The sequence below is a fragment of the Pelophylax lessonae genome (assembly GCF_965119305.1).
Source record: "Pelophylax lessonae genome assembly, chromosome: 11".
Lineage (NCBI taxonomy): Eukaryota > Metazoa > Chordata > Amphibia > Anura > Ranidae > Pelophylax > Pelophylax lessonae.
The window spans coordinates 189,017,380-189,139,478 of NC_138778.1; the positions used below are offsets into that span (position 1 = coordinate 189,017,380).

Sequence of the window (122,099 nt, forward strand, 5' to 3'; positions counted from 1 at the left end):
GGAGCTGACTAGTGCGCATGTGCACTAGTATGAAAATAGCACGGTGTACCGTGAAAAAAAGCTACCCACGCGGCGGTTAAATAAAACAGCTGGGCTGCAATATGAGTCATCTCCGCTCCTGTCCCGGTCACTTCCCTGCTCTCGGCAAGTAAATATTAAAGCGGCTGGCGGCTCCGTGATTTATGTTTTCATACACCCGCCGCCGCTTTTATATTTACTTGCCGAGAGCAGGGAAGTGACAGGGACAGGCGTGGAGATGACTCGTATTGCAGCACAGCTGTTTTAATGTACCCGCTGCATTACATACAGTGCCGTGCACCGGAAGTGACGAGGGGTAGGTTTTTCTCACGGGTAGATAATTCTCACGGAACACCGGGCTTCAGACAGGAAGTGGCTGTGCAATGCTTACTGACACACGGCTGGAAAAAGCTGGTTCCCACAGAAAGAAAGAGAAAGTAATATTTACATTGCAAGGTGAACAGACTGGAGTCTTTGGGGGGGGGGGGGGGGGTCACTAGCAAAGCATTGATAAATATCTGAAGAATTGGAGATCCTCTATAAAAGTTTCATGTTTAGTATTGGGTTTTACAGCCTATACTGGAGAAATGACATGGTTATGAGTGACACTTTCATGTCCTCTGGTTGTTAGACGGCTCCTATTCTGGCTGTTTGACAAATGTTGATGAGTGTTGGATGCCACCGGAGTCATCCGTAAGCCAGGGACTGCGTGTCCCCAAGTGTCATCCTATATCACGTGTGGATAATGTCACTTAGGGTCACCTTCCCTCTCCTTCCTGGACGTATTTAAAAGTTGGATTAGCTACGTCTTGTAGGAAATATGCTTCAATCTCCCATCTGTCTTTTGCAGAGTGGATTTTATGTCACCTTGTCACTGTTAGTTATTTTACCTCATTATCGTTCTGCAACTTATCAGTTGTCAAAACAGTATTTGTAACGCTGCCTTGAAATGATAGCTGTGGCGTCTTAAGGAAGGTGTTTATGTATCGCAACCTCCTTCATAGAGGAAATCCGGGTTCCTGGTATACCCATTCCTTTACATCCTTGCGGAGAATCTTACTTCCGGAACCCTCAGTTTGCTGTGACCAAATTGTCACCAACTGCCACAGTTACATCATGGGTGATGTCAGAGGTCACAGCATAGAGAATGTCTCAGGAAGCGGGGGGTGTCACAGCATAGGGGAAGTCTCAGGTGGGGAGGGGGGGGGCAAAGCATTGGGGGATGTTGTTGGTCACAACATAGCTAAACCCATTGACACCCAGCTGGGCAAAGCGTGGTCACCATTGCTTTATATGAAGTTTACCTTCCATACCCCTGACTGCCTCCAGACAGAGAAAGGCGTATCTTTTTGCATTTCAGCTTTAACAATCAAAGGGATTAGGCTTGGAAAGCTTTACCTTCTTTTAAATGAATGTATTTTTTATTCAACATCTTAAAGATGTGTTACAACCGCTTCCCGTTCACTAGTAAAAGTTCGTCTCTCTCTATGGCTAGATGTTAAAGCATCACAAAACACAAAAAAACACAAATCTAATATCCTGCAGTTTATCAGTCCTTAGATGAGGGAGTCGGCCACATTAGTTTTATTTTCTGTCTTTTTTCCTTTTAGTTTTACCTGGTGATCCTGCAGATGACATACTTCTAGTCTCTGGGTGGCTATGCTCGCTCCTCCACTGTATCTGCAGAGGAAGCCATGGTTTCCACCCAAGCTGGGCTTAAAACATGGCTGACTTTGTTCATTTCCAGTACATCGGGGATGATGGGGATAGTAGTTTACACACGAATGATAACATTGTTTTCCCCAGTCTTCCTCTAGGACAGTCACATGAGATAGACTCTGCCCACCCACAAGCACAGAGAGATTTGAAAGCCCCTCAGCAGCTCTTGCCTACTGCATCCATACTGTACAGCTCCCTGTTTGTTTTTCTTTCCTCTATGATTCTTGGAGGTACTTGGGAAGACCTTTACCATCTAGCAGTCATGTTACAGGCCAGTGGGTCCTGTTTGCTGATGGAGGGGGGAGGATACAGGAAACTTATGGGGCTTGGGTTACAACCTTCACCCTATATGTAACAAATGGCTCATATTTCATGCCGATAAGTCAAGTTTTACCTACAGGGAGACAACCAGGATCCGCTGCCGTAGGACATGGGCTTCATGCGAGGTTGGGGATGGAAGGAGCTCTTCACTTTTCAAGCCGAGGTGGACTTGTGATGGCATTGTACAAGTTGCTGATCCCAAAGCTATGTAATATTACAACCAGTTCCACTAATTGTGAGACCTTCACTACAGTGGGCTGTTGTGATTCAGACATGACTGAATAGCGTCCTTACTTTTGGCTGCTAAACCACTTGCTGACCCCAGTGGGAAGGACTGAAGTGGCATAATGTCACTTGTATTGGAGCAGGGACCAGGTCAAAACCTTAGAGTGTTTATGCCTCCAATTCCTTAGCTACATGCTGGGATGTTGGATGTAGTGGAGCACTGCAATGCCCTACTTAACCGGTTGCCGACCACCGCACGACTATATACTGCAGCGGTCAGCCCCGACCAGGCAGAGTGACGTATGGATACGTCACTCGCCTGTCACTGACTTGAGAGGCAATTGCGGGCGGGCGCGCGCCCGCCGCGGCTCGTTCACAGACAAGTCAGTGCGTGTGACCGGCGGACTCAATGTCCGCCGGTCACACTACGATCGTTCCGGTGAAGGGAGAAAGGCGGAGCGGCTTATGTAAACAAGCCGCCCGTCATTCTCCCTGGTGTAAAAATGAAGATCAGACGGTTCTACTATGTAGGACCGTTGATCTTTGTTTTTACACCAATAGCAATGTCCCTGCACAGTTAGAATCACGCCCCTAGGACACACTTAACCCCTCCCTCTCCAATAAAGTTAACCCCTTCCCTGCCAGTGTCATTTTTGCAGTAACAGTGCATATGTATAGCGCCGATTACTGCAGTAATGTCACTGGTAACCCCAAAAGTGTCAAAAATGTCAGTCAAGGGTCCGATCTGTCTGCCGCAATGTCGCAGTACCGAAAAAAAAATCGCAGATCGCCGCCATTACGCGTTAAAAAAAAAAAACACCAAAAATTACAAAAATCTTTCCCTTTGTTAGTAAACGCTATAACTTTTGCGCAAACCAATCAAAATACGCTTTTTGCGATTTTTTTTTTTTACCAAACATAGGTAGCATAAAACAAATTGGCCAAAAATGTTAAAAAATTTAGATTTTTACATTTTTTTTGGGGGGGAATTTCATATAAAAAAATTTGAAAAATATTGTTATTTTTGCAAAATTGACGCTCTTTTTTTGTTTATAGTGCATTATCAAAAAATCGCACAGGTGATCAAATACCACCAAAAGAAAGCTCTGTTTGTGGGAAAAAAAGGACGTCAAATTCGTTTAGGTACAACGTCGCACGACCGCGCAATTGTCCGTTAAAGTCACGCAGTAAAAAATCGCAAAAAAAACCCTGGTCTTTTAGCAGCCAAATCCTCCGGGGCTTAAGTGGTTAAAAAAAGTCCAATGTGAAGGCTGGTCCCATTCCAGGATGGTCTGTAGGGTGGAGGACCCAGCAAAACCTGGAGGCGCAAGGCACAATTGGCAGTGTGAGGGGCACAGGGTGCTTGTGATTCAAATGTCTTAGATTAGCCACTTTTGATTAGAGTAGGTCCTACCTTAGGTATTTATCCTTGTGGTCACTCAAACTGTCCTAGAGGATGATTGGGGAAACCTGAGTTGGTATCTGGTAACTCCTTTTCCAGGGATCCTCCAAGATGATGGATTTCCCTCCATACATTATGTTAATGCTCCCGTCTTTCAGTGCATCTTTGGGAACTGAGAGGCTGGAGATATCTAAATGTCTTTCTGTGTCAGGCTCTGCCTAATCACAGGAAACTATCTCATGAAGATCTCCAAATGACACTGCACCGCTAAAGAGATTTTGAGGATATACAGAGTATTAGGGCTGACCTTTCTAACCATCACTTCATAGTGCCCTCTGCTAACACACACCGATGCTGCCCTCTTAAAACAACGAAATATAAATCATAAAGAAAAAGGGGCGCAAAGGCCTAATGCATTACCAGATTATACTTGTCTAGCAAAAACCAGAAAAATGCATACTCACAAAAGCACAAGTCTAAAGGCATTAAGACCAGACCCAGGTGGCAGGATGACCTTCAACAAGGGATGTGTCCTTGTGCCCTGGCGGCACCAAAAATCGCCAGCTAACTCATTTCCAGGGACAAAACCTCTTCCTCAGAGCAAAAGCGCCTATCTCATGTGACAGTCCTGGATGATACTTGAAAACTGAGTATTTACTTGGGTTTTTGCTTTCAGTTCAGGTCATAGAAAATGACAAAGACATGGCATGCCTGGCGAGGTCGTCAGGTATTTTCTGAGAATGTTCTTTGTTTCGAGCTGGGCTCACATATGTCTGGTTGCTGTTCCCAGTATTAGGTCCAGTGCCTCCCAGTTCACTGGTTCAGGTGCAAATTGGGCCTGTATTTGCACCTGATCCGGACCAAAGACGCACAGGACCCTTTTTGAATGCGGACCGCTGCTGGCCCGGACCTGTGTGAACCGGCTTCATTAAGAGCCGGTCACACTCCCTTGTCATGCGAATTGGATGTGGAGAAACCTGCATCCAATTCTCAAATGTGTGAACCCAGTCTGAAAAATGAAAACGAATTCAGCCACAGCATCTAAGGACTGGTAAGCTGCAGTACATTACATTTTTGTTCTTGGGTTTAGCTATCCCTTAGGTTTATAGTAGCCATGTGCTTGCTTTTTGCTGAGGCCAATGCAAAAAAAAAAGTATTTTAAAAATGCCATATTAGATATGGGTTGAGTCTGGTGGGCTGAGGAAGATCCTGACTTCTTGTTATCTCCCTGACTTCATTCCATGCTCTAGCTCTTGTCACCTGAACATTTTGGCTGTCCCTGATCATATTTGTGTGTTTCAGCTCCTCGTGTTATCAGTCACTACAGTCTCTGCAACCTCATAAGACTGACAATTGAAATGAACGCTACACAAGTTCCAATAAGCTATGTTGTATGACCTGTTCTAGCACGGTGCATTTGTTTTATTTTTACTGTTTGCATTATTTTATATAGTGCTGTATGCAGTACAGTTTTGTATCCATATTAGACCATTTACTTGTTAAGGCGTATTAATGCAGCTGCTCACTACAACGTTAAAGTGTATCTTTTACATTTTGGAATAAATGCTTTGCTTTAAGGGTGGATGGATTGAGCAGGCCCTATTCGTGTTCATTTCTTTTTAATAGTTTTGTGTGAAAAGCCACTTATGTTTAAAGAAGAGTTCTAGGCTGAAAAAAAAAATAGAAGTAAGAAGCTACAAATACTGTAGCTGCTGACTTTTACTATAAGGACACTTACCTGTCCAGGTATACCACAATGTCAGCACCCTAGCTGATCCGTCCATCAGGTTTGGGTGCAGGCTCCGGCATCCTTTACTAAGGGAAACAGGAAGTGAAGCCTTGTGGGTTCACAGTCTGTTTTCTACTGCAGATGCTGCTCTTCTTGAATGGTTGCGTGGTCTTCTGGGACCTCTGTGTTACCCAGAAGGCACTGGGGGGGGGGAAGGAGGAAGGGTCGTAAATGAGGTAGATCGCTGCGGCGTCCTTGCAAGGAAGTGGGAGAGGCTACCTATTTTTGACAGGTATCCCCTCCCCCCGTAAGGTGCTAATGTGGCACCGAGGCGGGGGGGGGGGGGGGGTAGCAGATAAGCGGATAAGCGAAGCTTCCACTTTTGGGTGGGACTCTGCTTTAAAAAAGAAATCCTCTCCTGGTCAGTGAAATACATTTTAAGGATTTTAGCAAACTTTTGCTGGTTCTTACCTTGTGGAAACTCACACATGTACTCCGATCACTTCTTCCTTCCTTGGTGCTAAGTGGAAGGGGCTGCCTGTTACAGGCACACCATCAGCCCCAGTGTTGTACTATGATTGTCATTGTTACTAGGAAGGGACCACTTGTTTTCAGAAACCATATGTGGCCCAAGACTAAAATGAAAATGATGATTAAAAATATATATTAAACTGGATGTGTATCAGTTATGTAAGTATTTATCAGGTTAATAAAAGCAGAGTCATTCTTAAACTGTTCCTAATTTTTTCTTGTGTGGTGGTTGAACATGATAGACTTGTGTCAGTTTTTAGTCTATGTATTGATTGCCGATTCACTAACTTTTGATATTGCAGAGTAATAGGGCTGGTCCACACCAGTTCGCACAGCAAGTTCCTGTACCATTCACATGAAATTCTGTGCGGTGCACTTTCAGCCCACCACACACAAATAGTGCATGCACTTCTTTTGGAAACTCACCCCTACTGGATCGTATGATACTTTTGTACCATGTAATCCGGTGCTGGCAAACACACTGCTGTTTGGGGTGTCATTGACTTAAAGCGGAGTTCCGGCCTCATTTTCTTCTTTTCTGATTCCTGTAGGGATAAGCATGTTAAAAAAGAATCCTCCTTCTGCGGACGCGGCCCCGGATGTCCCTTCCGGTTTCGCATTGCGTCCTGGGAGATGTGTGTCATCCATCCCAGGATGCAATGGGAATGGGCGGCCGCTACTCTGATTGGCGATCGCAATCTACAGCGCATGCTCGAGATTGCGATCGGCATTCTGGGTAGCCAGAAACCAGGAAGAGGGACACAGCGGGGGACACAGCAGCTTCAGACGCCCACACCAGAGATGCCCACGCTCTTCAATCAATTTTAAAGGTAAGATTTTAACTATACAGTAAAACCTTGGTTTGAGAGTAACTTGGTTTGAGAGCGCTTTGCAAGACAAGCAAATTTTTTAAATAAATTTTGACTTGATATACAAGCGATGTCTTGATATACAAGTAGCGTCATGTATAAAAAAGAAGAGAGGCGCCTCTAAGTGTAGCAATATGGTTACATTTAATGAAGGTTCAATATTTAGCAACTCACATGGTTGATGATTAAAACAGGCACATCTAAGTATGCAGGCATCTGGGGTAAAGCTGTCCACATAGACCATCTTCTGCACCGCCATCTTCATCACACCCTTCCCCGCTGCACTCTACGAGTGATTCAAAGCCTCACTTTCAGATCACTCTACTGCAGGCTATTCTTCCCGGTCATGATTGCAGACTGACAGTGGTGAGAGCCGGTGGTTCAGAAGATGGTCTATGTGGACAGCTTTACCCCGGATGCCTGCATACTTAGATGTACCTATTTTAATCATCAACCATGTGAGTTGCTAAATGTTTAACCTTCATTAAATGTAACCATATTGCTACACTTAGAGGCGCCTCTCATCTCTCTTATATTCTGTAGCTCTGCTAGATTTTGCTTCTAATCCCCTTGGGAAGGCTGCATATTGTGGATGGACATTTTATGGTTACACATTTCTATAATCTTTGTATATAGACTATAAACTGAAGAACTTGTGGAACGAATCATCTGAGTTTCCATTATTTCTTATGGGGAAATTCGCTTTGATATAAGAGTGCTTTGGATCACAAGCATGTTTCCAGAACGAATTATGCTCGCAATCCAAGGTATTACTGTATTTATTTACTGTACTCTACTGTAATGTGGGAATAGTATTCGTGTAATTGGCGATAGTTTAGGATTAGGGGGGTATTTTTATCTCAAAAATGTTTTTGTGGCCGGAACTCCACTTTAATATTGACCACCGCTGCAGATAGCATCTGCAGTCTGTCTTGAACATGGTGCAGGAAACGCATGCGAAACGTGGGTTTACCGCACTGTTTTTGTGTAAACCGGCTCTTACCCTTGATTCACACCTATGTGTTTTTTAGTGCCTTTTACAGAAACGCACTACAGTCCATTCAACCTGGTTTCCAATCTAGTTCACATCTATGTTTAGAGCCAGGGTGTATTTTGGAAAGGGTCAGGGACTTTTTTTTTTCCTGCAGCAGATTATGTTTTAGCGTGTAATAGACTTCAATGGTCCCGCACCAAAAACGTTAATCCTAACATTTCAGGTGTAAATCTACCCTAAAACTAAAATCCTTGCATCTATAGACCTCCACGATCTAAAACTAACCTATCTAGCCCTGTAAAGAAGAAATCAGTATACATACCTTTTTTGAAACCGATCCGGTCTCCAGCAGCAGAATGAATGGGGAGTGAGATCACCCATAGACTTACTACTGGGCTTCCATTGTCAGCTGTGTCCTCTGCATCCGCCTACACAGCAAAACCGCTGCTGACAGCCGGTCGGATCGGCTTGAAAAAAGGTATGTACAGTAATCCCCCGCTCCATCGCGGTTCAGTTTTTGCGGTCCCGGTAATTCGCGTTTTTTTTTGTAATGTTATTTTACTATATAAATCATTAAAAATGAAATATTTTTGTGTTTTCCATAGCTCTTGCTATGTCTCTTAGTATCTTTTATGTGTTTAAATGAGTTTCTATTGTTTTAAAAGTGTGTTTTAAAGACCTTTAAAATGCTTCTACACATACAGTGACAGTAAAATAAACATGCCTACAATGCATTTTAATAGGGTTTTTCTATTTCGCGGAATTTCACTTTTCGCGGCTGGGTCCGGAACGTAACCCCCGCAATGGAGGGGGGTTTACTGTATACTGATTTCTTCTTTACAGGGCTAGATAGGTTAGTGTTCGACCCCCCCACTTCCCCACGTTTGTGATCACTTTCCAATTTTTTTCCCATCAATGTAAATACCTTTTATTTAGCCCAATTGTGCCACTTCAGCTGTACCTCGCCATGGGAAGATACGTCATGTCTGCCGCCGATTGGCTCCTGGGAACGGAGTGTCATTAATCCCAGGAGTCAATGGGCATCCGCTGCTTATAGCATTGCGGTATTATATGCGCAAGATCAGGAGGAGCATGCTGGTTAGCCAGCAGCGCGTATCCCGGGAAGGAGGAACGTGTGGGCTTCAAATGCCCACACTAAAGATGGGTGTGCTCACTGGGGACAGCAAAGTGAGTTTTTTAAAACATACAATGATTTATAAAAATTTCTCTTTCGTTCATTGACTGACACAGCTCCATATCTTTTTGACCCCTGGGTTTATGCTGTCCCCTACAGGAGAAAGACACTAGGTGGAAAAAAGTTTGACTACTCCCATAGGGCAGTCCTAGGGGGTATACTCCCACTTCGTACTCCAGCTCTTTAGTTTTTTTCTGCCTAGTCAGGAGTAAGGACCTAGTTCCTTGCTGGGATCTCTGCTCCTGGCATTTTTTTTCCTTTTTAAATGGAATCTTTTTCTTTTATTATTTTCTGTTCCTGTGAGAACTACAATCAACTTACGGACTGTATATCTTAGACCCTTACGGTCATCCCAGTCTGGCCAGCAAGGCGACCAGACCTTGGCTCCATGCTGGGTTGGCCACGACAGCCCCACTGGAAGGGGGCTGGCCAGTGAGTTAAACGTCCCGCGAGGACGCATAGCACTGGTCGCTTCTCCTGAGTACCTTTTGACCTGCAGCACTCCCTTCTGAAGATGGTGGGTGGTGTGTCTGGAGTGGTGCCCACCCAGTTCCACGGTGTGGTAAGTAGTGTCCCCCCTCTCCCTTGGTGGTCTATCGGGGTGGATGTGGGCCCCTACCTGGGATGGTCAGACCCCCGGGTTCCCCACCCAGCCTCTCTAAACAGTCACGGTGGGTCTTTTGGCCCCCAACCCACTGATCTAGCTGACAGAGCTGCTGATGGGCACGAGCCTCACATGGCAAGAACGGGCCAAAAATTTAGGCCGTGGCTTTGCGGCCTAGTCTCGGCTTACTGACCAAGCTGTCCCGAGTTGCTGACAGGCACGCGCCTCACGTGTCCGGATCGGGCAAAAAATGTAGACCACGGCGTTGCAACCTACTCACAGCTGACTGATCAAGCTGTCCGAGCTGCTAACCTAGCTGTCCAAGCTGCTGATCAAGCTGACAGTGCTGCCGTTGGGCAGCGCCCCACGATGCCGAATCGGGCCAAAAATTTAGGCTGCGGCTTTGCGGCCTACTTGCAGCTGACTGACCAAGCCGTCCGAGCTGCTGGTCAAGCTGTCTGAGCTGTTAACCAAGCTGTCCGAGCTGCTGACTGAGTTGATAGTTGCTGACGGGCATCCACCCCCCCCCCCCCCAGTTGGTCGGCCCCACTGGGGCTCGCATCCTGGTGGATGGGCGCCCTCAAATATTTAGGCTGCTTGCAGCCTTATGGGCCACGCGGCAACCCTTAGGGGGGCAGCCTCAGTGAGGTTAGCTGAGGCCCCCAACTCTCTCCCTGGGCATCTGCCGGACTGTGGATCTGGGTAATTGCCATAGCATTGGTGTCCCTGATTTTCCCAAATGGGCAAAGTCTTTGCGCCAGGATCTGAAGGGGGAACAGCTTCCACCTGCCTTTGCAGAGCTGGTGGACTTTTTGGTCCAGGGTTTGCAGTCCGTCTGTGATGCCTCTCTGGATGCGGCTCCCTTAGTCTCTGTTATCTGTTACAGCAATGATCCTTCAGCACATGATAGGGCTACTACACTACCTTCTCCGGAGGTTCTATAAGGACCTTGTCTGGTATGCTGAGAGCAGATCTTTCCAGACCTGCAGATTAGCCCTCTTCTGCCTGAATGGGCGCTATCACCCGTATTTGGGGTGAGGGAGGGCGTCTTTGCTTCCTTTTGGACCCGTGCGACTCCCTGATTCCAGACAAGTGGGTCCACGAGCTGACTCGGCCTGGCTACAAGATTGAGTTTTCAGGCTTCTCCTCCAGAGGTTCTTTCCTTCCAGCCGGAGTTTATCCCCAGACTGCCTGCGACGTCTCTTCGGGGCGGTTCAAAACTTGCTACTATGAGGGGTGATTGTTCTGGTCTCAGAATCGGAGTGTTTTTTTCATGGGTTTTATTCAAACGTGTTTGCAGGTCTCAGGAAAGAAAGTGAGGTACGTCCAATCTTGGACCTCAAGCTCTGAACCGCTTTGTGCAGGTACAGATGTTTCGAATGGAGCCCATTCATACGGTAGTGGCATCCCTACATCTTCTGCAAGCAGAGTCTCCAACTGCTGTGACGGACAACCTGGAGATTACTGTGCGGACTCTGCAGGAGTTTGGTTGGAAAGTTTATTTCCAAGTATTGCCTCTGGTTCTGTCCACCTAGTTGGACTATCTGGGTCTGTTCTGGACTCGACCTCAGCCAAGGTGTTCCTCCCATGGGACGAGTTCCAAAATCTGTCTACACAAGACCTCTGCAAGAGAGATGCTTGCCATGTGGGACATAAATCCACAGTCTCTAGACAATCTGATCCTGTTGTACTAGGGTACGAGAAGGTCCCTGCTTTGGTGGCTTCGCTCTCCGGCGCTTCAAGTAATTCTTCCTTCCCCTTTCCTGGACGGTGGTCACCACAGATGCCAAACTGTCCATGTGGCATTGTTTGGCACTTATTGTGCTTAGGGTCTGGACTCTGAAAGGATCCAGACTACTGATCGATATACTGGACATTTTGTCCGGAGGTGTTTCGTTCGTTGTGGCTCCGGTGGGTAACTCCCAAGTTGGTCCTGTTGGCCTCTCGTCTAAACAGTGAGGTGCTTGGGTTTGTGGCACAGTTTCATTATCCTCTGGCCGACGCCACAGACGCACTGGTGGCTCCTTTGGGGCCGGTATCATCTGATATACGTCTTTCCTCTTCTAGTATTTCTGCCAAGACTCCTGCATAGGATCGAGGCAGAAGGAATAACGGCCATCCTAGAGACTCCAGACTGGCCTCACCGGTCTTGGTACATAGATCTGATACAATTGGTCGTCAATGCTCCTTGGAGACTCCCTCTTAGATGAGTTTTGTTGGCTCAAGGACCAATCTTCCATCTTGCTTTACAGTTGCTGGCTTTAACGGCTTGGCTGTCAGAAGCCAGGTGCTGCAGGCTAGAGGGTTGTCTGAACTGGTGATTCCCACATTGCTGCAAGCTAGTACATCTAGTTCTAGGTAAATTTACCATTGTGTTTGAAGAGCCTACTTGTGGATGTGAATCCCCTGGGGTTCACCCCCGCTCCTTTTCGGGGACTCAGAGTTTGACTTCCAACGAGGTTTGAGCAGCGTCTAGCCTCGAGTACCATCAAGGGCCAGGTTCGGCCATTGACGGTTTGCTTTCATCATCCTTTTGGCTACGCTTTCTGTGGTTCGCACTTTTGTCCAGGGGGTTCGCCACTTGGCTCCCCCAGTGCAGTCTCCGTCCCCTCGTGGAATCTCAACTTGGTTGTCGGTTCCTCAGTAACCTCCATTGGAAAAATTTGTGAAATTGTTCTGATTGCATCGTCCTAGATGGTATCCTTCTTGGTGGCTTTTTCTTCTGCACTGAGGGTGTCGGAGCTGGCAGCTTGTCTTGTCATTCACCTTACTTGGTGGTTCACGGAGATAAAGTGGTTACAGTTGCACCAGATTGCGCACTCTCCAGTTTTGGTAAAAAAAAAGGATAAAGATGGCGGCTTTGAAAACCAAGCCTACAAAACTAGGCAGCAACAGCAAGTTCTATTTCTCTATCTTGACCAACTTCATGTAATGTTACTAAAAGGGCAGAGCGATGCTCTAAAAGTGTACCTGTCATTCAGAGGCTAACAATTAGCTGCAAGGAAGGAAGGAGGGTAGAGGCATGTACACACTATAAGAAAATCGGGCGAACGTTTGGCCGGTTTTCCTCGCCGTTTAACAACAATTTGAAACCGAGGATAGAAATAATGTTTTAAAATTCTTGTATGATCAAAGCTTTTTTTTTTTTTTCGTTGTTGTTTATTGTTTCTGATCTCGCGCAGTCTTTCGTATCTGATATTTTCAAAACATGTAGCAGAATACATATTGGCCTAAATAAATGAAGAAATTCGATTTTTTTTTTTTTCTTTTTTTTTTTTTTTTTTTTTTACATTTTCTTTTTATTGGATGTGTTTTTATAGCAGAAAGTAAAAAAATATTGTTTTATTTTATTTTCAAAAATGTTGGTGGTTTTTTGTTTATAGCGCAAAAAAATAAACGCAGAGGTAATCAAATACCACCAAAAGAAACATCTATCTGTGGGGAAAAGAGACATAAATTTATTTGGGTACAGTGTAGGGATAGACCGATTATCGGCAAGGCTGATATTAAAGGGCTGATATGCACTTTCCCCGATATATCCGTATCAGCCCCAGAACTGGCCGATATTTGTGTGACGTCATTCTGCCTTCTTAGGCTGCCTCCCTCGCCTTGGACAGCCTCATCTGGAGTCGGTACTAGTCTCGTGGGAGTGTATCACAACCATACACCCATCCACAGCAGCCTGATGGCAGCCAGCCACCCACAGCCACAGGCCCTGTACCAGCCAGCCACAGGCACTGTACCAGCGAGCCAGCCAGCCACCCACCCACAGGCGCACTATACCAGTCAGCCAGCCACCCACAGGCCCTGTACCAGTCAGCCACCCACAGCCCCTGTGCCAGCCACCCACCACAGGGTGCCAGCCAGCCACCCACCACAGGGTGCCAGACAGCCAGCCACCCACAGAAAGGGTTCCAGACAGCCAGCCACCCACAGACAGGGTGCAAGACAGCCACAGGCCCTGTACCAGCCAGCTGCCCACAGGCCCTGTACCAGCCAGCCACCCACAGCCCCTGTGCCAGCCACCCACCTACCACAGGGTTCCAGCCAGCCACCCACCATACGGTGCCAGCCAGCCATCCATCCACCACAGGGTGCCAGCCAGCCATCCATCCACCACAGGGTGCCAGCCACCCACCACAGGGTGCCAGCCACCCACCACAGGGTGCCAGCAAGCCAGCCATTAAGCATTAAACAAAAATTTACATTTTCAGTACCAGATTTGTGTCAAAAATTGTCTTTATTTTTCAAAACTTTAAATGTACAAAATATCGACCGATACGTTGTGACCAAAATATCGGTATCGGCCCTGAAAAAAACATATCGGTCTACCCCTAGTATAGTGTTGCATGACTACCCAATCGTCAGTTAAAATAGCGAAGTGCTGCTTTGCAATAAATGGCCTGGTTATGAAGGGGGGTAAATCTTATGGTGCTGAAGTGATTAAAGGGATAATAAACCCAAAATAAGAAAGTATTCTATCGCAGCTTAGCAATTTTTTGATGTGCTGGCTGCATTCATTTTCCTTCTTTGTTTTTTTTAAATTTCACTTGTCCAACAAAAGTGGCAGTTAGGGGGTTGGGACAAACCATTAAACACTGACAGGTGTGCTTACAGCTGTGCTTACAATGGTTAGTATTATATATAACCTTTATCCCAAAAGGAAGAAAAAAGCTGTAGCTGTAACTACTTAAAAACTGTTAGCTGGACTTTGGCTTTGATTTTTTTTTTAATTAAGTTAATCTAAATCGGCTAGTCTAATGCTACCCTCTCCACAGACTGACAATGCTGCTGTCCAATGGTGTCTCCATTGCTCCTAATCCAGAGTGGAGCCACCCTAATGCCACATGTGTTACCAGCTGAGTCACCAGTTAAAAAGAAAGGGGGAAAAATAGAAAACTAATGCATTGGTAAGTTGCATTTTATTCAATTTTTTGGTTTTGGGTTTAAAGTGGTTGTAAAGGCACAGGAATTGTTACCTTCATGCGTTGTATGCATGAAGGTAAAAAACCTTTTGTGTGCAGCAGCTCTCCCTCTCGATCCAGCAATGTCCATGATGAGAGCCTTGCCTCTTGCACTTCTGATTGGGTATTGGCAGGAGTGGGAGCCATTGGGTCCTGCTGCTGTCAATCACAGCCAGTGAGCCAATCAGGAGACCGAGGGGCTGGGGCCTATCCGCAGCTCCATGTAGGGATAGACATGCAGAGCAGCGGGTTGGTGCGAGTGTCCCCATAGCAAGCTGCTTGCTGTGGGGGCGCCTGACAGGAGGGAGGAATCAGGAGCGCTGAGGTGGGACGCGAGAAGAGGAGGATAGGGGCTGCTCTGTGCAAAACCATTACAAACATTGCAAACATGTTTATATTATGCACCTGTATATATTGTTTCATGAAAAAAAAATTAAAGCTTTACAATCACTTTAATGCCGCTTTAATTTTATAACTTGGGCCCTGTAACATAAGGGAAATGGATTTATTATTTTTAGAAACATATTATAAGGCAGATAGCCTGTGCTGTTGAAGAGAAGATTCAGTTATATCCAGGGAGCAGCTGCGTGTCCTCTCTAAGGAGAACAGAAATGAATCATTAGCAGAAATATAAATGGCACAAATTATGCAATTTAACAGATTCAGGAATTTATTGAAGGTCATCCAATGGTGTCAAATCTCTGTTATCTGGTGAAATATTACCCAATAATTTGTTTCATTGCTATGATTAACCACTTCAGCTCTGGAAGATTTACCCTCCTTCGTTACCAGGCCATTTTTTGTGATACGGCACTGCGTTATTTTAACTGACAATTGCGCGGTCATACTACGCTGTACCCAAATAAAATTACTGGTAATGTCTTTTTTTTTTTCCCTACTGCAGCCAGTGCTTCCTCCAGCAGTACCCGACGTCATGACCAGCATTACCCGCTAGCAGTGCTAGCAGTACCCACCAACACTACCCGCCAGCATTACCCGCCCTCAGTATCCACCAGCAGTAACCGCTAGCACTACCCGCCAGCAGTAACCACCAGCATTACCCACCAGCAGTAACCAGCCAGCAGTAACCCCGCCAGCAGTCTGCAAAATAAGTAGAAAAGGTCTGTGCATTTGCGTGTGTAAATTGTTGCAATATATTTTTCAATAACTAGTTGTGTTTTGTCCTATTAGGTCATGTCCTTGTTCATACATGTATGAACAAGGACATGACATTTTCCTGCCGCCTAAGACATATGTGCTAGGGGTGCAAATAGCCCCAGCACATAACTGTAAATATCCCAGCATGTGCAGTGTTTCTGACTTCTACCACCATGACCACTTCAAATCACTGAAGTGGTCATGGTGGTTAGAGTGTTCCTTTAATATCTCTCAGAAGAAGTAAACCTCTGTATACTGATTCCATTTAATTTGATTATCCTCTAGTTGTGTTAATTTAGTACGGGGGGGGGGGAGGGGTATTACCTATATACCTTAACTATAGTATATATTTTATATGCGGCCCGAGAAAATTTCTCTACACTCAATGTGGCCCAGAGAAGCCAAAAGGTTGAACACCCATGATATAAAGGAACTGGTTTACCTGCCAACAGATTCTGTCAGTCTAGTCTAGTGAGTATTAAATCCAAAACAAAACTGCAATTTCTCTTTCGTTCATTGATGGACACAGCTCCATATCTTCTTCGACCCTTGGGTTATGCTGCGCTCTATAGGAGTAGGACACTAGGCAGAAGAAAGTTTGACTACGCCCACAGAGCAGTCCCAGGGCTCATATTCCCACTTTCTGCTCTAGCTCTTCAGTTTTTTAACAAGCAGTGTCAGAAGAACAAAAACCCCACTCATTAGAGGGGTGGGTTCTGTGTCCGTCAATGAACATCAGAGAAAAGGATTTTACTGTAAGGCAAAAATCCAGTTTTCTCTTTCGTTCATTGATGGATACAGCTCCATATCTTCTTTGACCCTTGGGACGTCCCAAAGCAGTGTCAACATGAGGGGTGGGAAGAACACAGCAATAAACATACTTCCCAAAGGCTAAACTTAGCCAACTGGGTAAAACAGGAGCTCAACCAGGAAACAACTCGCCTTGCAACAATTTTCACCCTCAAAGAGGACTAATCCTCTCCAACAGCGGCATGCAAATCATTGTGGCCAAAGGCAACATCAACAGATGCCAACATATCTACCCTAGAAAATTTTGTCAAAGTGTGCACAGACAACCAGGGGGATGCCTACAAACCTGCCCCACTGACGCTAGATGATGAAAGCCCCAGGAGGCACTTAGCACCCTTGTAGAACGTGCCTTAACAGGAAAATGGAGGATCCTGATCTTTAATACGAGGGGCCTGCACACTGTCTGCCTGATCCATTGGAAAAGATCACAGCAGACGTGGACAGTCCCTTATGAGAACCATCCGTAAGGACAAACGGAGAATATGATTTTTTTGGAATGACTCGGTCACCACCAGGTACACCCTGATTGCCCCGAACTAGATTCAAAGAATGTAAGGCTATCTCTTTAGAAAGCTTAGGGCTTAGAATCCAAGGAAAGCAACACAATACCTATATTTAAATATATTTACCAGAGACGACCATAGGAAGGAAGAAGGTACGAAGCACCACTCTGTCTCCGTGAACCACCAAGTAGGGTGAACAACAAGGCAGCTGCCAGCTCTGACACCCTCCGAGCAGAAGAAAAAATCCACCAAGAAAGACTACCTTCGGGGACAATGTAAGCAGAGAAATCTCACGAATACTTTCCATCAGTGGTTACTGAAGAACCGACGGCACCAAGTTGAGATCCCATGAGGGCAACTGAGACCTACTGGGGGAGCCAAGTGGCGAACCTAAAAGTAGATTTACTAGCTTGCAGCAGCGTGGGAATCACTGATTCAGGCAACCCTCTAGCCTGCAGCACTTGGCTTCGACGGTCAAGCAAGATGGAAGATTGGCCCTTGAGCCAACAGATCTCCTCTAAGAGGAAGTTTACAAGGAACATCGACAACCAACCTTAACAGATTTGCATGCCAAGACCGGCGAAGCCAGTCTAAAGCCACTAGGTTGGCTGTAATCCCTTCTGCCTCGAGCCTATGCAGGAATCTTGGCAAAAGTTCCAGAAAAGGAAAGCCTAATTTCAGACGATACTGGCCCCAAAGGAGCCACCAGTGCGTCCGTGGCCTTAGCTAGAGGATCCCAAAACAGTGCCACAAACCCAAACGCCTTCCTATCGAGTTGAGAGGCCAATAGGACCAACTCAGGAGTTCCCCACCAGAGACACCACTGATGGAAACAACACCGGAGGAGATGTCCAGTATATTGATTGGTAGTCTGGATGCTTTCAGAGGCCAGACCCCCTGAACACAATCCGTGTCCAAAAATGGGTAAAAAAAATGTAAAAAAAAACACTATTCGAACAGCGGAGAGGTTCAGATGAGGGAAGTTAGAATTGAGGGTAAGGATCCACTTTAAAAAAGGAACTTTGCCTTGGAAAAAAAAAAAAGTCAGCAGATACAAATACTGTAGCTGCTGACTTTTATTAAACAGACACTTACCTGTAAATGGACCCAGCACTGTCCTCACCAGGGCCGGTTCTTCGCTGGTCTTTGGGTCCCCGACACTGCCATCTTGGAACTGGGAGGCCAGCTGTGACTTCCTGGTGCTTCACAGTCAGCTTCCAACTGTGCATGAGAAAGTAGCACTGCACTTTGTTAATGGACCCACAGCCATGTGACGCGTCTCAGGAGGTTGCAGGGAGGATGTGGACAAACTTTCGCTCATTCCCTAGGCTATCTAAGTGGAAGTGGAGTTAGTAACTGTCAGATTTTTTCTTTTGGAGCATTTACATTTTTCTAACTGTGGGTATGGGGTAGGGGCAGAGAGAAGGAAAAGGAAAAGTGGAAGTTTCTTTTTAGGTGAAGTTCCACATTCAAGCAGCACTTCAGTCACTTGCATCAGTCATTGCCTGGCTATAGAAGTGTACAATCTTATGTTCTACCACACAAATAAAAGAATACCATATACTATAGGTCTAGTTTTGCCAGAAGCCTAGTAAACGTTTAAGCTCAATTTGCATCTGTGCTTTGAGGGAATATGTGGCAATGCTTGTCACGTGTATTTTGAATGGCACCAAAACTCACTAAGGCAATGCACATAGTGCTCTGTGTCAGCAATTTTGTAGAGCTTCTGATATTTGATACCTCCCCCCCACCCACTGTGGGCTCTTTAATGGAAAACACTTAACAGATACAGTATAAATGGGCCCTTAGGGTTGTGAAAAGAATCCTATACAAACTCCCTCACAGATAGTGCCCCAAAATTGCATCTATGACCCAGTGCTGCAAGGCAAATGTGTTAGCTGCTGTGGTCATTGTGATTATACTAGCCCTCTTATAGGAACCTATTTTCAGAGGCAACCTCGAACCAATGGCACTTGGGTTGGTGTCAGACACCCCCCCCCCCACACACACACACAGTAAAACTGGATTGCAACCCCCTACTTCGTGGCAAGGTAAAACATTGTGTCACCCCCACTCCCACCCCTTCTTACTTGATGGTCTAACCCCTCAGGCTGATGTCTCCAGGGTATGGTGCGGACCCCCCATAAAGATGCCACTGCTTCAATCATCAATGGTGACCGTTTTACAATGTATAAGCAACAATTTAGTAACGCAACACAAGAGCAATGCATGCTGTGTATACAAAGTGCAATAACCTGGATTTTGCCATTCATCTGTTTGGAGCAGGAATGAAGGATGCTGATTGGTCGCTGTAGGATACTACTGTCAGCCTGACTTACACAGAACCACCCCTTCTTTCCAAGCCATAAATTTGGAGGTGCTGCAGTCATTGCTGGAGTATGTAAAGAACAGATCAAAATTGTGAAATAAAATTCTACCGTTTTCCCACCAACAGTTTATTGAATATCCATAATACTTTCTTGTTGACGTGAAATTGCTCTTTCCAACATACAAAAGGCACAAGAAAGTTTTAAACCCTGTGAGGTTGATCATGGCAATGAACACAGACAACACTGACTTTCAGAGGTAATGTAACCTAGACATGTCCTTCTTTAGGTGATAACCATATTAATGCGCAGTACGGTCAGTGTGCGGCACATTGGCTGCGGCCATTGAGGATGGGACTTCAGCTTATTCTGGTAATTGACTCCTTAGAACTGGTGCAGGGTCCGGCCTGGGCACATGGAGCTGAAGGATGCTGATCAAAAAAGTCTTATTAAAGCTGAACTTCGGACAAACAAATTTTTATATAAATATAGTCTTCAATAGCCACAAAGGATCTAAATCTGCTTTGTGTCACCAAATGTGTTCACAAACCCAGATGTTACCTTTTAAAAAATAGCAGTGAAATTATGACTGTGCTGTACATAGCCTTTGCCGATAGCAGAGCTGTGGGAGAGGCCAGCAGGCTCCACCCACCACAGGCTTCCTGCAGAAAACTATAGGAGGGGCGGAGACAAGATCAGTCACCCTCCACAAGGAGAGAGAGCAGCTGTGACTGGTCTTTATTACCGGAAGTGCAGAGGTTCATATTGGAACACTGCACAGATCTGGAAGAAATACACAAAGTAAAGCACCAAGGTTCAAGTAAGAATACACATGCCTCTTGTATTTAGAAAAGCTTTGCTTATCCCAGAGTTCAGCTCTAAGCAGTTTTGGTTTGATCACATTGTAGCATGACCTGACTTAGATCATCTTTACCTGAACTCATTATCATTTACTCCATTGTATTTATATATAAAAATTTAGTGTATCTTTAAAAAATGTCCCCATCTCTCCTGGCAATCAATCAGCATGCAGCAAACAAGCCGCACACTGTCTGTCGGGCCTTATTGGCATAAAGGTGCCCCTACTGAGCTGCAAGCACTCTCTACAGTGAAATAAAAATATGGTAATGATACTCAGGCAACAGACAGATGCACATGATCCATCAAAGGGTAACAAGAGTTCTTTTCAGGCATCAAAAAAGATGTGCGCAAGTCCTATACATTCTAAAAACAACTAAATTTAAAAATATTCCTTTTAATGAAATAATAATAATAAAAAAATCAAAACTGCAATCAAACACAATAAATTAATCGAGTGATAACACAGTTTCATTCCTATGTCTCCAGCAATTTATGGAAGGGACTGTAATCTGTGCTCTTATTTGATAATCTTAAAAAAATAAGTGTGTTTACAAAGACGATGGCTTTATTTTGGTCATTTAGTTGTTTTTTTTAATTAGGTGGTGGTGTGACCACCGCTAATGAGGCATCAAGAGGGCATGTTCCCTGTGCGTGCCTGCTGCAGCCTTTTTGTGTTTTCTGGAGTATGTTTGTTGCCCACGACAAACTGAGGCAGTACATGGTCTAAGCCAAGGTTCCTGCTCTCAACTTTACTATTCAGGAAACCCTTCGCTGTGTGCCCCACCAAAACTAGTTTCCCTATGTTACTAGGAGCCTGGCTTCAGTTCTGCAAACTGCCATTCCAGTATCAAAAGGGAGTGCCTCAGAGGCCAATGAGTGCAATCTCTCTGAACAAGGTGATGGCCCTTGGCAGAATCCAGCAACAAACTGAATCCTGTTTTATAGCATAGGCATAGCCCCTCTAACTAAGGCTAAGGGGGCACGCTTTAACCCAAAACTAGTGACCTAGGCTATAGTACTCCTAAATCAGGGGTCTCCAAACTTTCTAAGCAAAGGGTCAGTTTACTGTCCTTCGGACTTTTAGGAAGCCAGACTGTGGCCAATGGGAGAAGAAAATGCCCCCGGCATTAGCGCCCCATCATTGGTTCCAACTGGAGGAATAGTGCCCCATTGTTGATATTAATGAGAAGAATAGTGCCCCATTGATGGTGGCAGTAGGGGGAAGGATTCTCCATCATTGGCGTCAGTTGGTGGAATAGTGCCCCAAGGGCCAGATGAGGGCAAGCAAAGGGCCACAGTTTGGAGACCCTGCATAGGAAAGCGGTAGTGTGCTACAACCTAACATCATTAGCTGATCTTGCATGTACCAAGGGGAGCATGCTACAACTACTACTAGTGACCTATGCTATAGTATCCCTAAATAAGGAGTCTCCAAACATTCCAAGCAAAGGGCCAGTTTACTATCTTTCAGGCTTTAGGTAGGCCAGACTGTGGCCAGTGGGGGAAGAAAATGCCCTGGCATCAGTGCCCCATCATTGGTTTTAATGGGAGGAAAAGTGCCCCATTGTTGATAACATCATTGGCATCCGTTGGTGGAATAATGTCCTAAGGGTCAGATTCAGCCCCCGGGCCCCAGTCTGAAGACCCCTTATAGGAAAGAGGGAGCGTGCATCATTAGTTGACACTGCATGGGCCAAGGGGCACATGCTACAACTAATACTAGTGTCCTGGGCTATAGTACTGCTAACCTACCCTGCATAGGCCAAGTGGGGCATACTGAAAATTTACATTAAGGACCTAAGCTGAAGTACCACTAACTGACCCTGTATAGACAATGTGAAGAACGCTACCGCCTAACCCTGCACGGGTCAAGAGGATCATACTGCAACTTTACACTTGTGGTCTAAGCTAAAGTACTACTAACTGAACCTGCATATCCCGAGGGGAGGGGGGGGGGGTGCTCCAAACTAACGTAAGTGGCTTTGGCTATGGTACCGCTATTTGACTCTGCACAGGTCGGGGGGGCATACTACAACTTAACATTAGTGGCCTAGGCTATATTACTACAACCTAACACTAGTGGCCTAGGCTATAGTATTGATAACGGACCCTGCATGAGCCAAGTGGAGCATACTACAACCTAACACTGGTGGCTTATGATATATTACTACAACCTAACACTGGTGGCCTATGAAATATTACTACAACCTAACACTGGTGGCCTATGATATATAACTACAACATAATACTGGTGACCTAGGCTATACTACTACAACCTAACACTGGTGGCCCAGACTATATCACTATAACCTAACACTAGTGGCCTTGGCCTAGGCTATATTACTGCAACCTAACCTTAGTGGCGTAGGCTACAGTACTTATAACTGACCCTGCATTGGCCAAGGGGAGCTTTGCACTACAATCTAACACTAATAGTTGTTGGCTAGTTAGTTAGGCAGCAGCATTCACACCTTCAGCTGGACTAGGGGCCTGTAACCAACTATTACAAATGTAGAGGTTGGCAACAGTACTTTAGCCTAATATCCATCCTATCCCCAGGCCTGTCATCTACCTTTTACAAGATAAGTCTAAGAAACTGAGGTGAAGTCTTGCATCAATTAAAAACAGCACTAGGGCTGGAAGGCCTAGATACAAAACAGTCTCATGTCACAAAATGACTGCCGCCAGCAAGCACAGGAAACAGTCAGACTAACACAGCAAATCAGAACTTGTGGGGTAAATACAGCAGTTTAGGAAGTTTGCAACAGTCTAGACTTTTTTTGCTTGATCCTACAAAAGACATTTGCAAACAGTATTTTGTTGCAATATAAGGTCTAAGTGTTCTATAATGGAATGTTTACATTAGCATTAAGGATACTTGTTTTGTGGTGACAATTTGTTGGGGTTTTTCTTACTAGGCTTAATATTAGCACATAGCACAGATGACCCTCCGGTCTTCAGATGTACTTCTTCTTCAAATACCAGTAGGCAAAATATCCCATTCCTCCCAGCGAGCCCATGAGGAAAGATGCTCCAAAGAAAGACGGCGGTTTTCGCTTCACCAGTCGGAAGGCGTTGGGTAAGACAGCGGACAGCAGGGTGGTGTGGATGTCTCCAAGCACTCTCCGGAATGCATAGCGCTTCTGTATCCTTTCAAAGTAGGACTGTAAGTTTGGTCTACTCCCGTCTTCCCAGTGTTTTTTAGAAAGTCCAAGGAACTTGAGTCGATGTAATGTGGCTCCCAAAAGTATGTCGGCCAAGGTGAATGTGTTTCCACAAAGCCAAAGCTCACACTTCCGGCCTGCAAAAAAATAAATACATGGCTTTAATGTGCATTCATTGTTTGTAATCATCTCTTTCAGAATGGATATTCCCTTATGAATTATGGAGGGAAGCAGACATTATTCGGTTAGTCAAGACTTAACCTCTACACTGTAGACATTAGCTTTGCCTGAAGACTGCCAAGTTTTTTCCAGGCTATTTGGAAATCTAGCCAGTTAGTCTGCTCTAGGACCTCTTGCCCAGTTGGCACTGCACCCAGGGGTTGCATCAATATAAGAAGCCCCAAACACTTCCATCTTGCTAAACTAGCTGCTCTGGAATGTGCATACACTATATTATCAGTTTCGTCTGCTCCACTGATCAGCTTGAGTCTAATCTCCACTTTCATCAATGCATACCAAGACCTTTTGAATGGGGTGTCTTATGATCCTAAAACGGGTTGGATACATATTTGTAACCATCAGTTTAATTTTTCATGCCAAGACATCCAATCAATATCATCACCTCTCTTCTCTCATAAACCACTTCACCTAATGCCTTTTGAATTGATGAATTGTGTTAAAGTATATATATGTTGTAAGACAGGGGTCTCCAAACTTTCTAAACAAAGGTGGTCAGTTGACTGTCCTTCAAACTTTAGGGGGGCCCGCTTTGTAGTCAGTGAGAATTGAAAATGTTCTGGCGTCAAAGGGGGAACACAATGCCCCATGATTGGTATTAGGGGGGAGTAATAATGCCCCATCATTGATATTAATGGGAGGAATATTGCCCAATCAAAGGGAGGAATAGTGCCCCATCATTGTTATCAATGGGAGGAATAGTGCCCCATCATTGGTATCAATGGGATGAATAGTGCCCCATCATTGGTATCAATGGGATGAATAGTGCCCTATCATTGGTATTAGTGGGGGGAATAGTCCCCCATCTTTGGTATCAGTGGGGGGAATAGTGCCCCATCATTGCTATAAGGGGGGGGAATAGTGCCCCATCATTGGTATCAGTGGGGGGGAATAGTGCCCCATCATTGGTATCAGTGGGAGGAATAGTGCAGCATCATTGGTGTCAATTGGAGGAGTAGTGCCCCATCACTGGTGTTGGTGGGAGAATTAGTGCCCCAATGTCATTGTCAGTGGCAGGAACTATGCCCCACTGTTGCTGACTGAGAAAATAATGCCTCAAGGGCCTGATAAAAGCAAGCAAAGGGCTGCATCTGGCCCCTGGGCCAGAGTTTAGAGACCACTGGTGTAAAAGTTTGTTTCTCTTACGTCCTCCGACAGTCGCCGCCCACTCATACAGTCTTCACCAATGGGTATTGACTTCCTCTCCGCAGGAGTAGCTAGGCATAAGACTTGTTAAGAACAAATCATTTACATAGTCACACCCATGGGGGCTGTCCCACTGGTCCAATACCCCCCTGCAATAGCCATCCCAACTCAGTTTGTCTTCTGCCTAGTTCAGGAGTAGATAGGCTTCCCTGTGCTGGGGCTACAGTCTCAGCCTTCTTCTTCTATTTTATGATTTTATTTTCTGCAAATGTCATATTTTCTTTGCATTACTAGCTGTTTTATTTTGTCAGCTTTAGTTAGTCGGATCTTCGGATGAAGACGGCGTTTGCGGAGCTGGGAATCGGACTGGTCGCCCTGGTGCTCCGGGACAGAGGATCAGATGGAATCCCAGCCCGCCATCGAGCATTTAGCAGGCTATGTGTTCACCCTGGCCTCGCAAACGACCCATCCCTGTCCTCAGGGATGCAGCCTGTGAGGTGGCTACCTCACCGGACACATTCACGGTTCGTCCGTGTACTGCTGGTGTCTTGCGTTTTCTGGCTGAAGGCACTCCCCTGCCATCTGAGGGCGGGTGGTTTCCCGTTGATATGAGGCACCCCACGCTATGGAGTACAGGTAAGTACAATTCTGTGTGGGGCCTCTGTCTGGGGTCTGCAGTCCTGTGTGTCTGTGGTGTCCTCTGTCTGTGCGTTTTTGGGCTCCCTGATCGCAGTCCCTGCGGGGGTTTTTTCTCTCACAGCCAGCGCTGTGTGGATTTTTGGGGGTCCCTCTCCTGTATCACTTTAGGGTGCTTGGAGGTACAGACACGTGCGGCGACCGCTGCAGGGTTAAAAACCGACGGTCCGCCATTTTAGGTGTGGGCAGCATGTCTGGCTTCACTATGGGCGCTTATACAGCATGGTACGTAGTGTATTTTGGCGCCTTGCGGCGCCATCTTGTGTGTGGCAAACGATCATTCCGAGCACATGTTGGCGGCCATTTTACCGAAGTTTCCCATTACTTTCAATAGGCATCCATGTTTCCTTAGCCTGCAGCCTCAGTTCAGTCTCTGGCGGTGACATCACTTCCTTCCTTCACTCAGGAGCGACCGACTGCGGTGGTAACACACTTGTGGGGCTCTGTTCTGCTGTCTTTCTTTTCCTCCCTTGTGCAATCTTCCTGGCTTTGTTTGTCCCTGCGGGGGTCTGTGTTCCACAGTCATTGTAGCGGTGTGCTGCGGGGTCCACGGCGCGCTTAGAGGGCCAGTACCTTACAAAAAAAAAACTTTTTTGCAATGGAATCCCAGGACAGCAAATTCCCTCCAGCTTTGGTGGGGGATTCAAGTTCCTCTGAATCCTCTACCCAGACTAATTTGGCTGCTGTAGTGGCGACTTTGATGTCCAAAATGGATGTGCTGATGACTGAACGTGCTGCTAGAAAAAGGCCTAGGATTTCTTTATCTTCTGATTCTGAATGTGACATGTTTGCTGTAGGTAGCGTGCCTCTCTCAGGGTCTCGCTCTTCTCAGGACCCGCAAGAGTCTGAGGGGGAGGCAGAGGTTACAGGGGTGGATGAATCCCCCCCTGGGACGCCCGAGGAATGCGCAGCTATGGATGCGCTGATTCTTGCCATTAAAGAAACACTACATTTAGAGGATGAGCCCAATCCTCCGGGCATTGTGTCCTCTTTTGGTACACACAGGACCCGCAAGACGGCGCAGATTTTTCCTTGCCCCGCTGAGTTTCATCACACAGTGAATGAGCAATGGCGCATTTTAAAACACACCTTCACGGTGCCTAAAAGGTTTCAACTTCTCTACCCTTTTGCGTCTACTACGGTTTCACGCTGGTGTGTGGCTCCTCAAGTGGATCACACTGTAGCCAGATTGAACAAGGCTACTCTGGTTCCCACTGAAGATTCCCCGGTATTTAGGGATCCTACGGATAGGAGGCTGGAATCTCTTGCCCGCCATGCCTACGTGGTGGCGGGTTCCATGCTAAAACCTATTTTCGCCTCTGTCATGGCGGCTCAGGCTGTGGCGGAATGGACCAAGGTGCTTAGACGCACACTCGTGGCTGATTCTGCCCCCCTCACTACTGTGGAGATGGACCAGATTTATCAAGGGGTCATGTATTTGTGCGATGCGGCCTTAAATGAGGCCCCATTGGCTGCGCGCCTGTCCAGTGTCGTGGTGCTTAACCGTTGCCTGATATGGTTGAAAAGCTGGTCGGCTGACCAGAAATCCAGAAAGACGGTGGCTGATATTCCCTATGCGGGGTCTCGCCTTTTTGGGGACTCCCTGGATGAATTGGTTAAAGGAGTCACTGGGTGCAAGAGCACTCTGCTGCCCCAGAATCCTAAGGGCAAGTTTTTCCGCGGCAAGCAGGGTCCCGCCCTTAAACCTAATCAGGGGTCGTTTCGTGCCTTCAAGGCACAGTACAAGGGAAAACTCTTCAAGGGCCAGGGTGGCCAGAGAAAGCCCTGGGCCGGCAAACAAAAATCCGGCCAAGCTGGTGCGGCGGCTCAGTCCGCCTCTGCCTGAAGGGGCGCTCTCACCCATTTCAGGGGTGGGGGGACGTTTGCGCGGTTTCCTCCAACCTTGGCTGCTCCGAGTTCCGAACAGGTGGGTTCAGGAAATCATTCGATCAGATTCTTTCCCTCAAATCTTCATTTGACCCCAGGGCGGTTACAAGACCTGCATCAAGCGGTACAGGATCTCCTCGCTCAGGGGGTGATCGTCCCGGTGCCTCATTGGGACAGGTTTCGGGGGTTTTACTCGAATCTGTTCACTGTGCCCAGAAAGGAGGGCAAAGTACGTCCGATTCTGGACTTAAAAGCTCTGAACCGCTTCGTGCGTGTTCGAAAGTTCCGCATGGAATCACTCCGCTCGGTGGTGGCCTCCCTGAGTCCAGGAGAATTCCTGGCCTCTATCGACCTGAAGGAATAATCTACACGTCCCCATTTTCGAGGGTCATCAGAGGTACCTCCGGTTCGCTATCGCGGAGGATCATTATCAGTTTGTGGCGTTACCTTTTGGTCTCCCTTCGGCACCAAGGGTCTTTACCAAAGTGTTGGCGCCTGTTCTGGGCCTGTTGCGGGCACAGGGCATTGCGGTCTTGGGATATCTGGACGATCTCCTGTTAAGATCGAGTGCCAGTCAGAGCCTGTTGCGCGATCTGTCCATTGCGGTCCAGATGCTCCAGGAGTTCGGTTGGACCATCAACGTTCAGAAGTCGACCTTGTCTCCTTCGGTTCGTCTCCCGTATTTGGGAATGGTTCTGGACTCTGCTCAAGCAAAGGTGTTCTTACCGGAGGACAAGCTCCAGACCCTGCAGTCTGAGGTCAGGTACCTCGTGGACAACGACTCCTTGTCACTCAGGACCTGTATGCGGTCCCTGGGGTTGATGGTGTCAGCCTTCGAGGCGATACCATTTGCACAGTTTCACACGCGATCTCTTCAAGCGGAGATCCTGGCCAGGTGGGACAGACTACCTCAGTCCTTGGAGTCGCCAAACCAGAATGGATCTCTTGTGGTGGCTTCAGTCCCCGGCTGTGTCGGAAGGGAAATCCTTCCGGCCGATTCTGTGGACGGTGATGACCACAGATGCCAGCCTGTCGGGCTGGGGTGGAGTCCTATCTGCCCAGGGCACTTGGTTGGAGGAAGAATCCTCCCTTCCGATAAACATTTTGGAATTGAGAGCGATCAGGCTGTGCCTGCTCCACTGGTCGGATCGTCTTCAGGGCCGTCCTGTACGGGTGCAGACAGACAATGCCACTGCGGTGGCTTACATCAACCACCAAGGGGGCACCAGGAGTGCCCGGGCGGCCCAGGAGGTGACCAGTATTCTGTCTTGGGCCGAGACTCATGTCCCGGCGATATCGGCAGCTCACATTCTGGGTGTAGAGAATTGGCAGGCCGATTATCTGAGCCAAAAAAACAACAATATCTCTCCTGCGCTCGAGTGGTATGCGGGAAGGTGAATCTTCTAGGCGGTTTTATGACACAAATGAAGTGGTCTTGCTGCCCCCCTCCCTCAGGACCAAGGGTATCCAAAAGACACTACAAGAAAACAACAAGAGAAGGGCGCACCGACCTTGTGCATTACCACTTAAAAGTTTATTAAAATCAAAGAAGGGTAGCGTACAATATACTCACAAACGTAGCATATGAACAAGCATATAGGAAATGGGCACCGCTCGCTTCCAGGACACTTCTCTACTGCTGGATAGCATGATGGCGTCCTCAAAACCTGATGTGGCTTACGCGTTTCGAGGGAGGACCCTCTTCCTCAGAGCCAAAATCTCCACTCAGTTATCTCCACTTATACACTTAACTGCTTGCTACCAAACTGAGTTGGGATGGCTGTTGCAGGGGGGTATTGGACCAGTGGGACAGCGCCCATGGGTGTGACTATGTAAATGCTTTGTTCTTAAGAAGTCTTATTCCTAGCTACTCCTGCGGAGAGGAAGTCAATACCCTATTGGTGAAGACTGTATGAGTGGGCGGCGACTGTCGGAGGACTCAGAGAAAGGAATTTTACGGTAAGATTTTACAAAAATTCCGTTTTTTTTTTAGCAGTTTCCCTTCACTTCTTGTCTTAGAGACACAAGTGTGAAGTAGACTTATCTCTACTTTGCTGTTACAGCAGTTTTGAGGGTGTCTAAATATAATTGTTCAGGCACGCCCCCCGCTCTTCTCTACAATTCAATTGTGTGCTGAGGCTGTTACTCAGCTCTGCCAGCGTATACCATTGCAGTGTGAGAGCAGAAAGAGGCATTTCCGCTGAGATAATAGGGTATTTAAGGCATTTTTTAGCAATAAAAAAAGTATAACATGTAGTGGTACAGCATTTTAAAGAGAGAAAAAAGTGTGAGACTGAATATTGATAGGACCAAGGACATTAGTGTGAGTGATGAATTTCAATATTACATGTAGACAGCTCTTCAAATCCTGGGCCTCTCCCTGGAAATAACAGTTGGAAATTAAGCCAATGCAAGCTTTATAAATGCCCTCTGCAGTTCCCCTGTCCTTCCTGGATGGCTGAAATGCCACTAGCCTCAGAAATGTCACCAGAGAATAGATATCTTTATGAATATAAATTCTCCTACAGAACAGTTGCTACTTTACATGAACACATTCTGCAGTTTTGCTGTGTGTGGATGACAGGGGAAAGATGAGATTGCAAAATAATAACAAAGCAAGGAGAGAATGTGAGATATAAATAGAAAGGAGGAGTAATAGATAGGTCTGACAAGGACAAATCTGCCGAATAGGTTACAATTCTGTAATGTCTGTTACACTGGGTAGAATAAGGTAAAATGACCAGCAGAGGGAACCACACAGAATGTACCTTCTCTTACTATCACTGAAGGACCTCTCCACCCAAAGTGGTATATTGGATCTGTTTAGATGACGGAGCGAACGTATTGTAACCCTGCCAACAAGATCTCTGCTCTGGGTTTCCCAGGTGTGCCCCACTGACCATTTGGGATTGAATTCCTTGTTGGATTGTACATGTATGTTACTCAAAAAAGTAGGATTTTGAAGTTCTAGCACGTGTCTCTCTATATCAGCCTTGCTCAACCATTTTACTGCAAAGGAACTTTGGTTTTAGATCTCGGGGAACACTTAAACTAAAGCATTGGAGCTTAATGGGAAAAGTGCTCCTCGCATCAAATGTCAGTAGGAAGGCAGCAGTCCTTACAGTGGTGGCCAAAATGCCACCCTTACAGACAGCTACAAAGTTCATTGGTGTTATGCTCTTGCCTTTGTCAAGTTACATTAGCCCGGTAATAAAGCAGGCACCCTCAAATGGAGGTGAATCAGCCACAGCTTAACCACTTCATCCCCGGAAAGTTTTACCCCCTTAGTGACCAGGCCATTTTTTGTGATACGGCACTGTGTTCCTTTAATTGACAAATGTGCGGACATGTGACGCTGTACTCAAATAAAATTTAAGTCCTTTTTTCTCTTTTGTTCATTGACAGACACAGCTCCAGAATCTTCTTAACTATTGGGTTATGCTGCCCCCGACAGGAGTAGGACTCTAGGCAGGATAAAGCTTTACCACGGCTTTGGGGCAGTCTCAGGTGATATACTCCCATACTCTGCTATAGGCATTCAGTTTTTTTCTGCCTAGTAAGGACCTAGTTCCTTGCTGGGATCTCTGGTCCTAGCATTTTTTTCCTTTTTAAATGGAATTTTTTCCTCTTATTATTTTCTGTTCCTGTGAGAACTACAATCAACTGCTGGACTGGGTGACGGACTGGATATTCTAGATCCTTAAGGTCTCCCCAGTCCGGCCAGTGAGCGTGCGCAGGCCTCAGCTCCGCGCTAGTTAGGGCACCACATAGCCCTACTGGACGGGGGCTGGCCTGCGAGTTAAACGTCTCACGAGGGTGTGTACGACCTTGTCCTGGCCTAAGTCACAGTGTGCCTCTTGGCCCGCAGCACCCCCATTTCGATGGTGTGTTGGTCTGCCTAGAGCGGTGCAGACCTGGTTTCATGGTGTGGTAAGTAGTGTCCCCCTCTCCCCTGGTGGTCTTTTGGGGTGGACGTGGGCCCCTCCCTGGGACAGTCAGACCCCTGGGTTCCCCTCCCTTCCCCCCAGCCTCTAAACGGTCACTGTGGGTCTTTTGGCCCAACCCACCGCCCCCCTCTACTCGGGTGCAGTTGTGAGCTGGCTTTGCCACATGCTTCTATGGGGGGATGGCTGTAGTTGCTGCTGACTGGGCTGCTGGCCGAGCTGCTGATGCTGACCAAGCTGCTGACCAGGTTTTTCCTGGGGGGGGGGGGGGTTGAGCAGGGTTCCCTGCCATCCTAGGGGTTGCTGACTAGGGCAGGGAGGTACTTGGGGCTCTCTGCGGCAGTTGTTGGGCTGGGGGAGCAGATGTTTTACCATCCGCGGGTATGTGTCTCATACGGCCGGATCCAGCCTAAAATTTAGGCTGCAGCTTTGCGGCCTACTCGGCAAAACCTATGTGAGGCAGCCCCTGTGAGGATGGCTGCAGCCACTGCCTCCCGTGTGGACAGCTGCCTTCCCCTCCGCTGCTCTGGGTAGTTGGATCCGCTGGGGATTGCGTCCTGGTAGCAGGGCTCCCTCAAAATTTAGGCTGCGACCTACTAGGCCATGCGGCTGAGTTGGGTGCTGCCATTGGGGGGGTGGCCTCAGTGGGCCTAGCTGAAGCCCCCAACTCCACCCTTGGGCATCTGCCAGACTAAGGACCCGTGTTATTTGCAGCTTGCGGCCTGTTGGGTCATATGGTCAGCTTGATGCCGTGGGGGCGCTTCATTTTTAGTGACAGTCTTGCCGCTATTATTGTGTGAGCGGGGGCACCCTGCCTGCGTGTCAGCGTCACGGCCAGTGGCCCACCTTTAAGGTGGGCTATGTTCTATTATGTCTATGGTGGGCTCTTAAGGCACCCCCTTGTCTTTTGTGGGGTCTCATAGGTGGTCCATTTGTGGACCCGTGGCTGGCGTCCCTTTGCCGGATTGCAGTCTGTAGTCTCCCTTGATTGTTATGTTTCGGGATGAGCTTAGTATGTAGCGACCCTACTGGGTCTGCGCCCACGCACTTCGAGTGCTCTGTTAGTAAGGATGATTCCTTTTCTACTGCAGCCGCACATGAAATGGCACTGATGGATGCACTGATTGTATGGGTGCAGGCAACTTTAAAAATGGAGGATGCAGCTGCTGCTGCGTTGAAGGCGCTGGTCCCCTCTGTTACCCACAGCCCCCCAAAAGCGGCAAAGGTATTCCCTTTTCCCGCCTATTTTGACAAAATTGCCTAAGCATTTTGCTAGACGGTATCCCTTTGAGGAGTCCCTATTAAAAAAGTGGACATTCCCATCTGTGGAATTCTCAGGTTCCAGGCTGATTAAATCCACTCTAATCCAGTGGAGAAGTCTCTGTCTCCTTTGACAGGAGAGCTGAGACTTTGGTCCACCACATGTTTACTGTGGCTAGTTCGGTCCTTAGTACCTGGTTCACCATAGCATTGGTGTCCCGGACTTTAACAGAGTGGGCAAGATTTTGTGCCAGGATCTGCAGGGAGAACAGCTTCCCCCTGCCCTTGCGGAGCTGGCGGACCAGTTGGTCCAAGGGTTGCAGTTTATCTGTGCTGCCTCTCTGGATATGGCTCCCTGTGGAAGAAGAGTACTCTTCCTCCACAGGCTGCCGGGGCAAGGAGTCTCTTTGCAGACGTGGGTCCTTTTTTTTTTTTCTTGGCTCTTATGTGGCCTTTTAGTCTCTCAGAATCTCAAGACAAAGGATCTAAGTCTGTCAGGACCTCCTCCGCAGGTTCCAAGAGGACCTGGTCAGGTAAGCCAGGAGTGGGTTCTTCCAGACCTGCAGACAAGCCCTCTTCTGCCTGAAGGGGCACCCCCCACCAATGTCTTAGGTGGGGGGACATCTTTGCTTCTTTCCGGACCCATGGACCTCCCTGATTTAAGACAGAAGTCCACAAGCTTGTTTGGTCCAGCTACTAGATCGAGTTTCGGTCTTATCATCCAGTGAGGTTCTTTCCTTCCAACCTGTATTTGTCCCCAGACCGCCTGCAGGGTCTCTTCCGGGCGGTGCAAGACTTTCTACTACGAGGGGTGATTGTTCCGGTTCCAAAATTGGAAAGTTTTCAAGGTTTCTAGTCAAAGTGGTTTACAGTTCCCAGGAAGGAAGGCAAGGTATGTCCAATCTTGGTTTACAGTTCCCAGGAAGGAAGGCAAGGTATGTCCAATCTTGGTTTACAGTTCCCAGGAAGGAAGGCAAGGTATGTCCAATCTTGGACCTCAGGGCTTTTAACTGCTTTGTGCGGGTACAGAAGTTCCGAATGGAGTCCATTCGTGCGGTAGTGGCATCCTCACATGAAAGGATGCTTACCTTAATATTCCTATATGTCGGTCATTAGCGTTTCTTCCGCTTTGCCATGGGCGAGGAGCATTATCAGTTTATGGTATTGCCCTTTGGTCTCGCCTCTGCTCCTCGGGTATTCACAAAAGTGTTGGCCCCAGCATTGGCATTGTAGCAGCAGTGGGGGATTGCGGTACTGAGTACCTTGACGCTCTTCTTCTGTGAGCAGGGGTCTTCAACTGCTCTAAAGGACAACCTGGAAATTACTGTACGGTCTCTGCAGGAGTTTGGTTGGAAAATGAACTTCCAAAAATCTGCTCTGGTTCCCTCCACCAAGTTGGACTATCTGGGTCTGACTCTGGACTTGGCTTCAGCCAGGGTGTTTCTTCCAGGGAAAAAAAACTCCAAAAGCTGAAGGATGCAACTTGGCTCCTGTTGTCCAGCAGTTGGTCATCTTTCAGGACTTGCATGCGGGTGCTGTGCCCGATGGTGTCTACCTTCGAGGCGATTCCATTTGCACAGTTCCACTCGAGACCTCTGCAAAGAGAGATTCTTGCCAAGTGGGGCAAGAACCCACAGTCTCTAGACAATCTGATCCTCTTGAGCCGGGATACGAGGGGGTCCCTGATATGGGGGCTTTGCTACATTGGATCGCGCAGCAGGGCCGCCCTGCCACAGTATATCTGCATGGGGCGGTACTTAAGTGGCTAAAGTATAAGTTCTCCTTTGGGAACATGTTACAAGTTTCACCCGATTTTAGCGTGGAACAAGTAACAAGTTCCCAGTGCTGAAGCTGGCGCCCACTGCCCTCCCTGTGGCAGCAGTACGGGGAGAAGTTCCCCGTACTGCTGCCACTGTTTGAAAAACAACGCGGCCGTGCGTCTGAACTACAAGCTTCAACATCCTTAGCGTCCGTCGGCTTGTAGTTTCCAATGAACTACCACGGCACTATTGAGTGCCGTGGTAGTTCATTGAGTGTTCCTGTCAGGGAGTATTGGCTTACCCATGCGGGATGTACAGGTAAGCCCATACACTGACAGTGTGCAGTAGACCTGCATGGCATAAGCAATGTACTGATTGCTAGTGAAATGCTTTCAAGGCTCCTGCAACCAAAAATAATAAATATACATTTTTTTACCTGCAAAAAAATGTGCATTTATTATTTTTTTAAAAAAGTGAACTTATCCTTTAAGGAACCCCTCGCATTGTCTGAAGAAACACTGGTTGAGAGTAGCTACTCTATATAATACAGCACAGCCAACAGACCGGCGGAATGAAAAGAAAACCAATATTTACTATGGCTACGTAATGAGAGGCCCTAATGCAGAGGGAAAGAAAAAGGCACAAGTCACATCTGCAAATCTTCTTGGTGCCCCAGGATATAGTCTTCAACTAATGCTGGATACACATGAATAGAATCTCATTTTATAAAAAAATCTATTTTGGAACATTCAATTTTCTAATGGCTAGTGGGGTCAAATCGACGTTTATTTTTTAACATACTAATGAGAACATTCAAAAGAACAGGATGAACATTTTTGAACAAACAAAGCTTTAACTGTGAATGTGGTTTAAGTACAGGAAAAATTGGACCTATTGTAATGAAACCTGTTTATATACATACGTCTGGGATTTCATTTAAATAGCAGGTCTATATGAAATTTAGGAGTTTCCGAATAAAATTTGTTGACCTAATGATGGCAATAAAGAATGTTCTGGTGAAGGTTTTCTATGCAAACGTAAATCTACCCAGCGTAATACTCTTTCGAAAGTGAAGGTATTTCTCATTCTAGAAAGTCGTTTACAAATCCTCATGTTCTCAGTGCCCCAGCAAACCTCTGCATCCCATGCTGGAGAAGCCACTTCTAATCTTCTATTTCTGATATGCCCTGCACTCTGCCACTCAGCGGTTCAACACAATTGCTTTCTTTTGGCCCCTGAGGATCTCTCATTGAGCTAGCACATGACTGATTGTTCCTTCTGTGCCCATTTTCTACCACATCTTCCAATTATTTACCCATTCATCGTATCTATCTTCCCTGGCTTGCTGACAGCATACTTTGTGATGAATCTAGCAGCAGTTCAATGTTTCTGTAGGCACCCGTGACTTCCTGACCTAACAAAAGTTATCCTTTAAATAAATGAAAAACCTAAAAGTAGGTCAACTATCCTTATAATAACCACAGAAGGTGGGCTGAGAGATCTCATCTACTGGGTGGGTGAGTATGCGGGTGCTTTAATTGACATCAGTTAACCCATACCTGACATTATTATTGGGCTGCCTGACCCATTAATTTGAGTGCAGCCTCCACATTATTAAAAACAGCAGAGTGAAGACTGCTAGGATGGAAAGAGAGGGGTACTCGTTATGCTAATTACAATAAAATGCATTGGAGATGTGAGATTGGATCCTAATGGGACTCGGTAAAGGTCACATCAATTATTAATTCCCTGTGTAAGCAGTAAAGAAAAAGTGGAAGGTGAAAGCAAAGCAGATATATGTATATGGAGGGAGAGAGAGAGAGACTAGCGTGCTGATACAAGTGCTGTCTGATAAGCGGCTTTGCCTTCCGCTGTATAAATGTAATGTATCATAGCCTATATATAAATATATGTATAAATGTATCATAGCCTATTCTTGACTCATGTCACCGCCATTATCAGACTGCCTCCACATCTCACTTCTCATTTTTATACCTGACAGAGAATGCAGCATAAGGAGTGAGAAGACACAATTCTTAAAGCTGAAATTAAGGAGAGGAAGCCTCACAGCTCTTCACTCGGAGATATAGGAAGGCAAGGTAGAACTCGGTCCACCAGCAGCTAAACCCTTTGCACACTTCTATATACGTAAAGTACTGTAAATGTAAACCCAGTCATGAAAACCCTTTGGAGACGTTAACATTAGGGATAGACCGATTATCGGCAAGGCCGATATATCGGGAAAAGTGCTTATCGGCCCCGGAACTGGCCGATATTGCAGATATTTTTGTGACGTCATTCTGCCTTCTTAGGCCGCCTTCCTTGCCTTGGACAGCCTCGTCTGGAGTCAGGACTAGTCTCGCGGGAGTGTATCACATCCATACACCCACCCACAGCAGCCCGGTGCCAGCCACCCACCACAGGGTGCCAGCCAGCCAGTCACCTACCACAGGGTGCCAGCAAGCCAGCCATTAAGCATTAAACAAAAATTAAAATTTTCAGTACCAGATTTGTGTCAAAAATTGTCTTTATTTTTCAAAACTTTAAATGTACAAAATATCAGGCCATAACGGCCGTTACCGATACGTTGTGACCAAAATATTGGTATCGGTATCGCCCCTGAAAAAAACATATCGGTCTATCGCTAGTTAACATGTTAATGTCATTTCAATAGTTGTCTTCAATATTTTTTGAATCAAAGGTTTTTTAAAACAGTATTACCTGGTGATTCTGCCATGAAGGTCCTTGATCAGCATGTCTCCCAGTTCGGCCCCTGTATCACACTATCACAAAGGCTTCTCATGAAGACTACAAGTCGCAATTTTTAACACACATTCTGCAGACAATGGTGCATTATTATTATCGCCAGGAAACTTGCCCAGAGAAATACCATGCAGCCACAGCTGTAGTGCATGCAGGCAGGACGTGGCAACGCACTGGACACCTTTTCTGCCATAGTGATATGTGCTGGGTGGCCAGTGTGCCCCTGTGCTTTTAGGTAAGGGTGGACTCCCTCCAGGCCCACCTGCCCTCTACCTATCAATTATAATGCATGTGCTTCTATTGTGGAGGCTCACAAATTTTAAAGTTAGGACTACAGAAAATAGGGTGCCTTGATGGGTCCTGTCCTTTCACATGGGCATTCCGCCCAGTGGACTCCGCTGGGGGATCGATCCAATGATCTCCGCTGAGCAGGCGCATGACAGGCCCATCTCCACTCACTGTGCTGAGATGGACCTGTCAGAACCCCTCTCCTCTATGGGGAGATCGGATGAAAACAAACTGCCTGTCCATTTTCATCTGGATTTCATGGACAGGATTGGATCAGATAGCAGTGGGTGTCGGACATGTCACCACTGACATCCGCTGCCCCATAGGGGTGAATGGAGCATCCAATCAGGTACCCCTGAAAACTGACAGGCCGACCTGATCTTAAAGCCCTAACCCTGTTTTAACCTAACTGTTAGACAGGGCAATTTGGTTGGTTGCAGGCTGGCTGGTAAGTTGAGCTTAGAAATTTCTTTGATTTTGTTTGAAGTGGCTCATCTTTACCTGCTTCTGATCTGTGGGTATTGGTGCAGGCCTTGCTGGTGCTGCTTCCCAGACTGACAGCTAAGTGGCAGGGTCTGCCTTCACTAACCACTTGACCAGTCTCAGTGTTGTAAAAAAAAAAAAAAAAAAAAACATTGACAAAATATCTCTTTGCAGGTTAAGTCATTAAAATCATTAGTAGCTTACCCAAAAAAAAAAAAAAAACTGCTATCAAAAACATAACAGCATTAATACATTATAACATACTGTATATAACTGCTACATAGATACACAGAGGATAGGCATAGCATCTCTTGCTATGTCTTTAGGTTTAGTGCACTGGGAGTATCACAGTATGGCCCATTTTGGAATCTAGAGAACAGAAGCAGGTTGGATCTGCAGGAACATTTGCTAAAATCATTGCAACAACAGACTCATTTTACAAATCCTTGTATAATGATCTTTACTTCAGCCATTTGACTGCATTTTTAATCTCATTGAACCCATTATAGAACTGTAAATAACTGTCATTTTTTTTATATGGGAATCTTTTTCCCGGTGTGTTAGCTTTGTGAATAGAGCCTTAATGTGAAAAGCTGATTCAGGAAAGGAAGGAATCTTTTTTTAGCTTCATTTAGATGCAGAGCTAGTATGATATGTTTGAGCCAATCATTATCTGTCAGTTTCGAGTGGACTAATCATTTAATATATACAGTAATATTGCAATTGTATATTGGATCACATTATCTCATTGATGCAGCATTTGAGAAAGAACAGGAAATTAAACCAACTGCTTTCTTTTCCCCGTTCATTCCAGTTTCCCTAATTAAAATAGCCTTAGTGCTATGTAATACATTTAATTTGTGCTCCTGGTATTTGATGTTAAGGCGGAAAGATACAAATCATTACGATCTGTACAAGATGTATACTGTACACACACACACACTTAAATGATGAGTCTTCACAGCAGTGACTTATCCCTTATCAAACAGTTGGAAACAAGGTTTTTTGCAGTATATATAGTCTTTGCTATAGAAATAAACATTAGATAAGTAACAAAGGATTCCTAGAGCACCACTAGTTTAGCTAATGAGACAACACAGCAGACAAAGCTCATTTTAAGAATCTGAAACCTTGTATCCACATGTTTTTATAAGGAATAAGTCCCTGCTGTAAAGACTCATAGGGGAAGATATACTATTATTAATGTCATTATTATCATACAGGATTTATATAGCGCTAACAGTTTACACAGCGCTTTACAATATAAAAGGGAGACAGTGCAGTACAATAAAATACAAGAGGAGATAGCCGGACAGATTGAGGTAGAAAGTTCCAGAGGATGGGAGAGGTTTTAGAGAAGTCGGAAGGAATTGTGGTGGGGGACACAGTGGTTATTTAAATAATCGTCTATTGGCACCTCCCCCAAAAAGAACAAAAATTGTATGTAGGGAGTGGAGGCATGTGCTGGTCTACACACAGAGAGGGTGCAGTCCAAGCATCAGGCCTGGGGGTTTAAATGTGCCACATATACTAACAAAGGAAATTATTTTCACACTTCCAAACCATGTAAAAGGTAACAATTATAATTTTATTGGGTTTATGTTGACAACAATAGGGAATGTAAGAATAAAATGTGGTACAGCAATCATAAATACATATCATTACATTACAAAAAGCCCCAGAGTGTCCGGGCTACATAGATAGAATGAAGAGCTGGAACTACGCGTTTCGCATGAGATGCTTCCTCAGGTTCCAGCAAGGTAGAAATAACAATATGTTCTATATACTTTTATTAGCGTTGGTTCTTACTGAATATATAGATCTCAATCAGCTGACTGAAGATCTATCCTTCCACATAGCATTAGAGTGGGGGGGGGGGGGGGGGAAGGAAAAGGAGAGGGGCAAGTTTTGGAAAAAACGGAAATAACAAGGAGCGTAACATACGGGACTATACTTACCTACAAACCTTTATACTCTACGATGGACATACTCTCTCATTGAACGCTGATGGAACCAGATTGGATGTCTACAATTGACTTCTTAGTCATAAGCATCCCCATACAGCGCTATTGAGAGATATGGTCATATTCTTCCATGTCTATATCCTGGTGATTTATTATATCTTTTAAATATACTATATTCACTATTTCCTTGGGTAATTCATCTATACCCTGATATATATATATATATCTATCCGTTATACTTCATCCCAGCTTCATTGGGTTTTTAATGAAACATCCTTGTTATTTCCGTTTTTTCCAAAACTTGCCCCTCTCCTTTTCCTTCCCCCCCCCCCCCCACTCTAACGCTATGTGGAAGGATAGATCTTCAGTCAGCTGATTGAGATCTATATATTCAGTAAGAACCAACGCTAATAAAAGTATATAGAACATATTGTTATTTCTACCTTGCTGGAACCTGAGGAAGCATCTCATGCGAAACGCGTAGTTCCAGCTCTTCATTCTATCTATGTAGCCCGGACACTTTGGGGCTTTTTGTAATGTAATGATATGTATTTATGATTGCTATACCACATTTTATTCTTACATTCCCTATTGTCAACATAAACCCAATAAAATTATAATTGTTACCTTTTACATGGTTTGGAAGTGTGAAAATAATTTCCTTTGTTAGTATATGTGGCACATTTAAACCCCCAGGCCTGATGCTTGGACTGCACCCTCTCTGTGTGTAGACCAGCACATGCCTCCACTCCCTACATACAAGGTTTTAGAGAAGTCCTGGAGACGAACATGGGAGGAGGAGACAAGGGAGCTTGAAAGCAGGAGGTCTTGAGAGGAGAGGAGAGGACCGTATATATAAAATAATATGCAAAGTGGTTGGAGGGAAGCTTCAGAATGGCAAAGATGTTTTTAATACAAATTATGTGAGCAGACTGTAGTTCCTCTTTAGGCTTTGACAATAAAACCTGGAAGCTGATTGGTTTCTATGCAGAACTGAACCAGAAATTTGCACGCGCCAGTTTTAGTAGATCTCCCCCATATGCTTTTGTCAGTAATGGGTTTTATTGATTTATTCAGTACATTTGAAAAGGATACAATGCTTATAGTATTGTCAGGCAGGAGTTGGGAAGGAGGACCAACAAGTCTAAAGAACTGCACATTCTGAAAAGTGATGTCACTCTTCCATCCACCCCCCACTGTACTATATATATATATATATATATATATATATATATATATGTGTGTGTGTGTGTACATATATATATATAATATGATCATTACTTTACAAACTTCTAGGCGCGTATATAAGAGAAATAAAGATAGACCCTAATTGAACTTTGCATGCACAGATCTTCCCCAGAAGTTGAACTTTCTGCTCAGGAGATTGGTTCACTGCTAATCCTAACAGTTTTTTTTTCTTCATTAGAACATGTGATGGTAGCAGGAAGACCCTCCAACTCGTAAAGTGTTTGATGCCTGTGTCCCCTGCCGCATGCCATGGCTCCATCCATCAACCCCTATGTCACTGTTGAATACTGTAGTAACGTATGAGTGGGAAGAAGGAACCACGGCACTTACTGGGGGACACAGGCATCAGACACCTCCAGAATTTATAGATTTCTTTTTTTTTTCAACTGGTAGGGTTAATAAAGGAAGGACATGGCACATCAGGTAATCTCTGTCTTTCATAGCACCACAAATAGACCTGTTTTTAAAAACGTATTAATATATACAATACCTTCATATTCAATTTTCCTCTTCTCCAGCTCAGCCTCAATCTGGTCCAGGACCATGGCTAACTCAAAGAGGATTTTCTTCAAGTTGTTCACATTGTCGTGTTCCAATATTTTAGCCTGTAAGAAGAGCATTGTTCACAAGTGACTTATATATTATGGATTGCAATACTATATGAGTTTCCATGCACATACTGCTTGCAGGAAAGAGAATATTATACTTAAAGAGCAACCTTTTTAAAGGTGAATTAGGGATTGTGTATGAGGGAGTTTGTCTTCTGGATTGTTTTACTTACTAAAAAAAGTCACTGTGATTCCAAAAGCAGCCTAAATTATATTGGAAACAAGTTTAACCACTTCTGGACCGGTAGGATTTGCCCCCTTAATGACCAGGCCATTTGGGGATTTAGCACTGCGTTAATTTAACTGACAATTGCGCAGTAATGTGACACTGTACCAAAATTAAATTGATGTCCTTTTTTCCCCACAAATAGAGCTTTCTTTTGGTGCTATTTGATCACCTCTGCAATTTTTATTTTTTTTGCGCTATAAACAAAAAAATAGCAACATTTCTGAAAAAAAAAAAAAAAAATATATATATATATATATATATATATATATATATATATATATATATATATATATATATATATATATATATATTTTTCACCTTCTGCTATATGACATTCCTAAAAAAAAATAAAAAAATTGAATCTTTTGATTCTCCAATTTGTATTCTGCTACATATTTTTGGTAAAAAAAAATTGCAATAAGCATATTTTGATTGGTTTGCGCAAATTTTATTGCATCTACTAACTAAGGGAAAGATTTATGTCATTTTATTTATTTATTTTTTACTAGTAATGGCAGTGATCTGCGATTTGGGACTGCGACAATTTTGGCGGATAGATCGGACCCCTAACTGACATTTTTGATACTTTTGGGGGGACCAGCGACATTACTACAGTAATCGGTGCTAAAAATGCTAAAACAATGACCCTAGTTCCACCAGGCGGAAATACTAACCACTTCGCTCCTGCGCTGCCCAGTTTCTGGAGGACGCAGGTGAAGTTTAATAACACTGCCACTCTCAGCAGCAAGTAAATGCATTCATTGACCTGCTAATGCTGTTCACCCTTACTGAGGAGAAGGTTGTGTTTTAGCATTGCTAGGAGCTCCCTGATCCTCAGCGCACTGTGTAAAGAGGCTGTAACTGTAGCATATCTTGAACCTGGCCTTGCCCCTTCATTTCACAACCCAATTATTGTGGAGCCTGTGGCTTTTCAGGCACTGTTATTGGTTTTCGGAAAGGTGATGCTTGCCTAAAGTCTCTTTACAAAGTGGGCCTATGATCAAGGGGCTAAATTAAATATCATTACGATCTGTACAAATTAAATATCTCTTGCTTAATAGTTCAGTTACTAGTAAAATCAGAGGTCTAAAGCCAGTATATCCTTGTCAGGCTCATTTTTCAGAGCTTGAGGTAGGGCTTTAACAGCGCAGACCTAAAGCCTCTTAGAAATAATTCTGAACTTTGCAAGTGCCCACCCTAAGAACTACCTGGGAACTCCAACTCTGCATGCAATGTGTTCATTTTTTAATATGGCAAAGGGCATAAAATTAAATAATAATAAATAATAATAATAAATAATAAAATAATGAATAAAATTGCATTTACACATCAAAAACAAGAAAGTTCTCCTCTTCAAAACGAAGGGATTCTTTTATAGTTTGACTGTTTAGACCCTGTGGATTGAAATATGAGCTTCTATGGACTAGCAAATCAAGCTCATTCCCTTGATTTTTGTTTTACCTCTTTATCTAAATTGATCCAGGTTAGTTGTTTCAACTAGAGCTCCAAAGTATACAAGAAAAATGAAAAGGTCCTCGGACTTTAAATGAGGACAACCACCAAGATAGGTATATAAAGTATATTTTTCTTGTATACATATTTTAGAGATGGAGGCCTCCCACTGTGGATGCTTCAGGTCACAATAATTTATTTCCAGATAGTGCTCCAGAGTAGCTAAGGTGGACTTCTTATGCTTTCATGACTTACCATGAGTTTTTTCTGTTTGGAAAGATATGGCTCGGTGAGTTCAGGCTCCTCGTGATCGAGTTTCAAGAGTTCTGTGCTGGCATTGACCAGATGTCCTTAAGGATGATGCGTAAAGAAAATAATTGTCAATTTATGAATGAAATCCTTCAAATATATGGAAGTAAATACATCTGACAGTCAATCACCACTTCTTACACATACTGTATGCATCCTATAATGTTTGGTTGTAAAGATAGCACTCACACACTGAGAAAAAGAGGGTCTGGGTTGCTTGTGTATTCCTAAGAAGTGTAAATTACCAAAACCATTTTAGCAGAGGGAAAGGCCATGAAGGAAGGACTTCTTGTAGCACGCCCTTCCAAAAAGAAGCTTCTCTTTGCTCAGTGGCAAAATGGAGAAGGCTGGGTACTACAAATACTGGAAAAATCCTAAATAGAAAGATTAATAGAAAACAAATTAACCTCGTCTTCCCCTTAACCATGTAACTCTAGAAACAGTCTTTCAACCCTTTAAAAGTTGCAACAGAATTTAGTGATTTCAGGTAGAAGGTGCATTTATTTGTTGGCACGCTTAAAAAAAAGCAAAATAACAGCCTTAAACATCCAAAGGAGTAGCCTGCCAATTCCCTGAAACTCTTTACCTAGGAAGGGGTCTGTGTGGTCTTCCCACAACTTCCATCTTGCACCAACTGAGCCATTCAGCTCCCCTCACCTCTACCATCCACACAATTCTACTTCTTGTTTAAATCAGTGAAAAAAAGCAATGTTGATAAGCTGAATGCGCTAATCCCGAGTAGCCAATCAGATGTCACTTTTCATCACTTTACAGCAGTTACGACAAATTAAAAGCGATAGCAGACTGGGAAATCTATAAGGGAGATAAAATCATGCTGATAATTGTAAGTGTTGGTCACCACTCTATAGTAAATGTTTGCATGGCCCTGTTATCACAAGCAATCCTGGAATTGGCAGCAATATGTCCACTTCTTTGTTTGGCTACCCTTCTGGAACAGCCTGTTCAGTGATTTACAACTTATTATCCTTTGCGGATGAGCTATGTGAAGTGTCAACCCTTATCTGAAATCAGCTGAGACTTATGGCCCGTACACATGATCCAAAAAACGGATGAAAAATACCGCTTTCAAAGCGATCATACGATAATCTGATCGTTAGTTCACATCTTCTGAAAGCCGACCACTAAAGTTTATCCGATATTATCCGATCGGACAAGCGTGAAAATTTTTCTCATACGATACCAGATTGTATGGATTTTCATTTAATCGGTATAGTTGTCACTCGAAAATACAATACAAATAATCTACAACACATTACACCCCTCCTGAATTTTTATTCTGTGGTTCGAGAATTTTCGTAACTTTAGTAAACTCTTCATTTTCGATATGCGACTAGCATGCAAAGAAAAATGGACGATCTGTTGTCCGATTTTTTGGATTGTGTGTACAGGCCATAAGATGGACAGGTTATTAGTTGTACAGTACCTCACAAAAGTGAGTACACCCTTCACATTTTTGTAAATATTTTATTATATCTTTTCATGTGACAACACTGAAGAAATTACACTTTGCTACAATGTAAAGTAGTGAGTGTACAGCTTGTAAATTTGCTGTTCCTTCAAAATAACTCAACACACGGCCATTAATGTCTAAACCGCTGGCAACAAAAGTAATTACACCCTTAAGTGAAAATGTCCAAATTGGTCCCAATTAGCCATTTTCCCTCCCCGATGTCATGCGACTCGTTAGTGTTACAAGGTCTCAGGTGTGAATCGGGAGCAGGTGTGGTAAATTTGGTGTTATTACGCTCACTCTCTCATACTGGTCACTGGAAGTTCAACATGGCACCTCATGGCAAATAACTCTCTGAGGATCTGAAAAAAAGAATTGTTGCTCTACATAAAGATAGCCTAGGCTATAAGAAGATTGCCAAGATCCTGAAACTGAGCTGCAGCACGATGGCCAAGACCATACAGTGGTTTAACGGGACAGGGTCCACTCAGAAAAGTCCTCGCCATGGTTGACCAAAGAAGTTGAGTGCACAAGCTCAACATCATATCCAGAGGTTGTCTTTGGAAAATAGACATATGAGTGCTGCCAGCATTGCTGTGGAGGGTCAGCCTCACATTGGTCTGCATGGCTGTCGTCCCAGAAGGAAGCGTCTTCTAAAGATGATGCACAAGAAAGCCTGCAAACAGTTTGCTGAAGACAAGCAGACTAAGGATTACTGGAACCATATCCTGTGGTCTGATGAGACCAAGATAAACGTTTTTGTTTAGATGGTGTCAAGTGTGTGTGGCGGCAACCAGGTGAGGATTACAAAGTGTGTCTTGCCTACAGTCAAGCATGGTGGTGGGAGTGTCATGGTCTGAGGATGCATGAGTGCTGCCAGCACTGGGGAGCTACAGTTCATTGAGGGAACCATGAATGCCAACATGTACTGTGACATACTGAAGCAGAGCATGTTCCCCCTCTTGACTGGGCCGCAGGGCAGTATTCCAACATAACGAACCCAAACACACCTCCGAGGTGACCACTGCCTTGCTAAAGAAGTTGAGAGTAAAGGTGATGGACCGGCCAAGCATGTCTCCAGACCTAAACCCTATTGAGCATTTTGGGGTATCCTCAAATGGAAGGTGGAGGAGAGCAAGGTCTCTAACATCCACCAGCTCCGTGATGTCATCATGGAGGAGTGGAAGAGGGCTCCAATGGCAACCTGTGAAGCTCTGGTGAACTCCATTCCCAAGATGGTTAAGGCAGTGCTGGAAAATAATGGTGGCCACACAAAATATTGACACTTTGGGCCCAATTTGAACATTTTCAATTAGGGGTGTATTCACTTTTGTTGCCAGCAGTTTAAACATTAATGGCTGTGTGTTAAGCTATTTTAAGGGGCCAGCAAATGTACACTGTTATACAAGCTGTACACTCACTACTTTACATTGTAGCAAAGTGTCATTTCTTCAGTGTTGTCACATGAAAAGGTAAAATATTTACAAAAATGTGAGGGGTGTACTCACTTTTGTGAGGTACTGTATTTCTCGAATCTAGTTCATATAGTCACTTCCATAAACACAGCTTTATCCTACTAATAGACCTTTCAAATATGCATCTCATATATGGACACTTACGTCGGATCTCAGCAGTGGCGTACTTTGGGATCATAGAATCTATGGTAAGTTCTGGGTGAAGAATACATCCATGTGTGTAGGCATCCATAGGCAGATTTTCCAGCAGCTCTCTGTATTGGAGGACCCTGGAGTGTAGAAGGCTTCCAGATTCTGGTATCAACTGAGGAATAAGTTCTGAAAATGATAAACAATAACTTGTAAATGTAGACCAATCACATATTATGAATCTTAGTTCTACATATCACTCAGCTCTTCCCCAGCTCACTAACTAAGACTTCTTTTGGGAAAAATACCTTACCCTTCCATAGGGGTAATGTGCAAAAGAACGGTCAAAAGTGAAACATACCATATTTCCATTGATGCAGCAAATAGAACCATGCTTTATAAAGACCCTGGCTGTATCCATTCCATGCTGCTGACTCCTTTCGGCATTCGGAATGAAATGGATGGATACATTTTACTTTTTGTAGCAAAAAGCTTTAAAGCTTTTTGTAATCAGCATGATATGATTCAGAACAACAGAGAAAGAACTTTAGTAAAACCAAGCAAATAACTTCCAAATAAACTCATCAGGTTCCCTATCATGGTCCCTCCTTACTTCGGGTTCCTTTTAATGTCAGAGTCCACATCAGACTCCCACCTTACATCAGGGTCCCCATCAGAATCCCCCCTTACATCATGGTCTACAGTAGGGTCCCCATCAGAATCCTCTCTTACATCAGGGTCTACAGTAGGGTCCCCATCAGAATCCCCCCTTACATCATGGTCTACAGTAGGATCCCCATCAGAATCCTCTCTTACATCAGGGTCTACAGTAGGGTCCCCATCAGAATCCCCCTTACATCAGGGTCTAAAGTAGAATCCCCATCAGAATCCCTCCTGACATCACGGTCTACAGTACGGTCCCCATCAGAATCCCCCCTTACATCAGAGTCTACAGTAGGATCCCCATCAAAATCCCCCTTACATCAGGGCCTACAGTAGATTCCCCATCACAGTCCCCCTTACATCAGGGTCTGCAATACGGTCCCCATCAGAATCCCCCTTACATCAGGATCTACAGTATGGTCCCCATCATAATCCCCCCTTACATCGGGGTCTACAGTGAGGTCCCCATCAGAATCCCCCTTACATCAGGGTATACCATATGTTCCCCATCAAAACCCCCCTTATACCAGGCTCCCCATCAGAGTGGAGACTGTACACTTCAGCTGGGGGCAAGATACAAGCTTCTACGCGGAATGGGAATGTGTGGATTAGACAGAAAACTGGTTTGCCGCAAAGGGGGCAATACCAAAAAAATGGTTCGATACGGAAAGCCCTACCCTCAGGGATTGGTGTAGCAGAATTTAATATATATATATATAACATGGAGTATCTGGGCAGTAGAGAGGAGGAACAAGCAGATAGTTTTTCAAACAAATGGAGAAAATGGGTAGATTAAAAAAAAACTATAAATATACAGAAATATGGGTGGATTAGGAGGGTGCTTGAAGACTGTTGAGTTAAGGGTCTGGTAAAGTATGTATCTCTGTCTTCATTGTGACCATAATACAAGGTCCTCCTTAAACAGGGAGCTGCCTTTGATATTTACGAGTGTTACCTTACTCCTTTCCACCCCTTGCCATGGTTAGTGGAGCAGACAGGCGCCCATAATTTAGGCCTTTACCAGCCTTAACAGCTGGCTGCTCGCAGATGGCATTTAAAAAAGCGAATTAAAGTGTGATCATAGGCTCCGCTCCAGATGCAGACAATTCCAGAAAGACACATAAACCACGCTGGTCTGAAATATGCATGCTGACTGTGTTGTGGAAAGGTGCTTAATGTACAATATATTAGAATACTATTTAGATAGGGTTGCCCATTAGATTGTAACATCCAGAAAGCAACAATATATTAGATGTTAGTAACAAACTCTGTATATGGAAACCCTAACAATGAACTATTATTTGCTCAACTTTGGGCTGTTAAATATACACTGAAAACATTGTATTATATCTTTTCAATAGGAGCAAAAAATTCCTGTTGATCCTGACAGAAATCTTGTGAGCTGATAACTTCCTGTGCACTTTACTCTTGTTGGTAAAATGTCAAGCAGTGTTTTCTGTATTGTTTGCCTGTGTGGACTACTCAGCACCTCCCCCCTATGTTATGGAGGAAAGGAGAGGGGAGGCCATTGTAGTTCTGCCCTGGGTTGACAACGCTGCTCCTCCATAGACACATTACGAAGAGTGAGTGTTGTCACCGTAGGACAGGAAATGTGTTATCAGCCAGATCACGAGGTGAAATAAGAACAAAAAAAGCCAGACATAAAGAAAAAGAATGCACCCACCACATCTAGGGATTGGTAAGCTGCAATATATTATTTCTCTTTCATTCACTGACGGACACCGCTCCATGTCTTCTTAGACCCTTGGACTTATGCTGCTCTTACTTAAGTAGTCAGGACAAAGCGGAAACAATTTTGGCTACGCCCCTGAGGCGGTCCCAGGGGGTATACCATCACTTCCTGCTATAGGACTTCAGTTTTTTCTGCCTTGTCAGGAATAAGGACCTTGCTCCCTGCTGGGATCTGCGGTCCTGGCATTTTTTCCTTTTTACATGGAATGTTTTATTTTCCTTTGTTATTTTCTGTTCCTTGGAAACTTCCTCTCAGGGAAGATCTTCTGTCTCAGGGACCAATCTTCCATCCGGCTTTACAGTCGCTGGCTTTAACGGCCTGGCTATTGTAAGCCAGGTACTGAAGCACAGAGGGCTGTCTGAGTCGGTAATTGCTATGCTGTTGAAAGCTAGGAAATCTACTTCTAGGAAGGTTTATCATCGAGTTTGTAAGGCATGCATTACTTGGTGTGAGTGTCTGGGGGTTTCTCCCCGTTCCTTTTCTGTGTCTCGCCTGTTGGAGTTTCTACAACTAGGTGTAGATCAACGTTTGGCTCTGAGCACCATCAAGGGCCAGATTTCCAACTTGGCCATATTTTTCTAAAGGCCGCTGGCGGCGAATTCCTTGGTTCACACTTTTGTGCAGGGGGTTCGCCATCTGGCTCCTCTGGTGCGATCCCTGGTACCTCCGTAGGATCTCAATTTGGTACTGTCGGTACTTCAAAAGCCTCAATTTTAAAGTATTTCGTGAACTTCCTCTGCTCACTCTGTCGCAGAAGGTGGCCTTTTTGGTCGCTATTACTTCTGCACGTAGGGTGTCAGAGTAGGCTATGCTGTCCTTTTGGTTGCCTTACCTGGTGGTTCACAGGGACAAAGTTGTGTTACGACCCTGTCAGGCATTCCTTTCTAAGGTTGTCTCAGGGTTTCATTTGAATGAAGATATTGTGTTGCCGTCTATATGTCCTAATCCGAAACACCCCAAAGAAATTGCTCTACACTCCCTGGATGTAGTTCGGGCAATTCGGGTGTACCTGGCGGTGACTGAGTCGATTCGGAAATCCGATTCTTTGTTTGTTCTTACGGATAGCCCTCGCAAGCGGCAGGCCGCATCTGCTGAGACCATTTCCAGATGGATCAGGCGGACGGGGGTGCAGGCCTATTCCATTAAGAGCCGGGTTCCTCCTTTCCCTGTCAAGGCGCATTCTACGAGGGCACTTAGTGCCTCCTGTCATCAGGCATCAGTGGTCCAGGTGTGCAAGGTGGCTACGAGGTCGTCTGTACACACATTCACAAAGTTTTATGATGTGGATGTACTTGATGCTGCGTTCGGCTGCAAAGTTTTGCAGGCTGCGGTTGCAGAGGCTCCTGCCTCTTGAGGGTGTATTTTTTCCTGGTGGTGAGCTCCAGTTGTTCCTGGTTGAGCTCCTGTTTTACCTGGTTGGCTATGTTTAGCCCTTGTTGGGAATTATATGCTGTATTTTTCCAACCCCTTGTATTGACACTGCTTTGGGACATCCCAAGGGTCTAAGAAGATATGGAGCTGTGTCGGTCAGTGAACGAAAGAGAAAAATTTATTTTTGTCTTACCGTAAAATCCTTTTTTCTGAGTTTCACTGAGGGACACAGCACCTGCCCCTCTGTTGGGTTTAGTTATGCATTCTTCTGACCCTGCTTGTTACAAACTGAAGTTCTATAGCAGGAAGTGATGGTATATGTCCTGGGACTGCCTAAGGGGCGTAGCCAAAATTGTTTCTGCCTAGTCCTACTCCTGAAGAGAGAGCAGCATAAGCCCAAGGGTATAAGAAGGCATGGAGCTGTGTCCTCTAGTGAACCTCAGAGAAAAGGATTTTACGGTAAGACAAAATCAATTTTTTTGTGTTCTTTGGTTTAGATACACTGTAATTTGCATGTTTATTACAGAATTTAATTGGAGTTGTACATTCAAGAATAAGTGTACTTTTAGTTGTGCGATAAAAAGGGAAGAGGGCATACCACTGAGGATATATATATATATATATATATATATATATATATATATATATATATATATATATATACACAGTAGCTCACAAAAGTAAGTACGTCCCTTACATTTTTGTAAATATTTTATTATATCTTTTCATGTGACAACACTGAAGAAATGACACTTTTCTACAATGTAAAGTAGTGAGTGTACAGCTTGTATAACAGTGTAAATTTGCTGTCCCCTCAAAATAACTCAACACACAGCCATTAATGTCTAAAGCACTGGCAACAAAAGTGAGTACACCCCCTAAGTGAAAATGTCCAAATTGGGCCCAATTAGCCATTTTCCTTCCCTGGTGTCATGTGACTCATTAGTGTTACAAGGTCTCAGGTGTGAAAGCTGGTGAAGCTGGGGTTTGGGGGAGGGGGGGGCTTGGTGAACGTGTGTTTACCAGCCCCCTACCTGTAGTGCGGTGGGCCTGTGGCCACTGACAGCTAAACTGATCGCATAGTAAACTAAGAGTTTACTATGTGTCAGGCTAAGAATAAATTACGGCCGATCACAAGTTCACCTCAGCTCTGCTGATGCAAAACGGACACAGCCGCTGTTCTCTATGGGGTGGTCGGATGGAAACGGGCCACCTGTCCATTTCCATCCGGTCTGATCTCCTAGATGCATGAGGAATGGGATCCCCATCCGTCTGTTTTGAGTGGACAGGATTGGATCGGAAGCAGGCAGGTGTAAATGGACACTTACTTTACATCAGCCTCTCCATAGAAAACAATGGGTGGTCCGAATGGGCCTGTTTGAAAAACGAACAGGCAGACCTGATCGGTCTGCTTGTCTGAAAGAGGCCTAAGGCTTTGTTCACGCCAGGCATATACACAGGTCTGTGTGCATGTCCTTGAGCTCACACTGTCTGCGTTTGGGGTCCTGCACCCACACCCCGGATGTTGGATTGGGAAAAGCAGCTATGCCTGTGCAGCCGTTGCATCCCAATTGACATAAATGGGGCTGCCTGTACAGGGATGCACGGAACACCCTGTGCAGGTAAACATGGCCCTCCATGGGCATACTCTTTAGTATGCCACATGTGAACGATGCTTTAGTAGTATTTAGCAGGAATTTTGCAAGTTATGTTGTGTTTATGTGTACTAGTAATGATTTTAGTGTATTTTTTGTGAAAATAGCGATTTGATGAAAATGTGCGCAATTATTGCGGGGCCCAAAAAATCAGTAGCACTTTTTTTTATTCTACAGGTCATATGCTTTCAGAAAATGTCTGGTTTGAGGGCCGGTTCACACTGGTGCAATGCCAGACATCGCATGTGATTCGCAACGTATTGCTGTGCAGATCACATGCAATGTCTGTGCGATGCGAATTTAGCCATACAAAATGTATGACTGAATTTGCATCGCATTCGGACCAAACTCATGCAGGACCCTTTTTTTTGTCTGCAGTAGAATCGGATCACATGGGTGTTCACATCCATGCAATTCGATTCCTGTCCAAAATCACAGTTCGCACTGCAATCTGCAAACCGATCTAGGGGTGTCATTAACTTTGTATTGACACTCCCAGCAGTTCGCATAGGGCAGTGTGAACCGCCGGTGATTCGAGTGCGATGCGGGAACCCACACTGAATTCGCTGGGTTTCCCACATCTCATCAGTGTGAACCGAGCCTGAGGGACCTTTCATATTCTGAAAGCTGCAAGTGAAAAATGGTAACCTCTGGATTTTTAGAGTAATTTTTTTTTTTTTTTCAGTTTTGTGTACATTCAGTTTTCACCATTTTTCAAAAAGTACAATTTAAAATGTACAAATATTTGTTATTTATTAACTCAATACAGTTTTAACTTTTATATTTAGTAGGAATTTTGTACATTTTACCATGTATGAATCCACTATTGATGATTATAGTGTATTTTTCGTGAAAATATTGTTTTGGCAAATATCGCTGTACCTCAAAAATCAGTAGCACCTTCTTTTTATTCTACTGGCCATGTGCTTTCAGAAAATATATGGTTTGGGGGGGGGGGGGTCTTTTATAAACTCTGTGAGTGAAAAACCTACAGATTTTAGAGAAATTTGGTTATTTACAGATTTGTGTACCTTCAGATTTCAACATTTCGCAAAAAGATGCAAATATTTGTTATTAACTCAATACAGGTTAAGCTTTTATATTTAGTAGGAATTTACCAGGAATTTTGATAAAGTTGCTGTGTTTGTATCTGCTATAAATTATTTTAATGTATCTTTAGCGAAAATATTGATTTAATAAACATTTGCACAAATATCTTGGGGCCTTAAAAATTAGTAGCACCTTCCTTTTATTTTACTGGTCCTATGCTTTCAGAAAATATATGGTTTGGGGGGGGGGGGGCTTTAACAAACTCTAAAAGTTGTAAGTGAAGAATGAAAACCTCCAGATTTTTAGAGTGTGAATATGGCTCTTTACATTCTTGTGTACATTCAATTTTCACCATTTTGCAAAAAGGCGTAATTTAAAATCTACAAATATTTGTTAACTCGATACAGGTTAAGCTTTTATATTTAGTAGGAATTTAGCAGGAATTTTGTGAAACTTGCTGTGTTTATATATGCTAAAAATGAATTTAGAGAATTATTAGCGAATATATAGATTTGGAAAACATTTACGCAAATTTCGCAGGGCGTTAAAATCAGTAGCACCTTCTTGTTTTTTTTTTTCTATAGGTAATGTGCTTTCAGAAAATATATGGTTTTGGGGGGTCTTATACAAACTCCGAAAGCTGTAAGGAAACAGTGAAAACCTCTAGATTTTTTGAGAGATTTGGATGTTTCCATTTTTGCGTCTGTTAAATTTTCACTATTTCGCAAAAAGGCGCAATCTAAAATTTAGAAATAGTGATTATTTATTGACTCAATACAGGTTAGCTTTTATATTTAGCAGGCATTTTGTAAAATGTGCTGTGTTTTTATCTGCTAATAATGATTTTAGTGTATTTTTAGCAAAAATATTATTTTGATGTTCACAGGTGCTTCAGGTCCTATATAACTTTCTGTAGGACTCATTTCTGAGCTTGCTCTTTCTTGAGCTTGCCACCTTTTCGCTTGCTGGACCTTGACTAAGTGGTGAGGTAAATACCAGAGTTTAAAACAGGAGATTATAACTATTGATCGACCGATATCGTTTTTTTTAACGCCGATACCGATATTTTGGTCATTGGATATCGGTATCGGCCGATATTGGCCGATATTTTCGGACATTAAAAAAATGTTTTTCTTTTTTTTTAATGTCTACAGGTACTGTGGTGGAGGGATCTGGGGGTCTAAAAGACCCCAAACCCCTCCTCTGCACTTAAAAGCATTCAAAACGCCAAATTTAGCTGTTTTGAATGCTGTAAGTTTTTTTAATTCGGCGCCGCCAGTACCCGGAAGTGATGTCATGTCATGACATCACTTCCGGGTACTCGGCGCTGAATTTAAAAAAATGGAGACCCGGTCAGAGCCGAATGCAGCTTTGATCGTGTCTTCTCTTCGGCGGCCCTGTAGGTAGGATGCCTGGGTCTCCCGGTTTGACGGGAGACCCAGGCGAGCCGTGGGAGGAGGGGCGTCCCCTCCCGCTCCATGGAATGAGCCGCATCAGTTGTCATTACAAGACAGCTAACCATCGGCTATGGACGCCGGTACTGGGGTGATGCCTCTAGCTGCAGGCATCACTCCGGTACAGCACTTTCCTGAAATATCGGCAATATCGGTAAATCTAAAGGCCGATTCCGATATATCGGGGAAAGTGCATATCGGCCTAGTGTTGCCGATAATCGGTCGATCACTAATTATAACACGGGTCTTCAAGACTGTAAGTAACATCTCAAATGTACTGTTAGTAGTATTATTGTTGTAATAGGGAAAATGTGTGCTAGCCAGATTAAAGGTTTTGTGCAGTGCACAGTGTGCTGCATGTATACAATAACAGAGCAACCGCTCCAGGATTGAAAACCAGATCGGTCTAAGTGGATGAGGGAAGGTAATATATCTTCTAGCCTAGTGGCCAACAGTTTAGCATAGATTTTAAGGTTGTTTTTTTAGCAACGAGATAGTTTTAGTTTTTTTTTCCCTGTCCAAGTGTGACAACACTCACTGTACTGTATTCATGCATGAGCAGTGTTGTCACCTTAAGACAGGACTACAAATGACTTCCCCCTCTCCTCACCTCCATACCATAGAAGAAGTGTCCTGTAGTTTACAGAGAGCTGAGAATAACGCTAAAAGTCAATAAAAGGCGAAGGGCACAGGAAGCCATCAGCCGACAAAGTTTCCAGAAGGATATTTTTACACTTTTTCAAACAGATATCACAAACCACTTTCGATGGTATATTAATCAGACCAAACAGGGGCAAATACATTCATTGGTAGAGTTCACATACACTTTAAAGGAAGAGTTTGGGGTTTATACTCACCTCTATGCCACAGCATTGGTGTGATGCCCCCATCAGCTCTAAGCCTGAGAACTGAGTGATCACATGACCACTGATCGCTCAGTTTCCATTCTTTTCAGAACTGTCATTCATTGCTCTCTGCTCTGCACTCTGGAGCATCGGGCTGGAGAGGGGATGAGTGCAGCTTGCGTCGGCTCTCAGCCATGCACTGAGAACTGGAGCCAGCTGTCAATCACACAGCTGGGTGCATTCTGACAATATTGTTGGGATCCTTCTAAAGCCTGGAGCAGCTGTGTGATAGCCCGCAGTCAGCTAATTCTGGGTCACAGTAGAGCAAAAGTGAGGGCACTCCTTTGACCCACAAGAAAATTATGGCCAAAAAAGCTTTGGCCATACTTTTCTTTTAATTTTCCATTTGAACTGGAGTGTACTTTAAAATTTTTAGCCTCACAAAAACACCTTTTGTCTTCTATGCTTCTGTTCTGAGGTAGCTGTGAGGTGCACTAGAATCTACCATCTCCTTGTAGAGGAGTGCCTTGTATTTATAGATAAAAAAAAAAAAAAAAACTATGATAGCCCTATAACATTCATTAAACATGTCAGGTTTGTATACTAAAACCTTTGCACTTTTCAAAAATGACACGGGATGAGTTGTGCCTCTTGAGGGTCCAGCTGCTGGTGCACCAAATTACCTCCGACAAAATTGCTCTCCACATAGTCAATGATCTTGTTGTAGTCGCTGATGATGTGATCCCCATGAATGACCACCGGTACCTCCTCCCCAAGGTTCAGACGCATAAACCATGGCTCTTTCTGCTCTGCCAGGGGTAGGCTAACATCACGCTCCTCACAAGGCAACCCCTTCTCCGCGATCACCAGGCGAATCTGGAACAAGTACAGAAGAAATTGGCATTTAAATGGGATTTACAGTTTTTTTTTTTTTTTACACAGTCTTTATCAGCTGCTTTTTAACACTACACAATAGTTGGGCTTTGCTGCTCTTTCCCACAGTGCAAGCCTCTGAGTTGGCTGACCTGATGAAAACCATGCACTCCCTGTGTGGCTGATATCTTATCTGTGTAGCTGTTAAAGTAATTATTGGGGCCTCTTTCAGATAATGAAATTCTAAAAGAAACCCAAACACCATCTATTTATACATAGAGCACCGTTACACCTACAGAGATCAAAAAGTTGTTGAGGAAATCATTGGGGGACGAGAGATCATACTAATATAGACGGAGATTTATACCAAAGCGATTTTCGACGTCCTTTGAGAAAAGGGGTCATACCTTTCTGGGGAGTGGGATGTGAGCCTGTGGAAAAGAGGGAACACTTTCTTTCTTTGGTGGCACTTTTTTCTCTTCACCAAGGGTTGAATTTTAAGACACAGAGCACAACATTTATGGACGTTCATTTTTTTTTTATATTTTATGTATGTAGTTTGTTTACACATTTAGTGTTTGGCACTATTGATTATGGTCTTAAGAGCGCGGTCTCCTTTTGGAATTGCATTTTCAGAGCTTTCTTTAGCTTTAAGACATGCAACTCTTCTTGTACAGTATGTATTCCTTTATAATTTATTTATCACGTTATTTATTTATCAAATTTTTTGGAATTGCGCAGGTGTAATTGTAGATTTCACTCTCAGATAATGCTAGTGCCCTGGCTGTTGCCTTTTTGACTTTAGTACCTTTTGAGTTGTTGACCCAGAACATGCATACTTGTTTTAGGCCAGTGACTCACAGTATTGAAGCATACATGCCAGGCAACTAACATTTTTAGATTGAAAGGTCAGCAATGGTATCATACATCCTTCTCCCATGACAGCTTTAGTTTAAGTATTAGGCCCCTTTCACATGAACGTTCCGATCAGGTCCGCCTGTCCATTTTTCACACAGACCCGATCAGAACCTCCTCTCTTCTCTATGGAGCAATGGGTGTACACGGACATGTGTCTGTTTACACCCCCTACATCCAATCCAATTCTCTCAAAACAGACAAGTGGAGATCCTTTCCATTCAGTGGATTGGATGGAAGTCGTGTGTAAACAGAAAGGAGGTGTCCATGTCTGCTTTGCATAGGTGGAGCTGGCACAGACTTGTCATCTGTCTGTTGAGCGGAGATCAGCGGACAGATCTCCTGCTGATCAAGTGGATCTCAGGCAGAGTACACCACGTGTGAAAGAACCCTAAAGCCTCGTACACACGCAACGATTGTTGGCCGTGAATTTTCGGCCAAAGTCTGATCGGCCAATTGTCGGCTTGTTAGTATGATGCTTCCGACAACCGACTGCGACTTTTCGGCCGAACAAAATCTGGTGTGCATGCTATAAAATTTTTGTTGGCCGTCAACAGAACGGCCGATTTTCCATCAGTCAGTACAGATTTCGGCAGACAAAAATCAGATGAGCAAGACTGGGCATGCTCAGAGAAGAAAAAACACATGGAAAGTTAACCAGCACATGACATTACTTCTGAAGTTGGTTGTTGTTGGCCGAGAAAATTCGTGTGCAGTACAGAGCACATTTCAACCAACACAACACTGGACAAAAGACGGCCGATCGGTCGGCCAACAATCGTTGCGTGTGTACGAGGCTTTAGCCCCTGTTCATATCAGCGCGATTTGACAGGTCAAACCACAGCCTATTGCTGGCCTTTGCGGCGCCACACCAATTTCCAAAAGTAGTTCCTGCACTACTTTGGGCGACTTCAATAGACATCTGTGCATAAACCCGCACAGATGTCTTTCAAGTCCTCCCCAACGTCGAACTAAAACGCGGCTTTGAAAACGTGCGAGTAAGGGTGAAGATGCACAATTTCAAAGCCGCGTTCAATGTGAACGAGGGCTTAAAATTAAACTAAAGGCAAAACTTCTTTTCTTTTCATTTTGGGTAGAGTAAGGAAAGGTTATAACTACTGTGCTTTTTTTTTTTTTTTTGTTCTTCTGTATCCCATCGGGGAGATTTTGCCCTAACAGGAAGGGAGAGTAAATCACTTTCATGTGAGGGAATCCCTGGTTGTCCCAAGAACTAGTGTCCTCATTGAAAAATATCACCTCTATTCCTGCTCTGGGGACAACCCAAAATGTAGGATTTTCTTTCAATAATAAAGATAAACAGGGCAAATAAAAAGGGTGGATCTGCCTAATGGAGACAGCAATAAATACCTGACAGGGGTTCTAATCCCTCCCCACTCTATACAAAAAACTTTAAAAAAATAAAAACTTTTGCCTTTAGTTACTTTTTAACCACTTAAGCCCCGGAAGATTTTACCCCCTTCCTGACCAGGGCCTATTTTGCGATTCGGCACTGCATAGTAATTTTAGTAAGCAATCTCCCTGGTGGCTAACATACAAATCTCTATCTTTAATACAAAAATATATCAAAGCAGGCGCGTGAAAAAAGTCACATAAAATTAAAGGTATATGTAAACCCAGACACTGAAATCTTACACACACACTTAGGCACCATTCACATTAGCAGTTTGCCGCTGTAGATAGCTTCTCAGAGGAGTTGAAGTGTAACTGAATTTATAGGTATATTGTACCATTCATCGGGAGATTTGCCATGCTGCAAATCCCAGTGGTAAGAATCTAATTGCTGGGATTGACAGCTGTGTATGTCTAGCCATGAACGCTGCTGACACCCTGTCATTAAAGTATATGGGCTCAGTGGCCGTTGCTGTCCTTGCAAATGGTGCTTTATACCTATAAGCTCAGTTACACTTGAACTCCTCTGAGAAGCGATTTGCAGTGAATTGCTTTTCAGAGGGTAATTGAAAGGCTGCTGGGAGGTGATATGTCATCCCCTCACTGCCTATTCTAACCCTCAAAAGCCTGCACCACTGTGCCACCACGGTTTATTATAACCACCACTGGACACAAACTAGGCCTTATAAAATATGCATTTACCCATACATGTTTGTATTATGTCTTTAATTTGTTAATGTGCATATTAAAAAGAGTTTTTTTTTTTTCTGTATTTTGTTTTAGAGGGAATTCCAGTCCTGCTTTTATGATTTAAATTCCTGCCACTGTCTTTGTATTATAACAGTCCTTATAAAACTTCAAACCCACATATTTGGTAAAAAAAAAACATAGCACCCCAAGATGTGACTGATAGAAAATAGTACAGGTATGTTATTGTAACAATGTGTCAGGGTGCCAGGAAACCAGACCACATGAAGATGCAAGTAAAATTAAGCGATTTATGCAACGATAAAAATCGCACAGCAAGAGAGAGCAGCAAAATCAAGAACAGCCGGCGTCAAGTTCGGAAGCGGGTAGTCATCCAAGCCAGGATCAAATCTCGAACAGGTAGTCATCCAAGCCGGGATCAAGTCCCGAACAGGTAGTCATCCAAGCCGAGATAGAGTCCAGAAGCGGGTAGTCTGCCAAAGCCAGGTCGTCTGCCGATGTGGAATCCAGAGCCAGGAAGGTCATCAGCCAAGCCAAGTCATGCACTGAGAAACCACAGAGACCAGAGGACTGCTAGCAGTAATGCACCTTGGAGCACAAGTGCAAGGGCAAGATCAGAAAGCCATCAGGTGATATATATAGTCAGGTGTGCAACATCATCACTAAGCGATGCCCAGGCAGCAGCTAAGTGATGATGCAAGCAGAGTTTTTAAGAGCCAGCAGTCTGCACATGTCCAAGATGGCTGCCAACAGGAAGGTAAGACTGACACAATGCGAATTGAAAAGTGCAGGTTTACTAATGCATTATCATAGTTAATCTTTATTGCAAGAAGTTCCTTTTTTCTGCCACAAGATGGAGCTTTATGAATTTGGATTAATCATCAGATAAGACGATTGCATTTTGGGAGTTGTGATTCCAGCCAGAAAGAACTCCAATGTTAAACCAACCCAAAAGGATTTCTAAGACTTTTTGTATGGGAGGGGTTAAATAAATTAGAAAACCCGGAAAGCCAGAGGGGAGTCTGGGAAAGGAGACTGGTGTGTGAGGAAGTGCAGGCCATGTCTGGGAGAGAGATCAAGGAAAAGACTGTGCTTTACAGTAGAGACGGCACCTGTCAGTTCTGGAGAACTGGTGAAACTGCTGCCATCTGCCAAGACAAGTCTGCGTCCATCAGCCGTGTGCGGGAGCCAGCGATCATCCTGAGGCCTAGTGCTGGAGACCCAGACCTGCTGATAGTCTATCTCTAGGCTGTTGCTGTATCGCAGAGGTACTGCTGCCTGAATACTGCAGAGGTACAACTGGAATTGTTCCATGTTAAAGGGGGCCCCCGTTCATCACCAAAGGAGACCTGCTGCTACAAATACTGTGCTGTTGGCAAGTGGAATATTAAACCTTTGTGTCACACTGACTGACTCTGTAGTGAAATTCATTGTAAGACAAACCGCACTATCCCTCTTAAAGGCACCACCAACTATCCTTTGATGTTCTTCAAAAATCCTGCTGTTTGGAATTTTAACCCTGAACATCCGAGATACATCTCATTAAATACTCCTGATAATTAACCTCTTGCTGGACACTTTGCCACCCAGTGCCCTTGGGAACTCAGTGTTCTACAACCATTTCTTAATTACAGAAAATATTTTCTTTATTTCTTAAACGTCTTCAAGCAGAGGCGTAACTAGAACCCTCAGGGCCCCGGTGCAAGAAACCCTGAAGGGCCCCCCGGACCCCTGGCCGGGGCCCTTCCCTTCAAGCCTGGGGCTCTTCCCACTGATCCTGGGGCCGTTTACTCCCATTGCGGGGCCCTTTCAAAAGTTCTGCAGTGGGCCCCCTTCCTGCCATCTTGGGGCCTCCCCATGGTGGGGGAATGCCATGGCCCGGTTGCAAGTGTGACTTTTGCGATCCTGGAAGTTCACCCACTGGTGTCAGTTGCTTTTATTTTTTGGTATTTTAATTGTATTATTTTTTATCATTTTATTTAATTTTTTACAATGTCACTGACTATAAACAAGCAAAAAATTGGGGGAGCAAACCCTGAACATGTATATCTAAAGCCGGTGCAGCTATGGACCAAGCAGCATGTATATTAAAAAAGAATAGCGCGGGGGGCGTGACCGGATGTAGAGTGGACCAGACGTGCCTGCCTGGAGCTCCGGGGACCCTGGCTAATCCTTCGTTTCACACATCCTTCACCCCGCTTCTGCCTGCCGTTACCGGACCTGTGGAGGGTCGGGACACCCGTGGGCTGCGCCCGACATGCCTGGGAAGGGCAAATCTGCGGCCGCCGCTGCGAAACAGAAGCCGGCCTCCCCGCCGGCGGTGCCTCCGGACGCCATCTTGGAAGGCCTGCGTGCTCTACTTACCAACATGGAGCTCCCGGCGGAATCTGTTGCTGCTCCATCTGCATCCATCCCGGTCCAGGCAAGTGACACTGTCATGATTTTATCTGCCATTGAGCAGAGTAAGACTTCCTTATTGGCCAGGATCGATTATTTGGCGGAGGAGTGCAATCTTATCCGGGCTGACTTGGACAAGATTAGGGGGAGGCTTACGGACACTGAACAGCGTATCTCCTCGGCTGAGGACCTCACTACCCAGCACTCTGCCTCCCTTTCCTCCCTTCAGCACACAGTTCAGATGCTGTTAGCCAAGGCGGATGATGCCGAAAACCGCCAGCGGCGGAATAATGTGCGGGTGCTGGGACTGCCTGAGGGGGCTGAGGGGGATAGGCCTGCTGACTTTGCCGAACGTTTCTTCAAAGACCTCCTGCACCTTACTGACCTGGCTCCCACCTACGTCGTTGAGAGGGCACATAGAGTCCCTACAGGCCGTGTGATCCCTGGGGCCCCCCCTCGCCCCTTCTTGGTCCGCTTCCTGAACTATCGTGACAGGGACCGTATACTGAGTGAGGCCCGCAAGCATGACACTTTGCCTTACGAAAACGCTGCAGTTCATCTATACCCTGATTTCTCTGCAGAGCTTCAGAAAAAGAGGAAGACCTTTAATGATGTGCGGCGGAGGCTCCGTGAAAAAGAAATCAAGTATTCCATGCTCTATCCCAGCCGACTCCGTGTGCAACATGCTGGCTCTGTCAAGTTTTTTGATTCTCCTGATGACGCGGACGCTTGGTTGCTCAGCTTGCGGTGAGCTTCCTTGTCCCTACTCTGTTGGCCTTGCTGGCTTGACTCCCTGTTCCCCCCTCCGTCCCCCCTTTTTGAGTTGTCTTGTTGGACTGTAACTGGAGGGGACCCCCTCTCCCCGGATGATCTCTGACTCTCCACATCAATGCCCCTGAGTAGTTTTATTTTTTGCCCTTATTTTTTGCTATTTTCCCCCTTTCTACATATGTGTCCCTGGAGCTGGGGCTGGTGACGGCCTCTATTAGACTTTTCCCACAAGATTGCTGTTCCTGGTCCTTGGGACTGTTGGGACCGTCGGCCGGCCTTGCCTCTGGTTAGCCCTCCGGCTACTCCCCTCCTGGCCTAGTGCCAGATGACTATTGGCTGGGCATTTTCCTAGTCGATAGTGTGTTGTTTTTTCTTCTAGGTTTTTGGGATGAAGTTGGCCTGTAGCACTGTTGCTCTCTGGCTGACAGGGGTTTATATGTGTTCTTGTTTATTGTCTTTTCTTTTTTTTCTTTTTTGGTTTTTGGCTGCATACCCGTACTGTGTTTTACTATTCATTGTGCAATGTGCTATTTCACTGTGTGTCGCTGACTCCTTGTGGGTCGCAGTCCGAGCTGCTTGCTTCCCTGCACTAGATACTGAGGGGTGGCGTGGTTGGTCTCTCATCTGGCCCCTGGCTCCCCCGCCGCTATTCCTATTTCTCCTGCCCCATTTTCTCTCCCAATGTTATGGCTGACCGCATTAAGGTGCTATCTTGGAACGTGCGGGGCCTTAATAGCAAGTTCAAGCGTGCTTTGCTATTCAAATATCTCCAATCCTCTAAACCACATGTGGTCTTCCTCCAGGAGACTCACCTGACGGGGAGTGCTGTATTGGCACTACGCAGGCGCTGGGTGAGTCATACCTTCCACGCCACCTACTCCACTTACGCCAGGGGGACCTCCGTTTTGGTACATAGGGCCCTGCCCTGTCGTGTTGAGAGGGTTACAACGGATCCCAAGGGTCAATATGTTATCCTAGCTCTTGAGATTGCGGGTAAACTGTTTATTTTTGTCAACGTGTATGTCCCCCCACCTTTTTCTACTGCTGTGTTGTACCACATTTATGATCGCTTGGCCGAATTCTCGACCCAGCGCATCTTTGTGGCTGGGGATTTTAACAGCATCCTGGATGGTGACTTGGACACCTCGAATGCGAATCGTCAATCCTGCTCTGAGCTGTGCACCTGGGCCTCGACCTTGCAGCTCACAGAACTGTGGAGGTGGAAACACCCGCAGGATCGGTTCTATTCTCATGTGTCCTCGTCACACCACTCCGGCTCCCGTATAGATCTTGCATTCTGCTCTCCCTCAGTCCTGCCATTTGTGCTGTCGGCCGGCTACCTGCCCGCCGGTCTCTCGGATCACTCCCCGCTTGAGATTCAGCTGCGGCTGGGTGATCCGGGGGAGCGGGGTGGCTGGAGGCTGGGCTGTGGGTGGCTTCAGAATCAACGGGTGGTGGAGGGGGTGTCTGGTAAGATTGCCCAGTACTGGGAGGTTAATGACCTCACCGCATCCGCCTTGGTGTGTTGGGATGCTTTCAAGGCCACTATTCGTGGTGACTATATCTCCGCTTTTAAGGCTGCGCGGGTGGAGTGCGCCTCGGCGAGGACGGATTTGGAGTCAGTGGTTAAGGAGTCCGAGGCTGCGTTTGCCTTGGATCCCTCCCCTGAGGCGTACTCCTCCCTGGCCCAGGCTCGGAGGGCGTTGCACCTACATGTGTCATCGGCCGCTGAGGCGGAGGTGGGGTCGCTGCGGGCCAGGATATTCGAATCCGGGGACAAGAATGGCAGGCTTTTGGCTAACTTGTCCGCGGACTCTAGGTTCCAGACGGTGGTTCCAGTCATACAATCTGCGGATGGCAGTGTCCTTCGGGATCCTGCTGATATTCTCCTGGAATTTCGTAATTTCTATGAACGTGTGTACCGGGCGGACCCCCCCCCCCGCCGGGGGGTCGGGACTTGGGGTCTCTCGGGGAGTTGGCGCTGCCCACTCTGGCCCCGGAGGACGTGGCTCTCCTGGAGGCGGACTTCACGTTGGAGGAGGTCGAGCTGGCTATACGCTCCCTCCCCCCTGGGAAGACCCCTGGTCCCGATGGCCTGCCGGGGGATTGGTACAAGATGTATGTCTCTGAACTAGCTCCTAGGCTCTTGAAGACCTATGCATCTTGCCTTGACTTGGGAGCACTCCCGGAGTCCATGTCTTTGGCGCACATAGTCTTAATTCATAAACCGGGGAAGGATCCTACTTTGTGCTCGGCCTACAGGCCCATTTCTCTTTTGAATTATGACCTGAAGATACTTACCAAACTGCTTGCTAACAGATTGATGAAGGTCCTTCCCTACTTGGTCAACATGGACCAGACTGGCTTCATGCCAGGCAAATCCACTGATATTAACATACGCAGAGTGTTCACTCATTTGCAGGTCCCAGCGGAGGCTCAGAGTACACGTGTGATGGTGGCGCTTGATTTAGAAAAGGCATTTGATTCGGTGGACTGGTCCTATATGATGTTAGTTCTGGAAAGATTTGGTTTTGGCCCTGTTTTTTGTAAATGGGTTGCCATGCTTTATGCTCACCTCAGTGCTCAGATTAAGTTGGGGGGGAGGCTGTCTTGTCCCTTTTCGATCGCGCGGGGCACTCGCCAGGGGTGCCCTCTCTCGCCTGCCTTGTTTTCCTTGGCTGTTGAGCCTCTGGCGGCGGCTGTTCGTGGTTCCGGGGCGGTCGGGGGGATCCGGGTGGGGTCCTTGGAGGAAAAGTTGGCGCTTTATGCTGACGATATTATCCTTTTCCTCCGGGACCCCGGCCGGTCGCTCCGTTCGGCCCTGGATCTGTTGGCAGTCTTCACCACCTTGTCTGGTCTGCGAGTGAACTGGGACAAGTCGCTTATCCTTCCGGTGGACGCGGGGGCCCGTGCCCACGCGGACCCGTCCTTGCCCCTGTGTTGGACTGACAGGCTCAAATATCTGGGCATAGTGATATCCCCTGACATTCGAGACTTTTGTGATCTGGGCTAATCTCCCCTTGACCCTGATTGGCCGCATTAACCTAGTCAAAATGAAGCTGTTGCCCCCTCTCCTATATGTGCTTCGTCACTCCCCAGTCTGGATACCGAAGGCCGTTTTTCGTCGGCTCCACTCTCGCATCCTTACTTTTATCTGGAATTCTCGCCCTCCTAGGCTTCGACTGACGATCCTACAGCGACCCTGGACTCGGGGGGGACTGGCGTGTCCGGATTTTTTCCGTTACTTCGTGGCGGGACTTTTGACGCATGCACACAACTGGCTGATCTCGGATGCCTCCAATGCTGCGGTGGCCCTGGAGGCGGGCCTGCTGGGCTCCTATGAGGCTTTACGTAACTTGTTGCTGCGTGGACCGAGGGCCCCGTACCCTGTCACTGTCTCGATGTTGGCAGTGATTAGGGCATGGAAGTTGCAATCGCCCTACATTCGGTTGGGACCTGGTCGGCGTTCCCCGAATTCCCCCCTATGGATGAATCCGGAGTTACCGGAGTTTTTCTCCATCCCGGATCCCTCCGTGTGGGCCTCCAAGGGCATTCTGTCTCTCTCTCACATCTGTCGGGGGGAGGAGCTTGCGTCGTTCGACCAACTGAAGGCCGATTTCTCCCTACCCAATTCCCACTTTTTCAGGTACCTGCAGCTCCGCCATGCCTTCCACAAACAGTTCGGTAATTTTTCTTGCGACTTCACGCTAGCTGACTTAGAGGCCATTCTCCGAAACGAGACTTTAAAAAAACCGCTCTCCACTATCTATAGTACCCTGCTCCCCAGTGTGCACTCGGGGCTGGAGGTCCTGCAGGCCTTCTGGGTGGCAGAGGCTCCCGGCCTTGATGCGGAGGACTGGGAGGACGTCTGGGATTACCCGTTCCGTCACCTGGTGGCCGCCAGGGACCGTCTTGTGCAGTTTAAAATCCTTCATCGGTTTCATCTAACCCCGACCCGACTGCACAGGGCCTTCCCTGATACGCCTGCGGTCTGCTGGCGCTGCGGAGCGCCGGACGCTGCGTATACACACATGGTTTGGCATTGCCCACCCCTGGTGGAGTACTGGACCCGGATTCTGGATTTTGTTGCTCGAGTGACCACCATCCGCGTGCCTCTAAAGCTGGAGTATTGTATTCTGGGGCTTGTGAATGATCTGGCCCACTCTGTGGCGTCTCGCACTCTTTTAGGACTTCTGTTGTTCTACGCTAGGAAAATGGTGGTTCTCCACTGGCGGAAGCCTGCTGCACCCACCGTTTCCTCGTGGAAATCTCTTGTGAACTCAGTAATCCCACTTTACAAAGCAACCTATGCTAATAGGGGTTGCCCGCAAAAATTCTCAAAGGTGTGGGACATTTGGTTGGAGTCTGATGATACTACCAATGATGCGGGGGGCCCTGCTGTGTCGACTTAGGACCCTTAATTGTATTTGTTATTGCTAATTATTTCCCCTACATGCAGTGGACTCTGTTCAGATCTTCTTCTCCATTGAACTGATGGACCTTCACGCAGTGAACGGATTGCTCCTGTCACCGGGATCCTTGTGCGTTGAACACCCTTATGAAGTAGCAGTTGGGTGCAGCCTTGTCTGGGGTTGTTTTTGCCTTTTGTTGCTGTGTATTTTATTTTATTTTATTTTGTTTGTTTTTTTGTCTTGTTGTTGAGCCAGGGAATGCCCAATGGCTATGTTTTTGTATGTTGTTCTTTTTGAAACAAATAAAAAGAATTTTCAAAAAAAAAAAAAAAAAGAATAGCGCAACCATGCAAAAGAAATGACTATCAAATATGGAGACACTCCATAAATAAAAATGGGGATTTAGTTCCACCATATGGCCATATCATGCTCAAGCCCACCACTGCGTCAAAGTACCCCATTATCAGTGGGTCCTACACTATCCATAAAAAAGGGGTGAATCCAGCCTCTCTTACCCTTGGAGACCACACTCCTTGCTGGGAAGGTGTGCTAATGCACTGCAGGGGACTCCTCCTATATCTACTTGATAGAGGACACCAATAGAGTACAGGTGTGTGTGGGGGATAATGGGGTACTTTGACGCAGTGGTGGGCTTGAGCATGATATGGCCATATGGTGGAACTAAATCCCCATTTTTATTTATGGATTGTCTCCATATTTGATAGTCATTTCTTTTGCATGGTTGCGCTATTCTTTTTTAATGTCACTGACTATGACTCTGTTCATTCAGAAAAGGAAAGAGCTGGAAAATTACATATTTACCGACCCCTTCCTGGTTCTCTATTGTGACACATCCCCTGCATCAGCCAGCAGGAGAGGAAAGGGAGCACAGTGGGGGGGACCAGGGGAGCACACAGGGGCCCAGAGACAGTAGAACACAAGTGAACTGGATAGAAGGAGTGGCGGGGGCAGCATACAGAGGAAACAACCTCCTCCATTTTCCTCCTGCAGCTACAGGAGGAAAAAGGAGGACTGAGATTTCTCTACATGCTGCCCCTGCCGCTCCTCCTGTCCAGGTGTACAGGGGAGCCAGACAGGCCCCCTGGAGCATGGGGCCCGGTTGCAGTTGCAACCCCTGTAGTTACGCCCCTGTCTTCAAGAGCTCCAACGTGGCTGGCCGAAGATTTACTTTGAAGACTGCATTAGAGCTCTTGTTACCTGGTTTGATCAAGAGTTTATAGTTATTTTACCGCCATTGCATTATAACCTAGGCCCTAGCCTCTTCACTGTAAGTGACTCCAGGCGACTTAGTCATTGTTCTATTGATACCAAACTCACTGTTGCCTTATGTTGCTCTTTTTCAGTGGGGAAAGCTACAGTTTATGCAGCTTTATCAAAAACCTAAGGAGGCACTCCTACTGTATTGATTGATATTTCAAACTGTATATGTTAAAACGTGGACTGCATTGTGATTTCCTGTTATTTTTGACTATTCCTAATATATCTTGTTATCATACTCCAAGGTTTCAAGTCTCATTTCAGGGTGACCCTAAAGGAATTTACCAAACCTTGTCAATTTGTGCCTGTTGATGAGTATACCCAAGGTGTCAGAGGTACAGAGGTCTTTGTAGAGGTCAAGGTAAGAACAGAGGACCCAATTCAACCAGCTGCTCCTGTGGGGGTAGCGCTATATTATTCCATGCTTTAAAGATGTTAACAATCCATTCATAATAAACGGGTTGCAGAATGCCTCCGTGCATGAAAATGTGCATTGCCTGGTGCAGGCAAAGTGTGAATGAGTCTATAAATACATACTAAGGGCCGAAAGAGACAAGGGGAATAATTCCTGCTGGGGCTGAGAGGCAAAGCATTGTGGCCATGGTTTGTGTACACCCCGGCTGCTGCAGCTTAAGGGTAGCAGTTGAGGGACAGTAGAAGCATGGCACAACTGCGGGGTATTACTGCCCCCAACAGCAAGTGTGAACAAGCCCTTAACACCCCCCCCCCATCTACTAACTCCTTTAGCTACAGAGGTTTACTCATGTGTTCTTCACAGCCTTAGCAGGAAAGATACCCCCTGTCACTTTCAGCAGGTGCTACTGTCCGCCAAACGTGAATGGGGCCACTTTGCAAATGCCCTGCAACTGTGTCCAATGCACATAGCTGTGACGTGCTAGTGTGGAATTCAAGGGGTTAAAGCAGGTAAGGAGGAGGCGATACAACCCTTCTTCACCACCTGTCAAATGCTCTTCAGAGAGCAATGCCGACATGCCCTAAAACACACGAGACCACTTAGGTGTGAATGTAGTCTTAAAATGAGGTTGAAGGATTTTAAGAGGTGCATGAAAGTCAGCCAGCCCCCAGTTTGATGTACTCACCTTCCAGTCTGTCACCAACCAAATAAGACCTGTCTCTTGGTACAAAGAACAGGGGTTTAGTTGACACACATTTGCAAACGCATGTGAAAGCTGCAGAGCCACGTCACGGCACCCTGTTTAAATCTGCAGTCCTACACTCTTAATTTAGTGTCCTCACACTGGAGGCACATGGCCGCTAATGGGTGGATGGGGAACAGGTGAGAGGGAGACAGCCCAACCTCCCCCAACCCATCCCCATGCACGACTGGCTATTGTCTCAAAAAGTTCAAATAATTAGGTTAAAATATAACCATGGTGCAAACTGGAGAAGACCAGCTGAAAAGCATTACACCTCCATCCCCTTGGTGGATGCAGTATATGGATAGGAAGGGATTTTATATATGGGGCATGGCCTGTAAAGCACACTGCCTTTGAAATCCCTTATTTCCTTTGGGACTTTATATGAGACAAGCAGGTCATGCTATTGGTCTCCATCCCTGTATACGGAAAACACTAGGGTCAAATCAAAAACTGCATCCACCAAAAACGCACGAAAATCGCACGGTGGGACTTTAGATGAGGCACCAAGCTGTAAGCAAGGCGTCTCCATCCCTGGTTGCTTTAAACATATTGGACTAGGTGGGACTTTAGATGAGACCCAAGCTGGTGTTGCCCGGCGTCTCCATCCCTATAACAAAACACAAAATGAGGTTGAAGGATTTTAAGAGGTGCATGAAAGTCAGCCAGCCCCCAGTTTGATGTACTCACCTTCCAGTCTGTCACCAACCAAATAAGACCTGTCTCTTGGTACAAAGAACAGGGGTTTAGTTGACACACATTTGCAAACGCATGTGAAAGCTGCAGAGCCACGTCACGGCACCCTGTTTAAATCTGCAGTCCTACACTCTTAATTTAGTGTCCTCACACTGGAGGCACATGGCCGCTAATGGGTGGATGGGGAACAGGTGAGAGGGAGACAGCCCAACCTCCCCCAACCCATCCCCATGCACGACTGGCTATTGTCTCAAAAAGTTCAAATAATTAGGTTAAAATATAACCATGGTGCAAACTGGAGAAGACCAGCTGAAAAGCATTACACCTCCATCCCCTTGGTGGATGCAGTATATGGATAGGAAGGGATTTTATATATGGGGCATGGCCTGTAAAGCACACTGCCTTTGAAATCCCTTATTTCCTTTGGGACTTTATATGAGACAAGCAGGTCATGCTATTGGTCTCCATCCCTGTATACGGAAAACACTAGGGTCAAATCAAAAACTGCATCCACCAAAAACGCACGAAAATCGCACGGTGGGACTTTAGATGAGGCACCAAGCTGTAAGCAAGGCGTCTCCATCCCTGGTTGCTTTAAACATATTGGACTAGGTGGGACTTTAGATGAGACCCAAGCTGGTGTTGCCCGGCGTCTCCATCCCTATAACAAAACACAAAATGAGGTTGAAGGATTTTAAGAGGTGCATGAAAGTCAGCCAGCCCCCAGTTTGATGTACTCACCTTCCAGTCTGTCACCAACCAAATAAGACCTGTCTCTTGGTACAAAGAACAGGGGTTTAGTTGACACACATTTGCAAACGCATGTGAAAGCTGCAGAGCCACGTCACGGCACCCTGTTTAAATCTGCAGTCCTACACTCTTAATTTAGTGTCCTCACACTGGAGGCACATGGCCGCTAATGGGTGGATGGGGAACAGGTGAGAGGGAGACAGCCCAACCTCCCCCAACCCATCCCCATGCACGACTGGCTATTGTCTCAAAAAGTTCAAATAATTAGGTTAAAATATAACCATGGTGCAAACTGGAGAAGACCAGCTGAAAAGCATTACACCTCCATCCCCTTGGTGGATGCAGTATATGGATAGGAAGGGATTTTATATATGGGGCATGGCCTGTAAAGCACACTGCCTTTGAAATCCCTTATTTCCTTTGGGACTTTATATGAGACAAGCAGGTCATGCTATTGGTCTCCATCCCTGTATACGGAAAACACTAGGGTCAAATCAAAAACTGCATCCACCAAAAACGCACGAAAATCGCACGGTGGGACTTTAGATGAGGCACCAAGCTGTAAGCAAGGCGTCTCCATCCCTGGTTGCTTTAAACATATTGGACTAGGTGGGACTTTAGATGAGACCCAAGCTGGTGTTGCCCGGCGTCTCCATCCCTATAACAAAACACAAAATGAGGTTGAAGGATTTTAAGAGGTGCATGAAAGTCAGCCAGCCCCCAGTTTGATGTACTCACCTTCCAGTCTGTCACCAACCAAATAAGACCTGTCTCTTGGTACAAAGAACAGGGGTTTAGTTGACACACATTTGCAAACGCATGTGAAAGCTGCAGAGCCACGTCACGGCACCCTGTTTAAATCTGCAGTCCTACACTCTTAATTTAGTGTCCTCACACTGGAGGCACATGGCCGCTAATGGGTGGATGGGGAACAGGTGAGAGGGAGACAGCCCAACCTCCCCCAACCCATCCCCATGCACGACTGGCTATTGTCTCAAAAAGTTCAAATAATTAGGTTAAAATATAACCATGGTGCAAACTGGAGAAGACCAGCTGAAAAGCATTACACCTCCATCCCCTTGGTGGATGCAGTATATGGATAGGAAGGGATTTTATATATGGGGCATGGCCTGTAAAGCACACTGCCTTTGAAATCCCTTATTTCCTTTGGGACTTTATATGAGACAAGCAGGTCATGCTATTGGTCTCCATCCCTGTATACGGAAAACACTAGGGTCAAATCAAAAACTGCATCCACCAAAAACGCACGAAAATCGCACGGTGGGACTTTAGATGAGGCACCAAGCTGTAAGCAAGGCGTCTCCATCCCTGGTTGCTTTAAACATATTGGACTAGGTGGGACTTTAGATGAGACCCAAGCTGGTTTTGTTATAGGGATGGAGACGCCGGGCAACACCAGCTTGGGTCTCATCTAAAGTCCCACCTAGTCCAATATGTTTAAAGGTGAATGTAGTCTTAGGCAAGGCCATACATTATGCGATTTTCTTTCCTTTAACCACAGGTTATTGATTCCCCCATCAATAATGGTCAGTGTTGATGAGGAAATCCCTCCCGTTGAGCTATTGTATTCTGACAGCAGGAGGTTCCCCAACCATCAGAATAGAGTTCACTGCCAGCAGCTATAGCCGGCAGCAGCAATCAGACGTCGGCAGGCCAGCATGCACTAGTCGATGACGTCACAGGGGCGGTGACATCGCCGGGTGGCCCTGCCCCTTAGCCATTTAAGAACTTTCAGATGGCAGAGCAGGCAGGTGGCGTGAGCCTCCGACGTGAGCAGAGCTTTTTTTAAATTCTTTTGGATCGGTGGGTGTTGTGATTGACGATGAATTTACACTGGGGGACACTTTTTTTTTTTTTTTTTATTAATAAAGAATTTGGTAAAACCTTGTGTTATGTCTTTACTTACTTTTTTACACTTTTTTGATGAATGGATAATGGTACTCATTCACATAGAGGAGGGGTGGGATCTGGGTGTTCCCTTGTTAAAGGGGATTTCCAGATTCTGAATAAGCCCCCTGCCTGCAGACCCCCACAACCACCGGCTAGGGTGGTGGGGAAGAGGCTGTTCTCCCCATCAACATGGGGATTGGGGGGGGTTGGGGACCCAAGTCTTTTTTTTTTTTTTTTTTTTTATTGCCGGCAATTCTTGTTTTTACATTTAGCTTTTAGCAGGGAACTTTGGGCCTCCCCGCCGCTCCTTAACCACTTGCCTACAGTGCACTTTCACCCCCTTCCTGCCCAGACCGATTTTCAGCTTTCAGTGCTCTCACACTTTGACTGAGAATTACTCAGTCATGCAACACTGTACCCATACAAAAATTGTGTCCTTTTTTTCACACAAATAGAGCTTTCTTTTGATGGTATTTGATCAATACTGGGTTTTTTATTTTTTGTGCTATAAATAAAAAAAGACTGAAAATATCGTGAAAAAACGCATTTTTCTTTGTTTCTGTCATAAAATTTTGCAAATTAGTCATTTTTCTTCACAAATTTTGGCCAAAATTTATACTGCTACTTATCTTTGGTTAAAAAAAACCCAAATAAGTGTATATTATTTGGTCTTTGTGAAAGTTATAGAGTCCACAAGCTATGGTGCGAATCATTGAAAATTGATCACACTTGATCACACCTGATGTACTGAAGGCCTATCTTATTTCTTGAGACACTAAAAGGTCAGGAAAGTACAAATACCCCCCAAATGACCCCTTTTTGGAAAGTAGACATTCCAAGGTATTTAATAAGGGGCATGATGAGTTTTTTGAAGTTGTAATTTTTTCCCACAATGCTTTGCAAAATGAAGATTTAGTTTTTTTTATTTTATTTTTTTTACAAATTGCCGTATTAACAGGTTATTTCTCTCACACAGCACATGTATACTTGCAACTACACCCCAAAACACATTCTACTACTCCTCCTGAGTATGGCGATACCACATGTGTGAGACTTTTTCACAGCCTGGCCACATACAGAGGCCTAACATCCAAGTAGCAGCGTCCGGCATTCTAGGAGCACAAATTACACATATAATTTCCTGACAACCTATCGCACTTTTGAAGGCCCTGGAGCACCAGGACAATGGAAACCCCCATAAAATGACCCAATTTTGGAAAGCAAACACCCCAACGTATAATTTTTGAGGCATAATGAGTCTTTTGAATATGTCATTTTTTTCCACAAGTTTTTGGAAAATGTGGAAAGAAAATGAAAACACATTTTTTTTTACACAAAGCTGTCCATTTATGCAATATTTCTACCACATAGCATGTACATAGCAAAACTTGCACCCCAAAATACATTCTGCTATTCCTCCTGAGTATGGCGATACCACATGTGTAACACTTTTTCACAGCCTGGCCACATACATAGGCCTCACATCCAAGTAGCGCTTTACACAAAGTTGTCCATTTATCCACTTTAAGACTGGGCCTATTTTTGACACTTGGTGTTTACAAGCTAAAATCATTTTTTTTGCTAGAAAACTACTTTGAACCCCCAAACATTATATATTTTTTTTTAGCAGAGACCCTAGAGAATAAAATGGAGATCGTTGCAATATTTTTTTATCACACCATATTTGCGCAGCAGTCTTCCAAATGCGATTTTTTTGAAAAAAATTCACTTTTTTGAACTAAAAAATAGGAAAACAGTAAATTTAGCCCAATTTTTTTCCATAATGTGAAAGATAATGTTACACCGAGTAATTAGATACCAAACATGCCATGCTTCAAAATTGCGCATGCTCACAGAATGGTGCCAAACATTGGTACTTAAAAATCCCCATAGGCAACATTTTAAAAATTTCTGCAGGTTACTAGCTTAGAGTTACAGAGGAGGTCTAGGGCTCAAATTATTGCACTCGCTCTAACGATTGCGGCGATACCTCACATGTATGGTTTGAGCACTGTTTACATATGTGGGCGGGACTTGCATATGCGTTTGCTTCTGCGCGCGAGCTAACGGGGACAGGGCGCTTTAATTTTTTTTTTTTTTTTTCCCTATTTATTTTATTTATTATTTTTTTATTTTTACACAGTTTAAAAAAAAAAATGTTTTGATCATTTTTATTCCTATTACAAGGAATGTAAACATCCCTTGTAATAGAAATAGGCATGACAGGTCCTCTTTATTGAGAGATCTGGGGTCAAAAAGACCTCACACCTCACAACTACACTAAAAAAGAAAAAAAAAAAAAAAAATTGTTGAAAGAGGAAAAAAAAAAGCAAAAAAAAAAAGCGGCCCTTTAAACCGGTTGCTAGGCAACGTCTTTTGACGTAGCTCCGGTCCTCCAAGACCATAGAGTTGAATGAGGGCCATTTTGCCCTCACTCGACTTCCTGTCTCTGAGGATCCGGGACCGGATAGTTTTCCCCGCTGCCGGCGGGTCCGGTAAGCTGGCAAAACGTCTGGGACGCGGCAGGAGGGGGGGGGGGCACCTCTTCCCCTGCACCGTAAGGGTAATTCCGCGGCGAATCCGCCACTGGGACCACCCTTATCTGAAAGCCGACCGCCCGCCGTTTCAAAAAATACCGGGGTTATGGGGGCTATCTGCTGCCATAACCCCAGTATTTAGCTTTTAATGGCCAACGCATATAGTCGTTAGGCGGTCAATAAGTGATTGCATGTATATGGCAAACAGGTGACGATGACTGACGGGGTGACAGGTGACGATGACTGATGGGGTGACAGGTGACGATGACTGATGGGGTGACAGGTGACGATGACTGATGGGGTGACAGGTGACAATGACTGATGGGGTGACAGGTGACGATGATTGATGAGGTGACAGGTGACGATGATTGATGAGGTGACAGGTGACGATGATTGATGGGGTGACAGGTGACGATGATTGATGGGGTGACAGATGACAATCACTGACGGGGTGACATGTGACGATGATTGATGGGGTGACAAGTGACGATCACTGATGGGGTGTCAAGTGACGATGACTGATGGGGTGACAGGTGATGGTGATTGATGGGGTGACAGGTGACGGGCGATGGTCACTGATGGGTGACAGGTGACGGGCGATGGTGCACGGCGGTACTGATGGCAGTCTCTGGTGACCGGTGAACTTTAGGCTACGTTCACATGTGAGCGCAGCGATCACGGGCATAATCACTGCGATTCTGCCCGCGATCCGGAAATCATTGCAAATAGCGGGGCGCCTGTGCGTTGCCCGTGATTTGCAATAGCACCCCAAATGCTGTGCGATGTTGCTGCGATTTCCGCCTGCCGAATCGCGGTAACATCGCGCAAACAACGCATGACGCTCCAAAGAAACTCTTGTACCTTTTTTGGGCGTCATGCGATGTTTGCGTGATGTTACCGCGATTCGGCAGGCGGAAATGGCGGCAACATCGCACAGCGTTTGGGGTGCTATTGCAAATCAGGGGCAACGCACAGGCGTCCCGCGATTTGCAATGATTTCCGGATCGCGGGCAGAATCGCGGTGATTCTGCCAGCGATCGCTGCGCTCACATGTGAACATTATGTGTGTCAATTTCTGGGCACTGATGAGGTGACTGTTGGGTGACAGGGGACATTGGGGGGGGCTGAGGACTGTGTGGGGATCTTTATTAGTGTGATTTTTACTTTGTGACAGGTGTACAGAGCAGTAACTTACTATTTCCAGCTCTTCTCCCCTCACACTGGAAACTGTATGAGGGGAGAAGAGCTAGTAACACTGAGTTACTGCTCTTTGTTTACATTTTGTGATCGGCTGTGAATGGATTCACAGCCGATCACATAGTAAACAGTCACTGTCAGTGACTGTTTACTACCGCCGGTGACAGCTGTGTTCCTACGGAACACAGTGCCACCGACATGATCGCGCTGCGCGCTCCCGATCGCGCATGCGCGGTCATCTTGTGGGCGCCTTCATTGTGATCGGCTGTGTCATTGGAACACAGCCGATCACGTGGGAAACAGCCACGCCCATTGGCTGTTTCCCCCCTGCCGGTGACGGGGGGTGTCCCGGGGACACTCCGACACCGGCAGTGCAGGGCGGCGTGCACGCGATCGCGCGCCTGCCCTGCTTAAAGTGCCGCCGTCATATGACGGCGGCCCAGGATAATGGTCGCTCCGCTCCGCCGTCATATGACGGCGGGCGGGCGGCAAGCGGTTAAAGAGGTTGTGAACCTCCAAAAAATTTTTAAAAATAAAATCCTGAAAGGCAAAGGCATAATAAGCTAGTATGTTCGCATCCTCTGGCCATCTGATTGGCCAGAGCCGCGATGATGTCACTCCCGTGCATGCGCACGGCAGCCGCCATTCACGGCACATGGAAAGAATAGCACGGGCGGCTGTTTCTTCAGAGCGCATGTGCCAGTGATGTCACTGGCTACATGCAAAGTAAATATCTCCTAAACGGTACATGTTTAGGAGATATTTACAGTACCTATAGGTAAGCCTTATCATAGGCTTATCTATAGGTACAAGTTACAGAGGAAGCTTTACTTCCTCTTTAAGAACCAGCTATACCCACTTTGTTATGGAGAAGAAAACAAAAAACATAACAATTGCATTTTAGGTGCAGGTCCATTGAAGTCTATTACGCGCAAATCGCAATTTGCTGTGGGGAAAAAAAAGCCCAGACCCTTTCCAAAAACGCATGGATGTGAACGTGTACCATAGGAAATCATGTTAAATGGGCTGTAGTGTTTCTGCAAACTGCAAAAAATGGGTGTGAACCTGGACTTTGGGCTCTTTAACCACTTAAGCCCCGGAAGATTTTACCCCCTTCCGGACCATGGCCTATTTTGCGATTCGGCACTGCATGAATTTAACGTACAATTGCGTGGTCGTGCGACGCTGTACCTAAACGAATTTGACGTCCTTTTTTTCCCACAAACAGAGCTTTCTTTTGGTGGTATTTGATCACCTGTGTGATTTTTTGATCATGCGCTATAAATAAAAAAATAGCGTCAATTTTGCAAAAATAACAATATTTTTCACATTTTTTTATATGAAATTCCCAAAAAAAAAAATGTAAAAATCAAAATTTTTTTAACATTTTAGGCCAATTTGTTTTATGCTACATATTTTTGGTAAAAAAAAAATCGCAAAAAGCGTATTTTGATTGGTTTGCGCAAAAGTTATTGCGTTTACTAACTAAGGGAAAGATTTTTGTCATTTTTGTTGTTTTTTTTAACGCGTAATGGCGGCGATCTGCGTTTTTTTTTTTCGCGGCGGACCGATCGGTCCCTTGACTGACATTTTTGACACTTTTGGGGTTACCAGTGACTTAACTACAGTAATCAGTGCTATACATATGCACTGTTACTGTAAAATGACACTGGTGTGTGTCCCTAGGGGCGTGATTCTAACTGTGATTGGCTGTGGCTTGATGTGTAGGAACAGTGATCAACGGTCCTACATAGTAGAACCGTATGATCACTGTTCATACACAGGGGAGAATGACAGGCGGCATGTTTACATCAGCCGCCTGCCTTTCTTCCGCTTTAACGGAGGATCGCAAGTGCCCGGCAACAAAAGTGAGTACACCCCTAAGTGAAAATGTCCAAATTGGGCCCAATCAGCCATTTTCCCTCCCCGGTGTCATGTGACTCGTTAGTGTTACAAGGTCTCAGGTGTGAGTGGGGAGCAGGTGTGTTAAATTTTTTATGTTTATTTGCGCAGCGGTTTTTTCAAACGCAATTTTTTTGAAAAAAAAAAACTTTCATGTATAAAAAAAAAAAAAAAAAATAAGGCTAAATAGATACCTTACATGTCATGTCATCCTTTAAAATTGCATCTGCACATGGAATGGCGGCAAACTACAGTGCCCCCTTCCGCTACCCGCAGAAGTGATCGAGCAGGGGAATGCACGCGTTCGGAGCATGCGTGCTCCTTCGAGATGAACGCGTGCACTCCCCTGCTCTAACTGGATGTGATGACATCGAGTGAAGTGGAAGTTTCGAAGATCCAGGAAGTGCCGGAAACCAGCGACACAGCCGTGGACCTGAGGCTGCACACCTACACGCCACTCCACGTCCACAGAGCGGATGAACAACATTACTTCTTGGTGCATCTCTACAATCATCCTGTGAGTCACTATTACTGTGTGTACCAATAAATCGTTTTACCACACTCAGATGGCGCTGCTCTCTTTCTCTCTCCTTATCTGCCTACAAGAGTGCCTTCTAGCTCTCTCCGAGCTGCCCGCCGTCCCAGCAGTGCGGTTATCCCTCATATACATTCCCCATGGACTTCCTAAAAGACTAACCTGTGTGTAGTGCATCGACACTCACACATTATATTGTGCAGTCTGTTTTGCTCCTGGAACGCTGGTTATTGTTATTGTGTTACCTTAGACTGAGTAGGGGGTTCTTTACTGTCAGAGCGGTAAGGATGTGGAATTCTCTTCCACAAGCAGTGGTATCAGCAGGGAGCATTGATAGTTTCAAAAAAATATTAGATGGGCACCTAACGATCACAACATACAGGGATATATAATGTACTCTTGACAAGGACACAAGCACACGCTCCATAGGTTGAACAGGATGGACTGGTGTCTTTTTTCAACCTCATCAACTTTGTAACTTATGTGACATAGGATGCGATTCACAGCTGGTTTTTCATAGCAGTGGCTGGAAGGCAGAGTTGCATAGAAGTGGCTGGAAGGCAGAGTTGCATAGAAGTGGCTGGAAGGCAGAGTTGCATAGAAGTGGCTGGACGACAGAGTTGCATAGAAGTGGCTGGACGGCAGAGTTGCATAGAAGTGGCTGGACGGCAGAGTTGCATAGAAGTGGCTGGACGGCAGATTTGCATAGAAGTGGCTGGAAGGCAGATTTGCATAGAAGTGGCTGGAAGGCAGATTTGCATAGAAGTGGCTGGAAGGCAGAGTTGCATAGAAGTGGCTGGAAGGCAGATTTGCATAGAAGTGGCTGGACGACAGAGTTGCATAGAAGTGGCTGGACGGCAGAGTTGCATAGAAGTGGCTGGACGGCAGAGTTGCATAGAAGTGGCTGGACGGCAGATTTGCATAGAAGTGGCTGGAAGGCATATTTGCATAGAAGTGGCTGGAAGGCAGATTTGCATAAGGCAGACTTATAAAGAAGAGGATGGAATGGAAGCCATTTCTAGCATATAAAGCCAGATTAAAAATTGAAGCAGTACTAAATTTGCAATTGAATAGGTATTCACAATCGCATGCCTGAATGATATCAGAATCGCACCTGAACTGCTGAACAACTACCTTTTACAATGGCACTAAAAACTGACATGAAAATCGCATCACATACATTTGAACCCAGGCTAAAAAAGGCTCCCACTCACCTGAAGGATGCATAGAGTGCAGCTTTCCTGATGATATTGAAGGCTGATCCTCCCATTCAGAGATCAGTGTGTGGAAGGACAGGATATTCCTTCACAACAGTTAAGGATCTATAATTGTGTGATAAAATGATTCCAATGTATGTACATCACCTGGAAGGGTGAGATTTCTCTACACCAGTGGAGTCACGTGTTAAAAAAGTGTCCAGACTGATGCCCCCTGCCCCTGCCACCTCTTCTCTTTCCTGTGTATAATATCATTTGGTCTCTGTTACATTCTGCGACAGCCAATACACATTTCCTCTGGAGATTTATCTTGTCCCTTCCTTGTCTATCGCTTTTAAGCACAAGCTTATTGGATTTATGGTTTATTATAGCAGGCAATTTGGCTGTGGTAGCGGGAAGCCGGGCTGCCGCTGACATTCAGGGCATGGTGGCCTGTTTCTGCAGAGTAATACATCGGCTGATGGTTTGTGGAAGTACTATGGGTCATTTCTCTTCTTAAAGTGAAGCTGTCGCAAATCAAGGCCATTCCATTGATGACTTCCTTCATCAGTGGAGGTTCCCTTCAGGTAAATTTGCATGGCACAACGTTTAGATCTGGGGTAATGGGCAGCTGAAGTTATGTGCCAATCTTCACTTTAACTGTGCCCTCTACCACAATGGCAGATCTACTATTGGGGCACACTGTGCAGCCCTCTGGGGCCCATTTATACTGTGTTTACATAGTGAAATATGGGTTTGTGCTTGGGCAATAGTTGAATGGGGGGTTTTGGGTTATCCCAAGAATTGATCTCATCCTAGAGGTCTTTGGTGATTCTGTCCACCTCTGCCTCCCACCAGGTCCCAAATAACCTATGCATTGCATAAGGGGTCCTTCACACCAGCTCATATATTAAAACGAGCTGCTTTTGTGTGCAGACCCGCGACTGTTGTGTATGGGGAGGTGCCTTGTGTTATTACAATGCAAAATACTGTCTTACTTTATTAAAATGACATTTTATTAATTTCCATGCAGTGACCGCCAGTGACGTGAAATGGGTCCATTGTGAACAAACACAGCATTTCTACAATAGAGATGGTCGGGATCCCACCTGTCCCATCCCGCCAGGAAGCCGACACTGCACTCCGCCAATTTACAGGCACTGAGACATTTCCCGATCTCTGCAGCTGCGGACTAGGAAATGTCTCACTACCTGTGATTAACCGTGTGTAGTGTCGGTTTCCTGGCGGGATTGGGTAGGTGGGATCCCGAAGACTCCCGAGCCCATTCCTAGTCTACAATATACATTTTTACGGAACGCTCTGCAACCCCCCATGGCAGCATTGTGCTGTGCACAGGACACAGAGAAAACAACTGTTTCTATACACCCTAGGAGTGAGTCTGCATTGATCTGTGCAGACTACACAGGTTATTGCATATGGTGTGAACGAGACCTTAAAGGGTAGCTCCCCTTTTGGATTATGTTACACCCATAGGTGTGCACACAGGGTGTGCCAGATGTGCCTGGGCACACCCTAATCACCCTGTGCGGTGCTGATTTCACCTGCTTCCTGGCGCCATGTTTCCCCCCTGCAGTGCTGCCAGCTTCCCTCCTCTACCACCGGCTGCTGTGGGGAATGTTTCAGGATGGAGCGGGGAAAGGAGCTTGTATATATCTAATTTTCCGGCTCCTTCCTTTTCTGAATGAAAACAGTGAGTGATCTGTACCGGTCGCTCCTGTGTTCATTCTTAAGTGAGACATCAGGGGCCTGTTTAGACTCTTGATATTTCACTAAGGCCCCCCAAAGGGCTCCTAAAAAAAATAACACAATATTGTAAAAAATTATTAGGAAACCAAAATTGTACAAAACATAATAAAAATGAAAACTACTGACACCTCTCTGCTTTTCTGCTGATATACACATATGTGTGTTTGTGCTCCTGGGTGCACACCCTAATGCAATAGGCTGCGCACGCCAATGGTTACACCCATACTTTGGGTGTAACATGGTACCAAGTGGAACCCCCCCCCCCCCCCGCAAAAAAAGGCCGTTCACTCTCCCCAGCAACGGTTGAGTTTTTATCCCCCAAAGCAGCTGTTAGAGTTAAAATTGTCTCCACTTTGCACAGCCACGTCACTCATTCACATATTTCTATGAATGAATAAACTACAAGTTCTGTCTTCCACTGTGGAGGACGGACTTGTAGTTCTCAATGGAATACAGATGTGGTGATCACAGCATTCGTAGTCCATTAGAAATTTTTCCAGCTCTCCTACTGCATGCCCATACCTCATTCCAGACAGGGAACTGGAAGGAAAAGTCTGCTGAAGCCTGGCATTGCACCCGCCATCCACTGATCATGGGTGCAATGCTTTGTAGGCTCAATTGCAAAATAATAATAAAGACACATTTTTTCCTGCAAATATATGTATGATTATTATTATTATTATTATTATTATTATTATTATTTATTTATTTTATTTTTTTTAAAAACTGTGGCCTTTTCCTCTTGGGCTCGGTTCACACTTATGAGATGCGGGAAGGCTGCGAATTCGCAGCCTGTTCCCGCATCGCAAACGCACCCCTGGCAGTTCACACTGCCATATGCGATACGCTGGGGGTGTCAATGAAATGTTAACGACACCCCCAGTTTGATCGCATATCGCAGTGCGATCTTTACAGTTCGCACAGGATCGGATCGCACAAGTTTGAACCACTGTGCGATCCGATCCTGATGCGGCTGCAAAAAAGGGTCCTGTGCGTCTTTGCTGCGGGTGCGGTGAGAATTTAGCCATACAAAGTGTATGGCTAAACTCGCACCGCACAGCCGATCGCATGTAATGAAGGAGCAGTGCGATCCGACATTACATGCGATTGCCGCAGCCGCACACGTGTGAACCGGCACTTAATTGGGTGGTCAGCACATGTAAGATTGAAATAGTTAGTGGGTGCTGTCCCAGCTGGGAGGGTTGGGGTTAATGTTTTGCCCAGGCTCCTGATCTTTTTGGCAGGTTTTTCTGTCTGGGTCCAGCTCACTTGCCGGAGCAATATAAATTGGGACAGTGGTCTGGTCCCCCACAGGAGTTTGGGGATCCATCAGTGGTTCCACAGGAGACGCTAGTGGAGCATGGCTCAGCCTTGAGAGTGAGTCCTGTAGGGGATGCATTTGGAGAAAGAGACCCATAAGAGTGGGAGAGAGTCAGCTGTAATGGCCCGCAACAGGGACTTTTAACTTGGCATTCGCCCTAAACATACCAGCATTGGATTATGACTCTGAAGGACCTATACCTATGTGAGAGCCTGTAAAGTGCTATAGACACTGAAATGCACTTTCTCAGGTATGCTGGGGCAGCACATCAACCTGTAGTATTAGTTATGGGAACTAGGGAATTAGCATGCCTTGTCTGTTGGATTGTAAAATGTAAATTTTTGCACTTTTATTAAGTAAAGCATTTGAAACGTTGTCTCTGCCTGGTCTGCAGTTACTAAAGAGGTGTATCGCAAGTAACCGGCACACACATGTGAAAATACAAGAGGTTACCAAGAGTCACGGAAGTTTCACAGCAGCCTGTCAGTAGCATGTACCTGTTATATGTGGAACGGCCTCTAGCAGTGAGGGAGATGTTGTCAGCACTCCTTACGGCAGCAGTCTGTCTCCCATAGCTATGGAAGCGGATTGCACCGCACACTAGTGGCGGCCTGTCCATTGGGGGCGCAGGGGGCGCCGCCCCCCATCTATGCATCTGGCCCCCTAATCTACATGCAGGGCGCCTGGCGCATGGGTTCCAATAGGGGATTTTTTTTTTCTTTTTAAGCACGTGATTAGAGCCAGTGGCTCTAATTGGCTTCAAATAAGGGTGGGCTCGGGGCGCAGAGCACTGTGCCCTGAGCCCACCCAGTTGTATGACAATAGCAAATGAATATTCGCTAATATCACACTGATTTGCCTCCCAGCCAATCAGGAAGCGGGTCATGAGACCCCTTTCCTGACTGGCTGAAAAGATAAGCTATTTTACTGGCCATTGACCAGGAAGAGGGAGGAGACGTACCGCCGGAGGAGACTCACAGTCGCTCGGGGAAGGAGCAGGTAAGGATGCTGGCTGCCAGTCTGTCCCTCCCAGGAGGGGGTGGTAGATTTTATTGCAGCCCAGCCGTCCCCCACCAGTGGGGGGGGGGGGGGGGGTGTTGGTTTTGTCCCCCCCCCCCCCCAAATTTTCATCACCAGCCACCACTGCCGCAAACATTCCCATTCTGTACAGAAGTTCAAAAGTTAAATTGAGTGCACGTGTGGAGCTACAGAGTGCACACCGGGGCCAATTCCATTACTTGGGGCTAGTAATGAAAAACGTTGGACAGGGGGATGTGGTCATTGGCTCAGCGTCTCCTTTCAGAATGCAAATTACAGTAATGGTGTGCATTGTCACAGGGAGCCAAAAGTTAATTGGAGAACAGTTTCAGCGCAGTGTTACATAATGCACGTTCATCTAAGTGTAGAGGTTCACCTTAATGTTGAGTATTGCCCAGCGGCATCCTCAGCCTTGTCACAAGGTATTAAGAAAACGACACAGAGCAAAGGTACCCCGTGTGTGTAGTAAAGGGACCCTAAACAAAGAGCCTAACATAGCCTAGATTCCTAGAAGAACCCACCCCGGGGTAGGCCTCTCATGTAACCCTTGCTTGGTGTCCAACGAGAAGGGAAACATGGAGGACGTGACTGATAACCACCCACCTACCCTTACATTGATATTAATGTACATGACCCTTTTATTCTCTCCAATGCACTGAACCACAATTGTCACACACCCGCCATTGTCATGTGCTGATAATGTACATTGGGGTGCAATTCAAAATGAATAAATGGCTCCCCAACCCAGCACTGATTGCGCATTACAGTAACATACAGTAAAAAACGCAGCTACCACAACACTCCAGAGTAAATGGCTCCAAAGGATCAGCAGTGGAGCAATGAGACAGGCCAAGCACAGTTTATACAGGAAAATATGAATTTAGCGTAGATAATCTCAGCTGCCTGTTCTCTGAATCTACCTCCTTGTGATATGAGATTTTTTTTTTGTAACCTTTACTTATATTTTTTTAGCGTATGCTCCATTTGAAACTACATTATCCAACACCTGTCATGGATATAAAGCGGAGGCTGACATTTGGTGACTGTGATAACATTTAAATAATCAGTTAACATTGATGTCATTGTGGAATGTATATTATCCCGTCAGCTCAGGTTCTGCTATGAGGGATATGTTTTTTGTTTTTTTTTTTAACCACTTAATTAAGCCCCGGAGGATTTTCCTGCTAAACGACCAGGGGGTATTTTGCGATTCGGCACTGCGTGACTTTAACAGACAATTGCGCAGTCGTGCGACGCTGTATCTAAACAAATTTGGCGTCCTTTTTTTCCCACAAACAGAGCTTTCTTTTGGTGGTATTTGATTACCCGTGCTATTTTTACTTTTTGCGCTATAAACAAAAAAAGAGCGTACATTTTGCAAAAATAACAATATTTTTCAAATTTTTTTATATGAAATTCCCCAAAAAAAAAATGTAAAAATCAAAATTTTTTAAAATTTTCGGCCAATTTGTTTTATGCTACCTATGTTTGGTAAAAAAAATCGCAAAAAGCGTATTTTGATTGGTTTGCGCAAAAGTTATCGCGTTTACTAACAAAGGGAAAGATTTCTGTCATTTTTGGTGTTTTTTTTTTAACGTGTAATGGCGGCGATCTGCGATTTTTTTTGCGGTACTGCGACATTGGGGCGGACAGATCGGACCCTTGACTGACATTTTTGACACTTTTGGGGTTACCAGTGACATTTCTACAGTAATCAGTGCTATACATATGCACTGTTACTGTAAAAATACACTGGTAGTGAAGGAGTTAACTTTATTTGGGAGGGAGGGGCTGTGTGTGTCCCTAGGGGCGTGATTCTTACTGTGATTGGCTGTGGCTCTAGCTGTAAGGACACTGATCAACGGATCTACATACTAGATCCGAGTGATCAGTGTTTTTACAGCGAGGAGAATGACAGGTGGCTTGTTTACACAAGCTGCCTGACATTCTCCTTCTCCCCCGCCGATCGCCGAGTGACCGGCGGACATCGGGTCCGCTGGTCACACGCGCGGGGGGGTCCGTGACCGCGCGGGAGCGGGAGCGCGCCTCCGCGGGCGCGCGCTCGCTCCCCAGAGCCTCACAGGCGAGCGACGTAGACCTACGTCACTCTGCCTGTGAGGGGCCGACTGCCGCAGTAAATATACTGTGAGCAGTCGGCAAGCGGTTAAGTCATTCAGTTTGCAAAAAGGTAAAATCACAGCTGTAAATAAAGTTACATTTGTCTTCCTTCTTATAGGACTTGGTTACACATACAACAGTTTGCATTTTACAGCCCATTCATAAAACGTAGGCTGCAGAATGCATAATCAAGTGAAGTATAATGGAGATTGGAAATCAATATGTGGAGCTTACGTACCCTAGCGGGTCTTCCCTGCTTCACACAGCAGAGAGGAGAGCTCCTTGATTGGAGGAGAGACAGTCATGTCACCTGGTCATGTTACCAGACTATTTTCATAGCAAAAGTACCTCTTAGCCCCCATTCACATCAGCACGATCTGATCAAATGTCAAATCACAGCCTATTGCCGGCAATGGAAGTGTCCCAATTGGTGCGACGCTGACTTTGCGGCGCCACATCAGTTTCCAAAAGTAGTTTCTGCACTACTTTTGGCGACTTCAACAGACACTTGTGCATGAACCCGCACAGATGTCTTTCAAGTCGCCAGCAAAGTCAGACTGAAATGCGGCTTTGAAATCCTCATTGTGCTAGCTGCACCTGCTCAGTGAGACTTTATAGCATTGTATGAGGCCATCCCAGGATGTATCTCCAGCATCTGGGATGGTCACATACATATGGGAAGAAAACATTGCATGTGGCTGTTGTACAGAGGTAAACCGGGGTGGATTACAGCATTTTAATATAAAAGTACAGTTGTCCTTAAAAGAACACCTTGCACTAGTGGATATTTTCCATCTCATTCAAATTTCTAATCATTGGTGGTATCAAATCAGTGTTCATTTTTGACTGCAGTGGCGTGAAAATTAAAAGGAGCAGGATGGAAATCTTTCTCAAATTAACAAATTGCTTACAGTGAATGTGGTTTTCATTCATTGCAAAATAGTATTAGCATTAATAGTAAAGTAAAGTATTAACCACTTGCCGACCGCCGCCCAACTATATACGGCGGCGGTCAGCCTCTCCCAGGCAAAGTGACGTACCGGTACGTCACTAGCCTGGGAGCGAATAGGGGGCGAGCGCTCGCCGCCGGAGGCGCGCTCCCGCCCCCGCTTGTACCCGAAGAAGCCAACGAGTGTGCCCGGCGGACCCGATGTCCGCCGGTCACTCGCGATCATCGGGAAGAGAGGGAGAAAGGCAGGCGGCTAATGTAAACATAGCCGCCTGTCATTCTCCCCTTTTTAAAAGCCCAGATCACTCGGTCCTGCTATGTAGGACCGTTGATCTGTGCTGTTACACACACAGCCACATCCAATGACAGTAAGAAACACGCCCCTAGGGACACACTTAACCCCTCCCTCTCCAATAAAGTTAACCCCTTCCCTCCCAGTGTCATTTTTACAGTAACGGTGCATATGTATAGCACTGATTACTTTAGTAATGTCACTGGTACGACCAAAAGTGTCAAAAATGTCAGTCAAGGGTCCGATCTGTCCGCCGCATCGTCGCAGTACCGCAAAAAAAAATCGCAGATCGCCGCCATTACTCGTTAAAAAAAAAAAAAAACAACAAAAATTACAAAAATCTTTCCCTTAGTTAGTAAATGCAATAACTTTTGTGCAAACCAATCAAAATATGCTTAGACCCCGTTCACACTGGAGAGACCTGTCAGGCGACCTGGTCGCCTGACAAGTCGCCTGCCATAGAGAAGCTGTGGACCCGTTCTAATAAGAGCGACACAAGTCGCTCCGACTTAGAAAAAGGGTCCGGAGCTTCTTTGGGGCGACCCGGAGCAACCTGCATTGACTTCAATGTTATAAAGTCCGTGCCGGCCGCTCCGAGGTCGCGGTGCGAGCCGCGCACCGCGACCTGTGAGGTCGCGCCGGCAAGTAGTGTCGCCCCAGTGTGAACGGGGTCTTATTGTGATTTTTTTACCAAACATAGGTAGCAGAAAACAAATTGGCCAAAAATTTTGATTTTTACATTTTTTTGGGGGGGAATTTCATATAAAAAAATTTGAAAGATATTGTTATTTTTGCAAAATTGTCGCTCTTTTTTTGTTTATAGCGCATGATCAAAAAATCGCACAGGTGATCAAATACCACCAAAAGAAAGCTCTATTTGTGGGAAAAAAAGGACGTCAAATTAATTTGGGTACAGCGTCACACGACCGCGCAATTGTCCGTTTAAGTCATGCAGTGCCGAATCGCAAAATACCCCCTGGTCAGGAAGGGGGTAAAATCTTCTGGGGCTTAAGTGGTTAACAGCAAACAAAATTTTACAGTACTTTTGAAAGATATTCCTCAAATCATCAAATGTACTGAGATTTCTTGTATGAAGGTTCGTTTTACAATGTATTAGTGTATGGCTAGTTTAGGCTGCTTATAAACTTCACCTTCCACCCATCGGTTTGCAGAGCAAGCACACCCATAGTAGGTCAGCTTTAGGGTCCATTCCCACTTGCATGATAAAGGCCATTTATATTGACTGAGCCCTCAGTGCAGGAAAAAATTGGTTCTGCTCTATTTTTCATACCACATTATGCATTGTGGTGTGCTGTGATACAGCTGATTTATGGAGATGCATTGGGGTGTGCTATTCAAATTGAATTGCAAAATGAAAATGAATGACAGTGCAATCAACTGCACCCTGCTTGGTGTGCCTACCACCTATTGCTGCTTGGTGTGCCTACTGTCCACTTCTGCGTGGCGTGGCTACCGTATATTGCTGCATGGTGTGCCTACCATCTATTGCTGTGTGGTGTGCCTACCATCTATTGCTGTGTGGTGTGCCTACCATCTATTGTTGCTTGGTGTGCCTACTGCCTATTGCTGCTTAGTGTGCTGCTTAGAGTGCTACCATCTATTGCATGTTACCGCCTATTGCTGCTTGTTGTGCTACCGCCTATTGCTGCTTGTTGTGTCTACCATCTATTGCTGCTTGTTGTGCTACCGCCTATTGCTGCTTGTTGTGTCTACCATCTATTGCTGCTTGTTGTGTCAACCCCTATTGCTGCTTGATGTGCTACCGCCTATTGCTGCTTGTTGTACCTACCGCCTATTGCTGCTTGTTGTGTCTACCGTCTATTGCTGCTTGTTGTGCCTACCGCCTATTGCTGCTTTGATGTTCTACCGCCTATTGCTGCTTTGATGTGCTACCACCTAATGCTGCTTGGTGTGCCTACCGCCTAATTCTGCTTGGTTGCTACAGCCTATTGCTTTTTGGTGTACCACCTGCTTATTGCTGCTTGGTGTGCCTCCTGCTTATTGCTGCTTGATGTGCTTACTGCCTATTGCTGCTTGGTGTGCTTACTGCCTATTGCTGCTTGGTGTGCTTACTGCCTATTGCTGCTTGGTGTGCCTACCGTCTATTGCTGCTTGGTGTGCCTACCGTCTATTGCTGCTTGGTGTGCCTACCGTCTATTGCTGCTTGGTGTGCCTACCGTCTATTGCAGCTTGGTGTGCCTACCATCTATTGCAGCTTGGTGTGCCTACCACTTATTGCTGCTTGATGTGCCTGCTGCCTATTGCTGCTTGGTGCGCCTGCTGCCTATTGCTGCTTGGTGCGCCTGCTGCCTATTGCTGCTTGGTGTGCCTATTGCTGCTTGGTGTGCTTACTGCCTATTGCTGCTGGGTGTGCTTACTGCCTATTGCTGCTTGGTGTGCTTACTGCCTATTGCTGCTTGGCGTGGCTACCGCCTTTTCCTGCTTGGCGTGGCTACCGTCCAATGCTGCTTGGTGTGCTACCGTCCAATGCTGCTTGGTGTGCTACCGTCTATTGCTGCTTGGTTTGCCTACCGTCTATTGCTGTTTGGCGTGCCTACCGCCTATTGCTTCCTAGCATGCCTACTGCCTGTTGCTGCTTGGTGTACCTACCGCCTTACCGCAGTGAGAAACTTGGTAAAAAAACAGATTACAGGTAATTATACTAGCTTAACTGAAAAGATTTTGTAACCGCATCAGAAATAAATAAGAGAAAGATGTATTTAGCTGGAGGTATTCTTTGACTAAAACTGTTCCAGCTTATTAAATCCAGGTAAGACCAGCCAAGGACTAATTTTCCTGCTTGTGTCCATTACCACGCCACTCTCTAGACTTCATCACGACCCTCGCAGTAATGGAACTGCTATCGACTGGCCACATAAAACCCTAATAGCGCCAATCCCGTGGTGGTCTTCTATTAATGGGTATTAAACAAAGCAGCTTCATTGATCTCTGTACCGAAATAGGTGTGGGCCTCTGAATTGTGCAGCTTTTAGAATTGACTCAATAGAGATGAAACAGTCAGCATCAAGAGGCTGAATCTATTCATACAGAGCTCAAGGTTGACAATGCTGTAATTAAGAGATCTTTTAATCTGTGCATTAAATTGATACCAAGAGGGAAAATGAAATATCTGCCAGTGCTGACGTATCTTTATTGCTGTGCTGGGACATCAAACCGCATTATGGAAGTGAGACAAGCCTTGTCTATAGTAGCCAATAGGAAGCTTTTTTTTTTTTTTTCTCCATCTGCAGTATGGACAAATGAGGAAAAAAAATGATTGCCTATGGGAGGCATAGAATACCGGTTGATCCTGCCAGAAGCCCTTGTAACTTTCTCTGCACTAAAATATCAGCTTTCCCAGCTATTTCTATAAACAGAACACTTCCCCCACATGTAATGGAGGTAAGGTGAGGGGTGTGGGGTGTGGAGGGGTGTTTGTAGTCAGGAGAGCGACCCTAAGGTGACAATGTTGCTCCTCCATAGGTACAGTATAGCAAGTGACAGTTGTCACCCAAGGAAAGGAAGTGTGTTACTGCCAGGATGATCAAGTAAAAATACATTTAAATAGCCTAAAAAAGTAAAATATTGTAACCACCACACCGAAAGAAGGGTAGGTCGAAATATAAAAAATGTTTGTTGTTGGGTTTAGAGTTGCTTTAAAGAGGTTGTAAACCCCGAAAAAAAAAAAAAACTTGTAAGACAACTGCACAATGAGCTAGCAAAAAAAAAAATTTCAGGGGGCAGTGGGCCGCATTGCCTGCGGCTCTGGGCCGCATGCGGCCCTCGGGCCGCAGGTTGGACATGCCTGTTCTAGACTCTCACCCCTCAGGTCTCCACAAAACTGCGCCACACCATGTACACTGACATGGTCTTTCTTCACTGCCTTGATTCACCAATCACAGGCAGGGAAAAACAAAGATGTCTGTTATATTAGAATCCAAGTGATATTTCCCCATTATACACTAGAATATAGTGGGGATGGTGCAGCACACAAAGGTCACAGCAGGAAATATAAAACATTACACAATGGTATCTGTTAAACTTGCGACAAGAGTCAGGCTGGCCTTTTTTAATCTTTATTTCAGAGCTCCACAAACCCAAGTGATTTTTTTTTTTTGAATATAGAGAAGGCTGCCTGTCAAAACCAGACAATAGCCACTAGACAGCTTTATACGCATTTCTAGACAGGTGAAACCTATTTTCTCCACTGCAGGTGAAGCTCCTCTGTAGCGGCAATGCACATGGATGTGGAGGTCGAGAGGAGCCTCGTTCCTTTATGATCTCCTCATGCTGGCATCCCATGTGACTTCAGCGGCCATCATGGGTCACGCAGAGTCTATTTAGGACCCTGGCTCCCAGGTTTGGTGGGCATTTTGTGTGCGGATATAGAAGGGCCAGGTCACTTGTCTGTCAGGGACAGTGCTAAGCGTCATGGAGAGATTCCAGACAAGTAGGGAAAATTCAGGGACATGCTGAAGGTCCCCAAAGTATGTATTTAAAGTGCAGCACTTAAAGGTATCTACTTACTGGTAATGCTGTAGGCTTTGTATTGTAAAGGTCCTCTTTAAATGGAAAGAAGCAGCTGTTTTCATACACTGTACGGGAAGCCAAGCATGGGCTTGGTGTAGGCCGCAGTAAGGCCTCATGCACACTGGACGTTTTTACAGCTGCTGTTTTTGGCGTCAACGTTTTTTTCTGCAGCCAGTGAACTCCCCAGCATGTTATACTATGTGTCCATGCACTTCTCTGGTTATATTTTTCGATGCCTAACCCCATCTTTTTTTTTTTTTTTTTTTTTTTTTTTTTAAGTGGAGAAGAGATATAACTTCCATCAAGTTTTTTTTTTTTTTTTTTTTTTTATAAAGCACTCCCTGTGTGGCGGATATAACCAGTTATAAACAGCTCGTGTAGGCTTCTGTGGCATGGAGAGCGTGTCTCTATGTACCCAAGCTGCAAGCTCCTGTGGCTTCCTGCCATTGGTCTTAAGGGGCCTATTTCTAAAATAACCTTCAGGAAGACAAAAGGGCAATTGTATAGTATAATCATCAACTTCATCACACACTTACACTATTTTGTCAAAAGTATTGGGACGCCTGCCTTTACACGCACATGAACTTTAATGGTATCACAGTCTTAAGCCTCGTACACATGCAACGGTTGTTGGCCGTGAATTTTCGGCCAATGTCCGATCGGCCGATTGTCGGCTTGTTAGTATGATGCTTCCGACAGCCGACTCCGACTTTTCGGCCGAACAAAATCTGGTGTGCAGGCTATAAAATTTTTGTTGGCCGTCAACAGAATGGCCGATTTTTCCGTCAGTCAGTACAGATTTCGGCAGACAAAAATCTGATGAGCAAGACTGGGCATGCTCAGAGAAGAAAAAACACACGGAAAGTAAACCAGCACATGACATCACTTCTGAAGTAGATTTTTGTTGGCCGAGAAAATTTGTGTGCAGTCTAGGCACATTCCAACCAACAAAACACCACTCTGGATAAAAATCTGACGATCGGTCGTCCGATAATCGTTGCGTGTGTACGAGGCATTAGTCTGTAGGGTTCAATATTGAGTTGTCCCACCCTTTGCAGCTATGGCAGCTTCAACTCCTCTGGGAAGGCTGTCCACAAGGTTTAAGGGTGCGTCTATGGGGATGTTTGACCATTCTTCCAGAAGCGCATTTTTTAGGTCAGGCACTGATGGACGAGAACGCCTGGCTCTCCACTCTAATTCATCCCAAAGGTGTTCTATCAGGTTGAAAGCATTGGTACGTAGTCATGTTGGAACAGGAAGCGGCCATCCCCAAACTGTTCCAAAAATTGGGAGCATTAAATTGTTCAAAATGGCTTGCTATGCTGATGCCTTAAGAGTTCCCTTCACTGGAACTAAGGGGCCAAGCCCAACCCCACACCATAATCCCAACTCCACCAAATGATTTTTACCAGTGCACAAAGCAAGATCCTCAAATACATGACTGGCCTACACAGAGTCCGGACCTAAATCAGATAGAACATCTTTGGGATAATTTAAAGAGGAGACTGTGAGCCAGGCCTTCTTGACCAACATCAGTGCCCGACCTCACAAATGTGGTTCTGGAAGAATGGTCAAACATAGACGCACTCCTAAACCTTGTGGACAGCCTTCCTAGAAGAGTTGAAGCTGTTATAGTTGCAAAAGGTGGGCCAACTCAATATTGAACCAAATGGACTAAAACTGGGATGCCATTAAAGTTCAAGTTCGTGTGTGTAAAGGCAGGCGTCCCAGTACTTTTGACAATATAGTGTAGTTGTCATGGGCACCCCAGAAGCCCCTGTACTAAAAATGATAGCCTTTAGCTCTAACATTGGGTCTTGCTCATGCCTCCTGCATTCTTCAATGCAATAAATTCATCCAAAAGCTTGAACTTCAAGAGGGAGAGTGGCGGACCTCCAACTTCAGAGCTCACAGTTGCAATTGAGTACTGTCAGTAATACTTTTTTTATATGCACCAACATACAATTTTTTAGGACAAGGTTGTGCGGTATGTCCCCTTTTTCAAGGTCAAGACAGTACTCAGAATCCATGCAGTACAGGACATACCCCGAAAGCTTGTTCCGAAAAAATTGTGTAAGTGCAAAAAAAGAAATGATCACGGACAGTACTTAATTGCAACTGTGAGCTCTGAAGTTGAAGGTCCGCCACTCTCCCTCTTGAAGTTGAAGCTTCTGGATGAATGTATTGCATTGAGGGATGCAGGAGGCATGAGCAAGACCCAATGTTAGAGCTAAAGGTTACCATTTGTAATCCAGGGGCTTCTGGGGTGCCCATGACAATTACATGTATGATGAAGTTGATGGTTATACTATATAATTTCCCTTTTGTTTCTGTCGCAAGTGCACTAATAAGGCTATGATCACTTCAAGCAAGAGCTTGAAATCTGCTCACATAGCACCCCAGATCTTGGGGGTTCCTTGGTACTCAGGAAGCAGGTATATGTCGCCAACCTTCCACACCTGCCTTTTACACACTGTTCCACCTAGTATAATTTGTATCAGGTATAGGAACACCTTTACATACTCCAAAGAAAAGGTCATTTTAGACCTTTTTGGGTAATTAGTGCATGCATGGGCTTACACAGAAGTTCTCTGCAGATGGTTCTTCACAGATGGTTCTTCACTCTAATATTGTTTAGGTTTTGTGAAATATCTCATTGCACTCCCACCCAGGGGCGTAACTACAGGGGTTGCAGGGGGTGCGATTGCAACCGGGCCCCATGCTCCAGGGGGCCTGTGCGGCTCCCCTGTACACCTGGATAGGAGGGGCAGCATGTAGAGAAATCACTGTCCTCCTTTTTCCTCCTGTAGCTGCAGGGGGAAAATGGAGGAGATTGGTTCTTCTGTATGCTGCCCCCGCCACTCCTCCTATCCAGTTCACTTGTGTTCTGCTGTCTTTGCAGGACTTGTGAAAGGGTCCCGCTGCCGGACCGTGATAAAGGGCCCCGCAACGAGAGTAAAGGGTCCAAAGATCAGTGGGAAGAGCCCCAGGCTTGAAGGGAAGGGCCCCGGCCAGGGGTCCAGGGGGCCCTTCATGGTTTCTTGCACCGGGGCCCTGAAGGTTCTAGTTACGCCTCTGCTCCCACCATATTGCACAGGTCCTCTTTGTACCCCAAACCAGCCACAAGTTCAGCAGAGGTGACAACCATTTGCATTATACATGAATGTTTATGGTCTGAGGTCCAACCAGATATGATCAAAAGACACATCTATATGTTAATAGTAAAGTAATGTTTAAACACAGTGTGTATGTGCTCATTTGCTTGATGTAGAATGTTTGCATTGTGATGCTGTGTGTATTATAGGAGCAGCTGACATTTGCCTCCAGGGATTCTATACCTCCCAAGCCGCTGAAAAGGATTTAATATAGTGTGGCATTTTCAGTCAATACAGCAGATAAGGTCAAACGGGTCAGCCATTTCAATTCCAGGCAGAGAATTTCCCCACTCATTAAATACAGCAGTTCCATCCCACAAAATATGCTGATAATACCTAGGTTAACTACACACGAGCTCAACTCAAGGCCAAATAGTGCTGGGCCGAGCCCATGAGCCGGAAAAGGAAAAGCTTGGGCTCCTTAATGATGGCATAGAGTCAAAAATGTACTGATGTGCAAGAACACCTTCTATAGGATGGTCAGGCATGACTGTGCATCACCATTAAGTTTTAAGATAAGATATGAGATGTACAGTATATGCACGTGTGTATATTTATATATTTATCATTATTATATACATTAAGTTCCAATTGGATGATAGATACCGATGGATGGATGGATAGATAGATAGATAGATAGATAGATAGATAGATAGATAGATAGATAGATAGATAGATAGATAGATAGATAGATAGATAGATAGATAGATATTATTGATAGATAGATAGATATTATTGATACATAGTGATAGATAGATATGATTGATACATAGTGATAGATAGATAGATAGATAGATAGATAGATAGATAGATAGATAGATAGATAGATAGATAGATAGATAGATAGATAGATAGATAGATAGATAGATAGATAGATAGATATTATTGATAGATATTATTGATACATCGTGATAGATATGATTGATATATATGATAAGATAGATAGATATGATTGATACATAGTAATAGATAGATATGATTGATACATAGTAGATAGATAGATAGATAGCTATTATAGATAGATAGATAGATATTATTGATACATAGTAATAGATAGATACAATTGATATAGTAATAGATAGATAGATAGATATTATTGATACATAGTGATAGATAGATATGATTGATAGATATGATTGATACATAGTAATAGATAGATAGATATGATTGATACATAGTAATAGATAGATAGATTAACACTTTTAAAGAATAATAAATGGCAGTAGACAAATGACAGTTAACAGAATAGAAATGGGAGAGAAATATTAAATTGTCTATACACACACATCTTACAAACCTACATCCTATACACATTTCTATACAATTTCCATAAATTTCTGTGGCCACATATAGACCGCTGGGTGTCTGTAGCTCAATACATGGTGCAGTTCAGTGTCTTGAACCCCCATCTGGTCCTTTAGGTGAATCTGAATAACAAATCTTTGCAAGACTGTTGCATAGAGGGCATCCCCTGAATTGCAACATAAGCATGTTTGCTCAGCACAAGCCATACCTCCTGCTTGTGTAGGAAAACCTGGATATTGTAGCTTGCATTCTTTGCATTGCAATTGCTTTGAACCCCCCCTTCCCTTCCCCTCCATTCTAATTCCTGAAAATAGCTCCAATGCTTGCCCTTACCTTTTGGGAGCTGAATGACTGGGTCCAGTGGTACAGCACCAGCTTGTCCTTGGATTTGGGGCTGGGGTTGGAGGCTTCGGGCTCTTCCTGGCCCTCGTCGGTTTTGCCTGCATCGTTGTCTATAGCTGAAATAGGCCACCAGCTGCAATTAGTGGGAGTAACATTGCTGGCAGTCGCCATGACAGCCCGAGACAGAAGAAAAGGAGACGGCTGAGAGGGGCTGCTGCTCTAGCACACAGCATCACATGGCTCTATGGACATCACCAACAGCTCAGCATCCTCCCATTACTCATCTGATGCTAGCTGGCTGAGAGATGCTGATGCTGACAACGAGGCGCTCGCACATCTACACACAACAGATGCCTGGATGAGGAAAAAAAAAAAATCACTGCTTCTTGTATTCTTCCCCCGTCCCTCCGGAATTCCTTCTCTACTCCTGAAGGTCAACTCCGTATTCGCCCTTTAATTTTCCCCTGTTGCTGAATGACATGTAGGGGTGGATTTACTAAAACTGGAGAGTGCAAAATCTGGTGCAGCTGTGGCAGCCAATCAGCGTCTAACTTCAGCTTGTTCAATTAAGCCTTGACACTAAAAACTGGAAGCTAAATGGTTACCATGCACGGCTGCACCAGATTTGGCACACTCCAGTTTTAGTAAATCACCCCTGTAGTGTGCTAAAGCACTATGTATCACACACTGGCCCCTTTAAAAATAAAATACCGTTCTTGCTTTTTTTTATTTTATTTTTTTTTTATCTTTTGTTGCATGTCAGTGCTGCTGGTTTCCTGCAGCTTCTTTACAGTCACTTGCTGTCTACACACACTCCAGTGATGGCTGGTGACAATGGTGTACCGTGGCTGTGTGAGGCTACATGCATGTGGATGTATGAATTTTACTGATCCTATAGGCATGTTTTTTTCAAGCACAAAAGCTCTTGTGTTATAGACTTGTTCACACCACTTGTGGTGCAGAAACATGTGCAAAAGTGCACACTTTCCCGCATCACACAGAAAGTGCTACCATCTGCAGATGTGGCCGGGTGCCATTGTTTCTTCTTGGCACCCCCACGCATATAGCAAGTGCAGGTGCGTTTATGGCACCAAAATGCAGTACTAGGCGGTTTGGTGAAGCGCAATTTAAAAAATCGTACCTGCAGTACTTTTTTTTTTTTTAAATAGGCTGACCAAAACGCGTGCAGACGCACCTTCATGGTGTGAACTTGCCCTTAACCATGTGAGCTCCGGGAAGATTTTACCCTCTTCATGACCAGGCCATTTTTTGCTACTCGGCAGGGCGTTACCTTAACCTTATTTTTTTTTACACAAATAGAACTTTATTTTAGTGGTATTTGATCACCAGTGGGTGTTTTATTTTTATTATACAGCGGGAAAAAACTGAATTTTTGTAAAATTTTACCTGTAAAATTCCTTTCTCTGAGTCCTCCTACAGTCGCCGCCTCCTCTAAGTCATCACTATTGGGTATTGACTTCTGTTCCGCAGGAGTAGCGCCTAGCTACTCCTGCGGAGCGGAAGTCAATACCCAATAGTGATGACTTAGAGGAGGCGGCGACTGTCGGAGGACGTAAGAGAAATAAGTGTTGAACACGTCACCATTTTTCTAGGTAAATATATGTAGCATCATCCTAGGTAGGTAGGTGCTAGGTAAACGCATCTAATGCTCCTTCTGCTTATCAGGGGAGCCTGATATGTTAGGTTGCCTGTTACATGTCTCCAGGTGTGATTCACTGGGTCTGAGGGAGTGTCCCCACTGCATCCAATGAGAGAGCGTGTTGGACAGTGGAGGAAACCCAGCCAGTGACACATCAGGTTTTATGGCAGTCCAAGTGGGAGGGCACCACCGTAGTGCATCCTGGGATTGACCATAAATACTGAGGGGACTTGTGACAGGTCATCTTTGGCGGAGTCCCAGGAGGAGGTGGACGGCTGTCTCTCCTCCTGCAGTGTGCACGGAAGGTGGTCTTAGGCGGTCAGCCTAGTGAACCAGGTGTGGAGCTGAGCTGCAGAAGATTCAGTGGAGCTGACAGTGGATCTGCTGGCAGAGTCTCTCGGGAAAAACCGTGTCCGTGAGTACCAGGAGATTTGCCAAAGGGTCTGCCCAGGAAGGGGGACCACTCCAGTGAAGTCAGGGGGATCAAGGAGCTAGCTCACACAGAGTGTTACAGTAAAGGGGGTGCCGTGTAGAGAACCCTGAAGAATAGGGACAAAGGGGGTGCCAGGAAGGGCCCTGAAGAGTGTTCTACAGTACAGTACAGCTTATCTAGTACAGTTCATTAATGTCTTCTTCACTGCAAGTGACAAGGTGAAGCAGCGGCCTTGCCGCACTCAGCTATATTTAGTCGTCCCAGCAAATTGTGCATAGTTTATTCAAGCTGGAGTATCCCACTCATTCCCTTCTCCTATCCAAGTTCTCAATAAAACCACAAAACCAAAACTCCTAGACTGTTTCCTGACTGTGCCAAAGCACTTTGAGAATGCTACACTGTCACGTTGTTGTTAACAGTAACCCAGGGGAATCCATAACCAGCAGCTGCCAAGGTAGTAGTGCTACATATATTTCTAAAGGTGCTATTGACATGAATTTTTCACCACATATTGGTAACCACCTATGCAATTCATACATACAAAGAGACCAAAACAAATACGTTCAGAAATGAAGTTATGTGTAATAAAAGGGAATGATGCAGGGAAAAAGTATTGAACACGCTACCTGAAATGTATTCAAAGTGAGTATAAAGTCTCAGTTTAAAAAAACAAAAAACAAAAAAAAACATGTTATACTTAGCTCCGGATCCTCCTCTCCTGGGACCTCCCTCCCTTTGAGTGCCCCCACAGCAAGCAGCTTGCTATGGGGGCACCTGAGCCAAGTCACAGCTCCGTGTATCCATTCAGACACGGAGCTGCTGTTCGACCCTGCCCCCTCTCTCTCCTCATTGGCTAACTGACTTTGATTGACAGCAGCGGGAGCCCTAGCCAATCAGGAGGGGAGTCCCGGAAAGCTGAGACAGTCGTGGACATCACTGGATTCAGATTGGGCTCAGGTAAGTAATAGAGGGGCGCTGAGGGGAGCTGCTGCACATAGAATGCATTAAGATAAAAAAACCTTCTGCATTTACAACTCCTTTAATACTTGGTACAAAATCCTTTGTTGGTAATGACAGCTTCAAGATGCCTTCTGTATAGAGAAATCAGTCACATGCATTGCTCAGGTGTGAATTTGGCCCATTCCTGAAGGTTCCGTGGGCCTCTTCTATGAACTCTGATCTTTAGTTCTTTCTACAGATTTTCTGTTGGATTCAAGTCAGATATACAAAATCCTATACCCTCAGTTGATCCAGAGGAAGGCGAAAACCCCAGCAAAGCATGATCCAATTTGCTACAGCAGGGGAAAAAATTCCTTCCTGATCCCCCGAGAGGCAATCGGATATTCCATGGATCAACGTTACCTATAAATATTAGTACCCATTTATATTATGTACATTTAGACAAGAATCCAGGCCTTTTTTAAAGCAATCTACTGAGCTGGCCAGAACAACCTTGAGTTTCACAGCTCTTACTGTGAAGAAGCCTTTCTGTATTTCACAATGAAATATCCTTCCCTCTAGATGTAAAGAGTGCCCCCTTGTCCTCTGTGATGGCCTTAAAGTGAATATCTCAACACCAAATACACTACGTGGACCACTTCTGTATTTATAGATGTTACCTATAAATATTAGTACCCATTTATATTATGTACATTTAGACAAGAATCCAGGCCTTTTTTAAAGCAATCTACTGAGCTGGCCAGAACAACCTTGAGTTTCACAGCTCATACTGTGAAGAAGCCTTTCTGTATTTCACAATGAAATATCCTTCCCTCTGAATGTAAAGAGTGCCCCCTTGTCCTCTGTGATGGCCTTAAAGTGAATATCTCAACACCAAATACACTACGCGGACCACTTCTGTATTTATAGATGTTGATCATATCCCCCCTTAATTTCCTTCTCAAGAGAGAGTAAATTCAGTTCCTCTAATCTTTTCTCATAGCTGAGCTCCTCCATGCCTCTTATCAGTTTGGTTGCCCTTCCCTGCACTTTCTCCAATTCCCCGATATCCTTTTTGTGAACTGGTGGGGTGATAGAGGAACAGTAGGGGAAGGGGGAACAGTGGGGTGGGGGGAAAAGGAAAAAAAAAAAAATAAGGTTTTGGAATAAGCCTCATGCTTGTTTGGGGCTGAAAGTAACAGGTTTTCCATCTTGTTCACCTCCTCAATTTTGGAGAGCCAGAGTGAGAAAGAGGGAGGTCGCAAGTCTCTCCAATGCAGTGCAATGCACGATTTGGCAGCATTACCACTTAAAGTGGAGTTCCACCCAAAAGTGGAACTTCCGCTTTAAATAGTCCTAACCCCCTGACATGCCACGTTTGGCATGTCATTTTTTTTTGGGGGGGGGGGAGCGGGTACCTAGTTTTGACAGGTACCCGCTCCCACTTCCGCTCGGAGCACCGCGGCGACCTGAGCGGAAGTTCTCCTCTCTCCCTCCCTCCTTGCAATCTTCTGGGACATGTCAGAGGTCCCAGAAGATTGCTGGCCAATCACGACGCATAGCGCAACTCGCGCATGCGCAGTGCGTACCCGGCTGTGAAGCCGCAAACTGTCACAGCCGGGTGCCCACATCAGTGATGCCAGGGCCGCAGAGCAGAGAGGGAGAAGACGGTGCATCGCTGGACCGTGGGACAGGGGAGTGGGCGGTTAGGCTGGAACTCCGCTTTAAGGACCAAACCTATTTCTGACACTTGTTTAAAAGTTAAAATCAGTATTTTAAAAATTACTTAGAACCCCCAAACATCATATTAATGTTTTTAGCAGAGACTCTGGAGAATAAGATGGAGATAGTTGCAATACTTTGTCACACCATATTTGCATAGCTGTGTTACGAATGCAATTTTCGGGAAAAAATACACTTTTTTTAAACTAAAAAATAAGAAAACAGTAAATTTAGCCCAATTTTTTCTAGAATGTGAAAGATAATGTTACGCCAAGTAAATTGATACCTAACATGCCATGCTTTAAAATTGCGCATGCTCGTGGAATGGCGACAAACTTTGGTACTTAAAAATCTCCACAGGTGATGCTTTAAAAATGTCTGCAGGTTACCAGTTTAGAGTTACAGAGGAGGTCTAGGGCTAGAGTTATTGCTCTCTCTCTAATGATCGTGGCGATACCTCACATGTGTATACGTTCACTTCTGCGCGTGAGCTCAAAGGGATAGTGCGCTTTACATTTTATTTTTTCTTATTTATTTTACTTTTTATTTTTACACTATCCCTTTAAAAAAAAATGTCATCACTTTTATTCCTATTACAAGGAATGTAAACATGCCTTGCAATGGAAATAAGCAGGACAGGGCCTTTTTAACCACTTAAGGACCAGAAGGTTTTACCCCCTAATGACCAGGCCATTTTTTGTGGTACGGCACTGCGTTACTTTAACTGACAATTGCACAGTCGTGTGACTGTACTAAAATAGAATTGATGTTCTTTTCCCCTCACAAATAGAGATTTCTTTTGGTGGTATTTGATCACCTCTGCGGTTTTTATTTTTTACGCTATAACAAAAAAAGAGCGACAATTCTGAAAAAAAAACAATATTTTTTTACTTTCTGCTATAACACATTCACAATAAAAAATGTTTTTTTTTTTAAAAAAATCCCAATAAGTGTATATTGATTGGTTTGCGCAAAAGTTATCGCGTCTACAAACTAGGGGAAAGATTTATGTCATTTTTATTTTTCATTTTTTTTAGTAATGGTGGCGATCAGCTATTTTTAGCGGGACTGCGACATTGCGGCGGACAGATCGGACACCTAACTGACATTTTTGACACTTTTGGGGGGGACCAATGACATTACTACAGTAATCAGTGCTAAAAATATGCACTGTCCCTGTACTAATGACACTGGCAGGGAAGGGGTTAACACCAGGGGCGATCAAAGGGTTAAATGTGTCCCTAGGGGGTGTTTTCTAACTGTGTGGGGGATGGACTTGTTGGATGAACACTGAGACTTGTGTTCCTAAATAGGAGGAACACAGGATCTTCCGTGTTTAGATTGTCAGATCGCAGTTCTGTCTCTATGAGGAGTGATCGCGAGTGCGCGGCAGACATCGCGGCCGCCGGATCCGCTAATTGGCTCCCTCTGTGGCCAATCTGCGCAGGTGCACCTACTAGCTGTCCCATGAAACAACATACAGGTACATCATTTCGTGGGACAGAGCCGACCTGTATAAGTATGGCAGCTGGTCGGCAAGTGGTAATGTGAGATCTGGGGTCAAAAATACCTCACATCTCACATTAGACTTAAAAGCAATAATAAAAAAACAAATGCTATTTTTTCAAGAAAAAAAATGTTCCCTTTTAGCCCACGCTCACATTGGTCCAATTTGACATGCGATTTGACATGTCAAATCGAAGCCAATCCGAATCCATGCGACACCGACTTTGTGGAGCCGCACTGATTCCCAAAAGTAGTTTCTGTACTGCTTTTGGCGATTTGGGGGGGGCGATTTCCATAGATTCCTGTGCAGCAACCTGCACAGATGCCAGTGAAATCGCCCCCCCCCCCCCCCGAAGGCGAACTGAAATGCCGGCTCGAACTCACATCTTGCCCTCACTCGACTTCCTGCCTATCTGTACACAGGATCGGATTGTTTCTGCTGCTGCCGATCTCTCTGGTAAGCGGCGGAAACGACCGGGAAGCGTTGGGATGGGGGGGGGGGGGCACCTCTCTTCTCACCCATAAAAGTGATCCCATGGTGAAATCTGCCACTGGGACCCTTTTATGATAAAGCGGACCGCCCGCCGTTTAAAAATATACCGGGGTTATGGCAGCTATCTGAGTCGCGATCAAAGTAGCAACGTAAATACACGGTGGGCCCAGACCTAAAGCTGTGTAAGGGGCCCCAAAATTTCTGATGGCTGCCCTGTCTGCAAAATTCTGAATATAGCCAATTTATTATGACCACGGCCTCTGTATGTAAATAAATGGAATATTTAAAAATACACATTTTTTAATTATGCTACTTCATTTATTGTGATTATTCAGAACAATTAAAAGCTGAATAAGTTGCCTACAATCACGCCTCTATTGTTCTAACAGCACCATCTAGTGGATAAAGTTGTGTATAGAAAATAAAGAAAAGACTGTACTGTATAGCTGTGTACACATGCTAGAGGCCAGCCGGGTGTACATGAATCCGCCACAATCCAGAGAGATCCTCAAAAATGACACGGGAGATCTTGCTTCCTGAAGACTGAATTTTGACATATCTGGGACTCAAATTGTTCATGCCGCTCCAGACACAAAAAAGAGACATGGGGGTTGAATTACTAAAACTGGAGAGAGCAAAATCTAGTGCAGCTTTTCATAGAAACCAATCGGCTTCCAGTTTTTTTTTTTTTTTTGTCAAAGCTTAACCACTTTACCACCGGAGGATTTTGCTGTCTTACGTCTGGGCCACTTTTTGCGATTCGGCACTGTGCGACTTTAACTGACAATTGCGCGGTCAAACAAACAACCCAAACAAAATTTACGTCCCTTTTTCCCACACATAGAGCTTTCTTTTGGTGGTATTTTATCACCTGTGCGATTTTTAATTTTTGCGCTATAGACAAAAAAAGAGCGACAATTTTGAAAAAAATAACTATTTTTCATATTTTTTTTTTATATGAAATTCCCCCCCCCCCCAAAATGTAAAAATCAAATTTTTTTATCATTTTAGGCCAATTTGTTTTCTGCTACATATTTTTGGTAAAGTAAATTGCGCAATAAGCGTATTTTGATTGGTTTGCGCAAAAGTTATTGCGTTTACTAACTAAGGGAAAGATTTCTGTCGTTTTTGATGTTTTTTTTTTTAACGAGTAATGGCGGCGATCTGCGATTTTTTTTTTTTTTTTTTGCGGGACTGCGACATTGCGGCGGACAGATCGGACCCTTGACTGACATTTTTGACACTTTTGGGGGTACCAGTGACATTACTACAGTAATCAGTGCTATAAATATGCACTGTTACTGTAAAAATGACACTGGCAGGGAAGGGGTTAATTTTATTGGAGAGGGAGGGGTTAATGTATGCCTGGTGCTTACTAACGTGTGTGGGGGGGAGGTGACTGAGTGACACAGGGACAGATCGCATGTTCAGCTATGCTGAATCCTGCAATCTGTCACTGTCTGTCACATAGGAGATCCGCCCGCTTTGTTTACAATAGGCGGATCTGCAGACTAGATTCCCCGACGATCGGGGAAGAGCAGCGGCGATCGCCGCTGCTCCTCCCCTGGCCCGACCCCCGCTGTGACTGAATACAGCGGGAGCGAGCCTATCCGGCGTTATCGAGCCACTTTGCCGCAGTAGAGCTCTAGTGAGCAGCAGTAAAGTGGTTAACGGCTTGCTGACCGTATAACTTACATATACGGCAGAAAGGTGACTCTCCTGTGCCAGGTCACATACTAGGTAAGTGATCCGGCATTTCCGAGTAAGTTTGTACACAGCAAAGGCTGATCAGCGGGTGCTGGGCAATAGATGTCCACCGGCACCTGCTGATCATTAGGAAGACACACAGGACAGAGCCCTGCCTATGTAAATAAGGTAGAGCTCTGTTCCGTCAGCGGGGAAGTATTGGATTTTCCTTCCCTGCAAAGCAGTGAAAGAAAATCCATCACTTCCCCTAGAAAAGCAGCGCACACAGTACACCAAAACACTGGCTAGGCACACAGTTACCTCTTTGATAGCCCCCTGATGTTAACTCCTTCCCAGTCAGTGTCATTAGTACAGTGACAGTGCATGTTTTTAGCACTAATTACTATTACTATTGATTTATTATTAGTATTGGTGTCGCTGGTTCCCACAAAGTGTCAAAAGTGTCAGTGTCCGGCTGTCTGCCGCAATATCACAGTCTTGCTATAAGTCTCTGATTGCCGCCATTACTAGTGAAAAATAAATAAAAATTCCAGGATATATATATATATATATACACAGTAAAACCTTGGTTTGAGAGTAACTTGGTTTAAGAGCGCTTTGCAAGACAAGCAAAATTTTCAAATAAATTCTGACTTGATATACAAGCGATGTCTTGATATACAAGTAGCCTCAAGTCACAGCTGAGTATAAAAGAGAAGAGAGGCGCCTCTAAGTGTAGCAATATGGTTAAATTTAATGAAGGTACAACATTTAGCAACTCACATGGTTGTTGATTGGAACAGGCACATCTAAGTATGCAGGCATCCGGGGTAAAGCTGTCCACATCGACCATCCTCCGCACCGCCATCTACGTCATCCCTTCCATGCTGCCCCTCGCTTTCAGATCCCTTTACTGCAGGGTGGTCTTCCCGGTCAGGATTACAGACTGGCAGCCGGTGGTGCAGAAGATAGTCCATGTGGACAGCTTTACCCCGGATGCCTGCATACTTAGATATGCCTGTTTTATTCATTAACCATGTGAGTTGCTAAATGTTGTACCTTCATTAAATGGAACCATATTGCTACACTTAGAGGCGCCTCTCTTCTCTTTGATACTCTGTAGCTCCTACTGGATTTTGCTTCTAATCCCTTTATGGAAGCGGCTATTTGTGGATGGACATTTTATGGTTATATAACCTATCGCAATGCTATAATCTTTTTATATGGACTATAAACTGAAGGACTTATGAATAAATGGTTGTGGAACGAATCATCTGAGTTTCCATTATTTCTTATGGGGAAATTCGCTTTGATATAAGAGTGCTTTGGATTACAAGCATGCTTCCGGAACGAATTATGCTCGCAATCCAAGGTTTTACTGTATATATATATATATATATATATATATATATCCCATAGATTGTAGGCGCTATAACTTTTGCGCAAACCGATCAATATACTCTTATTGGGATTTTTTTTACCAAAAATATGGAGCAGAGTACATATTAGGCTGAACTCATGAAGAAATTTGATTTATTAATTTTTTATTTTTTTTTTCAAAATTGTCTGTCTTTTTTTGTTTATAGCGCAAAAAATAAAACGCAGAGGAAATCAAATACCACCAAAAGCTATATTTGTGGGGAAAAAATGACATAAATTGTATTTGTGTAAAGCGTTGAATGTCCACGCAATTGTCAGTTTAAGTAATGTAGCACTGTATTACAAAAAATAGCCTGGTCATGAAGGGGGGGGGGGTGGATTGTAAATCTTCTGGAGGTGGCTATCTAGAGCCTGCAATTCTACTGTCACTTGTTCACTGCCTTGCCTTTGTCCTGCTGTTTAGACCATTAACCAACATAACCCTCTGGGCTCCCTGCACCCTCTTCTACACATCAGTTTACTGCCACCCCTCCTGCAAGCCTGATTTTAGCTTTCAGCTAGTGTGAGACTGCTATAAGAGAGTAGAAAAATTTTCATACATTTTTAACCGGTTCCGGACAGCCCATCCAATATATACTGCGGCAGGCTTGCCCCTACTGCGTGAACTTATGTAGGTATATGTCGGTCAAGCACCGGCAGCTAGAGGACTCCGATGCACGGGGCAGGCGACTCCGATTGCCGCCTGACACCCACAATCGCTCCCTGCTGAGAGAGAAGGACAGTCAGCTGTTGCAAACACAGCTGACCGTTCTCTCTGGACTGATCACAGGTCTCTATGGTCATTCCATAAGCCCCACCCCCATACAGTTAGAATCACTCCCCTAGGCTCACATTCAACCAACCCCTTGATCACCCACAGTGTTAACCCCTTCCCTGCCAGTGTCATTTTTACAGTAACAGTGCATATTTTTAGCACTGATTACTGTAGTAATGTCACTGGTCCCCCCAAAAGTGTCAAAAATGTTAGTCAGGTGTCTGATCTGTCCGCCACAATGTCACAGTCTCGCTATAAATCGCAGATCGCCGCCATTACTAGTAAAAAAAAAAGCAATAAAAATGACATAAATCTTTTCCGTAGTTAACCACTTGCCGACCGCCGCACGACTATCTACGTCGGCGGTCAGCCCCTCACAGGCAAACTGACGTAGGTCTACGTCGCTTGCTTGTGAGGGTCTAGGGAGCGAGCGCGCGCTCCCGCGTGGTCACGGACCCCCCCGCGCGTGTGACCGGCTGACCCGATGTCCGCCGGTCACTCTGCGATCGGCGGGGGAGAGGGAGAAAGTCAGGCGGCTTGTGTAAACAAGCTGCCTGTCATTCTCCCCTGTGTATGAAGGATGATCATACGGTTCTACTATGTAGAACCGTTGATCACCGTTCATACAGCTGAAGCCACAGCCAATCACAGTAGAAAGCATGCCCCTAGGGACACACATAGCCCCTCCCTTTCAAAAGTTAACCCCTTCACTGCCAGTGTATTTTTACAGTAACAGTGCATATGTATAGCACTGATTACTGTAGAAATGTCACTGGTAATCCCAAAAGTGTCAAAAATGTCAGTCAAGGGTCCGATCTGTCCACCGCAATGTCGCAGTACCGCAAAAAAAAACGCAGATCGCCGCCATTATGCGTTAAAAAAAAACAACAAAAATGACAAAAATCTTTCCCTTTGTTAGTAAACGCGATAACTTTTGCGCAAACCAATCAAAATACGCTTTTTGCGATTTTTTTTTTTTTTTACCAAACATAGGTAGCATAAAACAAATTGGCCGAAAATTTTAAAAAATTTTGATTTTTACATTTTTTTGGGGGGAATTTCATATAAAAAAATGTGAAAAATATTGCTATTTTTGCAAAATTTACGCTCTTTTTTTGTTTATAGCGCATGATCAAAAAATCGCACAGGTGATCAAATACCACCAAAAGAAAGCTCTGTTTGTGGGAAAAAAAGGATGCCAAATTCGTTTAGGTACAGCGTCGCACGACCGCGCAATTGTCCGTTAAAATCACGCAGTGCCGAATCGCAAAATACCCCCTGGTCATTTAGCAGCCAAATCCTCCGGGGCTTAAGTGGTTAAAAGACGTGATAACTTTTGCGCAAACCAATTAAAATACACTTATTGCAATTTTTTTTTTACCAAAAATATGTAGCAGAAAACAAATTGGCCTAAAATGTTAAAAAAATTTAGATTTTTACATTTTTTTTTTGGGAATGTTATATAGCAGAATGTGAAAAATATTGTTTTTTTTTCAGAATTGTCGCTCTTTTTTTGTTTATAGCGCAAAAAATAAAAATCGAACAGGTGATCAAATACCACCAAAAGAAAGCTCTGTTTGCGGGATAAAAAGGACGTCAATTTTATTTGGGTACAGCGTCGCACGACCGCGCTATTGTCCATTAAATTAACGTGCCGAATTGTAAAATAGGGCCTGGTCATTAGGGAGGAAAATCTTCCGTTCCAGAAGTGGTTAAGGAATAAATATACTGTACATAGTGTGTGAATAATAGGTATGCACATATACAGTGTGTGTATATATGTAGTGTGTATATATGTACTGTGTGTGTGTGTGTGTGTGTGTGTGTGTATATATATATATATATATATATATATATATACAGTGCCTTGCGAAAGTATTCGGCCCCCTTGAACTTTGCGACCTTTTGCCACATTTCAGGCTTCAAACATAAAGATATAAAACTGTAATTTTTTGTGAAGAATCAACAACAAGTGGGACACAATCATGAAGTGGAACGAAATTTATTGAATATTTTAAACTTTGTTAACAAAAAACTGAAAAATTGGGCGTGCAAAATTATTCAGCCCCTTTACTTTCAGTGCAGCAAACTCTCTCCAGAAGTTCAGTGAGGATCTCTGAATGATCCAATGTTGACCTAAATGACTAATGATGATAAATAGAATCCACCTGTGTGTAATCAAGTCTCCGTATAAATGCACCTGCACTGTGATAGTCTCAGAGATCCGTTTAAAGTGCAGAGAGCATCATGAAGAACAAGGAACACACCAGGCAGGTCCGAGATACTGTTGTGGAGAAGTTTAAAGCCGGATTTGGATACAAAAAGGATTTCCCAAGCTTTAAACATCCCAAGGAGCACTGTGCAAGCGATAATATTGAAATGGAAGGAGTATCAGACCACTGCAAATCTACGAAGACCTGGCCGTCCCTCTAAACTTTCAGCTCATACAAGGAGAAGACTGATCAGAGATGCAGCCAAGAGGCCCATGATCACTCTGGATGAACTGCAGAGATCTACAGCTGAGGTGGGAGACTCTGTCCATAGGACAACAATCAGTCGTATACTGCACAAATCTGGCCTTTATGGAAGAGTGGCAAGAAGAAAGCCATTTCTTAAAGATATCCATAAAAAGCGTTGTTTAAAGTTTGCCACAAGCCACCTGGGAGACACCAAACACGTGGAAGAAGGTGCTCTGGTCAGATGAAACCAAAATCAAACTTTTTGGCAACAATGCAAAACATTGTTTGGCGTAAAAGCAACACAGCTCATCACCCTGAACACACCATCCCCACTGTCAAACATGGTGGTGGCAGCATCATGGTTTGGGCCTGCTTTTCTTCAGCAGGGACAGGGAAGATGGTTAAAATTGATGGGAAGATGGATGGAGCCAAATACAGGACCATTCTGGAAGAAAACCTGATGGAGTCTGCAAAAGACCTGAGACTGGGATGGAGATTTGTCTTCCAACAAGACAATGATCCAAAACATAAAGCAAAATCTACAATGGAATGGTTCACAAATAAACATATCCAGGTGTTAGAATGGCCAAGTCAAAGTCCAGACCTGAATCCAATCGAGAATCTGTGGAAAGAACTGAAAACTGCTGTTCACAAACGCTCTCCATCTAACCTCACTGAGCTTGAGCTGTTTTGCAAGGAGGAATGGGCAAAAATTTCAGTCTCTCGATGTGCAAAACTGATAGAGACATACCCCAAGCGACTTACAGCTGTAATCGTAGCAAAAGGTGGCGCTACAAAGTATTAACTTAAGGGGGCTGAATAATTTTGCACGCCCAATTTTTCAGTTTTTTATTTGTTTAAAAAGTTTGAAATATCCAATAAATTTCGTTCCACTTCATGATTGTGTCCCACTTGTTGTTGATTCTTCACAAAAAAATTACAGTTTTATATCTTTATGTTTGAAGCCTGAAATGTGGCAAAAGGTCGCAAAGTTCAAGGGGGCCAAATACTTTCGCAAGGCACTGTATATATATATATATATATATATATATATATACACACTGTATATATATTCTTCGAGAAAGTCTGCCCTGTAAGGGGTTTGTCAGTTGTTGCTAATTCCCTCTTGTGTATAATTACCGTCACTATTTTAAGCTCTCGCATAACTCCTAGCTGTCAGTGCTACTTGCAGTCCAGTGTTGCAGGGGATCATATATCACTCAGGTCCATCAAAACTGCATCATATCAATAACAGATGTGCCCCCACCCTACAAAACTCTTTAAGATTATTCCTCCCGGTAATCCTTAATGGAAAAATGGATGTGCTGTATCAGGGCAGCGTGCTGTATCCAGGATCCCCTGCCAAATTGATTGGCTGCCTGGAAAATTGGAACCGTGTACCAAAAAAGTGACAGGTGTGAGATGGACGGGGGCAGACACATAAGACGTCTTGTCCTTCTTACTTTGTACTGATGGGGGCACAGTGTTCCAAATGCATCAGTGTCATCCCACCTAAAATGTCCTGTCACTCTGCGCATGGTTTTTTGCAGGTGCGGTCAATGTGAAGCAGTTTGGATTTGCTGTCCTGAACAATAGAAGAAAGGTGACCTGGTTCCAAAGCAACAGGTTCAACCTTGATGCTGACACCTGCATTCATTTTTATAAATCCTCCCCAAACTTCGGTATTCCTATTATTAAACTATGGTACTGGGTACATGTAATACGTTCCCCTTCCTCCTTAGGTGACAGCCCTGGTGCTTAGTCATACAGGCACATTGTCATTTGGGGGTGGAAAAGGAGTCTTTATCCCTGTGGAAGCTCCAGATACCTGGCACTGTCAAATGGAAGTGGCGAGAGAGGCCTCATCCTTGTGTAAGCTTCAGATACCGGACGCTGTCATATGGAGTCAGGGAGAGGGACCTTATCTCAGTGTAAGCTCCAGACACTTAGTTCTGTAACATATGGAAAGGGAGACAGTCCTCAGACTGGTATAAGCTCCAGTTACCCAGCACTTTCATAAAAAGGTGGAATTGGAGTCCTCAGCCTTGTGTAAGCTCCAGAAGGCCAGTTCTGTTACACGAGGGTGAAGGGAGAGTCTTCAGCCCTATGTAAGTTTCAGGACACCAGGCATAGCTAACATGGGGTGGAAAGATTTCTCAGCTCTGTGTAAGCTCCAGACACCCAACACAGTAACATAGGGGTAGGAAGAACGTTCTTAGCCTTGTGTAAGCTCCAGACACCTAGCACTCTAACATGAGAGTAGGAAGAGAGTTCTCATCCCTTGTAAGCTCCCTGCACCAGCACTGTCTTGTGGGGTCAGGGAGAAAGTCCTCAGCCCTGTGTAAGCTCCAGACACCCAGCATTGCCACATGGGGGCAAGGAGAGAGAGCGAGCAAGAGTCCTTAGCCCTTTATAAGCTCCAGACACCCGTTGCTGTCACATAGTGGAAGGGAGAAAGTCCTCAGCCCTGTAAAGGTTCTAGACCCATGGCACTGTCACGTGAATGTGGAGAGAAAGCTTCTTCAGCCCTGCATAAGCTCCAGACATCCGGCACTGTCACATTTGGGTTGAGAGGGTCCTCAGTCCTGTATAAGTTCCAGACACCGGCACTGTCCCATTGGGGTGGAGAGGGTCCTCAGCCCTGTGTAAGTTCCAGACACCAGCACTGTCACATTTGGGGTGAAGAGGGTCCTCAGCCCTGTGTAAGCTTCAGAAACCAGCACTGTAACATGGAGGTGGAAGGAGAAATTCCTCTGCCCTGTATAAGCTCCAGACATCCGGCACTGTCACATTTGGGTGGAGAGGGTCCTCAGCCCTGTGTAAGCTTCAGAAACCAGCATTGTAACAAGGAGGTGAAGAGAGAGATTCCTCTGCACTGTATAAGCTCTGTACACCTGGTGCTGTCATATAGGAGCAGGGAGACGGTCCTCAGCCCTGTGTAAGCTCCAGAAATCCAGCACTGTCATATGGGGGGCAGGGAGAGAATCCTCAGCCCTGTGTAAGCTCCAGACATCTATCACTGTCCTATGGTGGCAGGGGGAGAGCCCTCAGCCCTCTGTAAGCTCCAGACATCCAGCACTGTCATATGGGGTAAGGGAAAGAGCCCTCAGCCCTGTGTAAGCTCCAGACATCTATCACTGTCATATGGGGGCAGGGAGAGAGCCCTCAGCCCTCTGTAAGATCAAAACATCTATCACTGTCATATGGGGGCAGGGAGAGAGGAGCCCTCAGCCCTCTGTAAGCTCCAGACATCCAGCACTATAATATGGGGGCAGGGAGAGAGCCCTCAGCCCTCTGTAAGCTCAAGACATCTATCACTGTTATATGGGGGCAGGGCGAGAGTCCTCAGCCCTCTGTAAGCTCCAGACATCCAGCATTGTCATATGGGGTAAGGGAAAGAGCCCTCAGCCCTGTGTAAGCTCCAGACATCTATCACTGTTATATGGGGGCAGGGGGAGAGCCCTCAGTCCTCTGTAAGCTCCAGACATCTATCACTGTTATATGGGGGCAGGGCGAGAGTCCTCAGCCCTCTGTAAGCTCCAGACATCCAACACTGTCATATGGGGTAAGGGAAAGAGCCCTCAGCCCTGTGTAAGCTCCAGACATCTATCACTGTTATATGGGGGCAGGGAGAGATCCCTCAGCCCTCTGTAAGCTCCAGACATCCAGCACTATAATATGGGGGCAGGGAAAGAGCCCTTAGCCCTCTGTAAGCTCCAGACATCCAGCACTATAATATGGGGGCAGGGAAAGAGCCCTTAGCCCTCTGTAAGCTCCAGACATCCAGCACTATAATATGGGGGCAGGGAAAGAGCCCTTAGCCCTGTGTAAGCTCCCATTGGGAAGGTTAAAAATAAGAATTTGGGGGAAACTTTGAAACAAACCTGCTGCTTTGTCCTGTATGGATTGTCCATAGGTTTCTGGACATTTGCCCCTTTTTTTAGGCCTAATTCACACTGGACATTTTTTCAGTGGGCTCCTAGGAGCGTCTGGTGTTTTTGTTCCTGCCTCTAAACTAACCTGCATGTTATCTTAGGTGTTCATGCACACACAGGCTTTTATCAGCGGCAGGAGGCAGGAAAAAAAAAAACACTACCAGTGCGTCTAGGAGCAGCAGAAATTGGCAGAAAAAAAGGCGTAACGCTGCTAAACATGTCTAAACGCACCCAAACGCTAGGTTAATTTTAATAGCCAGAATACATTAAAAATTCTGGCCAGTTAGACAAATGAATGCCTAGACACCAAACGCTGCTAAACTGGTTTGAAAAAAAAAAAAAAAACGCAGCTTAGATGAGTTTTTTTAACCACTTAAGCCCCGGAAGATTTTACCCCCTTCCTGACCAGGGCCTATTTTGCGATTCGGCACTGCGTAAATTTAACGGACAATTGCGCGGTCGTGCGACGCTGTACCCAAACGAAATTGACGTCCTTTTTTTCCCACAAACAGAGCTTTCTTTTGGTGGTATTTGATCACCTGTGCGATTTTTTTTTTTTTTTGATCATGCGCTATAAACAAAAAAAGAGCGACAATTTTGCAAAAATAACAATATTTTTCAATTTTTTTTTATATGAAATTCCCCAAAAACAAAATGTAAAAATGAAATATTTTTAACATTTTAGGCCAATTTGTTTTCTGCTACATATGTTTGGTAAAAAAAATTGCAAAAAGCGTATTTTGATTGGTTTGCGCAAAAGTTATTGCGTTTACCAACTAAGGGAAAGATTTTTGTCATTTTTGTTGTTTTAACGAGTAATGGCGGTGATCTGCGATTTTTTTTTTTGTGGTACTGCGACAATGCGGTGGACAGATTGGACCCTTGACTGATATTTTTGACACTTTTGGGGGTACCAGTGACATTACTACAGTAATCAGTGCTATACATATGCACTGTTACTGTAAAAATGGCACTGGGAGGGAAGGGGTTTGCTTTGTTGGAGAGGGAGGGGTTAAGTGTGTCCCTAGGGGCGTGTTTCTAACTGTGATTGGATGTGGCTTTGTGTGTAACAGCACAGATCAACGGTCCTACATACCAGGACCGAGTGATCAGTGGTTTTACACAGGGGAGAGTGACAGGCAGCTTTGTTTACATTAGCCGCCTGCCTTTCTCCCTCTCCACCCGGCGATCGCGAGTGACCGGCGGACATCGGGTCCGCCGGTCACACGCGCCGGCTTCTGCGGGTACGAGCGGGGGCGGGAGCGCGCCTCCGGCGGCGCGCGCTCGCCCCTATTCACTCCCAGGCTAGTGACGTACCGGTACGTCACTTTGCCTGGGAGGGGCTGACCGCCGCCGTATATAGTCGGGGCGGCGGTCGGCAAATGGTTAACGCTGATTTTCTCCTGTCAGGGGAAACAGCGTTTTACAATAAACCAGTGTGCATGAGGCCTTAAGCTTCATGTACACACAGCCTACTTCGACTGCTGGGCGTGGAAAAATGTAATCAGCGGTAAAATCATGGCGTGATTTTTCCGCGGTTCGCATTTTCACACAGCCGGCGGTCAAAACTTTTCTATTGTGGGCGTTCAGGAGAGGAAGGTTGAGTTAGGTTGCAGCTCTTCTAACCACAACAGTTCCAAAAACTCTGGTAAAAGCCTAGAAGTACATTGACACATGGAGTTGAGTTTAGGAGCTTTGGAAAAAAAAAAGCCAAGGGCTCTTAAACTCAAGTTTGTATGTTGGCATTATAATTACTTCTGAGAAAAAATTCCTCCTTCGCTGTTTGCATTGTGTAGCTTCTGGTTGATACATATGTCTTTCACACTTTCCTCCTATTTCTGGCCTTTACGATCGCCTCATGTATCTGCTTTATGGTTCCTGGGACCCCAGCTGAGGATGGAGGGTCTGATTGGCAGTGTGCTGTGTTAGGCAGAACACAAGACTCGGATTTTCCATTAACCAATAGTGTCATGACCGAAGAGCAGGTAACAAGGTGATGGGATCATCTCCCTGTTTTAGAAATATGACTTAACGGTGAAGACCTCTTGGCATGACACCTTGTGTAACGGGAAGTCAGACTGGACTTAGAGGACCATCCCAGCGCCGATTAGCATACATACTGGTGAGAAATCTGCTGTGAATTAGGGGTTTTAGTATTGCTAACAAACATTTTAGGTTGCAAAGTCCAGCAATAACACTTTCTAGTTTTAAAATATTTGTATTTTATACCAGCTCAGTTAAATCGTACAATGTATCCATCACAGCATATCCATCTTTTATTGCAAGTCTTTACTATGCCCTTGTAGCCCATCCACTTTTCCCAATTTGGTCTGTTGACCCAAATGGAGGCTTTCTATTATCAAGCAACAATCCTATAAAATCTGATATTTTGGGCTAGCCTTTAACCGCTTGCCAACCGCCGCACAACTATTTACTGCGGCAGTCAGCCCCGTACAGGCAAAATGACGTAGGGCTACGTTGCTCGCCTACGAGCCTCTAGGGGGCGAGCGCGCGCCCCCGCTCGTTCCCTGACATGCCCGCGCGAGTGACCGGCGGCTCCGATGTCCGCCGGTCACCTGCGATCTCCCAGTGGAGAGGGAGAAAGGCAGGCGGCTGATGTAAACACAGCCGTCTGTCATTCTCCCTGATCTAACTGCAGAGATCATACGATCCTGCTATGTAGGATCGTATGTCTCTGTGGTTACATCACTAGCCACGCCCCTTTACAGTTAGAATCACGCCCCTAGGGGCACGCTTAACCCCTTGATCACTAATAAAGTTAACTCCTTCCCTGCCAGTGTCATTTTTACAGTAACAGTGCATATGTATAGCACTGATTACTGTAGTAATGTCACTGGTACCCCCAAAAGTGTCAAAAATGTTAGTCAGGGGTCCGATCTGTCCGCCGCAATGTCGCAGTCCCGCAAAAAAAATTGCAGATCGCCGCCATTGCTAGTTAAAAAAAAACAATAAAAATGACATAAATCTTTCCCTTAGTTAGTAAACGCAATAACTTTTGCGCAAACCAATCAAAATACGCTTATTGCAATTTTTTTTACCGAACATATGTAGCAGAAAACAAATTGGCCTAAAATGTTAAAAATTTTGATTTTTACATTTTTTTTTTGGGGGAATTATATATATAAAATTTGAAAAATATTGTTATTTTTTCAAAATTGTCGCTCTTTTTTTGTTTATAGCACAAAAAGTAAAAATCGCACAGGTGATCAAATACCACCAAAAGAAAGTTCTGTTTGTGGGAAAAAAAGAACGTCAATTTAATTTGGGTACAGCGTCGCACGACCGCGCAATTGTCCGTTAAAATCACGCAGTGCCGTTTTGCAAAATAGGCCCTGGTCTTTGAGCAGGAAAATCCTCCGGGGCTTAAGTGGTTAATTGGGCCCAACCAGCTATGTGAGCTGGCACGATCTACCTCAGTGGGGCTGCTGTTAGAAATGACGGGGCCCCGTACAGCCTAGGGATCAACTGATATCGTTTTTTCATTGCCGATACCGATATTTTGTTAATCGCGTATCGGTATCGGCCGATATGGGCCGATATTTTTATACATTTAAAAAAAAAAATGTATTTCTTTTTACTTGACAGGTACTCTTGCGGAGAGATCTGGGGGTCTAAAACACCCCAAACCCCTCCTCGGGGTTTGGCTGTTTTGAATGCGGTCATTTTTTTGAATCTGGCGCCTATACCCGTAAGTGATGTCATGACATCACTTCCCGGTTTTTGCATGGAGACCCGATTAGAGCCTAATGTGGCTTTGATCGGGTCTTCAGCAGCCATGCAGGCTGGTTGCCCGGGTCTCCTGGTGGAACGGTAGACCTGGGCTCAGCAGCATCGGTTGTCATTACAGACAGCCGACCACCGTCAGCTATGGATGCCGGTACCGGGGTGATGCCTCTAGCTGCAGGAATCACCCCGGTCCAAGCACTTTCCGAAATATTGGTAATATTGGTCACCTTGGTGGCCGATTCCGATATATCAGGGAAAGTGTATATCGGCCCTCAATATATCGGCTTTGTCGATAATCAGTTGATCTCTTGTACAGCCTCCCTGACAGCCCCCCCCCCCACCCCCAAATAAAAATATCAAAATTAAACTTTCACTAAAAATACACTAAAATCATTATTAGCGGACGCAAACATGACATAACTTACATATTCCTGCTATATCTAAAAGATAAAACTGCATTAAGTTAAAGTTCTGTGTGTAAGTGAGGCCTTTGGGGCTCATTCACATAGGTTTTGGGATCTGTACAGGGTGAGGCAGTGGTTTTTTTTTCTTCTAAATGTGACTATTACTGTGTGCAGGCAGCTCATGTTGCGCTATGGGGATGCAGCAGCTGTGTGAACACAGCCGCAGGTCCTAATTGTGTGGCTGTGTTCATACAGTCGCTGTATCCTCATAGAGTGCCAGACCGCTCCAGCTCCACAAACTGTTCATTCACACTGTATGGGTCAGAGAACACTTGTGAATGAGCACTCCATTTTTAAAATTATTTTTAAAAATGTACTGTTGGGGGGGGGGGGGGGGCGGGGGGGCTGGGATGAAATATCAGGGATCCAAACAGACCTGACATCTCACTTTTGAGACAGAGAAAGGAGATGATGACACAGTTTATTCATTTCCTTTCTCTGCAGCCTCAGTTGCACTGCAGATGAATGAACAGGAGACAGAGGCTAAGGCCCCTTTCACACTATCCGTCCGTCGGACGGATTCCGTTTTTCTCAGCGGGGGATCGAGCCGCCGATCCCCCGCTGAGCAGCAAGAGGGCAGCTGTGTCTCTGCGCTGTGTGCGGAGACACAGCTGTCAGTTCCCCATGCATCTCTATGGGGGAAATCGGATGGGAACGGACCGTCTGTCCGTTCTCATCCGATCCCATCCCATCCGATCCGCTGGACGGATGGAAAATAGGGTTTCCATCCGTCCAGATTTGACGGATCGGATCGGGTCGGATGTCAGCGGACATGTCTCCGCTGCCATCCGATGCCCCATAGGAATGCATGGGGGGACCGTTCAGATCCGCCAAAAAAACGAACAGGCGGATCTGAACGGTCCGCCTGTGTGAAAGGGGCCTAAGAGTATATCAGGGAGATAAGATAAGACACTACCCTTGTAAGGTTTAACTCTTTTGGGGCTACCAAGCAGCAGAGTTTGTCTTGTCACCCCTCCTCCTTTTCTTTTCTCCCTCCCTATGTGTTCCTTCGGCACAGACTGTGTCATTCCTGTTGCTTTCTTCTCCCTTCAGCAACAGTAAATCCTAAAGCTGTCAGCTGATTGGCTCCTGTGGCTCTGATTTTAGGCACAGTGCCGGGAATAGAAAGCAACTGAGCATGTGCACTAAAGGGTGAGACAGTGTATTACTGGATTTTAAATGGTATGGCACTTATTTTTAATGTTATTCATAGCTACACCTGCAAAAGGAGCCAGCCTGAAGTGATCTAGCAGGACTTCATTTTCTGACTAAAGTTGCACTTTAGGTGTCCACTGAATACCACTATTTTTGGGATTATTTATTCTCACTCACAGCTTGGGGGGAAAGTATTTTATACTTATATAGTATATGGGATGTGTCTTGCTATTTACTATATAGTTTGTTTACATACTCCAAACCTCTGTACTATTTACACTACGTGTTAGTTACATAACCCTTACCCTTACAACCTATACACTATGTAACATACTCCTGACTCTTGTACACTACACTGATTAGCCATAACTTTATGACCACCCACCTAATACTGACTAGCAAGCCCAAAATGGGACAAAAATAGGCCCGGTCATTTTAAACGAACCCGCCCATGGAATATTTACTGGCCCTTTCCCCCTTCCGCAGCAACCAACGGGAGATTGGAGGGGGGAACCCATCAGAGCTGGGATGAGGGGGGTCGGGAAAGAGCACAGGGGGGGGGGGGGGGCGAGAAAACTAGGGGAATCTGAAGAGCACTGGGGGGGGGGGGGCGCAGAGTCCTGGGGGGGGGGGGGGTCATAGAGCACTAGCGGGGTCGGAGAGTATAGGGGTGGTCTGGAGAGAACGTGATTGGTGGACGGGTCAGGGGATGTGATATTCATGGAGTCAGTCCTCAGCCCCCTTCACACCACAACCCCCCTTTTACAGTACAGTCCTCCCCTTTATATCAGTGTCCTCAGCTCCCCTACACATCACAGCCCTCTTTACATTACAGTGCCCATTTACATTAATGCTCTGGAAAGTGGGCACTGTAATGTGAAGGGGGGGGGGGGCTGTGATGTAAAGGGGACTACTCTGTGCTTGTACTATGGACTACTAGTCCGTGTGTCCTCTCCCGGCTCCCCCGCCCGCCTGACGATGTCATCCTATCAGCGGGGTAGGGGGCGGGAAGAGCTCTCCATTCTGATCTGCAGCTCCTCCCACCCCCTGCCCTGCTGATAGGATGACATTGTCGGCCGGATGGGCAGAGGAGGTGGGAGAGGACACACAGGCGTTGCCGCACAGCAGGTGGTCATCTACCGCCGTGCGGCCTGGTCATCAACAGGCCCTGGACCAGCAATGGTCCATGGCCCGGGGTTGGGGACACCTGGTCTAGGGGATGTATTTTAGGTCATATTGCTTGTAGAACTTGTAACAGGAGAGGGGTTGGGGTGGTATGAGATGGTGCAAAATGCAGACTTGTAACAGGAGGACACTCTTCACTAGGTGAAACTTCTTTAACTCCTTTGTGACTGCCCTGTAGCCGTCATTTGCCATCATATGATGTCCTCCCATGCTCACGCTGTCTGCGGCGTGCATTGACAGTGATCTGTGATCGCTGCGTCCCTCAGATGCCGCTGATCAGAGATCTTGGGTAAAGAGCCAATCACAGCAGCTTTTTACCACGTGATCAGCTGTGTCCAATCACAGGGCGTGAAGAGAAGAGAGCCGAAAACCAGCAAATCCACACAGGGGACATCTGCACTGACAATCAGGGCACTAATCATCAGTGTCCTGATCATCAGTGCAGCCCCAATAGTGTTGCCAATAAGTATTCATCAGTGATGCCTGTCAGTGCCAATCAAAGCCCCCTATCGGTGCCGCCTCAACAGTGCAGAATATCATTGCAGCATATCAGTGCAGCCTCATTAGCGCACATCAGTGAAGGAGAATTTTTTTTTCAGTGTAGCACCCTCCTAGGTAGGTGCTAGGAAAAAAAGCATATATTGGCTCTGTCTGCTTATCAGGGGGGCTGAATCTGTTAGCTGTGCTGTCACATGCCTCCAGGTGTGGCCTGTTGAGTCTGGGGATCTCCCCACTGTATCCAATGAGGGATCTTTTTGGACAGTGGAGGAAACCTAGCCAATAGCACACCAGGATTTATGACTGTCCCAGTGGGCGGGGTTTGCTGCAGTGCACCCTGGGATTGGAAATAAATCTGTGGGGAGCATATGACAGAGGGTCTTTTGGCGGGAGCATCAGTCCCAGGAGAAGGGGACAGCTGTCTCTCCTCCTGTAAAAGTGAGAAGGGGGTCCAGGCAGTCGGCCTAGGAACCAGAGGTTGAGCTGGGCTGCAAGGGATCCAGAGTTGCTGACCGAGTGGAGCTGCTGGGCAGAGTTCTTCAGGAACAACAGTGTCGTGAATACTCAAGATCTACCCAGGGTCTGCCTTAGAGAGGGGACCACTCCAGAGAGGTCAAAGGGGAGCCGGGAGCCAGCTAACCAGGAGTGCACAGTAAAGGGGGTGCCAAGTAGTAAAGCCCTGAAGTTTGGGGAGTAAAGGGCGCGCCAGGAAGGGCCTTGAAATGTTCAGCAGTACAGTCTGCATTAAAGTCAGCTACCTCAGGAAGGAGTACTTGGGGAGCTTAAAGGGACTTTTCCACAGTCAGAGGTGAAGTTCTAGTAACGGACCAAGCCGAGGCCAGCATCAGTCAGCCCTAACCAGCATTAGTGAAGCGTTAACCAGCGTCAAGCAGCATTTTTTCAGTGTCCCTGCCTAATTGTGCATAGTTCAGTTGTTAGAGTATCCCACTTCTCCCATCCAAGTTCTCAAATAAACCCTAGAAACCAAGGAAACTGGACTAGTTCT

At 45.3% G+C, this 122,099-nt stretch overlaps 1 protein-coding gene across 1 annotated transcript; it reads right to left on the bottom strand.

The window, feature by feature from the left end:
* Nucleotides 1–22,254: 22,254 nt before the first annotated feature.
* Nucleotides 22,255–97,393, bottom strand: GDAP1L1 (ganglioside induced differentiation associated protein 1 like 1). The gene is made up of 6 exons (XM_082272977.1): nucleotides 97,009–97,393; nucleotides 56,218–56,410; nucleotides 46,759–46,932; nucleotides 43,615–43,709; nucleotides 41,561–41,675; nucleotides 22,255–23,531 (listed from the first exon to the last, which is right to left on the bottom strand). The coding sequence occupies exons 1-6, from the start codon at nucleotides 97,186–97,188 to the stop codon at nucleotides 23,188–23,190; spliced, it is 1,101 nt and encodes a 366-aa protein (XP_082129103.1). The 5' UTR covers nucleotides 97,189–97,393; the 3' UTR covers nucleotides 22,255–23,187.
* Nucleotides 97,394–122,099: the final 24,706 nt, after the last annotated feature.

What these genes read in the sequence shown, in the direction of transcription:
- GDAP1L1 (XM_082272977.1), bottom strand. Translation starts at nt 97,188, where the DNA reads ATGGCGACTGCCAGCAATGTTACTCCCACTAATTGCAGCTGGTGGCCT. An exon ending in AGTCATTCAGCTCCCAAAAG is followed by an intron (nt 56,411 to 97,008) that starts GTAAGGGCAAGC and finishes TACTTGTTCCAG; the next exon opens with ATTCGCCTGGTGATCGCGGA. An exon ending in CGCCACTGCTGAGATCCGAC is followed by an intron (nt 43,710 to 46,758) that starts GTAAGTGTCCAT and finishes ATCATCCTTAAG; the next exon opens with GACATCTGGTCAATGCCAGC.